The sequence below is a fragment of the Dendrobates tinctorius genome, unplaced genomic scaffold (assembly GCF_039654945.1).
Source record: "Dendrobates tinctorius isolate UK_male_01 unplaced genomic scaffold, ASM3965494v1 ptg000091l, whole genome shotgun sequence".
NCBI lineage: Eukaryota > Metazoa > Chordata > Amphibia > Anura > Dendrobatidae > Dendrobates > Dendrobates tinctorius.
The window spans coordinates 10,767,096-10,911,274 of record NW_027361759.1 but is presented as its reverse complement, the minus strand read 5'-3'; positions in this window follow the sequence as shown (position 1 = coordinate 10,911,274).

Below are 144,179 nucleotides of genomic sequence, written 5' to 3'. Positions count from 1 at the left end.
TTGTCTAGGGTGCAATGTCAGGAGTTCAGAAGGCGTAATAAGCTGTGTTTTTTTTGTGGAGATGCCTCGCATATTATTTCTGTCTGCCCTAAACGAGAGAAACGTTGTGCACACACGTTTTCTGTGGGTGGTGTTCAACCTAAGTTTCTTCTGGCAATTACTCTGATCTGCTCCCTGTCCACATTTTCCGCCAAGGCTTTTGTGGATTCAGGAGCAGCTCTGAACCTGATAGACTTGGATTTTGCTAAACGTTGTGGATTTCCTATGACACCTCTGCAGACGCCTATCCCTTTGAAGGGTATTGATGCTACTCCTTTGGCGAAGAATAAACCTCAGTTTTGGACCCAGGTGGTAATGCGGGTCGCCCCAGACCATCAAGAAAATTGCAGATTTTTGGTGTTGCATAATTTGCATGATACCATTGTTCTGGGGTTTCCCTGGTTGCAAATCCATAATCCAGTTCTGGATTGGAAATCTTTGTCTGTGGTGAGTTGGGGTTGTCGGTGTGCCCTTAGTGATGCTCCTGTTTTCTCCACCTCTCCCCAGTCGCATGATGTTCCTGATTATTTGGCTGACTTTTATGATGTATTTAGTGAGAATGAGTCTGCGTCTTTGCCTCCTCATATGAGTTATGACTGTGCAATTGAGCTGAACCCGGGGTGTAAATTCCCCAAGGGTCGGCTTTTCAATTTAACTGTACCCGAGCACGAGGCTATGCGATCCTATATTAAGGAGGCATTGGAGAAGGGTCATATTAGACCATCCTCTTCACCCTTAGGTGCTGTTTTTTTTTTTCGTGGCTAAAAAGGATGGTTCATTAAGGCCTTGTATTGACTATCGTGCCCTCAACAAAAATACTGTTAAATATCAGTATCCGTTACCCCTGATTTCTGGTCTATTCTCCAGAGTTAAAGGTGCTTGCTGGTTTACCAAGCTTGACCTCAGGGGGGCGTATAATCTTATTCGCATTAAGCATGGGGATGAATGGAAGACGGCGTTTAATACTCCGGAGGGACATTTTGAGTACCTGGTGATGCCTTTTGGGCTCACTAATGCCCCTTCTGTCTTCCAGTGCTTCATGAACGATATATTTCGAGACTTTGTGGATAAATTTTTGATTATCTATCTGGATGATAATTTGATCTTCTCCAAGAATTGGGACTCTCATGTGGAACATGTTCGGACTGTGTTCCGGATTTTGAGGGAGAATTCCCTGTATGCCAAGGGATCGAAATGCCTTTTTGGGGTACAGAGGGTTTCATTTTTGGGATTTATTTTGTCTCCGTCAACTATTGAAATGGACCCGGCCAAGGTACAGGCCATTTATGATTGGGTTCAGCCCACTTCTTTGAAGGCCCTCCAGAAGTTTTTGGGTTTTGCTAATTTTTATCGGAAATTTATAGCTAATTTTTCTGGTATTGCCAAGCCATTGACGGATTTGACTAGGAAGGGTGCTGATGTGCTGAATTGGTCTCTGGAGGCTGTTTCTTCCTTTCAGGAGCTGAAGCGAAGATTCACTTCTGCTCCGGTTTTGCGGCAGCCTGATGTCTCACTCCCGTTTCAGGTGGAGGTGGACGCTTCTGAGATTGGTGCAGGAGCGGTGTTGTCCCAAAAAGATCCTGTGACATCTAAAATGAATCCTTGTGCTTTCTTTTCCCGAAAGTTCTCCCCATCCGAACGTAACTATGATGTGGGGAATCGGGATCTGTTGGCCATGAAATGGGCATTTGAGGAGTGGAGACATTGGTTGGAGGGAGCCAAACACCAAGTCTTGGTCCTTACTGACCACAAGAATTTGATTTACCTGGAGTCGGCCAAGCGCTTGAATCCTAGACAGGCTAGGTGGGCCTTGTTTTTCACACGTTTTGATTTTGTGGTCTCTTTTCTTCCGGGCACTAAGAATGTCAAGGCAGACGCCCTCTCTAGGAGTTTCCTTGCTGATTCTCTTGTTGTGACTAAGCCTGCTACCATCTTAGGCGAGGGGGTAGTTTTTTCTGCCATCTCGCCCGATTTGAGACGTGCTCTGCAAGAGTTCCAGGAGGACAAACCTGAGCGTTGTCCCAGTGGAAAGTTGTATGTTCCTGACCTGTGGAGGAAGAGAGTGATGTCTGAAGTTCATTGCTCTGCATTGGCTGGTCATCCAGGTATTTTTGGTACTAGAGATCTGGTGATTCGGTCTTTTTGGTGGCCCGCCTTGTCTCGTGATGTCATGAATTTTGTGCAGTCCTGTGGGACTTGCTCCCGGCATAAACCTTGTTCTCGCTCTAGTGGCTTGTTGATGCCTTTGCCGGTGCCCAGGAGGCCATGCACCCATATTTCAATGGATTTTATCTCTGATATGCCTGTCTCTCAGAGAATGACTTATTTGGGTGATTTGTGATAGATTCTCTAAGATGGTCCATCTTGTACCACTCCCTAAGTTGCTATCTTCCTCTGAGTTGGTGCCCTTGTTTTTGCAACAGGTGGTTCGCTTGCACGGGATTCCTGAGAGCATTGTATCTGACAGAGGAGTTCAGTTTGTGTCTAGATTTTGGAGGACTTTCTGTTCCAAGCTGGGAATTCAGTTGTCCTTCTCCTCTGCATTTCACCCTCAGACCAATGGGCAGACGGAGAGAACAAACCAGACTTTGGAGTCGTATTTGAGATGTTTTATTTCTGCCGATCAGGATGACTGGGTTTCATTTTTGCCCTTGGCCGAATTTGCTTTAAATAATAGAGCTAGTTCTGCCACTTTGATGTCACCTTTTTTTTGAAACTTTGGTTTTCACCCTCGATTTTCTTCAGGGCAGGTGGAGCCTTCTGCCTGCCCAGGTGTTGACACTGTGGTGGAGAGAATGCACCAGATCTGGGACCAAGTAGTGGATAAGTTGTCTCTCTCCCAGGAAAAGGCCCAGCGGTTTTCCAACCGGCGTAGGACCGTTGGTCCCCAGTTTAAGGTGGATGATATGGTTTGGTTGTCATAAAAAAATATCGCTATGAAGGTGGCTTCTCCTAAGTTTAAGCCTAGATTTATTGGACCTTACAAGATTTTGGAGATTATTAATCCGGTCTCTTTTCGGTTGGCTCTTCCTGTCACATTTAAAATTCATAATGTGTTTCATAAGTCCCTGTTGAAGAGGTTTGTTGAACCAGTAGTTCCTGTGGTGGCACCTCCTGACCCTATATTGGTTGAAGGTAACATGGAATATGAGGTAGAGAAGATACTGGATTCCCGTCTGGCTAGACGGAGACTCCAGTATTTGGTTAAGTGGAAGGGTTATGGTCAGGAGGATAATTCCTGGGTCTCTGCCTCTGATATTCATGCCGAAAGATTGGTGCGCGCCTTTCATCGGGCTCACCCGGATCGCCCTGGTGGCATGGATGAGGGTTCGGTGACCCCTCCTCAAGGGGGAGGTACTGTTGTGAGTTCATTTTTCCCTTCACCATTGAGGTCTGACGAACTCCCTCCTCTGGTGAAGGAAGGTAGTGAGACTGATTACCAAACACCTGGGCAGCTAGATGATAACTGGGTGGCTGGAATTGAGGACTGGATATAAGGCTGCCGACGTCCCTCTTCCTGGCTGGTGATTTTCCTGCTGGATTCTTGGAGACCAGTCTGATTCCTGCGTCTCAAAGCTAAGTTTTTCTGCTCTGCTTTGTACTCTTCAGTTTTGTTTTTGTTTTGCCTTGTTTTTTGGGAGTTCTGCCATCCCCGGCCGGGGGTGAGCTGAATTCCATTTTTGTCTCTGATCTGTTGATCTTTTGCTCTGTCTTCAGAATATACCTGAGTGCTGATATAGTCTTTTGAAGCCTAGCGACTTCAGGGCCTGTTTTTCCTATCAGTCGGTTGGCTCATTTTGATAGGGTTTTTGCGGATGGCAGACAGCAGCTTTCCTATCCTGTTCTATGTAGTTAGCTTGGGCCCCATCATTTGCTCAACCTATCTTTCTATCTGTGTTAGTGTTTTCATCTTGCTTCACCGTCATTATATATTGGGGGCGGCCTATTGCTTTGAGGTCTGCTCTGGGGCAGTCTAGTTTTTCCCCTTTCTGTCTTTAGGCTATGTAGCTCTCCGGCTGTGATCGAGGGGTCTAGGGCACCGTAGGAACCCCCCACGGCTACTGCTAGTTGTTGTGGATAGGTTCTGGGGTCTGCAATCCGATAGCTGCCAACCTCTCTGGTTTTTCTGGACTTAGCTGGTATTTTGTTTTTTCCTCCTTCGGTGACTCATAACAGACTCCAGCGGGGTCCATGGCCTGTTTATCTGTTACGGTTGTGCTATCGTGAGGGGAGAACACTAGTACAACCCGGAAGTGGAGCCTCTGGGTCACGGCTTCAGAGCCCCTGTGGGCGAGCTGACCAGGTGGAGCCACCCCCTATACAGGGAGTGTTAGGAGCAGGCCCACAAGGGATGTAACCATGACAGCCGGAGCCAAAGGGACGACTGGGTAGGCACCAGGAAAGCAGAGGTAGAGAGTCCGAGATGCAGCAGCAGGGGAGGTAACAGAGACCACGGAGCGAGAGAGACTAAGGGACTGGGAGCACATGGGACTGGCGAAGGCTGGAGGCAGAGATGGTAGCACGGAGGGATACACAATGTGACATCGGCGGCCGTGCCCGCCGATGCCCCTTTAGCGACGGCGCCCGCCGCAGCTCCCTCTCACCTGCGCCCTCCGGTTCGCGCGTTCCTCCGCGCTGCTTGCCGCTCTGCTGCGGGTGACCGCGGCGGCCTTAGGCCGCGCACGCGCGTTCCCCCGGCTTCTTCCGTTGGCAGGGGGCGTCGCTAGGGGAGGGTCTGTAGGGCGCACTTCCGGTCTCCGCATATATCAGGCGTCCGCTCTATTCTGAGGGCGCCTGATGATTGTTTGTGACTCGCAGCACCCATCGGCCCTACCTTCTTCTGTGTACCCTGCCTACCCTTGCTGTTCCTTTGTCTGCCCTGTTCCTGGTCCGTGTCTGTCTGCCTGCCTCCTTCCTGTGGTCCTCGCTGTACCTTTCCTGTGGGCTTCCAGCCTCTTTCTACTGCCCTCCACTTCGCTACTCCTGCTCTGTCTGCCAGTCCTCCGAGTCGTCCCTGCTGGCTCCGGCTGTCGCGGTTCCGCCCCCTGCGGTCTTGCCCCTAACGATCCCTGTATAGGGGTCGGTCTTCACCAGGTGTGCTCGGCCCAGGGGCTCCGGATCCGCGATCCAGAGGGTCCACTCTTGGACGTAATAGTCAGAGGCGTCACAGTATCATCAGGCCATGGATCCCGCCGGTGCCGCAGCCGCCACACAAAAGGAATTGCTGTTCCTTCGTGAAAATCAGAACCGGATAATGTCCTTTATGAAGTCTATGGACACCCGGTTGTCCGCCCTGCAGACCTCTGACCCCGGGCACGCTCCTCTCTTAGTCAGCCTTCAACAGGAGCTCGCGCAGCAGCGCGACGCCCAATCCCACATCTTGGGTTACATGGCATCCGTGGATGACCGATTGCTGGCCCTGCAATCCTCTGCTGCCGCTGCAACTTCCTCCCCGGATGTAGCCCCTACTCCGGCTCCCCGTCTGGGTAAACCCCCCAGGTACGGCGGAGATCCCAAGTTATGCCGGGGTTTTTTAAATCAATGCAGGCTACATTTTGAGCTTGCCCCCCTTCAGTATCCTACTGACCGCGCCAAGGTGGCATTCGTTGTGTCCCATCTTGAGGGTGAGGCCCTGTCCTGGGTGAACCCCTTGTGGGAGAGAGATGACCCCGTAGTGCTAAATTTACAGACCTTCTTAGAAACCTTTCGCAAGGTATTCGATGAACCGGGTCGCTTAGCATCCTCCACTGAGGCCCTTTTTAACCTCCGCCAGGGTTCCCTCACAGTGGGGCAATACGCCATCCGCTTCCGGACCCTCTCTTCTGAGTTAGGGTGGAACAATGAGGCTCTAGTGGGAGCCTTTTGGAGAGGCCTCTCCAGCAAGATCAAGGATGAGCTTGCCGGGCGAGACACCCCCACCACTCTGGAGGACCTTATTTCGCTGGCCACTCGCATAGACCTACGCTTTCAGGAGCGCGCTAGAGAGGCAGTCGGAGAGAGAAGGTCCTTTAGGTTGTATCAGGCTCCTGTCCCCCGTTTCCCTGTATCTCCTGTTAGCGCCGCTCCTGAACCTATGCAGGTTGATCGGGTCAGACTGTCCGAGCAACGCCGCAGGGAGAGGATGACCAAGGGCCTCTGCCTGTACTGTGGAGGGGCCAACCATTTCGTGCGTTCCTGTCCAGAGAAGCCAGAGAGGTCGGGAAATGCCTCCACCTAGGTCAGGTAAGAGAGGACCCCCTAGGTGATCAAAATTCCTCTCTTCCCCTTACTCTTTCAGCTTTGCTAATTACAGGTCGGGGGCGCGGGTCTGTGGAGGCGTATGTGGACTCGGGTGCTGCCGGTAATTTCATCCGCCAGGAGGAGGTTGACAAACTCCAGATTCCGGTGTTGGTATTGAAGAACCCTCGCGCTATTTCCTCCGTTGATGGTAAACCTTTACCCGGACTCATCACCATGATTACCGTCGAAGTAGATCTTCAAATCGGAGCTCTCCATCTCGAAAAGATAGCCTTTTATGTCCTGCCACAATTAGCCCATGCGGTTCTCCTAGGACTGCCCTGGCTCAGACGGCACGAACCTGTGATTGACTGGCGCTCTGGGGAAGTTCTCCGTTGGGGGCACTCCTGCCAGGAGCACTGCCTACGGGCCCTCACGCGTCCTCGTCCATGCTCGAAGCCCGCCGACCTCCCGGGCTTACCCGCACCCTATCACACGTTTGCCGACGTGTTCAGCAAGAAGGAGGCGGATTCCTTACCCCCTCATCGCTCCTATGACTGCCCTATCGACCTAGTTCCTGGTGCCACTCCTCCCAGAGGGAGAACATATCCTTTGTCCCCAGCAGAGACCTCGGCTATGTCGGAATATATACAGGAAAATCTGGCCAAGGGGTTCATCCGAAAGTCCTCGTCCCCTGCGGGCGCAGGTTTCTTCTTCGTCCGGAAGAAAGATGGGTCCCTGCGACCCTGTATTGACTACCGGGGTCTGAACAACATCACGGTCAAAAACCGGTACCCGCTCCCGCTGATTCCTGAACTCTTCGACCGCCTGAGGGGGGCCAGAATCTTCACGAAGTTGGATCTGCGGGGAGCTTACAACTTAATCCGAATCCGAGCGGGGGACGAGTGGAAGACGGCCTTCAATACCCGGGACGGCCATTATGAATACTTGGTCATGCCGTTCGGTCTCTGCAACGCTCCAGCGGTGTTTCAGGAATTCGTAAATGAGGTGTTCCGAGACCTACTCTATTCCTGCATAGTGGTATATTTGGACGATATCCTCGTTTTCTCGACCGACCTCTCCTCCCACCGGAGAAGTGTACGCATGGTCCTGCAGCGCCTTCGAGAAAATCGTCTTTACGCCAAGATCGAGAAGTGCCTCTTCGAGCAAACAGCGTTACCCTTCTTGGGGTACATCATCACGGATTCCGGTCTTAAGATGGATCCGGACAAGCTGTCCGCGGTACTCCAGTGGCCTCGTCCGGTTGGCATAAAGGCCATCCAGCGTTTCCTCGGCTTCGCTAATTATTACCGGCAGTTTATACCCCACTTCTCTACAGTCACCAAGCCCATTACGGTCCTGACCCGTAAGGGGACGAAGCCTAACGTCTGGCCCTCTGAAGCCGAGGACGCCTTTCTTGCCCTGAAACGCTCGTTTGCTTCTGCTCCGATTTTACACCGTCCTGTGGCCAGTAGGCCCTTCATTCTGGAAGTTGATGCCTCCTCCACTGGAGCTGGGGCGGTTCTCTCCCAACAGGCTCCATCTGGACGTCTTGTCCCCTGCGGGTTCTTCTCCAAAACCTTTTCTCCGGCAGAGTGCAACTACTCCATTGGGGACCGGGAATTATTGGCCATTAAAATGGCGCTGGAGGAATGGCGATATCTGCTCGAGGGGGCAGTGCACCCCTTTACTATCTTCACGGACCACAAGAACCTGGCCTACCTGCAATCTGCCCAGAGACTCAACTCCAGACAAGCCAGGTGGGCTCTGTACTTTTCCCGTTTTGAGTTCAAGCTCCACTTCCGGCCCGGCAGTAAGAACATCAAAGCCGATGCGCTTTCCAGGTCTTTGCAGCCTCCGGAGAGGGAGGAGGATCCATCGTATGTCATCGAGCCGGCTAAAGTTATCTCCGTGGCCCCCGTGAGTTTCTCTAACCCTCCGCCTGGCAAGACCTTCGTCCCTCCAAACAAACGCCTGGAAGTACTGCGCTGGGGACATTCTTCCAAGGTTGCTGGGCACGTTGGGATTAAGAAAACTCTTTTGCTTCTTTCCCGGTATTACTGGTGGCCCTCTCTCCACCAGGATGCTAAGGACTTTGTAGCCTCCTGCAGGTCTTGTGCTCAGAACAAGGTTCCAAGGACTCTCCCCTCCGGCCTCCTTCATCCGTTGCCTGTCCCAGAGGCTCCTTGGCAGCAAATCGCCATGGATTTCGTGACTGATCTCCCTCGCTCGGCTGGGTGTACTACCATCTTAGTCGTCGCTGACCGCTTTTCCAAGATGGCCCACTTTATTCCCTTGGTCGGACTGCCATCTGCCCCAAAGTTGGCCGAAATCTTTATCCACCACGTGTTCAGGCTACATGGCCTCCCTCTGCGAATCGTGACCGATCGAGGGGTCCAGTTTACTTCCCGATTCTGGAGGGCCCTCTGTCGGCTCCTGGGCACGTCTCTCGACTTCTCTTCAGCGTATCATCCTCAAACCAACGGCCAAGTAGAACGGATTAACCAAATTCTGACCACCTACCTACGCCACTTTTCTAACGCCCATCAGGATAATTGGGTCTCTCTTCTACCTTGGGCAGAATTCGCTCATAATAATCATTCCAGCGAATCAACGTCCAAGACACCGTTCTTTGTGGTAACTGGGCTAAATCCTGGGGTTCCATTGCCCTTTTCCGCATCGTCTGGAGTTCCTGCAGCAGACACTCTCGCCAAGGAGTTTTCGCAAATTTGGAAGGAGACCAGAGAGGCGCTCGAGCTAGCCAACGTTCGAATTAAGAAACACGCGGACAAAAGACGAAGGGATCTACCCCCGTACCAGCCCGGGGACAAAGTCTGGCTTTCTACCAAACATATCCGCCTGAAAGTCCCTGCTTACAAATTGAGTCCTCGGTACATCGGGCCTTTTGAAGTACTTGGGCGCATTAACAAGGTAGCCTACAAATTGAGGTTGCCGGCGTCACTCCGGGTCCCTAACGCCTTCCATATCTCGCTCCTTAAACCTGTGGTCTTGAATCGGTTCCAACCAACCTCCATGTCCCCTCCCTCGCCAATTTGTTCTGACAATGTCTTTGAAGTAAAGGACATCCTGGCTATGAAAAGGGTCAAAGGTAAGACTCTTTTTCTTATCGACTGGAAGGGTTTTGGCCCAGAGGAGAGGTCCTGGGAGCCCCGAGAGAATGTCGATGCCCCCCTTATCATGAAAAGATTTCTAACCAACCTCAGAAGGAGAGGGCATATGGGAGGGGGTACTGTGACATCGGCGGCCGTGCCCGCCGATGCCCCTTTAGCGACGGCGCCCGCCGCAGCTCCCTCTCACCTGCGCCCTCCGGTTCGCGCGTTCCTCCGCGCTGCTTGCCGCTCTGCTGCGGGTGACCGCGGCGGCCTTAGGCCGCGCACGCGCGTTCCCCTGGCTTCTTCCGTTGGCAGGGGGCGTCGCTAGGGGAGGGTCTGTAGGGCGCACTTCCGGTCTCCGCATATATCAGGCGTCCGCTCTATTCTGAGGGCGCCTGATGATTGTTTGTGACTCGCAGCACCCATCGGCCCTACCTTCTTCTGTGTACCCTGCCTACCCTTGCTGTTCCTTTGTCTGCCCTGTTCCTGGTCCGTGTCTGTCTGCCTGCCTCCTTCCTGTGGTCCTCGCTGTACCTTTCCTGTGGGCTTCCAGCCTCTTTCTACTGCCCTCCACTTCGCTACTCCTGCTCTGTCTGCCAGTCCTCCGAGTCGTCCCTGCTGGCTCCGGCTGTCGCGGTTCCGCCCCCTGCGGTCTTGCCCCTAACGATCCCTGTATAGGGGTCGGTCTTCACCAGGTGTGCTCGGCCCAGGGGCTCCGGATCCGCGATCCAGAGGGTCCACTCTTGGACGTAATAGTCAGAGGCGTCACACACAAGAGCCGGAAATACAGGGACACCGAGTATAGACAGGAGGAGGACACAGAGGCTACCAGCGGAAATCAAAGTATCGATACAGGGCCTGAAGGATGAGTGAGCGCTGGCCGAACGGACAGCATCACCGCATAGGATAAACAGGCGTCTTACCTGGCAAGACGCCGGGAAGAAATAGACAGTGGGCGCTGCCATGTTGGGGGCGGAGCCACCGCTTTACAGGTCCCATCAGTCTGAGCGCCGGGTGGAACGTCGGGTGCAGGCGCACGGGACCGACGTCGAGGAGGCCGGATGTCAGGAGCGGGGAGAGGTGCACCTGTGATCGCGCTGGTAAGTAACGGCACCGGTGGGGGGCATGACTGTAACAGACAACAGTGTCCCAGCTAATTAGAGCAAAGGAGCAAAGGGTTAATGCAGAGACATACAGAGTAATGCTGGGGAAGCAAGGTACAAACACACCGGCGTTACAGACAGCTCTGGCTTCATATCAACAGAGAAGGTTGGAGACAGAGTGAAACCAAGTAGGTGGGAAGATGTATTTCAATGATTGCCCACTGTGAAGCACCAAGCACCTGGACTTAGTTGAACAGTCATTTTTTGTTGACAGAGTCCTTTTAAAGCAACACTCCAGTGTGCACCTTGATGGATCCACGGCAGGCTGGCAGCGCTTTTGCTTCATGGATACAGGTGCAGCTCCCCAGACATGCAGTGTCTCTATGCAGCTCCCCAGACATGCAGACTAAAGGAACCATTGGTGAATATCGGTCTGCACTTGGACCGCATTGCATGGATCTGTCGAGGGTCTCCTGACCTGAACTTAGCAGCCTCACAGCACATATGAGGATGCTAGTCAAGAGCTTGGCGCTCAGTCCGTGCACTGCTGTGTGAGCACAGACCGATTTCCCCATTTTAAAAATTACACTGCCATAATAATAAAGATGTTTCCCAATCATATTTACTCACTTGCATCAATAATTCCCCACCCCCCTTCCAAACCCCCAAAACAAAATTTATAAACTAATGGATTATCCTGAGCACTGCTGCCTGATGTTATAATTGGGCATTTGGTTTTCCAGCAGGTCAGGATCATCCAGTAGCTTATATATACATTGCTATTGGGGAGTCGAAGGGGGATGGGGAAGGAATGATTATACAATTATTCCTTCCCTCTCCCCCTTCAAATCCCCAATAGCAATTTATATAGAAGTACAATAATGTACTGAAATGGTGGACAAACGAATACATGGACTTGTTATTTACTCACACAGCCTGTGTTGCCGATGCGCCCACCACCCAGTCAAGAAGAATCTAATGGTTGTCTAAGCCTGTCCACTGCTACCGCCTCAGCCTGCCAACCAAATAAATAGAAAGTGTATATTATTGCATGTATAATCTCTGATTATACACTACAAAAAAATATCTTTATTGGTATTTATTAAAAACCTATAAATTATAGAATATAAATACACCTCAAAACGTAACTCTAAGTGATTATATAAAAAAACAAAAAAAATAAATAAAAAAGGAGTCAAGAGTAAAGGGGTGATCACGCCATTTATATATTTTACTCACTTTTATAGCAGTAATAATTCCAAAACTCTTTAGGGTATGTTCCCACTGTCAGTAAATGCTCTGGGTTGAACACTGAGTACATCTACAGTGTTAAACCCACAGTGGCCAGATGATACAGCATAGAGGATGGGATTTCAAGAAATCCCATCTCCACTATGCGTTCAGAGAAGCCCGCGGCATCCCTGCATAAATGCACATGCGGCACATCTTTCCAGACCCCAGCATGTCTATTTATCTTGCAGAGACGCCCAGTCTCCGCAGCATAAATTACCCATAAACTTTCATTAGATGCCGTAAATCCGCATTACCTTTATAGTCACATGCGTATTAAGTGCGGGAACGCAGCTTACTATGCATGTTAACTAATTTAAATAATGTGTTACCTTGTGCCACAGCTGGAATTTTGCGAACATTGCAGTTCTTGCGATGAGCTGTGCTGACCGTGAGAACTGCCGGCCACGTGACCGGGGACTGAGTTATCTACCTAGATGTGGACGGAAAAGAAAAATTGACAAGAGATTTCAACGCAAGATTGTGCGGATGTTGGATAAAGAACCTCGACTAACATCCAAACAAGTTCAAGCTGCCCTGCAGTCTGAGGGTACAGCAGTGTCATAGAATCATAGAATCATAGAATCATAGAATCGTAGAGTTGGAAGGGACCTCCTGGGCCATCTGGTCCAACCCCCTGCTCAAAGCAGGATTCGCTAAATCATCCCAGTCAGATGTCTGTCCAGCCTCTGTTTGAAGACTTCCATTGAAGGAGAACTCACCACTTCTCGTGGCAGCCTGTTCCACTCATTGATCACTCTAACTGTCAAAAAGTTTTTTCTAATATCTAATCTGTGTCTCTTCCCATTCAGTTTCATCCCATTGCTTCTAGTCTTTCCTTGTGCAAATGAGAATAAAGTTGATCCTTCTACAAAGTGACAGCCCTTTAGATATTTGTAGACAGCTATTAAGTCTCCTCTCAGTCTTCTCTTTTGCAAACTAAACATTCCCAAATCCTGCAACCTTTCCTCATAAGACAGGGTTTGCAGACCGGTCACCATTCTGGTCGCTCTTTTCTGAACTTGCCCCAGTTTGTTGATGTCTTTTTTAAAATGTGGTGCCCAAAACTGGACACAATATTCCAGATGAGGTCTGACCAAAGAGGAGTAGAGGGAAATAATGACTTCACGTGATCTAGACTGTATGCTTCTGTTAATACATCCTAGAATTGCATTTGCCTTTTTTGCTGCTGCATCACACTGTTGACTCATATTCAGTCTGTGATCTATTAGTATACCCAAGTCTTTTTCACATGTGCTGTCACTTAGCCCTATTCCTCCCATTCTATATATGCTTTTTTCATTTTTATTGCCCAGATGTAGTACTTTGCATTTCTCCCTGTTAAAAACCATTCTGTTAGTTGCTGCCCACTTCTCCAGTTTATTTAAATCTTTTTGAATCCTCTCTCTCTCTTCTCTAGTATTAGCTATCCCTCCTAGCTTTGTGTCATCAGCAAATTTAATCAGTTTACCCTCAATTCCTTCATCTAAATCGTTGATAAAGATGTTGAACAATACGGGGCCCAGGACAGAGCCCTGTGGTACCCCACTTGAGACATTCTTCCAACTGGATGTGCAGCCATTTACGACCACTCTTTGGGTCCGATCACTAAGCCAGTTATGAATCCACCTAACAGTTGCCTTGTCCATTCCATACTTAGTCATTTTTTCAATAAGGATTGTATGAGAGACTTTGTCAAATGCTTTGCTGAAGTCAAGATATACTATATCTACAGCATTTCCTTGATCCACCCAATCAGTGATACCGTCATAGAAGGAAATTAAGTTAGTCTGACATGACTTATTAGTTAGAAACCCATGCTGACTCTGTTTAATCACTTCATTCTTATCCAGGTATCGACATACATGTTGTTTAATAATTTGTTCAAAGATCTTTCCTGGTATAGAAGTCAGACTCACCGGCCTATAGTTACCTGGGTCCACCTTCTTCCCCTTTTTGAAGATAGGAACAACATTTGCTCTTCTCCAGTCTTCTGGCACTTCTCCTGTTCTCCAAGAATTTTCAAAGATTATGGAGAGGGGTTCAAAAATTTCTTCTGCTATCTCCTTCAGTACTCTGGGGTGTAATTCATCTGGACCTGGAGACTTGAATTCATTTAGGTTAGCTAAGTGTTTCCTCACTATCTTTCTGTTTATAGATATCCTGGATTCTTCTATTCCCTTAATAGGACAGTGAATAACAGTTGATGTTGCATTTCCTTTCTGAGAGAAAACAGATGCAAAATAGGAATTTAAAAGTTCAGCCTTCTCAACATCCTGTCTTACCATTTCATCATTTTCATCCTGTAAAAATCCTATAGCATCTTTGACTTTTCTTTTACTTTTGACATATCCCCAAAATCCTTTATTATTGCTTTTGACATCTCTTGCAAGCCTCAGTTCATTTTCAGCTTTAGATAATCTGATTTGTGCCCTGCAGGTTCTGCAGACAGCATTATATTCTTCTTTAGATATGCCTCCCTCTTTCCATTTTATAAACATTTTTTTCTTCCTTTTTAGCATGTGCTTAAGTTCTGTGTTCATCCATCCTGGTTTCCTTAAATGCTTCCTATTCTTCCCTCTTTTCGGAATTGTTAACAACTGTGCTTTGAGAATTTCATTTTTCAAGATTTCCCATCCTTCCTGGACATTTTTGTCTTTAAGGATATCCAGCCATTGGATCCCTCCAATTCTCTTTCTGAATCCCTTAAAATCTGCCTTTCTGAAATCTAACCTTGACGTCTGAGTCTTCACAGGTCTTCCACCTCTAGTTATCCAAAATTCTAAAATAGCATGGTCGCTACCTCCTAGGGTCCCAGCCACTTTTACCTCCTCAACCATTTCCTCCCTGTTTATAAGGATTAGATCCAAGGTAGCAGTTCCCCTTGTTTTCTCCCTTACCTTTTGGAAGATAAAGTTGTCAGCAAGAGAGGATAAGAATTTCCTTGACCTGTTAGTTTTGCCTGAGAGAGATTCCCAACAAATGTCTGGATAGTTGAAATCTCCCATGACAACTATGTCATATTTTTTGGAGAACTTGGCCATCTGATGCATAAAGAGTTCATCTATATCTTCGGCTTGCACAGGCGGCCTGTAGTAAATGCCTACAATGGTGTCCTTTCCATTGTTCTGTCCTTGTATTCTTACCCAAACAGTTTCCACAGAACTCCCAGTCTCTGAAGCTTCAATCTCTGTGCAGATATACGCGTTTCGAACATACAATGCGACACCCCCTCCTCGTTTATCAAGTCTGTTTCTTGCAAATAAGTTGTATCCTTCTAGTCTTGTATTCCAATCATGTGTATTGTCCCACCAAGTTTCAGTGATTCCAATTACATCATATTTCTTTTCCTGTGTTAGTAGTTCCAATTCTCCTTGTTTGTTGCCCATGCTTTGTGCATTAGTATAGAAACATTTTAGTTTGCGATTGGTTTCTCTTTCTCCAATATTTTTATTAATTAGATTCTTTCGTCTTTGTTCTTCCTTTCCACTTCTAATAGCAGAGTTCTCAATAGCATTTGTCAGGTGTATGGCTTTTTCTGGTCTTTTGCTTCCCTTCCCATGTTGTTCTAGTTTAAAGCTCTCCTTACAAGTGTAGCAAGGCGACTTCCAAATACATGCTTTCCAGTCTTCGTAAGGTGCACCCCATCTCTAGCAAGTAGTCCATCGTATAAGTAGTTCACTCCGTGATCCAGAAATCCAAATCGTTGCTGACGGCACCATCGACGTAGCCAGTTGTTCACCTGCAGAATCTTATTCCACCTCCTTGTTCCATGGCCATCCACTGGGAGGATGGAAGAGAAGACCACCTGCGCTCCCAGTTCTTTCACTTTCTTGCCTAAGTCTTCAAAGTCTCTGCAGATGATTTCCAGGTCGTTTCTTGCGGTGTCATTTGTCCCCACATGTAGTAGCAGGAATGGGTAGTCATCTGTAGGTCTGAAGAGTCCTGATATCCTGTCAGACACATCTTTAATTTTTGCACCTGGAAGACAGCACATTTCTCTTGTAGTTATATCCGGTCTGCAGATAGCGGCCTCTGTTCCTCTCAGCAGGGAATCCCCCATGACCACCACTCTCCGTTTCTTCTTCACAACATTTTTTTTTCTCCATCCAGGAGGACTCTGAGGGCGTACAAGGTTGCTGTTTGTTGGCAAAGTCTTATCCTGATGTATTTCTTCATCGTTTTCCTGCATGAGAGCCTGGTACTGGTTTCTGAGCAGTATGGGTGCTGACTGCCTCCTGATCCTCCTGCTTCTCTGGGTCACATGTCTCCATTCCTCTGTTTCTTCAGGTGCACTTCGAATTTCTTCTCTTTCTGTAACATGAAGAGATAATTCTGCTCTGTCCAAGAACTCTTCACCTTCCTTAATGATCTTCAACGTAGCTAACCTCTCTTCGAGATTTTGCAACTTTTCCTCCAACAGGGACACAAGCTTGCATTTGTGGCATGTGAAGTTTGGCTTTTCCACTGGTAAATCTGTGAACATGTAGCAAGAAATGCAGCTCACCAAATGGCTCCTGGCCTCTTCCATCTTGAGATTTCTTAAAAACGATGAAAGATGAGCCAAATTTCGCACGCCGACAGGCGCGCGGTTTTTCTGATTTCCTCTTTTCAGCTGCAACCACCAAAACCCAGTGATCGTTGAGCTCGCGGAGACTCTTCACTTATCCCAGAAGGCACTGGGAATATGCAAATGATCTCCTCAAGACTCTTCCCCTGGTTTTCCGATTTCCTCTTTTCAGCTGCAACCACCAAAACCCAGTGATCGTTGAGCTCGCGGAGACTCTTCACTTATCCCAGAAGGCACTGGGAATATGCAAATGATCTCCTCAAGACTCTTCCCCTGGTTTTCCGATTTCCTCTTTTCAGCTGCAACCACCAAAACCCAGTGATCGTTGAGCTCGCGGAGACTCTTCACTTATCCCAGAAGGCACTGGGAATATGCAAATGATCTCCTCAAGACTCTTCCCCTGGTTTTCCGATTTCCTCTTTTCAGCTGCAACCACCAAAACCCAGTGATCGTTGAGCTCGCGGAGACTCTTCACTTATCCCAGAAGGCACTGGGAATATGCAAATGATCTCCTCAAGACTCTTCCCCTGGTGTCAACTTGTACTATCCGTCGGCATCTGAGTGAAAAGGGACTGTATGGTAGGAGACCCAGGAAGACCCCACTTCTTACCCCGAGACATAAAAAAGCCAGGCTGGAGTTTGCCAAAACTTACCTGAAAAAGCCTAAAAAGTTTTGGAAGAATGTTCTCTGGTCAGATGAGACAAAAGTAGAGCTTTTTGGGCAAAGGCATCAACATAGAGTTTACAGGAGAAAAAAGAGGCATTCAAAGAAAAGAACACGGTGCCTACAGTCAAACATGGCGGAGGTTCCCTGATGTTTTGGGGTTGCTTTGCTGTCTCTGGCACTGGACTGCTTGACCGTGTGCATGGCATTATGAAGTCTGAAGACTACCAACAAATTTTGCAGCATAATGTAGGGCCCAGTGTGAGAAAGCTGGGTCTCCCTCAGAGGTCATGGGTCTTCCAGCAGGACAATGACCCAAAACACACTTCAAAAAGCACTAGAAAATGGTTTGAGAGAAAGCACTGGAGACTTCTAAGGTGGCCAGCAATGAGTCCAGACCTGAATCCCTTAGAACACCTGTGGAGAGATCTAAAAATTGAAGTTTGTAGAAAGCACCCTTCAAATATCAGTGACCTGGAGCAGTTTGCCAAAGAAGAAAGGTCTAAAATTCCAGCAGAGCATTGTAAGAAACTCATTGATGGTTACCGGAAGCGGTTGGTCGCAGTTATGTTGGCTAAAGGTTGTGCAACCAAGTATTAGGCTGAGGATGCCAATACTTTTGCCTGGCCCATTTTTGGAGTTTTGTGTGTAATGATCAATGTTTTGCTTTTTGCTTCATTCTCTTTTGTGTTTTTTCATTTAAGACAAATTAAATGAAGATAATAATAACAAAGAATTTGTGTTTGCAATCATTTTCAGGAAGAAACTGAGTATTATCTGACAGAATTGCAGGGGTGTCAATACTTTTGGCCACAACTGTATGTGGGAGAAAACTACTGTTTGGATGCACGGCAGGGATCAAAATCATTATCAGATGCCATGTCGCTTTTAAGATTCCCTGATGTTCCTAAACAGTGGACTCTCCCACAAGTGACCCCATTTTGGAACCTAGACCCCTCAAGGAATGAATCTAGAAGTGTGGTGAGCATCTTGAACCCATATTTGCTTCAAAGAAGTTTATAACATTGAACTGTGAAAATAAAAAAAATCCCATTTTTCCCACAAAAATGTTCTTTTAACCACATTTTTTTATTTTCTCAAGGGTATCACGAGAAATTTCACCATACAATGTGTTTTGCTATTTCTCTTGAATATGTAGATACCCCATATGTGGTCAAAAACTACTTTTGAGGCACAGTACAAAGCTCAGAAGGGAAGAAGCACCATATTGGAGTTCAGATATTGCTGGAATAGTTTGCGGGTGCCATGACATATTCGCAGAGCCCCTGAGTTGCCAAAACAAGATAAACCATCCATAAGTGATGTCATTTAGAAAAAAAACCTCTCAATGAATTACTCTAGGGGTGCAGTGAGCATGTTGACACAACATGTGCCTAAGAGAAATTTACACCTTTGTGATGACATTTTTATTGCTAAAATGTTTTAGCCCTATATTTTTAATTTCTTTAAGGGATAATAAAAAAAATGGACCTCTAAGGGTATGTTCCCTTAGTAAACGTTGCGGGTTTGATGCTGCGTACATCTGCAGCATCAAACCCACAGCGGCTAGATGTTTCAGCATAGTAGATGGGATTTCATGAAATCCCATCTCCACTGTACTTTCAGAGACGCCTCTGGCATCCCTGTGTAAACAGACTTTTTCAGACTGCAGCATGTCTATTTATGTCGCGGAGACGCTCAGTCTCCACAGCGCAATTTTCCCATACACTTCATTAGATGCGGTAAAACCACATTATCTTTCTAGTCACATGCGTATTAAGTGCAGGGACTTGTCCTTCTGGAGACATGCACCCATAAATTAAGAGGGCTGTCATTGCTACAGAAATGCCCAAATGTGGTTTAGACACACTGTGAGGCTTAAAAGAGAGGGGGGCATTTGGATTTTTGAGATTTCTTTTGGGGAATGAGTAGCCTTTGTGCTCTTTTAAAGCCTTGGTGCTACCACTAACGTGGAAGCATTGCTGTGCTTTATAAGGCCCCTTTCACACGTCCTTATAGTTCCGGTACCAGAAAAAATGGTACCGGAGATATCCATGTCCGTGTGTCCATTTGTCCTTGTGTGTACTACATGTGGCACATGGACAGCCACCAGGAAAGAAGTGCTACTGTAAGCGCTGTTCCCCGGCGGCAGGTGTTGAAGCCGGCTATCATCATTCTCCCCTGCTCTGCCGGCGGTTGTCTGAGAGGGGAGCAGGCACCAGGAGGCCCAGCAGTGGCGGGGGGGAAGATATGGATAAACTGACCATCATATCAGGATTTCTCTTTCTGACTGCGGATATCTTTGCCATCGCCAGCATCACCAACCCCCCCGGAGGACAGGGCTAGTGTCTGGCACCAGGTGACAGGGGAGCACACAGCGGAGGATACCAGGAGGGCTCCAGCTGCAGGAGCTCAGAGCTGGGCTCCTCCATCGCTGCTATGGATCATGGAGCCCTGCAGACAGGGGGCAGAGCAGGGGAGAATGACAGCCGGCTTCAGCACCAGCCGCTGGGAGACAGCGCTTACAGTAGTGCCTTTTCCCCGGCGGCCGTCCGTATCACACGGAGGATATCAAAGTGTGTTCTCTGTGTGCATGTGTGCGGGATGTTTTGACATCCGTGATGACAGCAAAAAAAGGACATGTCAGCGTGTTTTGCCCACAGACACACGGTCCGTGGAAACACACTGACATGTGCATAGACCCATTTGAATTGGGCTACGTGTGTACGTGTCTCCGGTATATGTGAAAACTGTCACCACACGTACCGGACGTGTGAAAGGGGTCTAACTGTCAGTGCTGCACACACAAGTTAGTTATATCATGCACTGAGCATGATCTGACTTTCTAGCCTTCATCAGGACATCGGGTCACCATGGCAACGATCGACCCCTCGCAATGATGTCATGGGGGTGCCGATCGGAGGGTAGAGAAATCCCCCTCCCTTTGCCTGCCTTATAAATTGTACAATCAATATTGATCACAGCATTTAGAGAGTTAAACTGCTGGCAGCAGTGCTGCCACCGATCCTGGCATTGAGGCATCAGCTGAACACCCCATGGCAATCACGCTGGCACAGCTAATGTGTGTGCAAAATTGCTTGGATGTATCCATACATAAAAGGACGGTAAGTACATGATGACAGGTGGAGACCGCTGAGATGTTTTTCTGGCATAGACTACCCTTGATCACTGAGCATATCATGAAACAATGTGACAAGAAATTTAAAAGAAACACTAGCCAATCATGAAAAAGCAAACCACATGCGTGTGAGAACATTACATATGCAAAAACAAAATATTACATACAATATCTAAATAGCTATTTGATTATTTTTTAAGTTTCTTACAAAAATATACAGTATATACAATTTTATGCTATGATCTATTAAAATTAATAACTGAACACAGTAAAATTTCCCATGGCTGTTTGGTGTCTACTTCAATTATACAGAAAGCTTCTCTGAGAAGCAGTTTTTTTTCTCCAGTTCCCTCCTCTATTTGGACAATTTACCCTTTCAATTCCAAAGAATATAACATTTTGATTATGCCAATAAAAATAAAACAAAAATATATCCATAAGAAAATGTATTCCTAATAATAGTAGCATGATGGTATTTATGACCCAGTACAATCTCCAATACAATGAAATTAAAAAGATTGTTTATAAATACATACCTGTACATTTTCAGGATCCAAGCCCTAATATCATTAGAAGACGAAAATCTCTAGGAAACATTCACTCCTCTAGCCTGTACCAAAAACCACAGACGTCAAAACCTGACTTTCAATGAAAGGTTATTTCAAATGTGCAAGCACGAAACAAAATATTTGCCATTATGCACATGTAGCACGTGTGCCGACTGGGGGGTGGTCCCTTTCGGCTGCGAGACAGACTGAAGACAGAAGCAGAAACATGTTCAATCAGGTCCACTTTATTGGGTGTCTTCTTTGACATCCACAGTAATATGACAGCTTCTGCATTTTGGCCCGAGTACCTGTCACCTCCTCCTATTCCTGTTGGCGATGACCCTCTGGGTTCTTTCACCGTGGCTGCCGTTAGGCCCACGGCCAAGGCGCTTCCCCCGGTCGAGTCCACCCACTGTGACACTTACTACCCCTTCGGTATCCAGCCATTCGGTACCCCAGGTGTCCTTTAGTCTATGTCCTTTTGTCTGCAGCTGTCCAGTCAGGGCCACCCCCCTGACTATCCATCTGTCTCCTCTGTCTCTTCCTGAGCTCTTCCTTCCTTTGTCTTCTTCTGAGCTCTTCTCTCCTCTGTCTCCTCCTGGGTTCTCTCTAACCCTGGGACTCTCTTTCCTTTTATCCCTTTTCCTGGGATTTCCCCTCCTCAGTCCCGTAACTCCGCCCACCATGAACCTGCGTTTCCTAGCTTCAGCTGCTGTTAAGTCCTTTGCTCACTATCCTAGTTCTCCATCTAGTAGCCAAAACCCAGTGCAACACTGTCTCTCACTAATTCTAGCTGTTTCCTTACACATATATACAAATTCCCGTCAAGCATTGTACACAGCACATTTTACATTTTCCTTCTTCATCAGACAGGTCCACATATCAATTTACCCTCCTACACACACAAAACACAAAAAAATAATGATAAGCAGTACATTAATTCATTCATAAACTAACACTGTGTTGGTTGTATGATTCGAAAATTAAAAAAAATAAATTCACAACATCTACAAAGTATAAACAATGCAAAAATAGCATATTCAGGAGTTACCAAACATTTCCTAGAGGTACATGGGGGACACACTCAAAATCTTAGGTTCTTTGAGATCAAAAAAGATCGGTAAATTGTCCAAATAGAGGAGTGATTTGGAAAAAAAAACTGCCTCTCAGAGAAGCTTTTTGGATAATTGAAATCAGTTTTATCAGTTTGTAGCATAAAAGTGTAAATGTATCTGTAAAAAGCATAAAGAGTAATTAAATAGATATTTAGATCTCGTATGTAATATTTTATTTTTGAATATGCAATGTTCTCACACTCATGAGGTTTGCTTTTTCCTGATTAGCTAATGTTAGCTTGAAATTTCTTGTCACGAGAGGGGTGGTTTGCAGGGGAAGGGAGCAGACGTGCTTCTCAGGAGCTCCTGCAACTTTCCCTAAATAAGGGGCTAAAAGCATACTAAAGTGGACTTTTTTTGGACTAAAAGCTAAAAGAATATGCCTGGAATGGAAAATAAGAAGATTGCTGTGGATTACGCAAGAAAAAAGCCTTTCAAGGAGCAGAGAAAGGGGTCTGCCAAAGTTGCTGACTCATCCACACTGCCTGCAGGGAGGAAGAAGGTGAATACAGCTAGGTCTGGGACAGAGAAGAGGAATGAAGTGACATCGGCGTGGAAGTCTGTCACTGCATACTCAGCCTCTAGGAGCATGATGCCAGGACCAAGGAGCAGCAAGAAGCCACCTCCACTGAATGTTCATGCCGGGAGGAAAAGCAGTGGGGAGCAGAGCTAGCTGTACAGCGGAGGAGCACGGCAGGGAGACCTGTTGCAGCTCCCAGAAGCAGAAGGAGCGAGCATGGTGAGCAGAAAGAGGAGGTCGTGACCTCCTCACATGCTGACAATGTTGGGGAGAGAAGCCGCAGTTTCTCTGTGACAGCCCTGCGGCTGCACACGGAGTAGACTGTGAAGATGAAGCAGGGGAGCAGCGCGGTGGCACCTGCAGAGTCTGCCAAAGCCGTGAGGAGACACCACAGCGATGCGGAGTGGGCAGCACAGTGGAAGAGCGCGCCGGGTCAGGATGCTGGGACACAGCTGACACCAATGGGAAGAGGCGGTGAGGACCCTGTGACAGCGGCAGCAGTGATTCACAGGCTATCTGTGGAGGTGAGACTGGCGCCTGCTGCAGCTCCTGTAACAGTTGCCAAAACTCTGAGGAAGTGTGAAGGATCTGCTGTGGGACTGGTTGCTAAGAGACGGCAGACGCAGCTGGAGAAACCCAGCGGGGACCTGGCAGCAGTAGCGGAGGTGAAGCCGACTCCTGTCAAGGCCCCGGCACCAATTATCAGCATTGTGAGGAGGTGTCAGGAGGCCGAGGCAGGAATGGATGATGAGATGCAGAAGAGTAGATCTGGTGGTGATTTAGCCATATCGGCAACAAGTCTGCCTGCTGAGACCTCTACATCCACAGAGAGGTGCAGGAAAGGTTCTGCATTCTGAGGCACCAGAGTTTATACCCAGGTCAGTCTGTAGTGGAGGGGACCGGGTTGAGAAGCGGCAACTGAAGCTTAAAGGGAGCGATGAGCAGGGAGTTGTCCCTATATCTGCAGTTTTGCAGTATCATATCCCTGCACTCACAGACCTACAATCCCCTCTTGATGCTGGGGAACATGCTAGTTGACTCAGGCTGAATAATGGGGGTAAAGAGTTATATGAACTCTTATCCCTAAATTTAAAGGGGAAGCTCACCAGAACAATGTAGCGGGATCATGGAGGAAAGATGCTAATCATCTGTATTATGATGGTGGTCTGGAGTCTTTTGGGTCATTCTATAATGATAAAGATAACAAAGGAGATCGAATGGGACACTCAGATAAAAATGGCTTGTCAAACGATTTTGACAGTTTTTGTTTGGAGGGATTTATTGCGGAGGATGATTTATATGATGAACTTGGGAGCGATTGTCTTAGTGATCAGGCATCAGATGAACCTCTTTCATCAAGCTCTTCTTCAGAGAGGGGAACTAAAAGTGAGATAAATACATTATTACTAGATGCCATACCCGCCTCAGATGACTACCCTACTGAAGGTTTTATGGTCAGTTTGTGCAAAGCTTTTTTGGACTCGCTGAACGCCTCTATGGGGACTCCTACCCTTCAGGGAAATCCGTTTAAGATACAAAATAAATCTAAAGCATCTGATGTTTCTGTGAAAGACCTCTTCAAAGATACCCTGATGTGTTTAACCTACAACTCCTACCCGAATTCTACGAAGGATTACGGTAACGCCACAAAAGACCAAAAAATACCCGAATCTCTTAGAAATCACAAGATTTTAGATTCAAGTCAGCCGCAGATCCTTCCTGCATTTTCAGATTCCCTGGATAAATTACAAAAAGACATTACTTCTCTCAAAATTAATATGGCCAACTTTGAAGACTTTAGAAGAAAAAATGATGGGAAGATCAGAGGGATTCCTGAGTCAATTCAGGCTCCCCAACTGAAGGGCTACATACTGTATTGTCAATGGTCTCTCATTTGCTCCCTGACATCAATGGGAAGTGTCTGATTGAAAGGGCTTTTAGGATTCACAGGCTGTCCGCTCTCCCTCATGATTCCGCAAGAGACACTATAGTATCTTTTTACCCCATTTGGCTGAGAAACACTTTGCTGGGTATCGCCAAAGATCCAAGATCCCTGTCTTCAAAATATAGTCATCTGATTTTCCTCAAGGATCTGTCAAAGGACACTATACAGAAAAGGAAAGCATTTTCCCATACTACTTGTGAACTCCGACTCGCAGAGATTCCTTACACCTGGACTCAATCCTCCACTCTTCAGGTGAAATACGCATCGAGATTGGTTCCTATCTCTACCCCGGATGAGGGGAATGAATTTCTTGAATGCATTGGAATATTGTCCTCCAAGGCTTCTCCCGGACCATCTTTGAAATCGGATCTTCGTCTCGGCTGAACGAACCATTTAACTGTTGTTGTTAGTCACTCTTTTTTTATATCAAACGGCTGAAAAGAAATTTTTTCCATCCTTTTAGTTTGTTTTTTTGCAAGGAACAGAATTTCAAATCTGATTAATTTGTCATTGAGTAATCTAGATTATATATAAAACAGTTTGAAGAAATATTTCCACTTTACAGTTTTTAATTGAACCAATTTTTTTGGCCTCCTCTCAGTCTTAGGGACATCACAGTATGTTCCGGACAGGACAGGCTTTCATATTTTTAGAACTTACTTGGGTACTTCATTTTTTTTTAAGTATTAGGAGCATAATAATTGCATTGATCTTTTGTTTTTTTTTTATTTACACTATCACAATTGTGCAAACTTTATAGCACAAAATGTGCACTGATTTTTCTTACGGCTATTATATAAGTAAAATGATCTTTGCATTTGTCATTGTCTTTTAACTTTTTTCTTCCTACAGGTTTGTACTTAAGCAACAATTGATTTGTGCATTATTGATATTATATAATATTTTGCTTTGGAACTACTGTATTGTATGTACAGTTTGTATGTTTGCCTGTCTATTTCCCCACTTTGTGGGGATATCCCTGTCTATACAGGGATTTGTTCTCCCTACCCTAATCCCCTTGTTTTTGTTCTGTACCCTATTCCCTCTCCCTCATAAAAATTTTAAAATTAATAAAAAATATTGGAACTGAAATTTCTTGTCACAAGGTTTCATGATAAGCTCAGTGATCTGCCATCATGAATTTTAATCCAATCTTGTAAGTTTTGAAACTTTTGTTCAAGTTGAAATTTTCTTCTATGTTTCACCATGTGTCAGCTGTTAATCCTGGAGAAACAATGCACCATTGGCAATAGTTCCTATATCATCAACATGGTGAGACATAAACTTTTTTGCACATGCTTTTTTTAACTGATTACATATTACCATATCTACCATATAATAAAGGACCCCTTAGTAATTAATGAGAGATTATATACAGTTACAATCTTCGTCCAATTATTTTGCATTAGAAATAAATATGTGCAAAATATCTCCACTAAAAGAGCTACATGCACACATAAATAGCTTTGGGGGTGGGAAACCTGCTGACATATTCCCTTTAAGAGCTGTCTGTCAGAGTGACGTTACTTCTGGTGCCGCTGCTTTCTGGTGATTAGTAGAGATGAGCGTAACTTTCAAGGTTCGGTTCGGATTTGGCGAACATTCCTGTGTTCGCCGAAAAGTTCATGGAACTGTTCGTGAAGCATATCCACACCTCATTGAATTGGGAGGCAAAACCAAATGCATAGACATCACCTTCAAGGGGGGGGGGCAAAAAAGCTGCCAAAACAACACCGTTAGATGCTACTGCGCAGGTGCCGTCGGGACCATCTTGGAGGAGGCAATTTTTTTCTCTCTAGCAAGATGGCGCCACCTGCGCCTGCACAGTACCAGCTATTGAATCGCCGATAGCTGCAAATGTATAGGCATGGTCGGTGCCATTCAGAGACTTTTTTTATGAATTTATATATAGGATGAAATAAAATAATTATATGCACATTACACATGCGATCATCCTGCATCAATGGTGTTGCTGCTGGCGCCTGCCTGCTGCAGGTGATATGTTTTTCTATATATAATATTCACTATGTAAAATAGGGGGCAGGTCACAAAGGGATCAGTGACCTGCCAGAAGCCATACAGATGAATAGGTAAGCAGAGTCACCACATAAAGACCCCCCACAGCACGCCCCGGAGCACGAGCATATTATTAACTCAAAACTGAAAATAAAGCTTAACCAACAACCAGAAGATGGATTTCATCAACCAAGATATTATTTCATTCACTTTAAGAGCGCCAACTGACAATGTCTGTAGGTTACTCAATCCTGCTGACCGCATCCCTTTAAATTTAAGTTTAAATTAAGATGAGATGGGTGAGGGACCAGTGTAATCCTGCTGTGCTGAGTGCCCTGATACCTCATGCAACAGCTCAAACTGTTTTTCTCAGCCACACTCAGGTGGCACACATATCAGCTTGGTACACCACTAATGTTAGAACAATTTAAGGATAGTAACACAGGTAGTTGACTGATTAATTCACCCACACTAGAATTTTTAGAATAGCACAGCATCAGTCAGCCATGAGCCATGCATGAGGTATTAGGATCTGGACCAGCATTTAGAGCTTTGAATAGAAGTTTCAATTAAGATGTGGTGAGTAAGGGAGCCCTGTTACCTCATGCAAAAGCTCAATTTTTTTCCCCAGCCACAGTCTGGTGGCAAAAACATCAGTTTCATAGACTACTATAGGTAGAAAAATGTAAGAATAGTAATACAGGTAGTTGACTGATCAATTGACTCAGAGTAGAACATTTTATAATGGCATAGAATGGTGCGGTGTAAGCCTTCTTTGCTGGGTGTCCTAATATCTCATGCAAAAGCTCAAAGTTTTTTCCCCAGACACACTGAGGTGGCACAAATATCAGCTTGGTGGAACACTAATGTTAGAAAAATTTAAGGATAGTAACACAGGTAGTTGGCTGAAAGTAAGTGCAGGCCTGCCAGTCTGGGAGCCCTACTGCACAAGCAACACATGAAGGAGACCCAGCTTGGAGTATAAACATTTCCCAAAATTATTGCCACACACCACTAAAGTGTCATCAATTTCCCCAGAGTAGAAATAGTATAATTGTGCAGTTTTTTTTTTTTAAACTTCTGTTATTGTACAGTCTGCTCAACTACCTTTCTTTGTCAGCAGCACAGCGGTATTATTATTTATTGTTATTGCACCATATATTCCATGATGCTTTACGTGTGAAAAGAGGTATGCATAATAAAAACAAGTACAATAATCTTAAACAGTTCAATTCACCTATTGGTACTGGATGAGAGAGGACCCTGCCCGTGAGGACTCACAGTCTACAAGGGATGGGTGAGGATACAATAAGTGAGGGAGAGAGCTGATTGTGCAGCTGTATGGTGGAGCGATAGTTAGTGTAGGTTGTACCTTGGAAGAAGAAGTGGCTCATCAGGTTCCTTTTGAAGGTTCCCATGGTAGGTGAGAGTATTATATGTTGGGGTACACAGTTCCAGAGAGGAGGGGATCTACATGATAAATCTAGTATGCGATTGTGGGAAGAGGAGATTAAAGGGGAGTAGAGAAGCGGATCTTGTATGAATTGGAGATTGCATGCAGGTAAATGCTGGGAGACTAGGTCACAGATGTATATAGGAGACAGGTTTTGGATCGCTTTGCATGCCAATGTTAGGGTATTGAACAGGATTCACTGGGAAATGGGGTGCCAGTGCAGGGATTGACAGAGGGGAGAAGTTGGGGAATAGTGGGGTGACAGATGTATTAGTTGGGCAGCAGAGTTTAGATTAGATTGGATGGATATGAGAGTGTTAGAAGGGAGGCCATAGAGTAGGAGGTTGCAGTAGGCGAGGTGGGAGATGATGACGAATTGCATTTGGTTTTGCAGGCTCATGGTTGAGAAATCTACTAATCCGGGATATATGTTGGAGTTTGAGTCAGCAGGAAGTGAAAATGGCTTGCATCTCAGGTTTGAAAGTGCATTGCCAAGTTTTTAATACTAAGATTCAGATACGGCTTTAAAGAAGGCTACTACTTGCGATATAGCGAAATTTTATTTTAAAGTGCAAAATTAAAGGAATAGTATGATCGAACAGTATGATTGCGTACACTTTTGTATATTTTAACATGCAAAGGTTAAGTACATATAAAGATTAAATACATATAATGATTAAGTACATATACTCACATCATCACCAAGAGGCTTTTAAACATAATCCATCTGGGATATCAGAGAAGCATTCCAGACCTCGTCACCACACGTTAACCCCCAGGGGTGGAACTGATCCTGATGAAACTCATATACCTGAGGAGCACGGGGACTGTACTGTGCTGTCAGGAAAGGAAGAAAAGGAGGGTGATTCTCAGGGATGAGTGGGAGAACAAAGAGGATGAAGAGGAGGTTGTAGATCCCACCTGGTGTGAACCCAGAGGCACGCAGCTGAGTAGCTCATCAGAGGATTTGGAGGAGGAGGAAGATGAGTAAGTTATGTTGTGCCTTCCCACACAGACACTCAGTGAGGCAACCACTACAAGCACTGCATTCTTAGCCACAAATATGGCTCTGGCAAGCGCAAGCAGGGGCCATGAGTCTGCAGTTCGCAGGGGTGACAAGGGTTGGCCCTTTTTTTATACTGCAAAAGTTGACCTAACTCACTTTATCTTCCAACTTTGTAGAAACAACTGAGTAGAGGCAAAAAAATCCAATAAATTGATTAATACAAGCATGAACTGGCACATGCTCACTTCCCTAAAATGCGGACTATTGGGCTTCGCCAACCGCCGGCCATCCCATCAACCATATCTGCTGCTTCTTTCTCCTCCATCAACATGGCAAGTGTTCTCGCACAGGTCTCCATCCGCAGAACTTCCTCTTGTTTACTCTCTACAGTCATGGTGAATGAGAGCCCATCAGCTGTTACGGCAGTAAACATGCCTTGTGTTTTTGACCGATCTAAGACACCGAGCACATCACATCTTTCTCAATCCACCATAACATCCCCACCCGCACAGTACAGCAGTTTGTTGAGTTCACCCTACTCCACCCTCTGCCAGCACAGCAGCCAGCCCTCATTTGCACAGTTGTGGTCACTTAAAAGATTTTTTACTTCTACACACGGCAAAGCTTAGAGCTTCAACTTCACCATCTCCAATCTACTAATAATAATCTTTATTTATATAGTGCAAACATATTCTGCAGTGCTTTACAAGATAGCGGTTCAAATAAAACAGTCATAATTTACAACATTAACTATAATTCAATAATTAAAGCAAAAGTAATAACGATCCTACTCGTAAGAGCTTACAATCTAAAATGAGGTGGGGGTGACACAAAGTACAGGTTCTTATTTACAATTATGATCCAGCGATCTTGAGGAAATGGCTGCCTAAGGTAGTCACCAGCCAATATTTGCAGTGCTTTTGGGTGCAGTGAAGTTTGATGGCAAATTATGTTCAGAGAATTAGAGAATGAGTTACATATAAAAACAACTTTGATTAGGGAACATGATAGGCCGCTCTGAACAGATGTGCTTTTAGGGAGTGCCTAAAATTGTATAAGTTGTGGTTAGTCCTAATTTCTTGGGGTAGAGAAGGGAAGAGGTGAGTTATCTAGGTATGAGATTGAAAAGAGCCGGACAAAGACCAGATCAAGGTTGTTACTGTCTTTGTGTGTCTCAGAGGTTGAAAGGTGTGAGAGGCCAAAAGAAGTAAGAAATAGAAGCTGGGATGCAGTTGGGGAGGTGGGGCTGTTTATGGCAATGTTGAAGTCTCCCAGGATAACAGTTGGCAATTCTGAGGACATGAAGTGCAACAGCCAGGGGGAAAAGTGTTCAAGGATGTGGGTGGGTGAACCACTATTATGAGTGAGAGGGGATGGAAGAGCCTGATGGTGTGGAGTGGACCTCAAAAGAATAAAGGTGTCCAATCAGCATGTATTAATTTTATAAATAAAAAAGGATTGGTGGAGGCAGCGAGTGGTGTGGGGTTATCATAGTAACATAGTAACATAGTTATTAAGGTTGAAGGAAGACTTTAAGACCATCTAGTTCAACCCATATCCTATCCTAACTTGCCCTAACATGTTGATCCAGAGGAAGGCAAAAAAAACCCATGTGGCAAACAGTTAGCTTCACATTTGGGAAAAAAAATCCTTCCCGACTCCACATACGACAATCAGACTAGCTCCCTGGATCAACGCAATATTAAGGAAACTAGTGTATATACCCTGTAATATTATACTTTTCAAGAAAGGCATCCAGTCCCTTCTTAAATTTTATAAGGGAATCACTCATTACAACATCATATGACAGAGAGTTCCATAGTCTCACTGCTCTTACAGTAAAGAATCCGCGTCTGTGAGTATGCTTAAACCTTCTTTCCTCCAGATGTAGAGGATGCCCCCTTGTCCCTGTCACAGGTCTAAGAGTAAAAAGATAATTAGAAAGGTCTTTGTATTGTCCCCGCATATATTTATACATTGTAATAAGATCACCCCTAAGCCTTCGATTTTCCAAACTAAATAACTCCAAGAGTAATAACCTGTCTTGGTATTGCAGACCCCCTAGTTCGCTAATAACCTTGGTCGCTCTTCTCTGCACCCGCTCCAGTTCTGCTATGTCTTTCTTATACACCGGAGACCAGAACTGTACACAGTATTCTAAGTGTGGTCGCACTAGTGACTTATATAGAGGTAAAATTATGTTCTCCTCATGAGCATCTATGCCTTTTTTAATGCATCCCATTATTTTATTTGCCTTTGCAGCAGCTGCCTGACACTGGCCACTAAATGTGAGTTTGTCGTCCACTCATACACCCAGGTCTTTTTCACTGACAGTTTTGCCCAGTGTTTTACAATTAAGCACATAATTATACATCTTGTTCATTCTGCCCAAGTGCATGACCTTACATTTTTCCATATTAAAGTTCATTTGCCATTTATCAGCCCAAGCTTCTAGTTTACATAAATCCTCCTGTAATATAAAATTGTCCTCCTCTGTATTGATTACCCTGCAGAGTTTAGCATAATCTGAAAATATTGAAATTCTACTCTCTATGCCCCCTACAAGGTCATTAATAAATATGTTAAAAAGAAGCAGGCCCAAAACTGACCCCTGTGGTACCCCACTGCTAACCGAGACCCAGTCCGAGTGTGCTCCATTAATAACCACCCTTTGTTTCCAATCCCTGAGTCAGCTCTTAACCCACCTACACATATTTTCCCCTATCCCCATTGTTCTCATTTTATGTATCAACCTTTTGTGTGGCATCGTATCAAAAGCTTTTGAAAAGTCCATGTACACCAGGTCCACTGCATTCCCTTGGTCCAGTCCAGAACTTACCTCTTCATAAAAGCGTATCAGATTAGCCTGACAGGAACGGTCCCTTGTAAACCCATGTTGATATTGGGTCATGAGGTTATTCTTCTCCAGATACTCCAGTATAGTATCTCTTAGAAAACCCTCCAGGATTTTACCCACAGTTGAGGTTAAACTTACTGGCCTATAATTTCCAAGTTCAGTTTTTGTCCCCTTTTTGAACATTGGCACCACATTTGCTATACGCCAGTCTTGTGGTACAGACCCTGTTATTATGGAATCTTTAAAGATTAAAAATAATGGTCTATCTATGACTGTGCTTAATTCCTGCAGTACTCTGGGGTGTATCCCATCCGGGCTCGGGGATTTGTCAATTTTAGTGATTTTTAGATGCCGCCGTACTTCCTGCTGCTTTAAGCAGGTGACATTTAATGGAGAATTTTTATCCCTGATCATGTTATCCGTCATGGGATTTTCTTGTGTAAATACTGTTGAAAAAAGTCATTTAGCATATTGGCTTTTTCCTCATCTTCATCCATCATTTCACCCAGACTATTTTTAAGGGGGCCAACACTATCATTTTTTAGCTTCTTACTATTTATGTAGTTAAAGAATATTTTAGGATTATTTTTACTTTCTCTGGCAATGAGTCTCTCTGTCTCAATCTTTGCTGTCTTGATTTGCTTTTTACAGAATTTATTTAATTTTCTGTATTTATTTAATGCCTCATCACTACCTACTTTCTTTAATTCTCTAAATGCTTTATTTTTATCTCTTATGGTGCCCCTTACAGCTCTATTTAACCATAGTGGTTTCCTCCTATTTCTAGCATGTTTATTCCCATACGGTATATATTGTGCACAGGTCCTATTCAGGATGCTAATAAACGTCTCCCATTTTCTTTGTGTATTTTTATGTCTCAGGATATCGTCCCAGTTAATTGCATCAAGATCATCTCTCATCCGTTGGAAATTTGCCTTCCTGAAGTTTAGTGTCCTTGTAACCCCTCTACTACACATCTTATTAAAGGATACATGAAAACTTATTAATTTGTGATCACTATTACCCAAGTGACCCTCAACCCTTACATTTGATATGCGTGGAGTTAGCAGTAATCATAAGGCAGTATATACACATAATCCATGCATTGTAATACGGAGTTGTATATGACGAACGCTCACTGTTAGTTTTCCAATAACTAATTATTGAAAACAGCCTATGACCTTCTCAATTTATTGTCGCCCAATCATGTAATTATCTGGAAGTTAAGAGCCAGCTGAGAGCTGTTGGATCCAAAGATCACAGCGGAAGGTTGTGCGTGACTCTTGGCCTGTGATCTCTGTGATAATGATTGTAAGTCTCGCCACTCTGTGCTTCATGGCGGGGTCAATCATTTAAATACAATTTCCTACATTTAAATACACTTTGCTCGTTATCCCTCTACCTCCTCTGGCTTCATAACGTTAGAGAGGAAAGGAGATAGATGGAAAATAAGCAGGTGGAAAGGTGTATTTAAATGAATAACAGGAGAAGGAGGTGTTGGAGCTTCTGGACGTAATCCACTTGCAAGCCCTGCTGGGCTGGGTCCAATCTAGAACAGGTGGGTGCACGTTTTCACTGGTGAAGGCAGCAAACATCTGAGTAAAAGAAAAATTCGGCACACCAACCTGTATAAAAATGAAAAACTTTATTCGGCTTTCAAGCCATGTTTAAAATGTAAGGAACACCTGATGCGTTTCTGGTGCGCTAAAAGCACCCTTAGTCATAGGCATGCCTTTGACTAAGGGTGCTATTAGTGCACCATAAACGTGTCAGGTGTTCCTTAGATTTTAAACATAGCTTGTAATCCAAATAAACTTTTTCACTTTTATACAGGTTGGTGTGCCGAATTTTTCTTTTTCTTAAATGACTTACCCCGCCGTGATGCACCGAGCGCCTGTACTTGGTTTGAACAGTCATTCTGTGCTGAGAGAGTCCCTTTAATTGATTAGAATCATGTCTGCTACTAGTATTACCTTTTGTACCGTACATTTATTGCCTGATTGGTATGGAATATACTTCATTGATTGATACTAATTAGCCAACCTGAGATTTTCCATTTATCACATTGCCTTTTGGGTTTTTTATAGAAGTTTTTAATATTTTTTTCCTTTAGTAGTTGTGTATTTATCTGTTTTTTGTTCAATAAAATGTATATATTTCTGTATATTTACTGTCTAGTATATTCTTTTTGTTTAAGGCGTAATTTATAGGTATTTATTGTTTTGGTACTCTTCTTGATATTTTGGAGATGATTATAAGTCTTTTTGTCCAGATTTGGTCACTGAAACATGAATAAACTTTTAGTCTGACACAGCAGGTAGGCAGTGGAAGTGAATAGGGAGGGCAAGAGAGCTGCAAGTGCATTGTCCCACCCAAGAGTACTTTCATCTCATTTGCATATAATTTGAAAACTAGATTTCTCAGAAACTGCAAAGCGGATTTCGACAATCAAGGTATGGATTTAATTAGCATGAAAGTGCCTGTACATACATCCTATTAGTTTAAAGTCTTAAATCCAGTCTCGACAGGTTCCTTCTCATTCGAAAAGTGTGATGTCATATCTGATTATTTCCTTCTGTTCTCCATACTGCCCAGACTACCTTGAAGACTTCTTCCAGCCACAACTTATCTCTGCATTGTTTTTTGCCCAGAACTTTATGGACCTCACTCTCTATCCTAACTCTGAAAACTGCCACAGTCTGTGCCCTGGAAAATATTACTGTGCGTAACTTTGCCACCTATATACAAAAGCGCTGCGCACACGACCATCTTGAAGTAATAGTGCTACAAATTGAACATCCGTAATACTCACTTTGCACCCTAATAATGTCAAGAAGCACTGTGTGTTATTATAATTCTGTGCCCTGCAAAATAATTGATAATGTTCACTATGCTCCTGAAAGGCATAAAAAATAAAGTTCATAGTTGATTAATATTCTGTCCCCTTACTGGATTCCTGCTAGCCATCTTATCTGAAAACATTATTTTGTTTCTGGATGGAAATATCTGTGGTTTTTATGCAATGCAATCAGTATTCTACATAAGAGAATACTTTTTCTCCCCATATTATTACTACCACTATTTTGCTTTGTTTTAATAAATGCTTTTTCTTGATTGTTTTTCCTGTTTCTCACAACTGATGGAATACCTATTAAAATGAGTATTATACTTTATGATAACATACTGTAGAGCTTAATGGTTAAAAAAAAACCTCTGCCTCAATTTTATTCTACCCAAAAAACTGTTTTACTTGAATTTATTAAAAATGTACCAGTTACACAGAGGGAATGTAGGAATGTGGATTCTTATCTCTCCATCAGAAAGAATACAAAAAGAAATGCATACTGTCCTGGAGAGAAAGTCAGCTCTTTTAAAATAATGCTTACCGAGGAGAGAGGAATAGTTAATACCCTAATAATAATAATAATACACATAAGACAGCAAAAGCATTACTGTGGATTAAGCAGAAAATAAATGTAAAAGGATATAAAGATGATAAGATGCTTGTAAAAGGAATATGCTAGTTACAGCAGTTTATGTGCACACAGGTGAAGGAGGCCATAATTTTATTACTCATGGAATGGAATCTGGCCATAATTGTGTTTCATCATAAACAATGATGGATTGATAAAGCTTCTCTCAAAGACATTGAATAGCCCAATAATTAAAATGTTCCTATACTCAATTTTTGGCTTTCAAATGCAGATTCTTGATTTTAAGAAACATTTCACAAGAGTTAAGAGTCTTTAATACCAATAGTAACAGATTTGTAATTTACAACATTTCCAATATAAATTACAATTTGAATAACTTAAACATAAATGTGCATGTCAATGTGTTGGTCTTATTTTATTACAGCCTCAAAAAGGTTAACTATGAAGGGAATGGATTGTAAAAAAATATTATTGTTGAAGTTTTCTTTGTCAATAGTTATGTTACAATCTTCATTGTGTTCTAGTTCTGTTAATTTTTCATGCGACTGCATAAAAAATGAAAAATAAAATAAAAATCTTGCAGTTTTCACAATGACTACTGAATCCCATGACAAACTGACAGTGGATCTTTAAAGATAACTTCTCAGCCAATATATTATTATCATTATAGGCAGGATTAGGTATTATTTCTATTATAAAGCTGGGGCCAAATAACACAGGATCCTCTAATGACAATAGGTTATGAGAAAATCTCACCTCCGCTTCATTCCTGAAGAAGGATCAAAGAACATACCTTAGACTAGATTCACACTTACATGAATCACAACCCATTCTCGCACCCAACCTGAGAAAGCTGCTTCATATTCAGGGCTGGACTGGGATTAAAAAGAAGACATGGTATTCTAACTCTGCCAACCCACACACAACATGCCCTACATGCCATATCACAGAACAAAATAGTGATGGGCAAATCACAATAAATCAAATTTTCAAGTTCTGTCAACTTTCCTGACATGTTTAGTAAAGGGGAAAAAGGTATTCCATCTTAGACTTAAATGGCATATTTAAAGGACAAGCCATACATTTCTTATAAGGCTTAGTGCCAGAAATGGGAACTGCACCTATGTCCTTGACCACACTTTCATTATCCTGCTTGGTGGCACATATGACATCAGTGGAGACGTGCCTGTGCATGTGCTCTCTTTACACTATGTTTAATAAAGAAAGGGGCTGTCCCATTTAAAATATTATTAACTCACAGGCTTAATGAAGTATAAAATTACAAACTAAGCTTTTACTCATTTCCCGGGTCCAACAAAAAACTTTACCATGGCTCCATTCATCATTGATTAGCTGCAGTGCTGACATCAAGTCATCAGCTCTACTGTTAAAGAAGCACTTCCACTAACTTTTTAATGAGGTAAATGTTTGTGTAAATGAACGTAATGTAATGAGAGTATATAGTCTGCCATGCTATAATTGTTTGAAATGTTGGTAAATTTTTGTAGAACTCGCAGTTGAGCAAAAATTCAGCGAATTGGCGTTTTTACGCCACTGAGGGAAACTGCCAACTTTTTATAATATTAGCAGAGCTTGGAGGGGAGGAATGTGGCTGAACACAACTGACAGATTCATAATTTATTTAAAAAAAGTGGAGTAAATAACAACAGAAATGTACTGCAGCTCTCAAGTGGAAAACATTTCTTATGATAGTGAACAGTAACGGAAAGGTGCACCAAAATATGGGCCAAATTCATTAAGAAGAACAGGCCTCTTGATGAATTTGGCCTCTAAATGAATTTGGTGCATGTTATTACAGGGCACCCATTAAAAAGATGCATGAAATTGCATATTTTGATGCAGACAAATGTAAGAAGAAAAGAGAAAAAATTTTAGCCAGATAACCAATTGCATTTTTACATGCGTTTTTGTTAGGTCTCCCCATAGAAGCATGAACGGAAAAGAAACATCCCCAAAAAAACACACAGATGAATCTCATCTTTAAGCATACTGTTGACACAAGTGCTTATGAGCTCCCATCCAGTTAGCTTGAATTGTTAAACACAGTAGATTTTCTTCTAAAAAAAAACACAACTGAAAAAACACAAAGTTTACGCTACATGAGAACATGGCCTAAGTGTCTGTAAATTCTTTGATGCTTACAGGTACAATTTTTTACTCACACACTCAAAGTGCTGTTCATACACAGGTATGACTTTATACAAACACTCATTATTTTATACTAATACACATACAATTTTAAATATCCACAGTACAATTCTATGTAAACATATATGATTTTACATACACACAGGTATTATTACATACCAACACTTTAGGATTTTTTGTGCTTACAGATGTTATATTATAGTTTATGAAATATAACATGCACAAGAAATAACACGTCAACAAATTTTGGTTTGTCGCACTTTGGCGACATTTTAGGGTCAGTGACATTTTTGATTTAAAGCGTTAACGCAAAGTACAATTTTGTTACCGTATGATATTCTTTCAATAGGCTCCGCTCTAAATTTTGAAAAATTAGTCATTTCTCTTGGCAAATGCAGCAAAATTATAAGAAGTCAGTAAAAAGCTTGCAAAAATTCCATACAAACAGAATATAAAAAAGTCTACAATTAAATAATTTAATCAATATTCTGAATGGAGTGAAAAGACATCCATGTAGTCACAAAACGTCACTGGTATAAATGGTCCTTAATTCAATAAGAATAAGATGTCTATAACATGACTCGTTTTAGAGCTATTAGCTCTTTTCTCAAATGATAAGAATCATTTGAGAAAGGAGCTGACAGCCCTGAAAGGCGTCATGTTATAGACTTCTTATTTTTATTGAATAACGGACCATGTTTACATGTGACTTAGTGCGCCTATATGGATGTCTTTTCTCTCCATTCTGGATATTGATTGACTTGTCTTCTCTGTTGTAGTGTCTCAACAGCATCAGCTCACAGGATAATGACATCTGGTTGCACATCATATGTTCGGTAGTGAAGTGTCTATGAAGCACAATCATATAAGGTTAACCTTTCTCTCCACTTCAGTACCACCGCTATCTGTGCATACTAACCCTATGAGCACCTTTCTTATTGATTTTATGGTTTCATTTATCCCATAATTTTTTATCCCATAAATTTTAGTATAATTATTTGTCTGTCAGATGACTGGCCAATATGGGATACATTTACTTTACTTTAATCATATGAACATATATTTTAATATCATATAAGAATAAATAACAAGCAACAAACAGTGATTGAAAAGAACAAAGGAACAGAAATCAGAGTCGGATATCGAGGTTTTCACTTGAAATGACAATGTTATTGTATACATAGAAAACATCGATATCCGACTCTGACTTCTGTTCCTTTGTTCTTTTCAATCACTGTTTATTGTTCGTTATTTATTCTTACATGATGTCAAAATAAATGTTCATACGATTAACGTAAAGTAAATGTATCCCATATTGGCCGGTCATCTGACAGACAAATAATTAAACAGATTGTGTATTAACATTGAGGTTTAATTAGTTAATAGAAAATATTGGTGATAAATTCCTGTGCCCTCTGTAAGTGGGGGTTTCCCAAAAATAAAGTACATTTTAATCAATAGATCTTGGAATAAAAAGAAGTGCAACAGTTAGATAAAAAAGTCCCTGTTCTGTGATAAATAAATATGATAAATGTGCCTCTGCTGTGTACTGTGTAATGGATGTGTCTGACCATACAGGAACATGGTCTGATCATACCACAGCTCCTGGGCAGGGGAGGAAACTAAAGAAATTATACATACATTCCGGCATGGGGGTCATAGCTGATTCTTTATGTTAAGTAAAACATTTCTCTGCCTGTTTTTAAACCTGTTTAATTCACAAAAAACAGCAGCTGCAATCCCTGGCTGTCCTGTCTATATACTCTTTTGCTTATTTCCCTGCTCAGGAGCTGTGGTATGATCAGATCATATCCCTGCACGGTGAGACACAGCCATTACACAGCACACAGCAGGGGCACATTTAGTTCTTGATAATCAGACAGTATTCTCATACTGCTTTTCACCAAATGAGCAAACCCCTGGCTCTTGTAGTGATCAGGTAAATTATATTGGCACAAAAATAATTGTTGTTGGCAGCACTTCATGCTGTTTGGGGAAATAAGGAATTTATTTATGATATTAACCCCATTCTGTTTTTGTTGGCACATGCAATCCAATCAGTAAATGAGTGGCGATCAACTTGAATAAACTAGCGCTAGTTAGACAGATTCCGATGACATAATTATTGTTCTGCCTTCTTCCACGTATGACGCTGTGTGGATTCCAGCATACGGCTAACCCTTTCATCCACTCCCAGTAACAAGACTGTATGGGTGCTTAAGTCTATTATTTATTGGGATGATATGGACAACAATGGGAGATGATAACAGATGGTATAGTACATGAAATTGGTGAACACAGTAGTAGATGATATCAGAGGTTGTTGAACACAGTTATGGATGATTCAGGTAAAAACTATAAGAAACAGATAATGTCAGCATGTCAGTACTGGTAGACAATATCACAGCGATACAAGGTACTATCACAACAGTAGCAATGATACAGAATGCTGTTATATTGGTAGCATGCATTATATAGAAGCTGAGCAATACAACATACACAGCAGTAAAAGAGAAAGAAATATCTGAACAACTTATGGCTGCCAGCCCTGCATTCGCTAAACAGAGGAAGCATATAACTAACATGCACTGTAATAACATTACAGGAGCTGAACAGGCATTGCAGACATCATGAGGCATGCATTATGGCCAGCTAACACAGATGCATAGCATATTTTACATAAATGCATTAAACTTTACCGGAATCCACTTGTTATAAGCAGTGGTTTTGCAGAGAGCTGAGCACATGTGTGCTACTCAGAAGTCCGGTAGAAATGGTTACATGCTACAAACCCAGGAAGGAGGAAGGGCGGTTCTGAACAATTAACCATTTAGGGAAACAGAAGATTCCAAACACATGAATAAGAAAGAGAAGGGCAACTATGACACCTAATGGCCATAACTGGAACAGCACTTAAAAATATCTTGCTGCACAGAATGGGCAGAACATTTATATTAAGGTTACTCTACTCAGTCTTGCCACCCATTTTTTGAGTGAATCTGCTCCAACAAAATTACACAAACATGATCTTTTTATGGTCAATTCATTTACAGTGGAAAACAACTTATTGTTCATCTGATTCAGCATTTGAATATCTTTAACCTCTTCACCCCGAAGTCTGTTTTAATTTTCCTGATAAGGCTATTTTTTTCAATTCTGACCAGTGTCATTTATTGAGCTAATAACTCTCGAAAGCTTCATCGGATCCCACCGATTATGAGAATGTTTTCTCATGACATATTGTACTTCATGACAGTGGTAACTGGTTTATTTCTGAAAATTTGCTGAAAATTTTAAAAATGTTGCAATTTTTAAACTTTTAATCTTTATGCCCTTAAATCAGAGTGGTGTGTCACACAAAATATTTAATAAATAGCATTTCCCACATGTCTACTTAACATCAGAACAATTGTTTGTTAGGAAGTTAGAAGGATTAAAAGTGAGAAACAATTTTTCATACAAAGCCATTTTTTTAGGTTACTTCACAGTTGAAGTGACTTTGATGGGTCTATATGACAGAAAATAGCCAAGAGTGACACCATTTGAAAACCTGCACCTCTCAAAGTGCTCAAAACCACATATAAGAAGTTTATTAACCCTTGAAGTGCTTCAAAGGAATTAACAATTTTTTTTATTTTTACATGGGTAACAAGGGAAAATGGACCCAAAATTTGTTGTGCAGATTCTCCTGAGCAAGTTGATATCCCATATGTGGAGAAAAACTACTGTTTGGGTGCACAGCAGGGCTTGCAAAGGAAGGCGTGCCAGGTGACTTTTTGAACACAAAATTTGCTGGAATCATTGGGGAACAGCTTGTTGCATTTGGAGAACCCCTGATGTTCCAAAAAGGCGGAAACTCCCCACAGATGATCCCATTTTGGAAGCTATACCCCTCAAGGAACTTATTTAGATGTGTGGTGAACACCTTGAATGGCCAGATGCTTCATAGAAGTTTATAACGTTGAGGGGTGAAAATAAAAAAAATCGCATTTTCCAAAAAATGCTTTTAGCCCTAATTTTTTTATTTTCGCAATAGTAACAGGAAAAAATACACCTTAATATTTGTTGTGCAATTTCTCCTGAGTACTTTTTGGGTGCACGGCATGGCTCAGAAAGGATGAAGTGGCGTTTTGGAAAATAAATTCTGATGGAATGTTCTGCAGGTGTCCTGTCGCGTTTGGAGAGCCTCTGATGTGCCTAGACATTGTAAACTCATCCACAAGTGACCCCATTTAGTAAACTAGACCCTTAAAGGAATTTATTTAGATGTGTGGTGAGCACCTTGAACCCCCAGGTGCTTCACAGATTTTTACAAAGTTCATCTGTAAAACTTAAGAAAAATTATTATTCCCACCAAAATTTTGTTTTAGCCCCAATTTTTTTCATTGTCATAAGGATAGCAGGAGAAAATGGACACCAAAATTAGTTGTGCAATTTTTCCTGAGTACACAAATACCCCATATGTGGTCAAAATCTTCTTTTGAGGCATAGTGCAAAGTTTAGAAGGGAAGTAGTAATATATTGAAGCTCAGATTTTGCTGGACTAGTTTGAGAGTGCCATGTCATATTGGTAGAGCCACTGAGGTGCCAGAACAGCAGGATTCCCCCATAAGTGACCAATTTTACAAGCCACACCTCTCAATGAATTCTTCTAGGGGTGCAGTGATCATATTGACACTACAGGAGTGCCACAGAATTTTACACCATTGGGCAGTGAAGAAAAAATAATTACATTTTTAAAACAAAAATTTAATTTTAGCCCCAGATTTTACATTTTCACACAAAGAAATTGGTAAAAACTGTCAATAAAATTAGCCCCACAATTTCTGCTGAATGCAAAAATACCCCATATGTGACTGTACAGTACTGCTTAGCCACACGGCAAGACTAGGGAGCGCTATTTATCTCCTGGAGCACAGATTTTCCCAAAATAGTTTGTGGACTCCATATATAGAAGCCCCTTAGTGCTAGAAGAGAAAAATCCCCCCTGAAGTGATCCCATTAAGGAAACTATACCCCACTGGAAATTTACTTACAGATGCAGTGACAATTTTGACCCCGTGGCTGTTTTTCAGAAACAAGCAGCAGTGGATGTTGTTGAGTGAAAATTTCAAACTGCCATTGTAGTGCCTAGTAAGTTGTAGTCACCAGTATGTTGTGGTGTTCAGTATGTTGTGGTGACCAGCTCATGCTTCTAGAGCAATGCACCTGTAAGTTAGGCAGATTGTCATCGCTACAGAAATGCAAACATGTGTACGCTAAATGTGGTTTAGGCATACTGTGGGGCTCAAAGGAGAGGGGGCATTTGAATTTGGGAATTTGCTGAATTTCATTAGAGGGATGATGAGCAATAGTGCTTTTACAAAGTCTTTGTACTATAGGAAGCCTCCTAAATTTCTGTTAACAGATGATGGATCTAAGTAAGGACTTACTTTTCTTGTGGATTGAGTTGAAGCTTTTATTGGGAACATTTTACATAATATTTGGGATCACATTTATCTGGTGCTCCACGCAGAGCACTTATTTTGGAGTTTCCTTTGAAATCTCTGAGTGACGTGATTCAGATGAAACCCCCGAGGGAGCCACCCACTATAATGGGACAGCAGACTTACTCTGCACTCCATCTGGCCTCTGTTCAGCATTGTCCTTCTTTTCACAAGTGGACAAAATTATGGCGGACCTTTTGTACACACCTAAAAAGATGGACACCGGCGGATCACAGGTCAGACGATGTCCGCACTTACTACATCTGCTTCATTATAAGGAATCTTCTACAGGAGGTTCTGTCTGAATCACGTATTGTGGAGATTTACATGGAAAAAATGTGATAAATGTAAGCCAAGCCTTACTCCAATTTTTGGGAGGCAGAATGAACAAATCAACAGCAGATGAAGAATTAGTTTTATTTAGACGACTTTATTCTTCTGGTTGGTGCGATTACAGCAATATGAGATATATAATGGGTTTTTATGTTTTGCTGATGGGAAACACTAAAAGATGCTTTTTATTGCAAAAACAAGTTTTCGAATTCCCATATTTAGCTATAATTTGTCCATATTTCAACTGTGAAGACTTGTTTTTTGCCGGACAAGTTGACTTTTTTATTGGTACCATTTTCGGGAGGCAGAATGAACAAAAAACAGCAATATCAGGAATTATTTATTTATTATATGCCGTTCCGCATGTGATAAAATTGATAAGGCAGCTTTATTCTTTGGGTCAGCACAATTACAGCGATAAATCATTTCTATTTTTTTAAAGTTTTGTCGCTTTTACACAATAAAAACTACTTTACAGAAAAAAAAATATTTTTGTATCACTTTATTCTGAAAAGCTATAACTTTTATTTTTTCACTGACTGAGCTTTATGGTGGCTTGTTTTCTGTGTGACAAAATAACTTTTTCAGATATACCATTTTTATTTACATTCATCTTTTTGATCATGTTTTATTCCACTTTTTGTTTGACAGTATGATGACAAAGCATAGCTTTTTATCATGTTTTCTGTTTAATTTTTAAACGGTGTTCATTGAAGGGGTCAACTAGTGGGACAGTTTTATAGGTCGGGTCGTTTGAGTAGCAACTATGTGTACTTTTTTGTTATCTTTATTTTTACATAAATAAATATATTTATTTGATCAATATTTTTCATTTTTTGTGATTTTTTAAAATATTTTTTCAATTTTTAATAACTTGTTGCCATATCGGCAGTACCAAACCTGAAGGATATGCCTTGCCATATGCCCCTGCCACTTATACAGTAAATGTAGATGCATTTAATTTTTTAATACTGCTTCTCCTATACAGGAATAAATATTACCTTCAAGGCCTTAAATATTGTTATTGCCAATAATACCACTACACACCTACAACTATAACATAAATGGTAATGAAAAATTAAATGTGCAAAATAATACCATTACACCATGACCGGTAACATTACCACTACACTGAGATTAAATAATATTGCCATACTTCTTCTGAGAAAAAAACAAAGCAGGCAGAGATGCTTACTTGTATAGACAGGCCTCAATATAAATGCACTATCAGGGTGCAGCGGACCCAAGTAAAATGGCAACTGCACAGGTGCAATAATACCTAATGAAACAGCCAGCCTACAATCAGGGATTGGCCGTGTGGTACACCAGTGCAAAAAAAATAATCCGTATGTGGGAGTGTTCACACAGGGAATGCAGAGCATATGGTACACAGCCTCTCAGCAACACCACACAGGGGGGCCACCCAGTGCTAACTATAATGCATCCCGTGTGAACAGAGGCCACAGTTTACAGAACTATTTGGGCCCAACTGCACCCTGAAAAGATAAAAAGTGCACAAAAACATATCAATATATGTAAGGTATTGGTTAATATTATGGCCATAATAGGTAAGCTGGCAAACTAACGAACTAACGTCAAAGTTCCTTACACTTGCCAGTCCTACTCTAACATGAAAACCACAGAAAGAGGAAAGAATCCTCCAATATTTGAGAAAAAAAACAACTATGTGTACTTTTTTGTTTATCTTTATTTTTACATAAATAAATATATTTATTTGATCAATATTTTTCATTTTTTTGTGATTTTTTAAAATACTTTTACAATCTTTAATAACTTGTTGCCATATCGGCAGTACCAAACCTGAAAGATATAGTAACATAGTAACATAGTAACATAGTTATTAAGGTTGAAGGGAGACTTTAAGTCCATCTAGTTCAACCCATATCCTATCCTAACTTGCCCTAACATGTTGATCCAGAGGAAGGCAAAAAAAACCCATGTGGCAAACAGTAAGCTTCACATTGGGGAAAAAAATTTCTTCCCGACTCCACATACGGCAATCAGACTAGCTCCCTGGATCAATGCAATATTAAGGAAACTAGTGTATATACCCTGTAATATTATACTTTTCAAGAAAGGCATCCAGGCCCTTCTTAAATTTTAGTAGGGAATCACTCATTACAACATCATATGGCAGAGAGTTCCATAGTCTCACTGCTCTTACAGTAAAGAATCCGCGTCTGTGAGTATGCTTAAACCTTCTTTCCTCCAGACGTAGAGGATGCCCCCTTGTCCCCGTCACAGGTCTAAGAGTAAAAAGATCATTAGAAAGGTCTTTGTACTGTCCCCGCATATATTTATACATTGTAATAAGATCACCCCTAAGCCTTCGATTCTCCAAACTAAATAACCCCAAGTGTAATAACCTGTCTTGGTATTGTAGACCCCTAGTTCCCTAATAACCTTGGTCGCTCTTCTCTGCACCCGCTCCAGTTCAGCTATGTCTTTCTTATACACCGGAGACCAGAACTGTACACAGTATTCTAAGTGTGGTCGCACTAGTGACTTACATAGAGGTAAAATGATGTTCTCCTCATGAGCATCTATGCCTCTTTTAATGCATCCCATTATTTTATTTGCCTTTGCAGCAGCTGCCTGACACTGGCCGCTAAATGTGAGTTTGTCGGCCACCCATACACCCAGGTCTTTTTCAGTGACTGTTTTGCCCAGTGTTTTACAATTAAGCACATAATTATACATCTTGTTTGTTCTACCCAAGTGCATGACCTTACATTTATCCCCATTAAAGCTCATTTGCCATTTATCAGCCCAAGCTTCTAGTTTACATAAATCCTCCTGTAATATAAAATTGTCCTCCTCTGTATTGATTACCCTGCAGAGTTTAGTATAATCTGCAAATATTGAAATTCTACTCTCTATGCCCCCTACAAGGTCATTAATAAATATGTTAAAAAGAAGCAGGCCCAAAACTGACCCCTGTGGTACCCCACTGCTAACCGTGACCCAGTCCGAGTGTGCTCCATTAATAACCACCCTTTGTTTCCTATCCCTGAGCCAGCTCTTAACCCACCTACACATATTTTCCCCTATCCCCATTGTTCTCATTTTATGTATCAACCTTTTGTGTGGCACCGTATCAAAAGCTTTTGAAAAGTCCATGTACACCACGTCCACTGCATTCCCTTGGTCCAGTCCGGAACTTACCTCTTCATAAAAGCTTATCAGATTAGTCTGACAGGAACGGTCCCTTGTAAACCCATGTTGATATTTGGTCATAAGGTTATTCTTCTCCAGATACTCCAGTATAGTATCTCTTAGAAAACCCTCCAGGATTTTACCCACAGTTGAGGTTAAACTTACTGGCCTATAATTTCCAAGTTCAGTTTTTGTCCCCTTTTTGAATATTGGCACCACATTTGCTATACGCCAGTCCTGTGGTACAGACCCTGTTATTATGGAATCTTTAAAGATTAAAAACAATGGTCAATCTATGACTGTGCTTAATTCCTGCAGTACTCAGGGGTGTATCCCATCTGGGCCCGGGGATTTTTCAATTTTAGTGATTTTTAGACGCCGCCGTACTTCCTGCTGAGTTAAGCAGGTGACATTTAACGGAGAATTTTTATCCCTGATCATTTTATCCGTCATGGGATTTTCTTGTGTAAATACTGTTGAAAAAAAGTAATTTAGCAAATTGGCTTTTTCCTCATCCTCATCCACCATTTCACCCAGACTATTTTTAAGGGGGCCAACACTATCATTTTTTAGTTTCTTACTATTTATGTAGTTAAAGAATATTTTGGGATTATTTTTATTTTCTCTGGCAATGAGTCTCTCTGTCTCAATCTTTGCTGTTTTGATTTGCTTTTTGTAGAATTTATTTTTATTTTCTGTATTTATTTAATGCCTCATCACTACCTACTTGCTTTAATTCTCTAAATGCTTTATTTTTATCTCTTATTGCGCCCTTACAGCTCTATTTAGCCATAGTGGTTTCCTCCTATTTCTAGCATGTTTATTCCCATACGGTATATATTGTGCACAGGTCCTATTCAGGATGCTAATAAACGTCGCCCATTTTCTTTGTGTATTTTTATGTCTCAGGATATCATCCCAGTTAATTGCACCAAGATCATCTCTCATCCGTTGGAAATTTGCCTTCCTGAAGTTTAGTGTCCTTGTAACCCCTCTACTACACATCTTATTAAAGGATACATGAAAACGTATTAATTTGTGATCACTATTACCCAAGTGACCCTCAACCCTTACATTTGATATGCAGTCTGGCCTGTTGGTTAATATTAGGTCTAGCAGTGCCCCCCCTCTTGTTGGGTCCTGAACCAGTTGTGAAAGGTAATTGTCTCTCATAGTTGTCAAAAACCTATTACCTTTGCTGGAACTGCAGGTTTCGGTTCCCCAATGTATTTCAGGGTAGTTGAAGTCCCCCATAATAATGACTTCTCCTTGAGTCGCAGCTTCATCTATTTGCTTTATGAGGATATTCTCTGTTGCTTCCATTATTTTTGGAGACTTATAACAAACCCCTATCAGTAATTTATTATTTTTCCCCCCTCCCCTTATCTCTACCCACAGGGACTCTACATTTTCATTAGATTCATATATATTATCATGAAGGATGGGTTTTAAGGATGATTTTACATATAAACACACACCTCCCCCTCGCTTATTTGTTCGGTCATTTCTGAACAGACTATAGCCCTGTAAATTAACCGCCCAGTCGTGGCTCTCGTTCAGCCATGTCTCAGATATCCCCACCATGTCATAATTATGTTCCAACAACATTAACTCCAATTCCTCCATTTTGTTGGCGAGGCTTCTGGCATTAGTATACATGCACTTTATGTATCTCTCTGTACCTCTATTCTTTCTTAAATTATTAACTGTTCTAACCCCACCCCCCATGCCACCCCCACCCCCAATGTCATTATTTGCACCCAGGTCTCTATCTGCACTGTCTTCCCCTCCTATAAAAGGAATACCCTCCCCCCATCCCTAGTTTAAACACTCCTCCAACCTTCTAGCCATTTTCTCCTCAGCACAGCTGCACCCTCCCCATTGAGGTGCAACCCGTCCCTAGCGTAGAACCTGTAGCCAACTGAGAAGTCGGCCCAGTTCTGCAGGAACCCAAACCCCTCTTTCCTACACCAATTCCTGAGCCACTTATTAACCTCCCTAATCTCCCATTGCCTCTCTGGTGTGGCACGTGGTACAGGAAGTATTTCCGAAAATACCACCTTGGAGGTCCTTGCTTTAAGCTTACAGCCTAATTCCCTGAAATCATCTTTAAGGACCTTCCACCTACCTTTAACTTTGTCATTTGTGCCAATGTGCACCATGACCGCTGGATCCTCACCAGCCCCTCCCAGTAATCTGTCAACCCGATCAGCGATGTGTCAGACTCGAGCGCCAGGTAGGCAGCACACCGTTCGACGATCCCTGTCTTTGTGACAGATTGCCCTATCTGTTCCCCTAATAATTGAGTCTCCCACTACCAGAACCTGTCTGGCCTGCCCTGCTCTCCTATTTCCCCCCTTACTGGAGCAGACACTCCTCCGGCTTTCAGAGGACATGCCTTGCTGCAGCAGTGCTACTCCTGCACTAACACTCCCCTCATCTGCCAACTTAGCAAACTTATTGGGGTGTGCCAGATCAGGACTAGCCTCCCTGGTGCTCTTCCCTCTACCCCGCCTTCTAACTGTCACCCAGCTAGCTGCTTCATTGTCCTGCAGCTCCAACCTAGCATCCCCCCCATCTATCCCATTGAGCGTCTGCTCAGTGAGCAGAAGACTCCTTTCCATATTGTCTATGGATCTCAGTGTTGCCAGCTGCACATTTAGATCCAGTATCTGGGCTTCCAAATGCACAACGTGCTCACATCTCGCACAGCAGTATGCACCCTCGACCGGCTGTTCAAGGATTTCATACATGCGGCAAGACGTGCACTGGATGGCTTGGGCAATAGTGTAGCACATCCTAATGGGGATTGCACCAGACAGGAAAGATAAGCAAAAATAAAATAAAAAGTATTAATAAAACATATCAGTAATTCAGTACGACCTCCCTTGGAAACTCCCTGAATCCAAAGTCACTGAATCTCAAGTCACACACTTACCACAGTTCGCACTTACGCTCAGGTCACACTCAGCTCGTTCACACTCGCTCAGTCAGAAGATTTAAAAGGGTTTTTTTTTTTTCCCCCTTTTACTAGCACACCACCTTGCTGCTCAATGCACTTCCAAAAGGAGTTAAGCCCCAACCAGCTGCCCCTTATAAACCCTTAATTACTGTATGAACTCCCACCCTTAATTAACCCCTTGTGAATATAGTTACACCTCAAGATTTAAATGCAATATAGGTAACCCTTAAAAACACAGATAGTAAAATAAGAGATTAACCCTGTAGAGAGAAAGAATAGGTTAAACAAGCCCCCAAGCCCCCCAAAAATTGAACAGGTAGAAAGCACTCAGCAACCTACAATTCAGCAACTCACACAGGTATTTGTTATAGGTTTTCCAAATACCTCTTCACTGAATCTCAAGTCACACACTTACCACAGTTCGCACTTACGCTCAGGTCACACTCAGCTCGTTCACACTCGCTCAGGCAGAAGATTTAAAAGAGTTTTTTTTTTTTCCCCCTTTTACCAGCACACCACCTTGCTGCTCAATGCACTTCCTTGCCATATGCCCCTGCCACTTATATAATAAATGTAGATGCATTTAATTTTTTAACACTGCTTCTCCTATACAGGTATAAATACTACCTTCAAGACCTTAAATATTGTTATTGCCAATAATACCACTACACACCTACAACTATAACATAAATGGTAATGAAAAAGTAAATGTACAAAATAATACCATTACACCATGACCGGTAACATTACCACTACACTGAGATTAAATAATATTGCCATACTTCTTCTGAACAAAATTTCTTGCACAAAGACCAATAATACCATTGAGGCCGGGTGCCCACGACCCAGAACTAGCAACCTTTCGATGCAGCGCATATTCATTGTTTCCAAAGAGCTGCCTTCTATTGAATGCAGGTGAATCCGCATGTGTTCGCTGAACCATATGGACTCACAGCATTCAATACATTCTATTGACTTATTTTCTTTGGCGGAGACTAGCGTCTGGAAAGACTCATCACATGTCTGTCTCCATGGGTGAGCCACGAGAGTTTGTGGAGGCATAGTGGACATGGGATTTCTTGACATCCCATCCACTATGCTGTAACATCTAGCCACTGCAGGTTTGATGCTGCATAAGTACATAGCCTCAAACCCGCACCAACTCCAGATCATGGGCACATACTCTAATAATGCTGTTACTATAAAAAAGACCAAGATTTCCACCAGACAGTGACTATATAGTAATATATACCTGTTCTGCATACTATATAAGTGAATACAGCACAGTTATACAGTATATAATGACTCACAGGTATTGTTCTTTCTTACTGGGGTCGTTTCCTGCATACATAGCACTATGACATCATTGTACTGCCTGCGCTAGATGCTTATGTCTTGTAAGCCATAGGCCTACAGCAGCTTGTGGCCTACATAACGGAGTATGCCATGGCTGTTTATGTATGGCTCTCTGCTCTACCTTGGGATCCAACTGTGTCAGTGTGATTTTGTCAATACAATCAAACAAATAAGGCAGCACTCTGTAGCACTATAGCACGCAAACATGAAATATGAAATTGAATTGCATTACTGCACTAGAAATATGAAACATTGAGAATGCTTAGCGCATAAATTGGCCAATTCATGTGTACCTGGCAGCCACAATAAGGTGATTCTCGTTGCCAGGAACCTAATGCCAATCCTCTTTTAGACAGTCTACATCTTTCTGGGAACCTGATGTGAATCCACTGTCAGACTAAAGTCTATATCTCTATGGAGGAGAAGGATCCTGTCACAATTAAAAACTCCTTAGGCTAAGGGGCGAAGTGCTCAGTCAGTTTTTTGATATTTTGCCAATACAGTTCAAAGTAGTGCTCACAGAGTAACTGAGTGCAAGATCTTTGGTATTAGCGACCCCTAAGCAGAACAGGCCAAATTTCCAGCAGCATGCGAGCAAACAAGAATGTTATATGGGGAATATTGCACAAGTACAAAATGCTGAGGAACAGCCATGTCTACACTAGGTTACCCAGCACTTTCTAAGCATACAAGACAAAGACAAGTTACTAATACCCCATTCTCCCCCAACATTGCAAGCCAGGCTGACTAAATTTAGCCAAAGAGAAATATAGAGACCATACTTTCAGATTCAAACCTGAGTTCCTAACAGCATCCAGACAAGCTACATTTTAAGGTCTCCTTCTCATGTCTGTATAAAACATGTACGTGAAAAAACAATACCGGTGTCATCTGTGTTTTCTATTGGTGTTTTATATCAGTGGGCCATTCATATGTCTGTATTTACCATCAGTGTTTTTCTGGTAAGGATAAAGAAAGAAATAAATGACAAAGCTTCTCCTATACTTTGTAATATTAAACACAAAAAGTATACTGATCGCATGTGGTTTTCACAGACCCATAGACTTGTATTGGCCCCTGTCCTCTGTGTGTTTTGCATGGACACATGGTCCATGTTAAAACATGAACATGTACATAGGGTATAAAGGGTACATGTGGCATTTGTGAAAAACTCGACACCACACGTACTGGAAACATGGACATATGAAGGAGGCCTAAGGTTGTACAAAGGATAAGCCCTCATACACATAATACTAACGTCAGCCAAACTCTCCATTATTGATGGGTTCGTCCGACAGTCGAATGTTTTTGGGAGCCTCAGACAGATGACTATCAGGAGAGTTAAGGATCCTATATATCCAGTTTCGGGCTTCTGATCCTTTTGCTAGGATAACTTGGCTGAGTGAGTGCCCCTGTCTATGGGTGAGAAGGTAGCTTAAAAAATGATTATCCAAACTATCAGCCAAATAAAGAGCATGGGGGAATTAATTTGCACATACCTACCATTTATGAGGGGGTGATAGACTGGTATTATATTTTCACATAGATAAGTCTTCTAGAGGGTGCTAATCAGGCTGCTGATTGCACTGCACCATATTGGTTGTCACCTGTGAAAGAACATCTTGCTAAATTGTCACAGTTGATAAAGCATGGTGAGTCTGGTGAAAAAATATCAGCTTATTACCAGTTTTACTAATTGAACTTTGCTGCTGTAGCTCTTTATACACTAATACATTTTATGTTTTGGGTGAAAATGCTGTTTTGCAAAGTAATAATTTTTCCCCAGTCCCGCACACTCGGTGCTTTGGGGTGATCCTCGACTCTGTGCTCTCTTTCATACCACATATCCAAGCCCTCGCCTCCTCCTGCCGCCTCAAACTCAAAAATATTTCCCGGATCCGCTCATTCCTCAACCACGAAACCACAAAAACACTAGTGCATGCTCTTATCATCTCCCGCCTCGACTACTGCAACATCCTACTCTCTGGCCTACCCTCTAGCGCTCTGGCTCCGCTCCAGTCCATCCTGCACTCTGCTGCCTGACTAATCCACCTGTCTCCCTGCTATTCCCCAGCCTCCCCCTATGCCAGGCCCTTCACTGGCTTCCTATTGCCCAGAGGCTCCAATTCAAAACCATAACCATGACATGCAAAGCCATCCACAACCTGTCTCCTCCATACATCTGTGACATCGTCTCTAGGTACCTACCCGCAAGCAACCTTCGGTCATCTCAAGATCTCCTCCTCTACTCCCCCTTATCTCTTCTTCCCATAACCGCATACAAGACTTCTCCCGTGCTTCCCCCATACTCTGGAACTCTCTGCCGCAACACATCAGACTCTCACCATCAATGGAAACCTTCAAGAAGAACCTGATGACCCACCTGTTCCAACCAACCTACAGCCTGCAATGTTCCTCGGTCTACTGAACCACCACACGACCTGTTCTACCCCCTCCTACTGTATCCACACCCATCCCTGTAGACTGTGAGCCCTCACGGGCAGGGTCCCATCTCCTTATGTACTTGTCTGTCTCTTGTCTTACACATGTTTATTGTACCTGTCTATATTTCCCCTTTTCACATGTAAAGCGCCATGGAATAAATGGCGCTATATAAATGCAAAATAATAATAATTTTTGAGATGTCCCGATGTAATAGAGATTTAGAGATTGACATTGTTTACCATATATACTCGAATATAAGCTGAGATTTTCAGCCTGTTTTTTTGGGCTGAAAGTCCCCCTCTCGGCTTATATTCGAGTCATATACCTGGGGGGGCGGAGGGGGAGAGGGGGCGGGGGTGTCAGGTCATACTTACCTGTCCTGACGCTGTCTCTTGAGCCCCCAGCTTCTCCGCGCTCTCTGTTCCTGCCTTCAGCGGTCACGTGGTACCACTCATTAAAACTCATGAATATGCGCATATTCATGAGTTTTAATGAGGTGTATCACCTAACCGCTGAAGGCAGGAAGAGAGCGCGGAGAAGCTGGGGGCTCAAGCGACAGCGTCAGGACGGGTAAGTATAGCGATACTCACCTGTCCTGTGTCCATGGCTGCTTGCTGCTGTCTGTCATCGGTCAGTGACTTCAGACAGCAGAGGGCGCGGTGACGTGTTAGTGCACGCCGCGCCCCGCCCCTGCAGTCTGAACGTCACTGACTGATGACGTGGCAGATAGCGGGGAGCAGCCATGGACGCAGGACAGGTGAGAATCTGACACCCAGCGACGGAGAGGTGAGTATGTCATTTTTTTTATTTTTACATGCTGCAGCAGCGGCAGCACATGGGGAAATAATCTTAAGGAGCTTCTAATGGGGGCAGCACATGGGGGAATAATCTATGGAGCTTCTAATGGGGGCAGTATATGGGGGAACAATATGGAGCTTCTAATGGGGGCAGTATATGGGGGAACAATATGGAGCTTCTAATGGGGACAGTATATGGGGGAACAATATAGAGCTTCTAATGGGGCAGCATATGGGGGAACAATATGGAGCTTCTAATGGGGGCAGCATATGGGGTAACAATATGGAGCTTCTAATGGGGGCAACATATGGGGGAACAATATGGAGCTTCTAATGGGGGCAGCATATGGGGGAACAATCTTTGGAGCTTCTTCTGGGGTCAGCATATGGGGGAACAATCTATGGAGCATTTCCCACCCTAGGCTTATACTCGAGTCAATAAGTTTTCCCAGTTTTTTTGTGGCAAAATTAGGGGGGTTGGCTTATACTCGGGTCGGTTTATACTCGAGTATATACGGTAATAATCTTTCCTTTTGATTTTCATATACCAACACAGAACTAGTAACTAGGTAACGGTGTTAAAGGAAGTCAAGTGGGAGAAATCAAGATACAGATTATTTCCTGTTCCAACTCATCATTTCCTATTCCACGTTTCAGGATGTTTCTGTGTGAAATCTCAGCTGATTTATTTTATCAGAAGCTTGCACTGATCCACATTTCAATCAGGTATGCAAAATGATAACATTTATATGAATCCGGACCTTCTGGTCCAAAAGCTTTATGTTTGCTTTACCACTACTCTCTCTACATGCTGGGTTGGGGTGGAAAGTAACACAAACATTTTCACAATGTGAAACAGATCATGATGGAAAATTCAGATTATCACATACTGGTGGAGTCACCTACAAAGGAACAAAAGTCCCAAAAGAGAATCAAATGTTAGATTTAGTTCACAATGCTCAGGAGTTTGATGTAAATTGCAGTAAAGCAGAAACATATTGCTATTCCATTGTTGGTTTCTGTAGACCATATTTTAAAACTATTGCACATAAAGTGGAGATGTTGTTCACAACAAGAAATAAGGTCAAAGCTTTCATTCAATAAAACAATTAAAAGATTCCTCCAATAATGAAGACTGGAAACTGATTATTTGTGTTGGGCAAATGCTCCACTTTCCCTTGCACCAGTTTTTGTCACTTTTTTTTGTAGAATTTCTCCATAAACAACATTTTTGTAATCCTGCCTGAAGAAGGAGCCTCTGTGCTCTGAAAGCTTGCAAATATATATTATTTTCTGTTAGCCAATAAAGGTATCACTCTGAGAATACTTTTGTCATTATTGGGCAGAAAAGTATTCACATCGACTTCCATAAACAGCAATACAATAGAATAGGTAGCAATCTATTCGCAAGTGAGATTAACAACAGTGGCCCCTACAGGATGAACAAAAACAGCAATAAAATAAGATAAAAGCTTACTTATAACTAAGAAACATCTGAAAAAATGCAGTTTTAGAGTACCAGAAAAGACGGTGAGAGTTCCGAAATCTCACGCACATGATGCTTATTTTTTTCCTTTCAGACTGAAAGAGTTTCATATCTGTAGCATGTCAATGTAAGGGGGCCGACGACACAGCGGGCCGAGTCCAGAACTAGAGAGGCTGCATCCTCTGTTCCTGGGGGGAACCTTTAGTGAGGTGGACCTTCCCCTGTTGCCTGGGGGAAGCTCTAGTGAGACGGAGCTTCCTGCTGTGAGAAGGGGGCGGAGAGTGAGAGGAGAAAAATGAACACAGCAGCCAGGTGATAAGAAAAGAAAGTGCACACTGGAGGACAGTTTGGTGCCAACGGGTGCTGAGCAGTGACAGGTGCGCTCTGCTCCCCCTGCCCCCCCCAAGAGAGTACCAGCGCTGCAAAGGGCCACATAGAGAGGGCCCCCATCGCCCGCAGAGAGATCACCTTAGAGCAGAGCAGAACAGTGCAGAGCAGAGCCATGCAGAGCAGAGCTTTGTACACAGAGCAGAGCCGGGCTGAAGCAGACTAGAAGTACAAGAACTGCTGTGCTGAGGAGAGCTGTGGATCCAGCACTAGCAGCAGCCAGGGAGAAGAGTGCTTAGTCCGGGGAGCGCCAGCATTGGGCAAGCCAGCGTCCGCCATCACCAGCCGCCAGCAACAAGGACCAGAGAGGGAGAGGCACGTGCTGGGTGCCGTTGACTACCAGAGAGAATCAGCACGCCAGTGGTTGTTAGCACTTGAGTCTTGGCGGGAACAGGTAGCGCACAGCATAGAGAGCAAAATGCGCATTGTCCAGTAGCTGGCAGAGATCAAGGTGCCGTGCACTTTGTGACAGTAGCAAATGTGCTGCAAAGAGAGAACTTAGGACTGCATCAACGTTTGTAACCACCTCACCCGCATAGACCGCAGAGCAGAGCTAGGCTTCGGAGGCATGTCACATCGAACTGAGCACAATACGTAGAAGCCGTGGGAACAGGAGCCCAGCTGACCCAGCAAAGACCCCTCGCCCACATAGGAATCCGGAACTTTGTCTACGCAGGGCGACTCAAAGACTGCACGTGCTGCTGTTGTTAGTGCCACTGAGTCGTTGACTGAGGAACTGCAATGTTCTCTTGAACATTCATTTGCCCTTGTTTTACCCCTTCCTTCCCTTCCGTTACAACATTGATCCATACCATACCCCCATAACCACTTTCTCCCTGCGAGGAGTATAAATCTGTTAATTAATCTGTTAACCCTTGACCTGCATCCCGTGCTCCTGCTGTATCTTACATCAATACTTGCAGTGTTTTTGCAGTATTTTTCACCCACTGAAATAAATGACAAAAATGTGCATATTTTATGCAGTGTTATTCCAGCATTTTTAGCAGATTTTTCTGATGGAAATATTCGTGTCTATCTACCCTTAAATGTTCATTGCAACAGTTTTACTAAATCTGCCTTGTTGTGTTTAAAGATTAGTGCCTAAGGGTTACTAACATAATTTACCAAAGATGAGTGTTTATCCTTTATTAAACTTAGTGCATACACTATGATGAAACTTCTTATTACCTTACAAGCATTACGAACTTTAACTTGGCCATAGCCATGTCAAACCTGTTCGACAGCACATAGAATAATTTTCATTGTGGAATATACAACCATATATTCTACTAGTGCCACCAAATGGTTCCTATTAGGCATGAGAGAATTCATTTGATGCAAATTACATGTGTTGATTTTTTTTTTAGGAATTAGCTGAACCTGTTGATTTAGAGCAATTTGAGATTTGATTTGGGAGAATTGCTTAAAATGGCCAACACCATTTTACATATTGCAGAAGATTGAATCCGCTAGGGAAGGCTGACATACCTCAGGCATAGCCAGGCGAGCTTCTGCATAATGCCTTTGTTGCGCCGGTGAGTCTGCATGCTGCCCCTCTTCCCAGGCAGTGATGCCAGCTTACTTACCACCACGACCCCTGTCCTGCACTTTCTTCGACCTGCCTCTCTGCTAATGCCCAGGGTGCATGCATGTCACCAGACACTGTGCTTAGGGCGCATGCTCCCTCCTTCTTAAAGGGGCCCTGCGCCATGATAATGTGTCCCCAACCAATAGCTGGGTGACACCTTCTACTTAAGGCACCTCCTCCAGCATGGAGGTGACTGAGTAATGTTGTTAGTTAGCCTTTTGCATGCTTGCTAGTTGTCAGGTCTCCAGTACCTGTCAGTCAGTCTACCTGCTCAGTACCTCTCTGCCCATACTTGCTTGTCTATCTCAATTTCAGTCTGTCCAGTACACACCTGCCAGTGCTCATCTGTATATCAGCTGGTCAAGTTCGCATGTGCCAGTCCTCATCTGTACATCGGCAAATTGCCTCTTCAGAGAGAAAGAGGACTTGAACTCTATAGCACCACCTGTTGGAAGTAGCAATACTACAAGTCACAATAGAGAGAGCAGCTATGTGACTCTCCACAAGGAGAAACCTTACCCATCTGTACATCAGTAGGTGCAATCTACACCTGCTAGTGCTAATCTGTACAATAGTCAGTCCATTCTACATCTGCCAGAGCTCATCTGTATATCAGCTGGTCCCGCCCGCTCCCACCAGTACTCACCTGTACATCAGGTGGTCCACTTTGCACCTGCCAGTGTTAATATGTACATTAGCTGGTCCAGTCACCACCTGCCAGTTCTCATCTGTACATCTGCAGGTCCAGTCTGCACCTGCCAGTGCTCATCTGTATGTCAACCGATCCCCATTTGCATCCATGGTTGCTGTGTTCCTACAGTGCCGAGGACAGATTTGGTGAGGCCCCTAGTTATGCCCCTCCAGGCTTTCCTTGGGCCTTGGCACAGTGGTTTCACCAACCAGGCTGTTCCAGCCTTGTAGCTTTTACATTAAATAGTATAGCACAGCCAATCAAGAGAGACTGTCATAGCCTGTATAAAAGCAAAATCATTGAAGGCAGCATTCAGTTTGTGCAGAATCTGCATAGCTAGAGGATGTCCGAGCCAACAGCTTTGCCATAGAGATAGGGAAAAAGCCATGAAAACACTGAACACACCGTACAGCTACTGCGTAATAGCACAGCAGTGAAGAAGTTTAGTCTGTGAGGAACAGGCTGTTTGTTGCCACTGGTTACCATCCATTTACCCATGGCCATATATATGGAGGTCACTTTGACTTTAATTTGTGACAAATTTGATTAGTTTGCAAATCAAACATTTATGAAACATTCAGCAAGCTGGTAAATTTGAATTGATAAAGATTCACTCATCTGTAGAATTTTAGTTTTCTGATCAATATCTTTGTTTTTAACTAACTGAATACAGATTTCCCTAAAATGCAATATCTTAATAATATAAAGGGAATTGTTTTTATAAAATGTTCTGATTTAGTTCTCAGTGGCATGGTCATAAACTATGCCATTGCTTCCATCTAACTTCTAAACATAATAGTTGTTTTTAATATGTAAAACATATATTTTCTTGGTTAGAACAAGTATACATTATTTTTTATTGTGACCTGGCATTTTCAAATGTATTCGCATACTGTAAATAAATAGATTTTCACATCAATATTCCCACGTTTTTCACAACTTGTCCTATTCTCCAAAAGTATTCTGATCATACAAAGTGTTGTTAATTTTGATAGGATATGCCTTTTGTCAGTGGATGGACAACTGCTATTTCTCTAGGGCCCAATATACCGATTGAAGATGAGAGTGATAGTCTCAGTCTATGAATCCGGATCTAAAGGCTCAACTGATCTATAGGTAACTGCTGTAGCAATATAGTAACTCAATGTGACTGTAAATGCATTGATCTGCGATATACTGCAGCAACAACTACACTGGGTGCAGAATTATTAGGCAAATTAGTATTTTGATCACATCATCCTTTTTATACATGTTGTCCTACTCCAAGCTGTATAAACTTGAAAGCCAACTGCCAATTATGTAAATCAGGTGATTTGCATCTCTGTAATGAGAAGGGGTGTGGTCTAATGACAGCAACACCATATATAAGGTGTGCTTAATTATTAGGCAACTTTCTTTCCTTAGGCAAAATGGGTCAGAAGAAAGATTTGCGGACTCTGAAAAGTAAAAAATTATGAGATGTCTTGCAGAGGGATGCAGCAGGCTTGAAATTGCCAAACATTTGAAGCGTGATCACAAACAATCAAGCGTTTCATGGCAAATATCCAACAGGGTCGCAAGAAGCATGTTGATAAAAAAAGGTGCAAAATAACTGCCCATGCATTGAGGAAAATCAAGCGTGAAGCTGCCAAGATGCCATTTGCCACCAGTTTTGCCATATTTCAGAGCTGCAACGTTACTGGAGTATCAAAAAGCTCAAGGTGTGCCATACTCAGGGACATGGCCAAGCTAAGAAAGGCTGAAAAATTACCACCTTTCAACAAAAAACATAAGATAAAACGTCAAGACTGGGCAAAGAAATATCTTAAGACTGATTTTTCTAAGGTTTTATGGACTGATGAAATGAGAGCGACTCTGGATTGTCCAAATGGATGTGCCCAAGGCTGGATCAGTAAAGGGCAGAGAGCTCCACTTCGACTCAGACGCCAGCAAGGTGGAGGTGGGGTACTTGTACGGGATGGTATCATCAAAGATGAACTTGTGGGACCTTTTTGGGTTGAGGATGGAGTGAAGCTCAACTCCCAGACCTACTGGCAGTTTCTGGAAGACACCTTCTTCAAGCAGTGGTACAGGAAGAAGTCGGTATCGTTCAAGAAAAACATGATTTTCATGCAGGATAATGCTCTATCACATGCATCCAAATACTCCATAGCGTGGCTGGCCAGTAAAGGTCTAAAAGAAGAAAAAATAATGACATGGCCCCCTTGTTCACCTGATCTGAACCCCATAGAGAACCTGTGGTCCCTCAAAAAATGTGAGATCTACAGGGAGTGAAAACATTACACCTCTCCGAACAGTGTCTGGGAGGCTGTGGTGGCTGCTGCACGCAATGTTGATCGTAAACAGATCAAGCAACTGACAGAATCTATGGATGGAAGGCTTTTGAATGTCATCGTAAAGAAAGGTGGCTATATTGGTCACTGATTTTTTTTGTTTTGTTTTTGAATGTCAGAAATGTTTATTTCTAAATTTTGTGTTGCTTTATTGGTTTACCTGGTGAAAATAAACAAGTGAGATGGGTATATATTTGGTTTTTATTAAGCTACCTAATAATTCTGCACTGTAATAGTTACCTGAAAAAACAGATATCCTCCTAAGATAGCCAAATTTTAGAAAACCCACTCCAACTTCCAAAAATATTAAGCTTTGATATTTATGAGTCTTTTGGGTTGATTGAGAACATAGTTGTTATTCAATAATAAAAAGAATCCTCTCAAATACAGCTTGCCTAATAATTCTGCACACGGTGTATGTTTTTTCCACACAGTGCAAGGAAATTGGGTCACTAATAAACCCCTCATTGCTAATTGTGCAACTAAAACCAAGTTCTGAACTCAAAACATGTGTGTCACAAGAAAGTGTTATTTCTGTACTTCTGAAAAAACAATTTTCTTAACAAAAGTTAAATCTCCTTAATCCTGAAACTAAAAACAACTGTTTACATACCAAACTATGCTTGTTGGTTAATATAATGACCTAAGAATAAATCTGGAATATCACTTTTGTTTTATCATGAACTGTGCAAAAAAATAAATAAATAAAATGAATAATTGTATTGCTGGATTTTGTTCAAGCTGCATTTGAAAATCAGAATAAAAAGCGATCAAAAAATGTTATACACCACACAATAGGATCAATAAAATCTTCAACTCTTCCCACAAGAAATAAGCCCCTAAAGAATACTGTTGGCCATAAAATTAAAAAGTTAAAGCTCTCAGATTGTGGCAATGAAATAAATATTTTGATTAAAAATGAGAGTATTTGCTGGCTAAATGGCCATAAGTTTATCACTGCCCAATAACAGCTCTCTAATGGAAAACTGCATGTTTGGGGCTATTTAGCCAAACCCCAAAAATTAGTACAACCCTAAAAGAATGATAATATAAATCTGATATCACTGCAATCATACTGTCCGGAAGAATGAAACCGATTTATCACTTATATTGCATGATAAAAAAATAAAATAAAAACAATTCTTGAACTGCTCTTTATTTGTTCATTCTGCCTCCCAGATATTGGAATAAGGCTCAGTTCACATTTATCCTGCTCTCTCCTTGTTTTTACCATACTATGAAAGAGACCTGTTAATCACTGTAATCACTACATTTTTGGGGACATTTTTACTGCTTTTATTTGTCGAGTAGTATGATCTCTTTACAGACATTTCAATTCATTCATTCGATTTTATGTGATTACAAATGTTTTAATCCTTTTTTCATGTCAGTGGCTTTTAGATTTCAGGGGATTCTGTCAGTAAGATCAACCCTCCCACACCCCCAAACCACACATGGGGTAAACTAGCCCTGCAATATGTAAATCCACTGACATGTCTACACATTATACAGTGAATCTGTTTTGAATTGTAATTCATATTCAAATGATCATTAATAATTCTCCCAGCCATGTCATAGATAGAAGTGCTTCTGTGTGACGGCCAGGAAGGTACGTCCGAGAGTGGAACCTCTGGGTCGCGGCGCTGGAGCTCCCGGGGGCGAGCGCGCCAGGTGGTGCCGACCCCTATACAGGGGCCGTTAGGGGCAGACCCTCGGAAGACAGATGCCGCGACTGCTAGAACCAAGAGGGGCTGCTTAAAGGACTGAGTGTGAGGTACAGGACTGAGGATAGAATGCAGAATGGAGTAAGAAGTGCAGGTCAAAGTATGGGACAGAGACCCGGAGTACAGGACTGGGCACTGGAGTACAGGACTGGGCACTGGAGTACAGGACGGAGATACGGAGTACAGGACTGGGCACTGGAGTACAGGACTGGGCACTGGAGTACAGGACGGAGATACAGAGTACAGGACTGGGCACTGGAGTAAAGGACTGGGCACTGGAGTACAGGACGGAGATACGGAGTACAGGACTGGGCACTGGAGTACAGGACTGGGCACTGGAGTACAGTACGGAGATACGGAGAACAGGACTGGGCACTGGAGTAAAGGACTGGGCACTGGAGTACAGGACAGAGATACGGAGTACAGGACTGGGCACTGGAGTACAGGAGTGGGCACTGGAGTACAGGACTGGGCACTGGAGTACAGGACGGAGACATGGAGTACAGGACTGGGCACTGGAGTACAGGACTGGGCACTGGAGTACAGGACGGAGACAGGGAGGAAAGGACTACAGAGCAGAGCACGGAGTGCAGGACAGCAAACAAGCACCGGACTGAGGCAAGGCAAGGAATAGGAGGAAGTTACAGGAAGAACTCCTGCAACCTGGCCAGAGCACCGCAGGCAAGGCACACGACAATCAGGCATCTCCACCATGTTGGAGACGCCTGATATACCCCAAGCTGTGACCTGATAGGGGTACAGAACCTTAGGGCGGGCACCGCAGGGTTAAGAAACCTGCATGGGGAGCGCCCATGGCCTAAGGCGCCTGCGCGTGACAACCACACTCAGGGGGGACGAGCGCGGGGAGGAGACCAGCACAGTGCGGCGAGATGGGGGCAGGTGAGTACAGGCGGCGGGCACCGCCGCTGCAGGCACGGCAGCGGTCACCGCCGCCGACGTGACAGTACCCCCCCTTTACATCTCCCCCTCCTGAGGTTGGTGAAAAACTTCTTTAAAAGAAGAGGAGCGTTAATATTCTCTCTGGGTTCCCAGGACCTCTCCTCCGGACCAAAACCCTTCCAATCGACAAGGAAGAAGGTTTGCCCCCGAACTCTTTTCATGTCCAAAATATCTCTTACTTCAAAGGTATCATCGGCCCCTACTGGTTGAGGGACAGGAGGTGGAAGCGGGCGATACAGATTAAGAACAACAGGTTTAAGGAGCGAGACATGGAAGGCGTTAGGGACCCGGAGTGAAGCCGGCAACCTCAATTTATAAGCCACATTGTTAATGCGTCCAAGAATCTCAAACGGACCGATGTACCGGGGACCCAGTTTGTAAGAAGGCATCTTTAGGCGGATATGCTTAGTTGACAGCCAGACTTTGTCACCAGGTTGGTATGGCGGAAGGTCCCTGCGTCTTTTGTCTGCATGTCTTTTAATCCGGATACTGGACTTTTCAAGTGCCTCTCTGGTCTCCCTCCAGACTTGAGAAAACTCTGAAGAGAGGGCATCCACAGCGGGAACCCCCGAAGGTGGGGAGAGGGATAGCGGAACACCAGGGTTCTGGCCAAAAACCACGAAGAACGGTGTTTTAGTGGTGGACTCGTTGGGGTGGTTGTTATGGGCGATCTCTGCCCATGGCAGAAGGGAGACCCAGTTGTCTTGATGGGCGTTAGAAAAGTGACGCAGGTAGGCTGCTAGTAACTGATTGATCCGTTCCACTTGCCCGTTGGACTGGGGGTGATAGGCGGAGGAGAAGTCCAGAGATATCCCCATGAGCTTGCTGAGTGACCTCCAGAATCGGGAGGTAAACTGGACCCCTCGATCGGAGACAATACGTTGAGGGAGTCCATGAAGCCTGAAGATCTGGTGGATGAAGACCTTGGCCAACTCGGGTGCCGTGGGTAGACCAGGCAACGGGATTAAACGGGCCATCTTGGAGAAGCGGTCGACCACCACCAAGATAGTGGTTACATCCAGAAGAGCGAGGTAAGTCGGTAATGAAGTCCGTACCAATCTGTCGCCAAGGGGCCTCAGGAGGAGGCAGAGGATGAAGCAGGCCGGACGGCAGGCCCCTAGGTACTTTGTTCTGGGCACAAGTTGTGCAGGAGGCTACGAAATCTGTCACATCTTGACGAAGAGAAGGCCACCAATAGTAGCGAGAAAGAAGGCAGAGGTTTTTCTTGACCCCAACGTGGCCCGCAATTTTGGAGGAGTGCCCCCAGTCTAGGACCTCTTATTCAGTGGAACGAAGGTCTTGCCTGGTGGAATGGGGAGAGCGTCACGGGTGCCACGGTGATAACTTTGGCAGGCTCAATGATATATGAAGGAGCCTCCTCAGCCTCGGGTGATTGCAATGACCTCGATAAGGCATCCGCCTTGGTATTCCTATCGCCAGGCCGAAAATGGAGTTTGAAGTCAAAGCAGGAAAAATATAGCGACCACCTGGCTTGCCTGGAGTTGAGCCTTTGCCCAGCCTGAAGATACACCAAATTCTTGTGGTCCGTGAAGATTGTGAATGGATGGACCGCCCCCTCCAGAAGATACCGCCACTCCTCCAGTGCCATCTTAATGGCCCGTAACTCCCGATCTCCAATTGAATAGTTGCATTCTGTGGGAGAGAAGGATTTAGAGAAAAGCCCGCAAGGCACCAAGTGACCAGAAGACGTCCGCTGAGAGAGGACCGCCCCGGCTCCAATGGAGGACGCATCCACCTCTAGGGTGAAGGGTCTATTAGCTGTCGGCCGATGTAAAATCGGGGCGGTAGCAAAGGATCGTTTCAAGGCAAGAAAGGCCTCTTCGGCCTCTGGTGGCCAGACATGTACTTTGGTCCCTTTTTGGGTCAGGGCGGAAATGGGCTTGGTCACAGAAGAAAAGTGGGGAATGAACTGCCTGTAATAATTTGCAAAACCCAAGAACCGTTGGATAGCTTTTACTCCAAATGGATGTGGCCATTTGAGTACTGCAGACAATTTCTCTGGATCCATCCTCACCCCGGAGTCCGTGATAATGTACCCTAGAAAGGGTAATGAGGTTTGCTCGAAGAGGCATTTCTCCAATTTAGCATAGAGTCGGTTCTCCTGTAGACGTTGCAGGACCAGTCGAACACTCCTCCGGTGAGTGGACAAGTCAGGTGAAAAAATGAGGATGTCATCAAGATACACGACGACACAAGAGTACAGTAGGTCTCGGAAGATTTCATTAACGAACTCCTGGAACACTGCCGGGGCATTGCAGAGACCAAAAGGCATAACCAAGTACTCGTAATGGCCGTCCCGAGTATTGAATGCCGTATTCCACTCGTCCCCGGCACGGATTCGGATCAAGTTATAGGCTCCCCGCAGATCCAGCTTAGTAAAGACCCAGGCTCCTCTCAGACGGTCAAAGAGTTCAGGGATCAGTGGAAGAGGATACCTATTTTTGACTGTAATGCTGTTTAGACCTCGGTAATCAATACACGGCCGAAGGGATCCGTCTTTCTTCCGGACGAAAAAGAATCCTGCTCCGACAGGGGATGATGACTTCCAAATGAAACCTCGAGCCAAGTTTTCCAGGATGTAGTCAGACATGGCCGTGGTCTCTGCCGGAGACAGTGGATAAGTTCTCCCCCTGGGGGGATTGGCTCCCGAAATCAGCTCGATTGGGCAATCGTAGGATCGGTAGGAGCATGCCGTGGTCCAGGATGAGGTACCGACAACAGACAACGCTCATGGCAGGAGTGTCCCAACGTAGGATCTCCCCAGAACGCCAGTTCAGAACAGGCTCATGTGAACGTAACCATGGTAGGCCGAGTAGCACGGCGTGGGACAGATTAGGCAGAACATAAAATGCGATCTTTTCCCGGTGAAGAGCTCCAACTTGTAGTTCCACTTTGGCAGTGACCATGGTGATGGGGTCAGGTAGTGGTTTGCCATCCACAGAGGCGATAGTGCGTGGATTTTCCAGAGTAACCACCGGAATTCAGAACTGGTCCACCTCCCTAACCCGGATGAAAATACCAGCTGCACCCGAGTCCACATACGCCTCCACAGATCTATGCTCCCGACCTGCAATAATCAGAACTGAAATGGTAAGGGGCAGAGAGGAATCGGTATGACCTAGGGAGGCCTCTCTTACCTGGCCTAGGTGGAAGCGTTTCCTGGCTTCACTGGGCAAGTACGCACAAAATGATTCGCTCTGCCACAGTAAAGGCATAACCCTTGTGTCCTTCTCTCCCTGCGTTGCTGTTTGGTCAGCTTTACCCGGTCCACCTGCATGGGCTCCAGGACGGGACCACTAAGAGATGCCGGGGAGCGGGGAATAGGCGCTTGGTAAAGCCTAAAGGGTCTCCTCTCCCTAACTGATATACCCCAAGCTGTGACCTGATAGGAGGACAGAACCTTAGGGCGGGCGCTGCAGGGTTAAGAACCCTGCATGGCGCACGCCTGCAGCCTAAGGCGCCTGCGCTTGAGGACCACACTCCGGGGGGACGAGCGCGGGGAGGAGACCAGCACAGCGTGGCGAGATGGGTGCAGGTGAGTACAGGCGGCGGCGGGCCCCGCCGCTGCAGGCACGGTGGCGGTCACGGCCGCCGACGTGACATTCTCATCTACCTCATTTGACTCCACATCCTCCGATGCTTGCAGACCATATAATATCTGGAACCACAAATGTAAAAATTACCCAGAAAATACACCACAAGGGAAGAAACCCATGATAATGCCCACCATGACTACTGAAATCAATTCTACCCATAAGGTAATCGACCTGTCTGATGTTTCACTTACAAAATCAGAAGAAGAGGTGTTGAGTCTTGGACTTAGTTTTTCACCTGTAGCTAAATTGAATTCTTTTTTAGCCATAAAGGATGTGCATCTTTTCGCTCGTGGACTGCTCTTGAAGAAATTGCACCACCAATCCATCTCTGAGGACAAATTCCATATCTTCCAAATGAAAGGAGAATTTGAAGCAATTGAGATTTTGAATGAATTACTGCTAGAACAACAGACCTCACAGGTTGGTATGTTCCCCACTGCACTGATTCCTAAATCACAAAAATCCCCCCCCTTACGCTTAGTGCCAACATCGTCATGTTTGTTCAATTAGTCAGTGCTGATCTAAAGGAAATTCCATCTACTATTCCGAAATTTAATTGCTCATATGAACATAAAATTGATTGACCATGTCCTTCATCCCATAGTGGAAACTTTACCATTGTACTTAAAGGATACTAATGATGTACTGCGAAAAAATGGATGGCTTACATCTTGATGATGACATGATCCTGAGACCTGTGACATTAAGTCCCTATATACATCAATAAGACATCAAGATGGACTTGAAGCAACTAAACAAATTTTTTCTATGTCTAATATTGATTGTGAGTTCAGTTCGTTCATGCTCACATTGCTTGAATTTGTGCTCACCCACACTTTCTTTCTATTTAACAAGCAATTTTTCCTACCGCTCCAGGGTACAGATATGGAGGCAGCTTGTGCACCCTCATATGCAAATCTGTTCCTGGGGCTGTGGGAAAGGAGGATTTTTCTCACCAAACCGGTACCATTTGTTGAAAAGGTTCAATATTGGGGCAGATATATTGATGACATTCTGTGCATTTGGCAGGGATCCATTGAGGACCTCCACATTTTTATGCAACACTAGAATGCAATTGACATCAATCTTTGGTTAACATATAAGTTTGGAAGATCTAACATGGATTTTTTGGATATAATGTTATGGGTTGATGGATCGGGACTGATTCATACTGACGTCTACTGTAGACCAACATCAAACAACACTTTACTGCATGCCTCGTCATCTCATCAACACAGCCTCACTAAAGGCATTTTAGTTGGACAATTTTTATGGATGCAACGTATTTGTATGGATGAGGATTCATTTGAAAGCCAAAGCAGTGATCTTAGTAGAAGATTTCGGGAAAGAGGTTACTCACCAGTAGTGATGATTGAGTATACTAGTTACTCGAGATTTCCTGAGCATGCTCGGGTGATCTCCAAGTATTTGGATTTGCTCAGAGATTTAGTTTCTGTCTCCCATAGCTGCATGAATTGCAGCTGCTAGCCAGCCTGAATACATGTGGAGATTGCTTGATTGTTAGGAAATCCCCACATATATTCAGGCTGTCTAGCAGCTGCAAATCATGCAGCTAAGGTGACAGAAACTAAATCTCTGAGCACATCCAAACAATTGGAGATCACCCAAGCATGCTTGGGAAATCTCGAGTAACGAGTATACTCGCTCAACACTACTCACCAGCAGTTATCAGACATGATTATCTGTGAGCGAAAACTAGTAACAGACATCAGGCATTAACTATGAAAAAATCTCAACTTGCAACTCAGGACAAGGTACGTTTTATTCATTCATATTCTAGACAATAGAAGAGGATTCTTTACTGTTGGGTCAGTGAGAATCTGGAATTCCTTGCCTGAGGAGGTGGTGATGGCAAACTCAGTTGGGGGGTTCAAGAGAGGCCTAGATGTCTTCCTGGAGCATAACAATATTGTATATTACAGTTATTAGGTTCTTTAGAAGGACATAGATCTGGGGATTTATTCTGATAGAATATAGGCTGAACTGGATGGACAAATGTCTTTTTTCGGCCTTGCTAACTATGCTACTATGTTAGATGGTGTGATGTACGGGATATATTATCGCGACACTGGAGTATAATGCAAATGGATCCTATTCTTGTGAAATACTTACCATCCAAACCAGCAATAGCTTATAGACGCTCTCAGAATTGTCAAAATATTTTGGTCTACAGTCATTACAGGAGGAAATCGGTTTACCCTTTTGGATCTAAGGGCCCTATATGGAGTTGTCGCCCTTGCAGCACTTGCGTAGCATGCCCAAACATAGAGAGAAGTATAACATTAGATTCAAAAGGTTAAAAAACTTTCCAAATTCTGCATAGAATTAGCTGTACAACTACAGCAGTGATTTATTATGCAACTGGCCCATGTAATCTGAAGCATATTGGACTGACATCCAGAGAACTCAGAAGGAGAGTGAGGGAACATGTCCTTGACATTAAAGCTGCCCAATCCATCTCGGATATTGAATCCACAAAAGCCCTACCTAAGCATTTTAAATTGATCCACAATTGCAATGCATCAGGGTTAAAAGTGATAGATATTGATCACATTTTGCTGAATTCAAGAGGCGGTGATTTAAAGAAACGTTTGGCACACATTGAAATCAAAATGGATCTTTAGGCTTAATACTCTTACACCCAATGGCCTCAATGAGCAGTTGACTTTTAAGGAATTTCTCCAAAAAGATTTTTCTTGTTATACATTGTTTTATTGGTGTTTCTTTTATATGTTTTTATATGTTTTTATAACCTCTTCTCTCTCTCACTCTTTCTTCTTTTTTAGCTCATTTTTATGTCATCCCACTACAGCCAATTGGGAGTCATACCCCTTTGTCTACATTAATCCTTGGCAGGATGTTATTGTGTTTTTTATTGTGTTTTTCATTGCACTGTTTTCACTTGTTCGCATGTGTGTTCACCTTCACAATTTATTTCACTATCACTGTCTTTTATAATTACTATATATTCTTTTATTCATAAAAATTTTTATTGTACATTTTATATATATCATGGTTATTTCCTTTGCTACATAATGTATATTGTCATTTTCATATTATCCACTTTGTAGGCTTCTATCCTTTCCTTGCATTCCAGTTTGGGTTGATTCGTCCTTGGCTCTCACGATTGGGCAGTTGCGTGGACTATGCCTCCACTGCGCATCACTTCCAATCTTGGTCATGGCACCAGGTGTTGTGCATTCCACGCTTGGACACATTGCTGGTTTGGCCACTCACACACTGGATGTCATTTCCTTGTTCCGTTTCTCGGCACTGGGCGTGCATTCCACACTGGGATGCACAATCTATTACTCACGCCCTTGTTTCATCACTTCCAGTTTACGTTCCAGCATGGAGCGCACAGAGACCATTACATCTTCCACACTAGATTATATTTATGTAAACCATTTACTTGCTGTGCTCCCTCTGCTGAAAGACACCTGGATTATCATTTATATACACTGATTTCTTACACATTACTCCCTGCCAGGGTTTTTGCCTCTCCACTGTTTATTTAATGAAGTGTCCCCATCTGAACTCACCTGCCCCTTCTCCAATTAAAATGGTTTCTTGCAGCACATGTCTGATTTATCTTATCACGCACTCACTTTAGTTTTTAACATACTCTCTGTGATTGGTCAGGGTTGACATATATAAACTCTCTCTTCTTATGTTTCCCCACACTCCTTGAAAAAGCCACCTGGCAAAATGTACGTTGGAGCTACTGGGCATATATACAGCTCTAGCAAAAATTAAGAGACCACCAAATCAAAACCCTGTCATGGGCAGCCCATTCTCCAGACCTGAACCCCATTGAAAACCTATTCAAGAGGATGATGGATAGTCACAAGCCATCAAACAAAGAAGTACTGCTTACATTTTTGCACCAGAAGCAGTGTGAAAGACTAGTGGAAAGCATGCCAAGATGCATGAAAGCGGTTTTTCAAAATCATGGTTATTCCACAAAATATTGATTTCTGAACTATTCCTGAGTTAAATCATTAGTATTGTTGTTTCTAAATGATTATGAACTTGTTTTCTTTGGATTATTTGAGGTCTGAAAGTACTGTTTTTTTTTATTTTGACCATTTCTCCTATTCTGAAAAAAAAATCAAAATTTATTGCTTGGAAATTCAGAGACATGTTGTCAGAAGTTTGCAGACTAAAAGAACAATTTACATTTTACTCAAAAATATACATATAAAGAGAAAAAGTAGACAAACTGAACATTTGGAAGTGGTCTCTTAATTTTTGCCAGAGCTGTATATGGTAACTTATTCTTACATTTTTGTATTTGTGTTTTTTTGAGGGTCTCGTGTTAGGTATCCTTAGATGTAATTTTCAGTTGTTTACCTTTTTGGACTTCCATTGCTATTTAACATTTTAAACTGATTTACAGGGACTACTGAGTTATCTCCCTACTTCTCTATGTTATTTGAACTTATACCATTGTATCATCAAGACTAATTTTTTATCCATTTTCTCCATGATTTTCCTGTGCTATTTTTATCTCCCTTTACGTATTTATTTCTTCTTCTTCTGCTTACATGCAGTTGCTTTTAACATTTGATGATAATAAAAAATTAATATTTTATTGATTATTCCAGTGTTTTTTCACTTCTTTTGTTATTGTTTATATTCAAATGATGTGTTGAGTGCTCGGGGTGTGACAGAGGACTTAAGGATCCGTTGCCTTCAGTGTTTGATTTCCTGCCCAGCACCAATCTGTCATGCCTTGGGATTTGATTTAGCAGTCCTGTGCTTTCCTGTCGGCATCTCTGTCTACTACGCCATAACAGGGTCTGTCACTCTCTGGGTGCAGAATACCTTTTGCCTAATTTTACCCTGTTTACTACCCTGTGTGCATACCACAATCTGTTTAGATTATCTGTTTATTAATCTGTTTATCTGATTAATAGTTCACTATCTGGGAGACATTAGGAGGGAATCAATCTGGGGAAGAAGAGGCTCAGGAAGTGCTTTGTCAGCACTCAACATCTAACTTGAATGTAGATTAGCAACAAATTGAAATGTATATCATTAAAACCTTTACATCTTCTAAAACCTTCATGCCCATATATGCGGTTTGGATGGTGGGAACTTGGTGATAGTTTCCCTTTAATAATATTGTGCTTAATGTTATTTGCATTTCAACGTGCGCTTTCCCTTTTATATGAAGCTCTTTGGTTTGTTAACTAAAAAACATTTTGATATGTCTGTTTTTGTCATTTTTTCTATAGTAGCAATACTAACTTTTACTTCCCATCTATTTATGAATCTGATGTAAGTATACATATATGAGCCTTAATGTGTATTCTGCAATAGGTGATATTTACAGCAATTCCTATGTGTTTCCTATGAGCATCTCAGAGCATTTCCCATTTGGCAGCAAAATCCACTTTTGGGCCTCTCAAGCAATGTTGATGTCAAGCCCTATTGTCGTCATCCCATCTGCTACTGTAATATCTCTGAGAGTACAACTATTAGATTTCCTGCCAGACACTTTGTCAGGCCATGCAGTGCAATTAGAATGATGGCATCAGTCCAAAATAACAATCCCTGTCCGGTGCTGCAGAATATGTTGGCGCTACATAAGCAATACGTCATAAATGTAAATAAGTCATTATTACTTGGAGCAACACTGATTACAGATAAGCATCCTCAACATCTCTGTTTGCTGACTTTTCAATAAGATTGTATTTTTTTACATTTATGGCTACAAAATCAGCAATAAATAATTTGTTATGTTCTTTTACAAATCCAGAAGTTGCTTTTGTTTTCTTCTTTGTTTTAGGCAAATTTATTAAGTAATTGCAACATTTTTAAGCCCTTAATGACTGCCCAAACGCTGATCTAAAATGTAAGAGAATAGCATCCCCAGACAGGTAAAAATCCAGCAGTTGTCAGCTGTACACTATAGCTAACACTCTGCGGCAACAGCCACGATTTGTGTTAGTACAGACTATGGCCGTTTAACCCAATAGTGACTACAGTATCTAAATGGTTATCGGAATGTTGGGTTTCAATCTTTAAGCCCATCAGCACCCTGAGATTATGATCGTGTGGTCCTGCTGTTTGCCATGGTGTTTACAGCCAAAAAGCAGCCTTAGAGTTTGCCAATTATAGCGACCTGTTCAGACATTAGATTTTGAAGAAAGGTAATTCTCAGCACAACCGTCCTAGTAAAATCCAATCTTTTATTGTAGATGGATGTCATATCCTGTGATTAAGGGCGCCACAGTGCGTCATAAACACATCAGGCCATGAGGGTTCTTTCTCTTTTTAATAAAGGGTGGGCCATTTATATGGATACACCTAAGTAAAATGAGAATGTTTGGTGACCCAGATCGGCACGCTGAATTTGCAGAATGGGCAAAACAAAAATTGGAACAGGGCCCTCAATTTACACGAACATTATGTTCAGTGATTAAACAAACTTTTTGTGTGGTCCATTTATATGGATACACCTAAATAATATGGGAGTGGTGACAGTTTTCTTGTGTAGGGTGTCTTGCATTAAAATCTGCTGCAATGACCCGGGTACTGCATTCACCAGACAGCAACACAATTTCTATCCACTCCTCATGCGTTAACCTCTACGACATGTCAATGGCTGTAAACAAAGAGAAACTTGTAAATAACTCATGAAAGAATAAAGTTACGTTAAAACCAAGCACACTATTGTTTTTCTTGTGAAATTCTCAATAAGTTTGATGTGTCACATGACCCTCTTCCCACTGACAAAAATAAATTTGGATCCAAAGTCGCCAACTTCAAAATGGTCACCATGGTCACCACCCATCTTGAAATGTTTTCCCCCTCCCATATACTAATGTGTCACAAACAGGAAGTTGATAGCACCAACCATTCCCATTTTATTTAGGTGCATCCATATACATGGCCCACCCTGTATGTTTTCACTGTCTACAATAAAGGATTGGATTTCATTAGCATGATTGTGTTGAGAATTAACTTTCTTCCAAGTCTTCCTAGCTGCAATCTACAGCAGGTATGGCATCAACCCTGAATTTTTCACTAGTAGTAATGAAACTTGCCATTCAAAAGGATATATGCTGTGTTATTGAAATGGAAGATGAGTAGTCAATACTCATAGTGTATATCACTTTAAATGGACTGATGGTGGTGACAAGTATGTCTATGCTGGGGTATGGTGACTGAAAGCAGGCATGAGATTTTTCTACTGAATCTTTCACTGCAATGGACTATTACACATTCTCAAAGTGATCAGCTCCCAACTATTCCCTTTCCCCTTCTTCCTTCGTCTCTGTTTACAACTTAGCATCATTTAAGTGTTAAAATTAGATTTTTTTATTTCTGTCATGTCATTTTGCAGCAATTCCTGAAATGCACCTAAAGGGTTAATAAACTACCTGACAGCAATTTTGAATATATTGAGGGGCTCTGGTTTTAAAATGGTGTCACTTTTGGGATTTTCCAATATATAGGTCCCCTAAACCCACTTCCAAACTGAATTTTGTAAATTTCCTTGAAAAAATGAAAAATTGCTCCTACATTTTTAAACCTTCTAAAATGCTAACAAAATAAAAGAACATTTACAAATGCTACTGGTGTAAAGCAGACATAAGGGAAATGTTATTTACTAATGCTTTTGTCTGAGGTTGAAAATTGCTATTTGTTTTAATTGTCAAATTTCACATATTTTTTCATAAATAACCAAAACATAGGCTTACTAATCATGAGTCATAGGGATGCTAAGAGGTAGAGGAGAGGAGGAGGTTGGCAGGGCTCTGTTCTGGTGAGCATGGACCTCCCAGAATTTTAATTCTGATAATCTTTTTGCTATCTATATATGAATCAATCAATCCAGGGGCAGACACAGACAGAAGAGGGCCTCTGTGCAGAAATTTTAGCTTAACCCTTTGCAGTCCAATAGCTCATCATCAAGTAAAATTTCACTTGCTTTGTAGGTGAAAGAGGGTCCTTTTACATCTTGGGCCCCTGTGCAGCTACAATCTATAGTCTTTTTTCTAATCTTCTGCTGCTATTCGGGAACATAGTAATAAATGTCCCTGAGACAACATTCTGCTGGAGAGAAACAAGCACTTTATTTAATTAATTCCAGATCAATAAGCTGGAGATTCGATGTTGTAAAATGGCGTGTCTATTTCAAACTAAGATAAGTTTATACTTTTCACAAGGTGAACTCCACAGTTCCTGAAAACTTGCCTCAGAGGAAAATATTTCTTGATTAGTGACCACACTTCCTAACATGAACACTTCCAAGGGAAAATAGCATTTGATTTTGCTACTAACTCACTAACATCTGTAATATAATATTTTATGACATGTCGCTAATGAAACTTTGCAGATTATGATAGATGTTGACAGAAGTAATGTTATTTACCAATATTACATTAGATTCCTTGTAACTTTTTTCAAAACTAAGACATATTTCACAGACATGCATCAGGAAAATAGTGGTCTATTAGGAGCGCTGTGAGGGCAGCGATGGAGTTAAAAAGGGAAGAAGAATTCACCGCAGCTCCAGCTGTGCACCCTCTAGGAGGAGCGAATAAAATTTAAAAATAAAAGCACAGTCACAGGAGCGCTGAAATTAAGCCAAGACAACAATATTGGTGTAAACTACAATGCATTTCGATGATACCCCATCTTCATCGAACTTCTACCTGATGAAGACGGGGTACCGTCGAAACGCTTTGCTTTTTTGACCGTGCTTTTATTTCCAAGTTATATTTCACAGACATAACATATTAAATATCTATAGAAATAAAATGGTGAAAGTATTAAGTAATACATTTAGTATATGTGGTCATCTTATTACTGTAAAATAGTTTGTCTGTAAAGTTTTTGTTCTATTGTAGATCAAATTTTCACTTTATTAATAAGGTTTCTGCCACAACTCTGTTGTCAGATAACCTTGGACTCCTTCTCTGTCCCTAGTGCTAGGGGTGCCCCAACTATCCCTTCTCCTCGGATTACATCTAATGGTGAAGATGCCTGGGCCACATACCTTGCTGAGCTCCTGAATCCACCATTAATCTGCCAGCCCCCCTCAAAGGGAAGTGGGGACTAGAAGTACAGTGGGGAAAAAAAGTATTTAGTCAGTCAGCAATAGTGCAAGTTCCACCACTTAAAAAGATGAGAGGCGTCTGTAATTTACATCATAGGTAGACCTCAACTATGGGAGACAAACTGAGAAAAAAAAATCCAGAAAATCACATTGTCTGTTTTTTTTTCATTTTATTTGCATATTATGGTGGAAAATAAGTATTTGGTCAGAAACAAGCAATCAAGATTTCTGGCTCTCACAGACCTGTAACTTCTTCTTTAAGAGTCTCCTCTTTCCTCCACTCATTACCTGTAGTAATGGCACCTGTTTAAACTTATTATCAGTATAAAAAGACACCTGTGCACACCCTCAAACAGTCTGACTCCAAACTCCACTATGGTGAAGACCAAAGAGCTGTCAAAAGACACCAGACACAAAATTGTAGCCCTGCACCAGGCTGGGAAGACTGAATCTGCAATAGCCAACCAGCTTGGAGTGAAGAAATCAACTGTGGGAGCAATAATTAGAATATGGAAGACATACAAGACCACTGATAATCTCCCTCGATCTGGTGCTCCACGCAAAATCCCACCCCGTGGGGTCAGAATGATCACAAGAACGGTGAGCAAAAATCCCAGAACCACGCGGGGGGACCTAGTGAATGAACTGCAGAGAGCTGGGACCAATGTAACAAGGCCTACCATAAGTAACACATTACGCCACCATGGACTCAGATCCTGCAGTGCCAGACGTGTCCCACTGCTTAAGCCTGTACATGTCCGGGCCCATCTGAAGTTTGCTAGAGAGCATTTGGATGATCCAGAGGAGTTTTGGGAGAATGTCCTATGGTCTGATGAAACCAAACTGGAACTGTTTGGTAGAAACACAACTTGTCGTGTTTGGAGGAAAAAGAATACTGAGTTGCATCCATCAAACACCATACCTACTGTAAAGCATGGTGGTGGAAACATCATGCTTTGGGGCTGTTTCTCTGCAAAGGGGCCAGGACGACTGATCCGGGTACATGAAAGAATGAATGGGGCCATGTATCGTGAGATTTTGAGTGCAAACCTCCTTCCATCAGCAAGGGCATTGAAGATGAAACGTGGCTGGGTCTTTCAACATGACAATGATCCAAAGCACACCGCCAGGGCAACGAAGGAGTGGCTTCGTAAGAAGCATTTCAAGGTCCTGGAGTTGCCTAGCCAGTCTCCAGATCTCAACCCTATAGAAAACCTTTGGAGGGAGTTGAAAGTCCGTGTTGCCAAGCGAAAAGCCAAAAACATCACTGCTCTAGAGGAGATCTGCATGGAGGAATGGGCCAACATACCAACAACAGTGTGTGGCAACCTTGTGAAGACTTACAGAAAACGTTTGACCTCTGTCATTGCCAACAAAGGATATATCACAAAGTATTGAGATGAAATTTTGTTTCTGACCAAATACTTATTTTCCACCATAATATGCAAATAAAATGAAAAAAAAAACAGACAATGTGATTTTCTGGATTTTTTTTTCTCAGTTTGTCTCCCATAGTTGAGGTCTATCTATGATGTAAATTACAGACGCCTCTCATCTTTTTAAGTGGTGGAACTTGCACTATTGCTGACTGACTAAATACTTTTTTTCCCCACTGTATATGTAGATACACAAACCAGATTAAAAAGGAAATACATAGAGGGGTTAAGAAAAATAACAGTCACACAAATATGCATGCATAAACAACAGAGTGGATCACTGGGGAGTGAAAAAAGGAAGAAAGCAAATAGGAGAGGATGAGGGTTTGCACACAACCGAATAATCAAGCAACAGTCTTTAGACAACTGTTTTGATAAATGCCACCTCAAACAAACAAGTCCTCTAGCTGTCACGGCACCGCCAGACTCAGGGCCTGCTGTCCCGGCCTCGGCCAGTAGGAGGCGCCGGACTATCACATCACCGCTGGACTCAGGGCCTGCTGTCCCGGCCTCGGCCAGTAGGAGGCGCCGGACTATCACATCACCGTCAGACTCAGGGCCTGCTGTTCCGGCCTCGACCACTAGGAGGCGCCGGACTGTCCTATCACCGTCTGACCCGTGGCCTGCAGTCTCGGCCTTGGTCTCTGGGAGGCGTTGTGCTTCAACCCCGAGTGGTGGCGGCGATAGTCATGAGGCTCCTGCGCAGGCGTCCGCTGGACGCAGGCTTCGCTCCTCGGTCAGTCATGAAGGGGCTGGTGCATTACCATCCAGCCTGGTCCTGGGGGCAGTCCGGATGACATCATCGGGCCACGGGCCTGTAAGGGATGACCTGATCCCTCAAATACCTTGGGACTGCTCTTGCAGGCCGCCGGATATATTCTTGGTTCCCCTGCGTGTTACTGTGTGAATTGCTGTTTGACTGACTCTGACTTTTGCCTGGACTTCTGACTTTGCTTCTGCCTAACGATTCTGTACCTCTGCGACTCTCCTGGTTTATGACACTGACTTCGGCCTGGGTTCTGACTCTGCTTCTGCCTAACGACTTTGTACCTCTGCTGCCCTCCTGGTTTATGACTCTTACTTTGGCCTGGATTCTGACTCTGCTTTTGCCTAACGATTCTGTACCTCTGCTGCCCTCCCGGTTTATGACTCTGGCTTCGACGTGGAATCTGACTCTGCTACTGTCTACTGTTTTTATACCATTTCTGCCTGACTGGTTTAGTCTCGGATATCATTGCCTCTGTGTCCTGTATTGGAACACCTTTCTGGCGACCGTCCTGCTCTGGTCATTGCTCCTATTCAGACAGCGCCTCCTGGGCTCTGCTATAAATCCAGATCCCTGTATAGGGGTAAAGGGTCTCAGTGTTTCTCGGGGTGCTGTCTGGCTGCAGTCCAGACCGCAGGCAGACGTCACATTATATCCGGCCCTAAAAATAAAACGGCTTTTTGTGTCTATACTTAACACAGATAAAAGCAGTTTTCCTCACCTTTTTTTTTCCTTCCTCTTGACTGAGCTGATTCTTGGCCCAAACACCTGTTACCTTGCTCAGCCTGGGAAGTCACTCTCAGGCTCAAACATGCTGCAGCCTGGAAGCTTCAAGGAAAATGCTGGCTGTTGGAAATCCACATTCCTGAACCATCACCCCCTGGACAGCGTTGGGGGTCAGGTATTGCCCGCAAATGCGGCCAAACTGTTGTTACCAGTTTCCCTTTCTTTTGCTAAGAAACGTCTGTGTGTGAAGGCTTATGTGGATTGTGGTGCTGCCGTCAACCTTATGGATTTTTTATTTGCTAAGAGCCTTGGTGTACCTCTGTCAAGGCTTAAAGCGCCTATTCAGACTACTGCTATTAATGGTACATCTATATTCCAAGGAGGCGTGGAATTCGTTACTGCCAAAATTTCTATGTCAGTGGGGACGTTACATAATGAACAAATGTCATTTTTTGTTATATACAATTTGTCAGATCCAGTGGTGTTAGGCATGCCATGGTTGCACCAACATAATCCGATTATTGACTGGTGCATAGGTGACGTTGTACGCTGGAGTCCATGGTGTCAGAGTAACTGTATGTCTTTTTCAGTGAACCAGATTAAAATTAAAACACCTTCTATTCCATATGCGTTTAGGGATTATGAAGATGTTTTCTCTATAGTGGAGTCGGAGAAACTACCTCCTCACAGAGAATACGATTGTCCTATCGAATTGGTCCCTGGTGCCCGTCTCCCTAAGGGGAGAATATTTAACCTCTCTGGTCCTGAGCGTGTAGCCATGAAGGAATACATTGCAGACAGCCTTCGAAAAGGCTTCATTAGACCTTCCACCTCACCTGTAGGAGCTGGGTTTTTCTTTGTAGAGAAAAAAGATGGTGGACTCAGACCGTGCATTGACTACCGTGAGCTGAACGCCATAACGGTAAAGAATCAATACCCGCTGCCACTCATTCCTGATCTGTTTAACCAGTTACTGGGAGCTCGCTGGTTTACTAAGCTTGACCTCCGGGGGGCATATAACCTGGTCCGCATAAGAGATGGGGACGAATGGAAAACGGCCTTTAATACACCCCTTGGCCATTTTGAGTACCTGGTAATGCCCTTCGGACTCAGTAACGCTCCTGCAGTCTTCCAGCACTTCGTCAATGATATTTTTAGAGATATTTGTGGGGTGTATGTCGTCGTATATCTGGACGACATTTTGATTTATTCTGCTGATCCTGTGACTCATGCTCAACACGTCCGTTCAGTACTGCAAAGACTGCGCGAAAACTCTTTGTTCGCGAAATTTGAAAAATGTGTTTTTTTTGCCGAAGAGGTGCAGTTCTTAGGATACATGGTCTCAGGCAAGGGGTTCCGCATGGATCCCGCCAAGATTCAACCCATTAAGGATTGGGTACAACCCAAATCGCTGAAAGCACTCCAGCGATTTTTGGGATTTGCGAATTATTATCGCAAATTCATCAGGGGATTCTCAGAGATTGCCAAGCCACTCACGGACCTTACCCGGAAAGGGGCGGACGTGACTAATTGGAATCCTGAGGCAACCAGGGCTTTTTCCACACTAAAAGGGTGCTTCGTGGCCAACCCGGTGTTGATTCAACCAAACTTGGACCACCCGTTTATTGTGGAGGTGGATGCCTCCGAAGTCGGAGTGGGAGCAGTGCTCTCACAAGGCTCTGCATCCCTCACTCAGCTTCGTCCATGTGCCTTTTTCTCCCGCAAATTCTCTGCCACGGAGAGAAACTATGACATCGGCAACCGAGAATTATTGGCAATTAAGTGGGCCTTCGAGGAATGGCGCCACTTCCTCGAAGGCGCCAAACACAAAATTACTGTTATTACCGATCACAAAAACCTAACCTACCTAGAGTCGGCTAAAAGACTAAACCCTAGGCAGGCCAGGTGGGCCTTGTTTTTCTCCAGGTTCGATTTTTTAATCACCTTTCGCCCCGGAACCAAAAATGTGAGGGCAGATGCCCTCTCCCGCAGCTTTTGTCACACACACACCGAGGACTATGAACCAGCTCCCATATTGGCAAATGGCATTGTTGTGTCGGCAGTATCTCTGGACCTTCTGGAGGAGATCCGTAGGTCATCAGAACAAGTTCCTGACTCTACGCCCCCCAAAAAATTATTCGTCCCAGCTACTTTTCGCTTACGAGTGTTAAAAGAATCTCACGACTCCGTCCTGGCAGGCCACCCTGGTCTTAATAATACCACTAGGCTGGTAACCAGGAACTTTTGGTGGCCAACGGTGGCCAAGGACTGCAAGGAATACGTCTCAGCGTGTGAAGTCTGTGCCCGCGCCAAGTCCCCCCATAACCGTCCTGCCGGCTGGCTTCAGCCCTTGCCCACCCCTGAAAGTCCATGGACCCACATCTCCATGGACTTCATTACAGACCTGCCACCTTCCGAGGGGAAAACTTGTATTTGGGTGGTGGTGGACAGGTTCAGTAAACAGTCTCACTTTGTTCCTCTGTCCGGCTTACCCAACTCTGAAACCTTAAGCAAGTTGTTTGTTCTTCACGTTGTACGTCTGCACGGCGTTCCGGCAAATATCGTATCCGACAGGGGTACCCAGTTCGTCTCGAAGTTCTGGAGGGCGTTCTGTAGACGTATTGGTGTTGAGTTGTCTTTTTCCTCGGCATACCATCCCGAGACGAATGGTCAAACTGAGCGTGCCAACCAAACGCTGGAGCAATACCTCCGCTGCTATGTCTCAGCACATCAGTCAGATTGGGTGGAACATTTGCCATTGGCAGAGTTCGCTCTCAATAATAGATACCAAGACTCCATCAAAACCACCCCCTTCTTCTGTAACCTCGGTCTACATCCGCGCTTTGGATCATTTTCGGCCAAGATGTCGGAAATCCCAGGGGTTGAGCAAAGTATACATCGTCTAAAGACTATTTGGTCCGAAGTAAACTCTAATTTAAAAGGGGCTCAAATTAGACAGACTTCGGCAGCCAATAGACGACGATCCCAGGGGCCGCACCTGGGAGTTGGTGACAAGGTTTGGCTCTCTACAAGAAACATCAAACTTAAGGTACCGTCAGCCAAACTGGGTCCCAGGTTCATCGGACCATATGAAATATTAGAGGTAATTAACCCAGTAGCGTTTCGGTTAAAACTCCCGCAGTCTTTTAAAATTCCTAACGTTTTTCATAAGTCCCTCCTCAAGGTATACCGCTCCCCAATTCGTCCCGTCCGGTCCCCTCCTCCTCCAGTTTTGGTCAAGGGCGCCTTAGAGTACGAGGTCCAAGGCATATTTGATTCCCGTCTAGTGAGAAACTCGGTACAATACTTGGTGCATTGGAAGGGCTATGGCCCAGAGGAGAGGTCCTGGGTCCCCGCTAGTGACATTCGTGCAAAGCGGTTGATTAGCAGGTTTCACCTCCTCCACCCTGACAAACCGGGTTTTGAGGGTCCGGAGGCCCCTCTTAGAGGGGGGGGTACTGTCACGGCACCGCCAGACTCAGGGCCTGCTGTCCCGGCCTCGGCCAGTAGGAGGCGCCGGACTATCACATCACCGCCGGACTCAGGGCCTGCTGTCCCGGCCTCGGCCAGTAGGAGGCGCCGGACTATCACATCACCGTCAGACTCAGGGCCTGCTGTTCCGGCCTCGACCACTAGGAGGCGCCGGACTGTCCTATCACCGTCTGACCCGTGGCCTGCAGTCTCGGCCTTGGTCTCTGGGAGGCGTTGTGCTTCAACCCCGAGTGGTGGCGGCGATAGTCATGAGGCTCCTGCGCAGGCGTCCGCTGGACGCAGGCTTCGCTCCTCGGTCAGTCATGAAGGGGCTGGTGCATTACCATCCAGCCTGGTCCTGGGGGCAGTCCGGATGACATCATCGGGCCACGGGCCTGTAAGGGATGACCTGATCCCTCAAATACCTTGGGACTGCTCTTGCAGGCCGCCGGATATATTCTTGGTTCCCCTGCGTGTTACTGTGTGAATTGCTGTTTGACTGACTCTGACTTTTGCCTGGACTTCTGACTTTGCTTCTGCCTAACGATTCTGTACCTCTGCGACTCTCCTGGTTTATGACACTGACTTCGGCCTGGATTCTGACTCTGCTTCTGCCTAACGACTTTGTACCTCTGCTGCCCTCCTGGTTTATGACTCTTACTTTGGCCTGGATTCTGACTCTGCTTTTGCCTAACGATTCTGTACCTCTGCTGCCCTCCCGGTTTATGACTCTGGCTTCGACGTGGAATCTGACTCTGCTACTGTCTACTGTTTTTATACCATTTCTGCCTGACTGGTTTAGTCTCGGATATCATTGCCTCTGTGTCCTGTATTGGAACACCTTTCTGGCGACCGTCCTGCTCTGGTCATTGCTCCTATTCAGACAGCACCTCCTGGGCTCTGCTATAAATCCAGATCCCTGTATAGGGGTAAAGGGTCTCAGTGTTTCTCGGGGTGCTGTCTGGCTGCAGTCCAGACCGCAGGCAGACGTCACACTAGCTCCAGAACCAAGCATCATGAAAATAAACCTGGTAACCCTGATAGCCAGAATCAAGGTTATATTGGAGAGGAGGGTGGCTAACACTGAATCACTAAGAACATGAGTGCAGGAAACCATTAAAATCTCACAAATGAACAGTTTAATCCCTGCACTACGAGCAGAAACCTGTACCATTTAATATGATGGTGAGGTGCTTCTAATCAGTGCAGGAGCTTTGGAAATCAGACACTGCAGTCTTCTGGCAACTCACTGTCATGGTAAACCCATAACAGTCGCATACTACAAATATCCTGTTCTTAAAGGAAATCTGTCAGCAGGTGTTAGCTACCTTATCTGACTGCAGCTTGATATAGGCAAAGAGAAGCTGAATCCAATGATGCATCACTTAGATTACTGGATGCAGCCATTCAGACACAGAGTTCTTAAATTTAGCAAAGAAGCAGAGCTGAGGAAGCTAACCTCGCCCACACCCGGCTCTGTGCATACAATGTCTATAGGCAGTGAGCTGACTATCACAGGAGGGCACATGTTTGACCAGGACTCAGACCGACAAGCTAATCACATGAATAATAAGTTCCTTGTGCTAAAACAATCATTATAGGCAAACACAACCTTTGAACTTGATAAAAAAGCAACACTGAAATATGTGTTTTAACCTCTACCTCATGATCTCCTCAGATTACATAGCAAACAAATGCTGACAGTTTCCTTTTAAAGCATTATGCAAGTATTTTTTTTATTGCAGCACTGGAGTGTTTCTTCTAATCTAAGGTTCGTGCCCCTAATCTTAACCTTACCCACTGCTGTCTTTACCTTTTATCACCGCTACCGCAGTTTGTGACCTGCCTGATCACTCCAGTGTTTCATGGAGCGAGTCAGAGGTCTCAACTCAATACAAGTCTACGAGAGCCTCGTTCTGGCTCTCATAGACTCACATTGAGCACTTGAGCACTTCTGATTTTAGTCCAGTCAAAAGTTGGCACCGAGGGACTAGAGTGGTACCAAAAAAAGGAGCAGACACTGGAGGCTGAGTACAAGACTGGGGCCAAGGACCTCACAATAGAAGCTCTACTCCAGTGCTGAAACAATGAAACACTGGAGTTGCGCTTTAACTCCATTAGAACCATGCCTAATGACCAATCAGCAATGCAGGATTTCTGTGACAGACAGTCTGTCCCATCCAGTGTGAAACTTTCCCATCCAGTGTGATTGACAATCACTCACCCCAGAGATGCTGCATGTCCCTCCTCCTCCTCCAGGATGGAGAGCGCTGAGATCTCCCGCAAGTCCAGGCATCTCCAGACCAGCAATCTGTGCCGCGTACACCAGAGGCAGCCCGTGCAGTGTGAGAGCCCCGGAGCCACAGGCTGAGCACACGGAGCTCTCCCCGCCGTCCGCACTCATTGCCGAGCACCGCAAATGTCATCGCTACATTCCTGAAGCACGGGCAGGGGGCGGGGTGGCAGGCGTCACTCTCACAGGAGAGCCATCAATCACTGGAGACCCGCCCATGCCATGTCCACCGGCAACTCCAGCCTGAACAAAGGGAGGCAGGAGCACTGGAGGGAGCAGCACCTGTGAGACACCCGGGGCCCAGGCTCTGTGCTGTGTGCGGGCACATATAATGTATCTACAGCATAGAGGGATGGCCATGCATACCAGGAAAGGGGGTGAGGGTAACCATGCATACCAGGAAAGGGGAGTGAGGGAGACCATGCATACCATGAAATGGGGGTGAGGGGACCATGCATATGTATTGTATGGATAACAGGAAAGGGGGGTGAGGGGACCATGCATACCAGGATAGGGAGGTGAGAGGACCATGCATACCAGGAAAGGGGGGTGAGGGGGACCATACATACCAGGAAAGGGGGGTGAGGGGGACCATGCATACCAGGAAAGGGGGTGAGGGTAACCATGCATACCAGGAAAAGGGAGTAAGGGAGACCATGCATACCAGGAAAGGGAAGTGAGGGTGACCATGCATACCAGGAAAGAGGGGTGACGGTGACCATACATACCAGCAAATGGGGGTGAGGGGACCATGCATACCAGGAAAGGGGGGTGAGGGGAAAAGGGGGGTGAGGGAATCATACATACCAGGAAAGGGGGGTAAGGGGACCATGCATACCAGAAAAGAGGGGTGAAAGGACCATGCATACCAGGATAGGGGGGTGAGAGGACCATGCATTCCAGAATTGGGGGAGGGGACCAAGCATACCAGGATAAGGGGGTGAGGGGTACCATGCATTTCAGGATTGGGGGTGAGAGGACCATGCATATCAGGATTGGGGGGTGCATTATTGCATTATTATTAAATCTTTATTAATAAACTGCATACATATTCTAGATTGCCCAATGCGTTAGAATCGGGCCACCATCTAGTAAGTGATAAGACCGCTTTATTGTTAGGGTCAGTACAATTACAGTGATGCTAGATTTGTACATACTTTTTGAGGTGTTGCTACTTTTACTTTCAAAAAATTTTTGTTTTTCTGTCTGCATATCCTGAGAGATATAACATGCTTATATTTTGGCAATTGGCATCTATGATCTCGGGTCACCGATAAAGTTAAAAAGGGGATCATCTCAACCTTTTAACCATATAGATGCCCTTGCCATTATCTATAGTGACATCCAATCCATCTAATTAGGATAGCTGCGATTGGCTCCAAAGCAGATTAAAAATGATGACACAAGGTGTCAGCTGTCATATAGAGATAACATCTGTGGCATTTTCGCAGGATGATATACGCTTATTTGTCACCAGTGTAAAAAGTGGGACTGAGGATTAAGGCAAGGTTCACATTGTGTTAGGGCATCCGTTTAACGGATTCGTTAAATGGATGTGCTAACACTGATGTAATTTTTTACATAATTTAGCACCTAGCACTAACGGTATGCGTTAACGCCTGGTAGCGCTAAGGTACCATGCACTACCATTCTGTTCTATGCACAGCGAACGGGTCCATTCACTGTGCGTTAATGCCAACACACCCAAAAATGCTGCAAGCAGCGTTCGAGGGTACGTCATAAATTAACACATACTTGCTAACGCATGCTGATTTTGGCATGCGCTAGCATGCGTTAGTATCATTGCGGGCAATGGCGGCATTAACGGATCCGTTAGATAGCGTTAGCGCCGCTATCTAACGGATCCCATTAGCGGATTGCCCATAACGCTATGTGAACCCAGCCTAAGGGTACCGTTACACCTAGCGACTTACCAGCGATCCCGACCAGCGATATGACGCGGTCAGGATCGCTGGTGAATCGCTGGGTGGTCGCTAGTGAGCTGCCACTCAGGCAGATCTCACCAGCGACATCGCAGGGGACGGGGATCGCTACTTACCTGTCAGACGCGGTGATCCTGCGTCCTCCCGCCCGGCTCCACGCGTCGCTCGTCGTCACAGCAGGAAGCGCCGCAGGAAGTGACCGATGAGGGATGGTCCAGGAGCTTCTCGCGCGATCAGCGATAACCAGCGGGGGAGCCGGTCGGAGGTAAGTATCACATGCAGCGATATCGCTAGCAATATCGCTGCAACGTCCCAAAATCGGTGACTTTACAGCGATATTGCTAGCGATATCGCAGTGTGTAACGGGGGCTTAAGACAGTCCTATTAAAGTATAAAGCTCAAATTGAGTGAGTGACTAAATGAAGTAGCTGAAGTCAGTGATTAAGAGATATATCCCTATACGTTTCTAAACAACGTATGGCATTATACAACACATGTATATAAGAGAATAAACATGAATATTCCACACTGGTGGTGGATAGAATGCAGATCAAGGATACACAAAGATTAGTTTGCAGCTTTTATTAGTTGACGTGTTTTGAAGTTTTCATACTTCTTCCTCAGGACATAACCATATGTAAGGCTACTTTCACACTAGTGTTTTTTTGTGCTGTGCCTCGTGCGCATTCCAAATGCATGCAAAAAACACATCAAGCGTTTTGCATGCGTTTGCTGTTTTTTTGCGCATGCAATTTAACCAGTTTGTCACCATGTTAACTCTAAAAACGCATGCGATTTTAAACGCATGCGTGCGCATGTCCTAGAGCATGTGTGCGATCCCATAGACTGTAATGTTGTTTTTGTGCGCATTCCGTGCGCTAACATGCACATGTGTTTTTTGGCAGCAGTTGGGCGCACAGAAAAATGGCGCCTGGCGCACCTGGGTGCACACCTGAAAAAAACGCAGAGCATGAAAATGCACATGAACGCGTACAAGCGCTATACCATGCACCCGCCATGTTAAAGATAGGGGAGCAATACGCATGCGCACGATAGCGCACGAGGCGCAGCGCTAAAAAGCGCAAGTGTGAAACCAGCCTTAGACACATTTATTCCCTTATATATATGTTTTCCCAGTCAGAGGACCTATGGACCTGCAGCAGCTGTAATTCTATGCCTTGACATTGTTGTGTGAAGACAGGTTAGCATAATCTCTATTAATTTTTCAATTTTAAACCAGATAACACTATTTGTGCTTTCCTTGCTCTTCAGCTGCTTCACTATTATATATTGTGTGATACTTAATAGCTTGGGCAGTGACTCTGTGCCATTTATGTATATTTATAAAGACTGAATACAACATTTTTGAGCTAATACAGAGAAATCCTCTGTTCAAAATCATCAACTTTTGGAAAGTGTGAAAAGTGGTTATCCTGGAAGACGTGTGTCCTGCAATACACAGGCAACCCATTGACTGAATGGGCTCTGTGCAATGCTTAATTTCCTCTGTGGTGGTGCTGCCAAGAAATTGAACAGTTTTCCCCACAGATTAAAGTTGATCCCTGGGGATCTCAGCAGGGGAACACGTGCAATTACTTTCAAATCAAGGCATTTTTCTAAGAATCAGAAATTGTGAAAAAAATCTTATACATTCAGCTATTTGGAACACAGCAAGACCATCTCATTATGGAAAGTATAACATGCTCACTTATGTCCTATTTATAAATTGTGACCTGACAGAAGTAAAGCAAAATGCAATATCCATACACCATGCAGCTGTTATCAAAACTAAACATTTGGTGTGGACCTGACATGACATGAGTCAAAGTACATATACTCGGTTAAGTGGTCATATTTTATAAACTGAATAGCAAAATAAAAAAAAAATTCAATAGTTGGCTAATCTGTAGGGAAAGGAGTTACTCTTACTTTAATAGATGATTAAGACATCTTTCTCCCTATAAAGTTGTGTTCTATTAAAGCTTCTTTCCCTGTGACATTTCATTGGCAAAATAAATATATCTAAATATATGTACTTACTAGAGAGCTCTTACTCAAACATTCTGTTATCGCTCTGGTAGGATTACTTTATCTTAAAGCCTTACATTGAGATTTCCTTTGGGACTGCTGTTTGACAGCTTGGGTAACTGGCTGGAAGTTATTGCAGGAGCAGTAGTGTGGTAAGTTCAATATCATCACCTTCTGTATTTCACAGAATTCCATCAAGCAGAAAATAACAACTTTATGGTGTTATTATGAAATTATATCTTCAAGAAGAATTTGCAAGAAGCAAATCAACAGATGTATGTGCAAAGATTTATGAATATAAATCAGGCTTTGTAATTGTCTGCTACTTACTTTTGAACTATCCTTACTTCTAGTCACAATTATTTTTTTTACAAAGCTTAATCTGGGGTAGCTCTTTAAAAAAACATAACATATATTTTATTATACATGATCATTTAACACCATTTTTAGAAATATTTTATATTACATGTTAGTATGAAAAAAAAATCTTTATTAGCTGATATTTTTTAAAGCAGAAAAATAAATCCACTGTTCTGCCGAAGTATATAAGCTGTGTCTCTGCAATCAATATTTGTATCCTGCTGTAAGGCTGGGATCAGAGTAACCATCCATTTCATTGCTTGAGTGCCATGGTCTACAGTGACAAAGGGAAGAGGCTTTCTCTCTCAGTCAATTGACAGTGGATTAGAAAGGCAACTAGGGGGCTTATCGAAGGACCCCATATCTACCACTAGCATGTACTTAAGGCACCACTCCAGTATTTATTTTTACTTAGCCGCTGGAATGATGCTACTAATCTAAGTTCCCTGACCCTGGTCTTACACTTACCACTTACCACCATCATCTTCAGTTGTTCTTGGCACCGCTCCTGTCCTGCAGTGCCATCTTGTGACCACAACTTCTCACTGACTGGAAGTCAGAGGTACCAGTCACAATTTCACGGGGATACCGGGACAGAGAAGGGCCAGTCTGTCAAGTTTGTGTTTTCCTATTCATTTATATTCCATATAAACAGATCAGGATGAATATAGGAGCATAGCAAGGTATGAGACCACAGCATCTGCACCTTCAGGGGTAATCTGGGTTGCAAGGATAGTCTAGGGTCCTCCTAGCTTGAAGGACAGGGAAGGAAGCAACTGCCCCTGGGAAATCCTGCTATAGTATCGTGACACACAAGCTCTCAATGTAGGTGTATGAGAGTCACATCAAGTTGGGACTTTTGGATTGCTTCAGCAGACACTGGAGTGATTCGGATGATCACAAACTGAAGAAGAAAACTGGAGTGGTGCAGATACAATAAGAAGATAGTGGCTGTAAATATTATACTAGGGGAACTTAGATTAAAAGCAAAATTCCAGTACTACAATAAAAAAAATACAGTGGTGTGATGCGTTAATACAGGGTTCCCCAACTCCAGTCCTCAAGGCCCACCAACAGATCATGTTTTCAGGATTTCCTTTGTAATGCTCAGGTGATGAAATTATCACCTGAGCTATTAACCCCTTTCTGCCATCCGACGTACTATCCCGTCCATGTGCCCTGGGCCCCTATGCCCATGGACGGGATAGTACGTCGGCGCGATCAGCGGCGCCCACGTGGTGAGCGCCGCTGATCGCGGCCGGGTGTCAGCTGATTATCACAGCTGACACCCGGCACAATGTGTCAGGGGCGGTCACGGACCGCCCCCGACACGTTAACCCCTTGCACACCGCGATCAAACGCGATCGCGGTGTACCGGGGGTTAAAGGGAAGCATCGGCAGGGAGGGGGCTCCCTCCGTGCTTCCCTGAGCCCCCCATGGCAGCGCAATATGCAGCGCTGCTGCGGGGGGCTCCTTTCCTCCAGGCCCCCGAATCCAAGATGGCGACGGGGGCCTTCGGGGGCCTGAGGAAGCTGGCTTCCTCAGTGCCTGCAAAGCGCAGGCATGAGGAAGCCTTCTGCAGTGCCTGTGTCAGATCGCTGATCTGTCACAGTGATCTGTGATGTGACAGATCAGCGATCTGTCACAGGACAGTGATGTCCCACCTGGGACTATTTAATAAAGTAAAAAAAAAATAAAAAAAAGTGTTAAAATAATAAAAAAAATATCGCCAAATAAATTAGAAAAAAAAAAAATATTCCCCCAATAAATCCATTTTTTGGAAATAATAAAAAAAACAAACAATAAAAGTACACATATTAGGTATCGCCGCGTCCGTAATGACCCGCCCTATAAAACTGTCTCATTAGTTAACCCCTTTAGCGAACCCCTTAAAAAATAAAAATAAAAAACGAAGCAAAAAATAATGATTTATTATCATACCGCCAAACAAAAAGTGTAATAACGCGCGATCAAAAAGACGCATATAAATATCCATGGTACCGCTGAAAACGTCATCTTGTCCCGCAAAAAACGAGCCACCACACAGCATCATCAGCAAAAAAATAAAAAAGTTATAGCTCGCAGAATAAAGCGATGCAAAAATAATTATTTTTTATATAAAATAGTTTTCATTGCATAAAACCGACAAAAACATAAAAAAAGACCTAAATGAGGTATCGCTGTAACCATACTGACCCGAAGAATAAAACCGCTTTATCAATTTTACTGCACGCGGAACGGTGTAAACGCACCCCCCCAAAAGAAATTCATGAAACGCTGGTTTTTGTTAATTCTGCGTCCCAAAAATAGGAATAAAAAGCAATCAAAAAATGTCACATGCCCGAAAATGGTACCAATAAAAACGTCAACTCGTCCCGCAAAAAATAAGACCTCACATGACTCGGTGGGTCAAAATACGGAAAAATTATAGCTCTCAATATGTGGTGATGCAAAAACTATTTTTACAATAAAAAGCGTCTTTTAGCGTGCGACAGCCGCCAAACATAAAAACCGCCATAAATAGTAAATCAAACCCCCCGATATCACCCCCTTAGTTAGGGAAAAATAATAAAATTAAAAAAAAAGTATTTATCTCCATTTTCCCATTAGGGTTAGGGCTAGGGTTAGGGCTAGGGTTAGGGCTAGGGTTAGGGCTAGGGTTAGGGCTCAGATTAGGGTTAGGGGTGTGTTGGGGTTAGGGTTGGAGTTATAATTGGGGGTTTCCACTGTTTGGGCACATCAGGGGCTCTCCAAATGCAACATGGCGTCTGATCTCAATTCCAGCCAATTCTGAGTTGAAAAAGTCAAATGGTGCTCCTTCCCTTCCAAGCTCTGCCATGCGCCCAAACAGTGATTTACCCCCACATGTAGGGTATCAGCCTACTCAGGACAAATTGCAAAACAATTTTTGGGGTCCAATTTCTCCTGTTACCCTTAGGAAAATAAAAAATTGGGGGCAAAAATATCATTTTTGTGGAAAAAAATGATTTTTTATTTTCACGTCCGAGTGTTATAAACTTCTGTGAAGCACTTGGGGGTTCAAAGTGCTCACCACACATCTAGATAAGTTCTGTGGGGGGTCTAGTGTCCAAATTGGGGTCACTTGTGGGGAGTTTCAATAGTTTAGGTACATCAGGGGCTCTCCAAACGCACATGACACCCGCAGACCATTCCATCAAAGTCTGCATTCCAAAACGTCACTGCTTCCCTTCCGAGCCCCGACGTGTGTCCATACAGTAGTTTTCTCCCACATATGGGGTGTCAGCATACTCAGTCCAAATTGGACAACAACTTTTGGGGGTCCAATTTCTCCTGTTACCCTTGGGAAAATGAAAAAATTGGGGACTAATTGATCATGTTTCTGGAAAAAATACGATTTTTTTATTTTCATGCCCTGGCATTATAAACTTCTGTGAAGCCCTTGGGGGTTCAAAGTGCTCACCTCACATCTAGATAAGTTCCTTAGTGGGTCTAGTTTTCAAAGTGGGGTCATTTGTGGGGGGTTTCCACTGTTTTGGCACATCAGGGGCTCTCCAAAGGCAACATGACACCCGCAGACCATTCCATCAAAGTCTGCATTCCAAAACGTCACTACTTCCCTTCCGAGCCCCGACGTGTGCCCATACAGTAGTTTTCTCCCACATATGGGGTATCAGCATACTCAGGACAAATTGGACAACAACTTTTGGGGTCCAATTTCTCCTGGTACCCTTGGGAAAATAAAAAAATGGTGACTAAAAGATCATGTTTGTGGAAAAAATACGAATTTTTTATTTTCACGCCTGGGCGTTATAAACTTCTGTGAAGCACTGGGGGGTTCAAAGTGCTCACCACACATCTAGATAAGTTCCTTGGGGGGTCTAGTTTACAAAACGGTGTCATTTGTGGGGGGTTTCCACTGTTTAGGTACATTAGGGGCTCTCCAAAGGCAACATGACACCCGCAGACCATTCCATCAAAGTCTGCATTCCAAAACGTCACTACTTCCCTTCCGATCCCCGACGTGTGCCCATACAGTAGTTTTCTCGCACATATGGGGTATCAGAATACTCAGGACAAATTGGACAACAACTTTTGGGGTCCAATTTCTCCTGGTACCCTTGGGAAAATAAAAAAATGGTGACTAAAAGATCATGTTTGTGGAAAAAATACGAATTTTTTATTTTCACGCCCGGGCATTATAAACTTCTGTGAAGCACTGGGGGGGTCAAAGTGCTCACCACACATCTAGATAAGTTCCTTATGGGGTCTAGTTTCCAAAATGGTGTCATTTGTGGGGGGTTTCCACTGTTTTGGTACATCAGGAGTTTTCCAAACGCGACATGGGGTCTGATCTCAATTCCAGCCAAAAACGTCAAATGGCGCTGCTTCCCTTCCGAGCTCTGCCATGCGCCCAAATAGTGGTTTACCCCCACATGTGGGGTATCAGCGTACTCAGGACAAATTGCACAATAACTTATATGCTCCTGTTACCCTTGGAAAAATAAGAATTGAGGGTGAAAAGATCATTTTTCTGGAAAAAATATGATTTTTTAATTGTATGGCTTTATGTTATAAACTTCTGTGAAGCCCATGGGGGTTCAAGGTTCTCACCACACATCTAGGTAAGTTCCTTAGGGGGTCTAGTTTCCAAAATGGTGTCATATGTGGGGGGTTTCCACTGTTTTGGTACATCAGGGGTTTTCCAAACGCGACATGGTGTCCGATCTCAATTCCAGCCAAAAACGTCAAATGGCGCTGCTTCCCTTCCAAGCTCTGCCATGCGCCCAAATAGTGGTTTACCCCCACATGTGGGGTATCAGCATACTCAGGACAAATTGCACAATAACTTTTAGGGTCCTGTTACCCTTGGGAAAATAAAAATTGGGGTGAAAAGATCATTTTTGTGGAAAAAATATGATTTTTTAATTGTACCGCTGTACGTTATAAACTTCTGTAAAGCCCTTGTGGGTTCAAAGTTCTCACCACATATCTAGATAAGTTCCTTGGGGGGTCTAGTTTCCAAAATGGGGTCACTTGTAGGGGGTTTCCACTGTTTAGGTACATCAGGGACTCTCCAAACGTGACATGGCGTCCAATCTGAATTCCAGCCAATTTTGCATTGAAAAAGTCAAACGGCGCTCCTTCCACTCTGAGCTCTGCCATGCACCGAAACAGTGGTTCCCCCCCACATATTAGGTATCTGCGTACTCAGGACAAGTTGCACAATAACTTTTGCAGTCCAATTTCTCCTGTTACCCTTGGTAAAATAAAAAAAATTGAACCTGAAGTATTTTTTTTATGAAAAAAAGTTAGATGTTCATTTTTTTTTAAATATTCAAAAAAATTCCTGTGATGCACCTAAAGGGTTAATAAACTTCTTGAATGTGGTTTTAGGCACTTTAAGGGGTGCAGTTTTTAGAATGGTGTCACTTTTGGTTATTTTCTATCATATAGACCCCTCAAAGTGGCTTCAAATGTGATGTGGTCCTAAAAATAAAATGGTGTTGTAAAAATGAGAAATCGCTGGTCAAATTTTAACCCTTATAACTTCCTAACAGAAAAAAATTTTGGTTCCAAAATTGTGCTGATGTAAAGTAAACATGTGGGAAATGTTAGTTATCAAGTTTTTTGTGTGCCGTATCTCTGTGATTTAAGGGCATAAAAATTCAAATTTGGAAAATTGCAACATTTTCAAAATTTTCGCCAAATTTCCATTTTTCTCACAAATAAATGCAAGTTATTTGAATGAAATTTTACCACTAACATGAAGTACTATATGTCACGAGAAAACATTGTCAAAATCACCGGGATCCATGGAAGCGTTCCAGAGTTATGACCTCATAAAGGTACAGTGGTCAGAATTGTAAAAATTGGCCCGGTCATGAACGTGCAAACCACCCTTGGGGGTGAAGGGGTTAATACTAAGGAAATCCTGAAAACATGATCTGTTGGTGGGCCTTGAGGACTGGAGTTGGGGAACCCTGCTTTAATAGATGATACCATTATGCTCTGTCAGAGTTAAATTAAAATGCATTTCATTGCATTATACCAAGGATCTTACAGCCTTGTAGTGCAAAAGAAATTTTTAAACTAGTTTTTAAATTTAAAGTCAAGTCACTCCCCTAAAAAAATAAAATCAAAAGGGGCATTGGTGAAAGATGATCAAGTTGACTTAAACACTCAGAGTCTGATGAGAACAATAGGACCATTTTTTCAGATATGAAAAAACATTTGTGTGATCCTACCCTAAATGCAATGATAATATGGGTCTACCTATGTGAAGAATTCTACATGGTGAATTCAGATATCCAGAAGAAAAGGAAATTGGCTTTGGCTAAATTCAATAGCCAAATTTCAATAGACATTTCAATTTGTAATAGATTTTTACGAGGAATAAGCGGACCCATAGAAGCTCAGGAACTTTTTTCTAAAGTTCGGTTTGGGTACCAGAGCTGTACCCGAACTTGAGCCAGAACTGGAATGGCATTGAAAACAATGGGGAACCAAACTTTTGAGCTGGAACATTCTCTCTCTCTGCAATGGACGTCCCCCGAAACTCTGAACTTTGCAACAGACTTTTGGGAGAATTCCGTGTTCAGCGTTTAGTTCTGGACACTAACTTTCCAGTACAAACCCTGAACTTAAAAGTTTGGGTTCACTCATCTCTAATTTTGACTCCATATTCTATACAAAATATTATCAGCCAAATCAAATTAATATAAATTGGAATTTTTAACTGTATTAAAATAATTGCTACATACATAAATGCGACAGAGCACAACTTGATCCCATTTTATTATTATTATTATTATTTATTTATATAGCACCATTGATTCCATGGTGCTGTACATGAAAAGGGGTTACATACAAAATACAGATATCACTTACAGTAAGCAAACTAACAATGACAGACTGATACAGAGTGGAGAGAGGACCCTGCCCTTTCGGGCTTACATGCTATAGGATGGTGGGGAAGGAGACAGTAGGTTGGTGGGTTGCAGCAGTTCCGTTGTTGGTTGAGGTGATATCACAGGTAGTGGTGAGAGAGAAGGAGGTAGCGGGGTCATTGCAGGCTGTAGGCTTTCTTGAAGAGGTGGGTTTTCAGGTTCCGTCTGAAGGATCCAAATGTGGTTGATAGTCGGACTTGTTGGGACAAAGAATTCCAGAGAATAGGGGCTATTCGGGAGAAGTCTTGGAGGCGGTTGGGTGAGGAGCGAATAAGTGTGGAGGAGAGAAGGAGGTCTTGGGAGGACCGGAGATTACGTGAGGGAAGGTATTGGGAGATTAGTTCAGAGACATATGGGGAGACAGGTTATAGATGGCCTTGTAGGTCAGAATTAGTAATTTGAAATGGATACGCTGAGGGAATGGGAGCCAGTGAAGAGATTTGCAGAGGGGAGAAGCGGAGGAGTAGCGAGGAGAGAGATGAATTAGTCGGGCGGCAGAGTTAAGGATGGACTGGAGAGGTGCGAGGGTGTTAGCAGGGAGACCACAGAAAAGGATGTTGCAGTAGATGAGGCGGGAGATGATGAGGGCATGCACAAGCATTTTAGTAGATTGAGGATTGAGGAAAGGACGGATTCTGGAAATATTTTTGAGCTGGAGGCGACAGGAGGTTGAAAGAGCTTGGATGTGCGGTTTGAAGGACAGGGCAGAGTCAAAGGTTACTCCGAGGCAGGGGACTTCTGGTACTGGGGAAAGTGTGATGTCATTAATTGTTATAGCAAGGTCGGGTAAAGAAGGCCTGTGAGATGGCGGAAAGATGATGAGTTCAGATTTGTCTACATTGAGTTTGAGGAAGCGAGAGGAGAAGAAGGAGGATATGACTGATAGACACTCTGGGATTCTGGACAGCAGAGAGGTGACATCTGGGCCAGAGAGGAAGATCTGAGTGTCATCAGCATAAAGGTGGTAGTGGAATCCATGGGACTTTATGAGTTGCCCCAAACCAAGTGTATAGATTGAGAAGAGTAGAGGTCCTAAAACAGAGCCTTGGGGGACTCCAACAGAGAGAGGGTGGGATGAGGAGGTGGTGTGGGAGTGGGAGATGCTGAATGTGCGGTTGGAAAGGTATGAGGAGATCCAGGATAGGGCAAGGCCTTTGATGCCAAAGGAGGAGAGGATCTGTAGTAGGAGGCAGTGGTCAACTGTGTCAAATGCAGTGGACAGGTCTAGAAGCAGGAGTATAGAGTATTGTCCATTTGATTTGGCTGTAAGTAGGTCGTTAGTAATTTTTGTCAGGGCTGTCTCAGTGGAGTGATGGGGGCGGAAACCAGATTGTAGATTGTCAAAGAGCAAGTTAGATGATAGGTGGGAGGAAAGTTCAGCGTGGACATGTTGTTCCAGGAGTTTGGAAGCGAATGGAAGCAATGATATTGGGCGATAGCTGGACATAGCGGTTGGGTCGAGGGTTGGCTTTTTAAGGATAGGCGTGATTGTGGCATGCTTGAAAGCAGAAGGGAAGGTACCGGACGTTAGTGATAGGTTGAAGAGGTGGGTTAGGGATGGGATAAGTGAGGTGGTGAGGTTGAGGAGGAGGTGGGATGGGATGGGGTCAAGTGCACAGGTTGTGAGGTATGATTTGGAGAAGAGGCGATTAAGCTCCCCTTCAGTGATGTTGGAGAGTGAGGTTATGGGGTTTGGGCATTAGTCTGGTATACAAAGGGGTTGTGGTGGTTGAGTGATGAAGACTTGCCTTGTTTGGTCAATCTTGTTTTTGAAGTGTGTGGCAAAGTCCTCGGCAGAGATCAGGGAGGTTAGAGGAGGCAGTGGTGGGCGGAGGAGGGAGTTAAAAGTTTTGAATAACTGTTTGGGGTTATAAGATCGGATAGATACGTGGGTTGTGAAGCAGGCCTGTTTAGCAGAGGTGAGGGCAGATTTGAAATCGAGTGTTGCCTGTTTGAATGTGGTGAAGTCATCTTGAGAATTTTTTTTCTTCCTGCGCCGCTTTGCAATCCTGGACACTTGCCGGAGCTTTTTAGTGATGTTATTGTGCCAGGGTTGTCTGTTGATATGTCGCATTCTGCCATGAATGAGAGGGGCAACCGTGTCAATATCTGATGCGAGAGTGGCATTGTAGAAGGCAGTGGCACTGTCTGTGTCATGGAGAGAGGATATGGATGCCAGTGGTAGAATAGAGTCAGAGAGCACGTGGGTGTCTAGGTGTGCAAGGTTTCTGCGGGGGTGTGCGTGTTGCTGGACATGGGTGCCAGGTGAGGAGGACAGGGATGAGAAAGTGAGTAGATGATGGTCAGATAGAGGGAGAGGGGAGTTACACTTAGCTATGCACCAGCGATCCCAACAACGATATGGATCGCTGGTGCATCGCTAAGTGGTCGCTAGTGAGCTGCCAAACAGGCAGATCTCACCAGCGACATAGCAGCGGTCGGGGGTCGCTACTTACTTGTCAGACGCGGTGATCCTGATGTCCTCCGGCCCGCATCCACACGGCGCTCGTCGGCACCACAGGAAGCCCAGCAGGAAGCGCCCGACGAGAAATGGTCCAGGACGTTCTTGCGCGATCAGCGATAATCAGCGGGGGAGCCAGTTGGAGGTAAGTATCACATGTAGCGATATCGCTAGGAATATCGCTGCTGCGTCACAAAATCAGTGACGTTACAGCGATATTGCTAGCGATATCGCTATGTGTAACGGGCCCTTAAGGGTATGCCTTGCCAAGGTGGAAGGGCTTATCAAAACCCATGTGTTCCGTTTGTGAAGTGTGCCTTAGCATTTTTGTGTTTGAGCCCTTATTTTAGTCAGCTCACTCGGCTGCTAAACAAGGTAATCATAGGAATGCTTCTTGTTTAAATTTTCTACTGGTTTATTAAAACAGGCCTCATAAACTAGTCCAAACAAAAGAAATAGACATATTCAGTCTTCTTGACATAAACCCAAACAACTCTATAGTCCTTATTACTGCGGGGTTTGCCAGCACAGGAAAAAGGATTCAGCTCTGTTTACCAAGAGCCTGGCTCTCGAGGTTAGCTCCCCTCCTGAGTACACAGAACAATCATTAAGTCCAAAGGCTCACTTTTACCTCCTGAATCGCTCCCTAGGGTGGAGATATGGTGAACATCTGTTCTGCCAAACTCTTTGGCTGTTCACAATAAACCTGGGCCTGTCATGGAAGATGAACCCATCTCAGCACACAACATACTGGAGAAATACTTCCAGGTTTATATCACTGAAGTTAATAACCTCAGGGAAACATATCTCTCCTCCAACACAGTACCAGTGACTCGCTAACATATTACCCCGCTCCCTCTGCCCAAAGCCTGGGTGTTTGGCATCTTCAGTCAATAGAAAGCAAAGCCTTGACAGGGCATCTTTGTTAGCGGGTAATTTTCCTGGCCTATGCTCAGCATGGAAGCTGAAGTCCTGGAGTGACAGAAACCACTTATCACCCAGGTATTCTTAGTGTTATTTTGTGACATCTGAAGAGTCTGTTTGGACCACGAACTGCTTAGTGACGTCCAGTGTGACTAAGAATGACAGTTTACACAGAGTTAGCTTCAACTCCTGGAAAGTTGTTTCCGCTTCAGATGTCCACTTGACCATTGACGTTTTTATGCCTTTAAAGCGGTGAGTCAGGGATGTGGCTCTCATGGCAAAATTCAGAATGAACCACCAATGGTAACCCATAATTCCTAGAAACACCCTAACCTGTTTATTAGAGACTGGTAGTGGTCAATTTTGGTTGCCTGCACCTTGTTTTCCTGCTGCTTGATTTCGCCCCTACCAACAATATAGCTCAGGTATTTGGCTTCTTCCTTACCCATGTGCACTTCTTTGGGTTTATGGTAAACCCTGCCTCTCTCAGCACGATCGGTACCTCCTACACCTACTGCAGATGACTTTGCGAATACGGGAAGAATATCACAATATTATCTATAAAAACTGTGGCGTATTTTTTGTGAGGAGTTAGGACCCAGTCCATGGCCCACTAGAAGGTAGATGGGGTACCTTGCAGACCAAAAGGCACCCTGGCATATTGGAAACATCCATCAGGTGCAGAGAAGGACATCTTCTCTTTGGCCATTTGGGATATGGGAATTTTCCACTACCCTTTTGTTAGGTCAAGGGTGGTTATGTATTTTGCTGACCCTAACCTCGCAAAGAGCTCATCAACCTGGGCATTGTCTATGCATCAAACTTAAACACTTTATTCAGTTTAAGATAATCATTACAAAACCACTATCCTGCATTTGGCTTCGGTACAAGGACTATGGGACTGGATCAGCTCTTTGACGCTTTGAAGATGCTCAGGCTCAACATTCTTCTGAACTCCTTAAAAATCACATTGCAATGGGCTTCAGGGATTCGATATGGCTTAAGGTTGACCTGCACATGCGGTTCCGTCAGAACCCCATGCTCTGCGGTCTGAGTACATTTCTGAAACTCTGAAAACAGGTCTCGGTTTTGCTGGAGCAATTTTCGGCATTGCTGTTTCTTGGTTGGTGATAGTGACTCTTCTACCTCTACACCTCTACATTGGCTTCAGGATTAGCACCCAGGCATAGAGCTTCCCCCAGTTCTCTATCATACCATAGTTTGAGCAGGTTGACATGGTAGGCCTGACCAAGTTTTCTTTTCTCTGGCTGGTGGACCTTATAGCTCACTCAGTTAAATTTTTTGACCACTTCATATGGCCCTTGCCACTTTTTAGTTAGAAATTTAATTTCCACCTTGGGAATCAGCACTATGATTCAATTTCCAGGACTAAACTATCTCAGCTTTGCCATCCAGTAGTAGACCTTTGACTGAGCCTCTTGTGCCTGTAGTATGCTCTCTCTCACAACTAGCATTACCTTTGCAATTCTCTCCTACATTCGGGCCACATTCTCAATGATGCTTCAGTGGGGAGTAACTTCTGCCTCATATGTCTCCTTTGTAACATCCAGGAGACCCCAAGGGCTTTGGTCATAAAATAGTTCAAATGGCAAGAACATCTAGAGGCCTGTAGAACTTCCCTGATGGAAAACAACAAATATGAGAGTAGGCAGTCCCAGTCTCGACCATCCTTCTCTATAGCCTTCTTGAGCATGGCTTTGGGGTCTTATTAAACGTCTCAACCAGGCTGTCCGTTTGCAGATAACATTCCGATGTCCTGAGTTGTGTAATCTGGAGGGTCTTACACAAGTCTCTCATCACTTTGGACATGAACAGGGTTTCTTGTTCCGTTCAGGAACTCCTTTAAAAAGTGGGTCCTGTAAGAGATATGGACCAGTTCTTGGGCTATACTTCTAGCTAATGAGTTTCTTTCAGTGTTACATAGTCCAGGACCAGGATCATAAGGATATACTGATGCCTTTGAGTGGACTTTTCCAAGGCACCATATATCCATGGAAATATTATCAAACAGGACCCCTATGATGGGTGATGGCGCTAGGGGACTTCGGAAGTGAGAGACTGGGGTGGTTAGCTGGCAATTAGGACAGGACCTACAATAGTTTAAAATCTCTCGGTGACATCTGGACCAGTAGAACCTTAGAAAAATCTGCCCTTTTGTCTTGTCAACACCCAGATGCCTACCCAAGACATGAGAATTGGTCTGATCTAACACTCTACACCTATAGTGCCTAGTTACTACCAGTTGTTCCAATACCTCTCCCCTAGCTTAATCATCCAATATAGCAAAATCCCCATTTACTGCAAAGTGTGGAAACCTTGTGATGGCCTTCAGCTCTTGAGCAACTCTGTTTAACATGGTGACCATTTTAGCATATGGTCCTTCAGTTTAACAGTCCTAAAGAACCCCTTAACTCAGGGGTCATTGTCTTGTCCTCATTGCCCGCAAGCACATAAAGGGGAAACCCATCTGCCACCAACTGTGACGGGGGCTTTTGAAGAGCGACCCTGTTTTTATCTGAGTCACTTGGCACCTCTCCTTTCTGCCATGAATCCCAGAATAATATAAAGTTCCACCCTATTATAATTGGGTGAAACAGGTCCTTGATCATTATGACTTAATGGGTCTCAGTGTCACAGTTCATTCTATGGTTACAGGATAGTCCTTAATGTTCCCCTACATACAGCAAATGCCCACAATCCTTCCAGAGATAAACTAGTGAGGGAGGGAGGTTCTTATAAGACTCACTAGGCCCCCAGTGTCCAAGAGTCCATGCACCAGTAATCCATTTATCTTCATGCCTGCGGCCCCTTCCCAGGTTCACAGGTCACACTGCAGGCCGGATAAGCATATTATGATCTGTGCTGTCCTAGATTCGAGGGACATGGGACAACAAGGGGCTATGTGCCCCAGAAGCAGACACCTCCAACAAATTAAGTCCTTAACCCCTATCATCGGCAACCCATCAATGGGCCCTTTCATGCCCCATGTTTGTGTCTCTAGTCAGTCTCCTTTTTTGTACCCCACTCCCAAGAGTGCCAATATTTCTGTCTTCAGTTTGGCATATTCTTTTGCATCCTGTAAGGCAGGGTCATAATATGACTTTTGAGGTGAAGCTCACTAGTTAGATAGGGCACCAGCACCTCTGCCCACTACTCCGGTGGCATCCTCTCACATTCTATGACCCTTTCAAATGCCAACAAAAATGCCTCAACATCATCCACATGAGTCATCTTTTGCATGGAACATCTAACTGCCTTCTGGACGTGAGAGTACTCATCTGGACGGGGTTGTGGCAGTTTCTCTGCTGCGGGCATCTCTTGCCAGGAGTTCCATGTGCCATTGCTGCTGTTGTATCTGTTGTATTAGTAGTCTATTTGTCTCCTGCTAGACTTGCTGCTCCTGCTGCTGGTGTTGCTGCTGATGCTGCTGCTGGCTTTGGACCAGTTGCTTGATAAGCTCCTCCATTTTGCCCCTCCATCCTTAAATCCCCCTTTACCCAGGACATTAAATTTGTCCACAGCCATTACACTTGCTTCCTGGGGATCTTACCCGCACTTCTACCACCAAATGAGGTAGATCGGCTCACTCGGTTGTTTAAAAAAGTAGTTACAGGAATGCATCTCATTTAAATTTTCAACTTATTTATTAAAACAGGCTTCATAAACCAGTCCAAGCAAAATAAATAGACATATTTAGTCTTCTTGACATGATCACAAACAGCATTCACCATAGTCCTTATAACAGCGGTGTTTGCCTGCACTGGAAACAAGATTCAGCTTTGTTTAATAAGAGCCCAACACAGGACAATCATTAAGTCCAAAGACAATTGGGTAATCCATTGATGTCAATATCCCCTGTAAAAGACAAAAAATAATAAGACACCATATTCCATCCATTATATGCCACGCTGCCATCTGCTTGACAGTGTGACTAACGTGGACTCTGATCAGGAGTAAGATCAATACCATCGGTCAGAGATCTGCAGTACTACTGTCATCATCCTACACCTGATCTCGCTAGTATCAAAGGGAGCAGGCAAGGTTCTTGAGAGTATTCATCAGTCGGCACTTGTGCAATAAATAAATACAAAAAAATAGCATGGGTTCCTCTCTATTTTTGATAACCAGCCAATATAAAGCTGAAAGCTGGAGGTTGCAGCCCCCAGCTGTCAGCTTTACCTGTGCTGGTAATCAAAAAAAGAGGGGAGCTCACAATATTTTTTTATTTATTGCACAAGTGCCAGCTGGTGAATACTCCCATCAATCTCACCTGCTCTCACTGCTATCAGTGAGATCAGATGGAGGATGATGAGGGTAGTACCGCAGCTCTCTTACTGGCAGTAATGATATTACCACCAATCAGAGCCTGTGTTTGCCGCACTGTTATGCAAATAAAAGCATTGAAAACAATGGATGTTGTGGCCCCCCATTCATCTGAAAGGGGATTGGTTTCCAGTTTGGGTACCATTTTGGAACCCGAATCAAACTTTTCTAAATGTTCAGCCAAACCCGCCGGATCCAAACATTCATGGGTTCATCAATCTCCAATGACAACTGTTACACAGCCAATAAGCTTGTGGAGATTGCCTGCATATCATTGTAATGCCATAGCCAATTTGGTTGTGAAATTACTTTAATTGGCTAGCTGTGTGACATCATCAGGGCTTTTAAAAGAACAGGCGCCATCCATCTTGGCACACTGATGTCATTGCACAGCTCTGTGACACTTCGTATTGAAGGGAGAAAGTGCTTGTCTAGGCTTGTGTGCATAGTATAGCAAAATGAAGGCCTGTTGTGTTGATATTGGTGCTGAAGCTGAGCCATCATACTAAAAGTCCTTCCAAGGGCCAAGTGTTTCCTTTGCTGTTTGTATCACATACAATATGCACTTAGCCAAGGGAGGGAAAAGGAGTCTCAGGAGCAGGGAGAGTTACAGAATCCAGTCTGTATAGCGGGATTAGGGCCATGCAGTCCATTGTCAAATATATAGCTGCAGTTTTTTTTGGGAGGTGATAAAAATGAAATATATTTTGATCCATCGAGTATTATGTGATTTGTGTTAATTTTTTGTGTTATACAACAATCCAAAAAATAGATAAAACATTTCCCTCTGTTAGATTTCTTACCCACACACTTTTCTGTGTTCTGGATTTTTCTGGACTTTTTTTATACTGTATGTAACATTTCCTGTGATCTGTAAAACTGTAAAAAGGATTAAAAAAATGTTGCAGTCTTTATTTTTTGTCCGTCATACAGTTTCACATGTTCTGTGATACATTTCTGTAATATCTAATGCTGAAAAAAAAGTTTCTAAATTTTGCTGGGTTAAATTCCTCATCAAAACAGTATTAAGGGCTTTGTGGTACATTTCAGAGGCATATAAAACTCCAAAAAAGCGTTGAAACATTTTTCTGGATTGAATTTGATCGTCATCTATACACTTTTGCATTCTTTCTGTTACATTATGGTGGTATTAAACTCCCAAAAACCACTTTGACTGCTGCAGGTGACCAATTATTTTCTTTTATTAAAAATAAACTTGGTTTCAAGAAACCTAGCAATTGCAAAATGAGAAAGTCATGCGTTAAGGGATGGGGAAGTCGAAATGCTGATGATGGTGCATGTAGATGTCAAGGACGTGGGGCAGGTGTGACTAAGCCTGTTGCTGGAGCACAAGAAACATGCCCATCCATGACATATACTGTAGGTTCCTGTCCCACTTTGTAGGGAGGCACGATACATGACTTCTGAAGCCAATGTGAACAGGTGATCAGTTGAATAGCACTACCCAGTCTTCCAAACCGTTCAGTCTCACTAGCCTACAGTCTGGATCATTTAATTCTCACACTGATCTTCCTTCCTCCCACTATATTGAGTCCTAGTAGACTAGAAATCCCACATTAGGACACTCTGAGGTGCTCTTTAAAACAACATTTCTTGATTGTGGTCTCTCACCCTGCATGCTGCAAGAGGGACAGGAGAACATGTTGTTTAGTGATGCACAAAGTTTAGAACAGCCAAGACCACAAGAAGATAACAGTGTGGAGTGGCAAATTTTGGCTAATGAGGAAGATGATGATGAGATAGTTTCTGCTAAGTCTTGTTGTTAAGTCAAGAAGCCAGGAGGACCAGTGTATGGGGGTGGAAGATGAGATGGTGGATGACAAAGTCACCAACCCAACCTGGGAAGCAGCCACGAAGAGCAAGGCCAGCAGCGCTGATGGGGAGAGATCAGCAGCACTGGAACAGACAGGAAGAGGCAGTGGGGTGACCACAGGGAGAAGGCAGGCAACTGTTCCGCAGAGCACCGACACTCCTTAATTCCTTCATCAAAGACTTAGGTGTTCCACAGCCTGGGACTTTTTTATAGAGAGTTCTGAGGCAAACAAAGTGGCCATTTGCAACCTGTGCTATGCCAAAATCAGCAGGGGCCAGACCACTAAGGACCTATCCACCACCAGCATGATCATGCAGATGTCATGTAAGCACCCGACTTGCTGGGCCGAAGGCCTGAGTGACACCATCGGGTGACACCACTGCCTCTTCCCCTGTGCTAGGTGCTTCCCAATCGCCTGTTTAAAGCACTGGAACATATGCCTCCTGCCCTGTACCTATCCTTGACTTTCTGACTTACAATCATCAAGCAATTCCAAATCCTTGTCCCAGTACAGCATTCAGTGGTCTCTACCCTTGGCCTTGGAACAACATAGAAAGTTTGCAGCCAACCACTCTCAGGCCCAAAAAGCTAAATGGACACATTTCCAGGCTGCTTGTCATGGAAATGTTGCCGTTTTGGCTTGGTGACATATAGGATTTCTGTCAACTCATGGTGGCAGCCGTCTCTCAGTACTCGGTCCCCAGCTGTCACTTTTTCTCCTGGTGTGATCTCCCCCGCCTTGTACCAGCATCTGTCCTGGAACATCACCCGTGCCTTTACCAATTCACTTTCTGGGATTGTCCACTTAAGGACCCTTACGTGGGCAAGAACTTGTGGCCAGGGAGGCAACATTTCACTGTCGGTACACTGGGTGCACATTGTGAAGGCTGGGGCCGAGTCACATCGAGGCATGGCACTTGTGCTTCCAATACCAAAGATTGCTGACCCTACTTTTAGCAGGTTTCTCTTCACCTCCTACAGCAGTTCCTGCACCTCATCTTGCTCCTCCTGATCCTCCATCTCCGATGTGCTATCTCAGAGCATGTTGCACAGTGCACACATCAGTCAGAAGCTCGAAGCTCTGCAGCCCTGCTCCAGCGAAGCGGCAACAGGCTCTGCTGAAGCTAATTTTTCAAAGAGACAAACCGCACACCATGGCAGAGTTACTTAAAGGAATAACAGACCAGACAGATCTGTGGATTTTGCCGCTGAACCTCCAATTAGTTATGGTCGTGTGTGATAATGAATATAACTTGGTAGCGGCTGTGAAGCTTGGCAAGCTCACACACGTACCATGCTTGCCACAAGTGCTCAATTTGGTAGTTCACCGGTTTTTGAAAATCTACTAAGACTTCCCGGAGTTTCTGGTCAAAGTACGCCATGTCAGCACCAATTTCTGCAAGTCGACTACAGCTACCAACGATCTGGTAGCTGCAGCAGTGCATTTAATTGCCAACTCACCAACTGGTATGCGACACCACCACACCCTTGAACCCAACATTGCACAAGCTGGCAAGGCATTGTAAGCAGAAGAGGCCAGTGATTGAGTATCAGCTCCAATACGTCTGTTGATAGTCTGGTCAGCCTCTGCACATAAAAACTTAAGAGTGGACATGGATGTCTGACATTTTTTCTGTTCACCAATACTTTGATGACTCCACAAATATGATGACATAGTCAGTGCAACGACTCCGCTTCAGTGCCTACTTAAACAGTCGCTGCTCACAAATTAAACAATAAGCTTTGCATGTGGGCCAGGTAGAGATGGAGGAAGATATAACACAGAGAGATTGTAGCTAGCCAGATTCATCTCATCTGCTCTGCGTGGATTGGGTAACAATGAAGAGGTAGATGCTGAGGCAGAGGAGGAACAGGAGCTGGTGGTTAGCGCAACAGAGGCTAGTGTCCATGCAACCTTTGTCCCGTCTCTCCTACATGGGTGGAAATGAGGAGGAAGAGAGGAAAGTGGAGGAGAAGAAGAAGAAGATGGAGAGTCATCATCATGGTGGAGGCAGGAAAGTGTTGGCTGTATGAAGCTTGCCACATATGGCTGACTTTATATACCACTGCCTTTCCTGTAACCCTCGCGTTACATTCATCTTGACCAAAATAGACTACTGGCTGTTCACCCTGCTAGACCCATGCTACAAAGAGAACTTTGCATCTCTTCTTCCTGAGATGGAGAGGTCTCCTAAATTGATGCTATACCAGAAGGCCATTGTGGAAAATATGTTGAAAAAATTCTCATCAGACAACGCTAGCGGCAGAAGGCAAGCTTCTTTGCCCAACAAAGGAGAAAAGGCCAGGGAGAAGCAGAGCAGAGGCAGGTACAATTTCATGACACCAGCCCAGTGTCCAGGGGCCTGATGACTGGGTATTTGTGACAAGGAAGGAAAAGTTTTATCTGGCCAACCAAACCAGCATACCCCCTACTTCCTCTGCAACTTTCATTTATTGGGTCTCAAAGTTGGACACCAGGCTTGAACTGTCTCTCTATGGCTTAGAGGGTTTCTGCTGCCCTGTCGCATCTTCTCGGAATGGGTTTTTAGTGCCGCCGTGCTTTCACCTGTCAACTGAGAATGCTGACACGCTCACTCTGATAAAAATGAGCAAAACCTTGATTAGCCCACACTTTTCCACACCACCAGATAACAGCACATAAAGTGTTTTTAATATTCTATATTTGAATGAGGTCTGCCAGTTGTTGCTTTCCAGGGGTCTCTGGTAGGCCTTCCTTATAATTGTTGCCTGGCTTTGCACTTTCTGGAAAGCCTTTATGTCTGTATAAGTACAACAACTACACTTTCAATATATTTACGGCCTAAATTTATGGATTCAATGAGTCATCCATACAGTTTAACACGGTCATTATTGCCTTATATGGTGGTATGCAAAACTCACAAAAACTTTGAAAAATATCTCTGGGTTAAATTATTCATCCATAAGTTATTATGCGCTTTCTGTCATATTTTGGTGGTATATAACAGTACAAAAAACCTTCAAAATATCTGACTTGAATACATTTCTTACTCATACACTATTCTGTGGTCTGGGTTACATTTCTTGGATACATAACACTTGAAAAAAGCATTAGCAAATTTTACTGGGTTAAATTTTGCAGCCAAAGAGTATTATATGGTCTTGGTTACATGATCTATAACACTCTCAAAAACTGTTAAATATTTTTAGCTGGTTTACATTTCTCACCAAAACACTATTCTGTGTTCTGGGTTACATTTTTTATGATATTTAAAGCTCCAAAAAGATTTAACAATTTTTGCAGTATTAAATTTCTCACCCTTACACTATTCCATCTACTGGGATGTATTTTGTTGTTATACAACCCTCAAAAAGTTGTTAAAAAATGTATTGGTAATCTATTGCTCATCCACAAACTTTTGCATATTCTAGGTAAATTTCGGTGGTATATAAGGCTCAAAAATCTTTTTCAAAATTTATTTGCATTATATTGCTCATCCATGGAGTATTACATCTTCTTGAGTACATTCTCTTGCTAAATAAGCCTAAAAAAACTTGTTCAAAATGTTATTGTTATTATATCGCTCATCCATAGGGTATTACGTCTCCTTGGGTGAATTTTGGTCGTACCTAACCCTCCAAAAAATTATTCCAAATTTTTTTTAAGTATTATTATACTCATCAATAGAGTAATACATGTTCTTGGGTACATTTTATTGGTAAAAAACCCTCCAAAACAAACTGGATCAAAAATTTATTGGCAATATATTGATCATCCACATAGTAGAATGCATTATTAGGTACATTTATTTGAAATAAAACCCTCTAAAAACTTGGTCCAAAATGTTTTGGTAGTATATTGCTCATCCATACATAATAACGTGCTCTTGCGTACATTTCATTGCTATTAAAGACTCTTAAAGCGTGTTAAAAAATGTATCAGTATTATATTGCTCATCCACACTGTATAACCAGTTCATGGGTACATTTTGTTGATATATAACCCTCTAAAAACTTCTTAAAAATTGTTTGCTATTATATTTCTTATCCATTAGGTATTACACCTTCTTAGGTACAGTTCTTTGCTTTATAAGCCTCAAAAACGCATTAAAAATGTATTGGTATTATATTGCTCATCCATAGACTTTTGCATATTCTTGGAGAGATTTTGGTGGTAAATAAGCCTCCAAAAATTTTTTAAAAATTGATTGGTATATTATGTTGCTCATCCATAAACTTTTACATATTCTTGGATAGATTTCAGTGTTATATAAGCCTCAAAAAACATGTTAAAAATTTATTGGTATTATATTGCTAATCCATAGGTTATTACATCTTAAATACATGTCTTTGCTATATAAGCATTGAAAAAGTGTTCTAAATTTTATTGTTATTATATTGCTCATTCATAGACTATTTCTTGGTCTGTAGTACATTTCGTTGGTATATAACCCTCAATAAACTTATTAAAAATGTTATTGTTATTATATTGCTCATCCATAGACTACGCCATGGTCTGGAGTACATTTTGCTGGTATATAACCCTCAAAACTTGTTTAAAAATGAATTGGTATATATTGCTCATCCATAGGTTATTACGTGTTCTAGGGTGCACTTTGGTAGTATCTAAACCTCAAAAAAATTTGTTGAAACTTTTTCAGTATTATATTGCTCATCCAAAGAGTATTACACGTTTTTTGGTACATTTCATTTGTATAAAGCCATCCAAGCACTGAGCCAAAAATGTATCAGTATTTTATTACTCATCCACAAAGTACCGTATTTTTCTGACTATAAGATGCACCAGACCATAAGACGCACCTCAAATTTTCAGAAGGAATATAGGGGAAAAAATATAATGTGTCAAATGGGGGCCTGCCTTAGGCCAGGATCACACATGAGAGAAACACGGCCAAGTCTCGCATGTTAACACCTGGCACTACCGCCGGCACTCAGGAGCGGAGCGTGCAGCTGCATAGAAATACATGCAGCTGCAGGCTCCGCTCCTGAGTGCCAGCGGCAGTGCCGGGTATTAACATTTGAGGCTCGGCCATGTTTCTCGCATGTGTAATCCCGGCCTTACAGTCTGAGTTCAGCTTACCAGGGGGATTGGCACAGGTGGAGGAGTGGTCACACAGGAGTGTGGTCACAGGGGTTGTTCGGTGGTCCTGGTCCATCCTAGGCTGGTGCAGCGGTGGTGCTCTGTGGTTCCTGGGGGTTCCTCCAGTATTTTGCGACAGGTTCGGCTGTGGTGCGGCGGGCCTCCGCTGGCATTTTGCAACAGGTGCGGTGATGGTGCTCTGTGCTGCAGCAGGGCTCCGCCGGCATTTAGCGACAGGTGCAGCGGTGGTGCTCTGTGGGACGGTGGGGCTCCGCCGGTACTTTGTGAAAGCCCAGAGGCCCCCGCAAAATTTTGGAGAAAAAAGTGAGTTTTATAGTCTTAAAAATACTGTATAATGTGTTCTTGCGTACATTTTGTTGCTATGAAAGCTTCTAAAAATGTGGAGAAAAATGTTATTATATTGCTCATTCACACATTATAATGTGTTTTTGGGTACATTTCATTGCTATCAAAACCCCAAAAAATGTAAAAATTTATTGATATTATATTGTTCACCCATAGAGTATTATGTGGTCTGGAGAACATTTTGTTGGTGCATGACCCTCAAAAAACTTTTAAAATTTATCAGTATTATATTGCTCATCCATAGGGTATTACGTCTTCTTGAGTGCACTTCGTTGGTATCTAACCCTCCAAAAAATTGTTCAAAATTTTTTCAGTATAATAATAATAATTTTATTTGTATAGTGCCTACATATTCCGCAGCATTTTACTTATTAGAGGGCACTTGTACATACAATAGACATTACAGCATAACAATAAACACATAGATCAAAACAGATATCAAGAAGAATATGGGCCCTGCTCACAAGCTTACTATCTATGAGGAAAAAGGGAGGCACGAAAGGCAGATGGTAACAAATGCTTTCGCTGTTCAGACCAGCCAAAGTGTAACAATTGGGTATTCATGTAATGCTGCATGAACTGGTTATCAGCCTAAGTATGTAACAATACAGACACAAAGGGCTTTTAAATGCATAAAGCATGTGAGAACATAATGCGAGGAGCCTGGATATGGTAAAAAATTTTGAATGGGCAACACATGGAAAGTTAGGTTAATGCGTTGAGAAGGTATGCCAGTCTGAAAAAATGCATTTTTAGGACATGCTTAAAACAGTGGGGTGTTATGATTGGGTCACTGAGGAGGAAAGCAAGACCAAGCTAAGCCACAGACAACCAGAGAGGTTGGTAACTAAGTGGATTGCAGACCCCTGATCCTATCCACACAACTAGCAGTAGCCGTGGAGCGTACCTACGATGATCCTAGATGCCTCGGCAGAGCTGGAAAACTAAATAAGCCTAAAGCAAGAAAGGGGAAATCTAAACTGCCCCAGAGCAGACCCCACAGGAATAGATAGCCCCCAAACATATATTATCGGTGAGACAAGATGAAAACACAAACGCAGTTAGGAAAATAGACTAAGCAAACAATGGGGCCCACACTAACTAGACAGGACAGGAAAGGAAAGACTTTGTCTGCAATCACGCAAAAAACCCTGCAAAAAATGCCCAACACATCTGATAGAAAAAATACTGAAGTCACTAGACTTCGCCCACTATATCAGCACTCTGGTATATTCTGAAAGCAGAGCAAAAAGAGGCCATTCTAATCAGGGACAAAAACAAACTGGCACAAACAGTAACATAAGTATGGAAATTCAGCACAGTCCCAGCCGCGGCTGGCTGACCACACAAAACTGAAATAGACATAACTAAATCAAATGTGAACAATAGCAAAAGAACACTTAGCTTGAGCATGCGGAGACGAAGCTGGAAACTAAGACCTCAGGAGGCAGGACAAAATCACCAGCAGGGATAGAGGGAGTCGACTGTCTTAAATCCAGTCAGAAACTCCAGATCTCCAGTCATCCTCCTCATTATCAGGTGGCAGGCCTCTGTTAATTAGATCAGCTCTATTACCTCCAGTAATCACCAGAGCGAGCCCGGGAAGAATACTCTCGACCCCTCTATCAATATAACCAGCTCCACAATCTTCACTAGTAACCAGAGGTAGGCCAGAAAGCGAATTCACAACAGTGGGGATTGTGGATTAATCATATTAACCTGGGTAGTGCATTGCAAAGATTTGGCGCAGGACATGAAAAGTCTTGGAGACGGGAATGGGAGGTTATGATTATTGAGGATGTTAACCTCAGTCATTAGCAGAATGTAGCCACATGTAGGGTGGTAGATTGAGATGAGGGAGGAGATGTAGGGTGGTGTTGAGCCATGGAGTGCTTCATGGGTGAGGGTAATAAGTTTGTACTGGGTTCTGGAGTGGATGGGTAACCAGTGTAATGACTGGCATAAGGTATAGGCATCAGTGTATCAATAGGTGAGGAATATGATCCTGGCTGCAGCATTCAAGACAGATTGGAGAGGGGAGAGTTTGGTAAGAGGGGAACTGATTAGAAAATAGTTACAATAGTCCAGATGAGAATGAATAAGAGAAACAGTAAGAGTTTTTGCAGAGTCGAAAGTAAGAAAGTGACGAATTCTAGAAATGTTTTTGAGGTGCACATAACAAGAGCGAGCCAGTGATCGGATGTGGAGGGGTTGATTGAAAGCTCAGAATCAAGTATGACCCCAAGACAGTGGGCATATTGCTGGGGATTAATGGTTTAATGGTGGAACCACACACGGAAATGGCAATGTCAGGCATAGGTAGGTTAGTAGAGGGAGGAAACACAAGGCGTTACGTTTTTGACAGGTTCAGTTTCAGATAGAGGGAGGACATGATGTTAGAGACAGTGGTAAGACAATCACCAGTGTTTTCTAAGAAGGCAGGCATGATATCAGGAGAAGAAGTGTAAAATTGAGAGTCATCAGCATATAGATGGTACTGGAAACCAAATCTACTGATTGTTTGACCAATAGGAGCAGTATTCAAAGAGAAGAGAAGGGGGCCTTAAACCAATCCTTAAGGAACCTCAACGGTAAGGGGAAGATGAGAGGAGGAGCAGCCAGCAAAAGATACAGGGAAGGAGCAGTCAAAGAGATAGGAGGAGAACCAGGAGAGAATGATGTCCTTGAGGCTGACGGATCATAGTGAGGAGGAGCTGATGTTCCACAGTGTTGAATGCTGCAGAGAGATCCAAGAGAATTAGCATGGAGTAGTGACCATTAGATTTAACTGTTAGTAGATCATTAGAGACTTTAGTAAGGGCAATTTCAGTAAAGTGTAAAGAGCGCAAACTGAATTCTAGAGGGTCCAGAATAGTTATCTGAGAGATAGCGGATAAGACAGGAGTGGACCAGGCATTCCAGAAGTTCAGAGATGAAGGGAGGATTAGAGACAGGTCTATAGTTAGCGGCACAGTTTTGGTCGAGGGATGGTTTTTTAAGTAATGGATGTATGATGGCATGCTTAAATGAGGAGGGAAAGATACCAGAAGAGAGAGATTGAATATTTTTGTTAGGTGAGTGATGACAGCAGGAGAAAGTGACTGGAGGAGATGCGACGGAATGGTGTCACTGGTGCAAGTGGTTGGGTGAGGAGATGCAAAGAGCCTGATTACTTCTTCTTCTTCTGTGGCTGGTTCAAAGTCAGAGAGTGAGCTACATGCAGAGGGGGAGGGAGGACAATGCACGGTATGAGTGGATTGGGAGATAATTTCCTGTCGGATTTGGTCAATTTTTTCTTTGAAATAATTATATTATTTGTATAATTAAATTATTATATTAATAGTATTATACATTCTTGGGTACATTTCGTTAGCATACAATATCCACAAACTGGTTAAATATGTATCAGCATTTTATTACTCATCCACACAGTGCAATGTGTTTTGGGGTACATTTCGTTGTTACAAAAGCCTTCAAAAACTTGTTAAAATATATTGGTATTATATTGCTCATCCATACAGTATTACATGGTCTGCAATACATTTTGTTGTTGTCTATATACTGACAGACCATGTGACACTTAGATTGCACATAGGTGAACTTTAGGGATGAGCGAGCACTAAAATGCTTGGATGCTCATTACTCAAACCAAACAATTCCTAATGCTCAGATGCTCATTTTGAGAAATGAGTATAATAGTAGTCAATGTGAAATCTAAGCATTTCTCCTGCAGACCCTACAAGTAGGTCTGGGAAGTGGGTAGCGAAAATGTTGAAATGGATGTAAAAAGAAAGAAAACAAAAAGAAAACAGCACATGGAATACCCCTGGAAGCATGTCTGACTCTCAGATCAATGCTGAGAATAATTTGTCACAATTTTGCTCCACTTTATGGACTGACAATAAAACATTTAATCAGAGTTTACAGGAAATAAAATGTTAAGAAGACTTATATATAAGGTAAAATTTAAAAAGGATTTAACAAATATAAATTTTTAGTAATTTTTTATTATGTTTTTATTAAAGAATTGGAAATTTCAGTGATGAAGAAAGCAAGAACTGCCAAAATTGGATGGAAGAGGGACAAAGGCACACCCTGTATTAGACATAGAGAAGGACCTCATACCCATTATGTTCAAATTGTCATGTTGTTGTACTTCTAGACTCATAATGGGTGTATACTAAGTGAAAGCCTGCCAATAATTTCAAGCAGGGTCATCCATACTGTAATTCCTTATTCAAATATTGTGATCAAAGTGTAAAACCTCTGCACATACAGCAAAGCTTGAAAAAAATTATAAGGATGGTTATCCATACACATGGCACAAAATTTAGTGCCTCAAAACAAAATTAAGAAAGTTTAATTGTGGCAGTTCTACACTCAAAAGCTCTGCACACAGTGCAAAGCCAGAAAAAAAATTACAAGGAGGGTAATCCAGTCATCCATAGACCATTGAATGCAACAACTGGAAGTCTTCATTCTGTCTTCACCTGCTGGACTGCCTCCACCTGCTTACTTGAGCCTGATTCCGAGGTGCCTAGGCTGCAAGTTGTCCGGCTTCAAGTAGTGCCAGAGCCCCTGACATGTAGATATGGGCAACAGCCCTCTGTGTCAGTTGCACCATCACGTTTGCATAGGGGATGGGGACCCCCAAGGAGAGTCCGCCTTGAGGAGCCTCTCCCAGGTCCATTTATTTTGCAAGATGGGTTCATCCTGATCCCTTTCTTCTTGGATCACACCCACCGCATATCAGGGATGTTGACCTTCTATTTTGAGGAACATGACTCTGGTTCCAGCCATCAGCTCTTGCAGCCTTCAAAGCAAGTTTTTCATCTCGACTGCCTTTTGGTTGAACAAGATGTGATGACGGATCCTAAACTCTTCTATGGACCCTAATGTCCACTGGTAGCCATATGTAGTGACCTCCACATGGGATGCCAACTCTCGGCTAGATGGCCCGCTAGCATGTCTCCAGTCCTGGTCTTGGCTCGCCTCCTTCTCTCTCCCTACCAGCCTACTAGGCCCTACAGTCCGCTCATCAGTTGCTGAATCTTGACTCTCTCATCCACAGTGCTCAAAAACCACAGTGGGGAAGGCTGCGTCCTAGGTTCGAGCCTTAGTGGTTCTGGGAAAGTTGTTGGTTCTGGACTAGAGGCTCTTTTCACCTCTGGTGTCGCACCAGCTTGGCAGACCAATATTTGATATTTCACCGGTCACTCCCTCGACAGTCTCGCTGGATTTTGACATCTATGTCGCCTTGTCACACACTAAGCACTTTACAATGATTGGATTACTAATTCCATCCAGAAAAAAAAAATTGAATTTTTTTCTGAGTGTTATTCACCATTGAAATGTAATACAAAGCATGTAATACTCTATGGATAACTAATTGAATCCAGATAAATTTATATACCACCCAAATGTAGCACAAAGCACGTAATAATCTATGAATAACAAATTCAATTCAGAAACATTTTGGAATGCTTTTTTTGAGTGTTATATACAGCCGAAATTTAACACAAAGCATGCCCCTATGGATGATTAATTGAATCTAGAAACATTTTTGAAAGCTTTTTTGGAGTATTATATACCATAGAAATGTAACACAAAGCATGTAATACTCTATGGATAACAAATTGAATCCAGAAACATTTTTGAAGATTTTTTTTGAGTGTTATGTGCCACCAAACTGTAACAGACAGCACATAATACTCTCTGGATGAAAATATAGTCATTGTTTTAACCCTAAAATAAAATATTATGGTCACAAGCAATAGCTATTTATTTAGCAACAAACTGCAAAGCCCTAAGCCCTACCTCGAGGCTGTATTCTGCCACTCTCCCTAGTACTGCAGCTGTCCCTAGGTTAAATGCAGAATGTATCTGATACAAACAGCAAAGCACAGAATTAGCCCTCAGAAGAACTGTTAGTATGATGGTTAAACATCAGCACCAGTATCAACACTAGATGACTCTGATAAGTTAAACTGTACACACACAGGACTGGATAAATGCTTGCTTGCCCCAACCACAACTGTCCCTGAGCTGTGCAATGACATTAGTGAGCTGAGCATGGTGGTGGTGTTATAGAAATTTGTTTGGATAAATCTATTATCCCCGTGTGTGCTGTGTCCATTCCCAATTAGGCTAAGTATTTGAGCTCGGAGGAATAACACCGCACACCAAGGTGACAGAATATCATTCTCTCAATACCATGCTTTATTATGGTAAACATATGCTTTTATAGTTGCATATAGAAGGGGAGGTTAATTAAAGATCATTTGGTCAAGCTTCTCTGTTATTGGTTATCTAAATATATGAAATATTGCGGTTAAGGCATAGCAACAGGCTGATTAAGCAATTAATGTATAACTGTCGCTTTTTCTGTGATCAGTCCAAAGTTGAGACATCTTGAGTTCTTATTCATCTCTGAAAAGTCCCAAGGCGTTGTCTGTTCTGCGGCAGCCATTTTAAGCAATTAACTATAATGTATATATTAGCTGTTAGTATAATGTATAGTGAATCTATATATTTTATATATTTCCATCACAGTGGCCTGTCCTTTACAACCTCAGATGAAGTAATTCGGCCAGCCAATCACAGTAATTTCACTACCAAGATGGTTATGGCATTGCAATGACTGGCAAGCAATCCCTGCATGCTTTTTAGTTGTAAAACATGGCAGGGATTCGAGCTGCAAATCCAAACATCAGACAATGCTCGTAAAGTGTCAATCAAATCCGAAAGCCCAAATACTCCAGTGATTTCCGAGTTCACCGAGCATGGTTGCTCATCCTTAGTGGACTTTGTGTCACTAAAGATATGACTTTTGAAGGTAATTGCTTGCACCAGAAATTTTTAGGGGCCTCATGCACATGCCAATTTTTAGTTATTTGATCCCATAAAATTAATTTATGCCTATATTTTTCTCACTTCACTTCACCAACTTAGACTATTTTGTGCTGATGCGTCACACACAAAATTGGTTTCCAAAAAAAATTTAAACACAGATTGTAATATTATAAAATAGGTAAAAAGCCAGGGGGTGAATACATTCGTAAGCTTCTGTGTTTTGGACAGGCTTAATACACTGATTCTAATATCAATATTGATACTGCATTTGTGTTTAAAATGGTATATTTTTAATACTCAACTGCCTCTTTCACTTCACACAAGATCTAAGTCATTCTTTGATGACCTCAGCCAGCTTTCAAAATAATAAACACTTTCACCTTTTTTGTTCAGTTCCAGGAGGTAGCAAAAACATGAACTTCAGAACAAAATTATCTTCATATATTTTCCTTTTGGATATCCTCAGCCCTCAACAAACATAATTGTGAGTGAGATGCGCCAAGTTCAATATTTCTTGAAAAAATAAAACTTAACATGAACTTTACGATAACTAAAAATCTGTTAGGGATTCAGAATGCCATAGCATCACACTAATGAAAGACAGTTTGAAATTACATTATAGAATAGTTTTAACAACCATGTATCAGACACCTTTCTGCTGTGCTCTTAAAATATGAAGTTATTAATAACTGAGAGACATGTCAACACTTAAATCTTTTCATGTTATTGAGTTCTGAATTTATGAATTAAATATGGATTTTCTGTACACTTGCGATCTTAAAGGAAAACTTCAGTAAGGCTATTTAAAAAGCCATGTAGAGTGGATGTTGCAAACATGCGACCCATAGTTAATTGAAGCCTCCACCTAGGGGCTGTACTTGGTGGATGAGGGGCATATGTTCCCCAGGCTTGTCCTCCTGCAGCTGTTAAAGGTTGCCTAACAACCTGTTGTTTTACTGGTGGCAGGCCGACAATGTACCTTTTGTGCCTGTGTGCCAGCATGGCCACATCACATTACAGGAGATGTGCCCACGTAGCTTACTGTGAATGGCTGTATCTATTGAGGTGACATCATGCAATGCCTGGCACTGCATCTACCCAGAGAAGATCTCTAAATGTGTAGGACAGTCACACAGGAGATAGATAGGGCAGTAAGATTGGCTTCAGAGTTTCTCATATGTACTCCTATCTCCATGTATCAGTATATGTACAAGTATGTGAAATTGCCAAAAATGTTGGTACCCTTGAATTTGTTCTAAAAATGAAGTATTCCTCCAAGAAAATTATTGCAATTACACATTTTGGTATCACATGCTTATTTCATTTGTGTGTATTGGAACAACATAAAAAAAAAAGAGGAAAATTGCACATAATTCCACACTAAACTACAAAAAAGGTCAAATGAGACCAAGATAGAGCTTTTTAGTAAAGCACATAATTCTACTGTTTACTGAAAATGGAATGAGGTATAGTAAGAAAAAACCTTCAGTCAAATATGGTGGAAGTTCAAAGATGTTTGGGGGTTGTTTTGCTTCCTTTGGCACAGAGTGCCTTGACTGTGTGCAAGGCATCATGAAATATGAAGATTATCAAAGGATAATGACCAAACATACAGTTTGTGTGGAAAGTATTCACACCCCTTTAAATTTTTCATTCTTTGGTCATTGCAGTCAATCGGTAAATTCAAAAAAGTTCATTTTTTTCTTATTAATGTACACTCTGCACCTCATCTTGACTGAAAAAAACAGAAATGTAGAAATTTTTGCAAATTTATTAAAAAAGAAAAACAGAAATATCACATGGTCATAAGTATTCAGACTCTTTGCTCAGTATTGAGTAGAAGCACCCTTTTGAGCTAATACAGCCATGAGTCTTCATGGGAATGTTTTTCACACCTGGATTTGGGGATCCTCTGCCATTCTTCCTTGCAGATCCTCTCCAGTTCCATCAGCTTGGATGGTGAATGTTGGTGGACAGTCATTTTCAGGACTCTCCAGAGATGCTCAATAGGGTTTAGGTCAGGGCTCTCGCTGGGCCAGTCAAGAATGGTCACAGAGTTGTTCTGAAGCCACTCCTTTGTTATTTTAGCTGTGTGCTTAGGGTCATTGTCTTGTTGGAAGGTGAGGTTTTCATCCAGGATCTCTCTGTACTTGGCCGCAGTCATGTTTCCTTTAATTGCAACCAGATGTCCTGTCCCTACAGCTGAAAAACAACCCCAAAGCATGATGCTGCCACCACCATGTTTCACTGTTGGGATTATATTGGTCAGGTGATGAGCAGTGCCTGGGTTTTTCCACTTAAAATTATCACCAAAAAGTTCTATCTTCGTCTCATCAGACCAGAGAATCTTATTTCTCATAGTGTGGGAGTCCTTCATATGTTTTTCTAGCAAACTCTATCCAGGCTTTCATATGTCTAGCACTGAGGAGAGGCTTCTGTTGGGCCACTCTACCATAAAGGCCTGACTGGTGGAAGGCTGCAGTGATAGTTGACTTTGTGAACTTTCTCCCATCTCCCTTTTGCATCTGTGGACCTCAGCCACAGTGATCTTGTGTTTCTTCTTTACCTCTCTCACCAAGGCTCTTCTCCCATGATTGTTTAGTTTGGTTGGAAAGCCAGGTCTAGGAAGACTTCTGGTGGTCCCAAACTTTTTCATTTAAAGATTAAGGAACCTTGAGTACTGCAGAAATTCTTTGATATGTGCCTTGCCACAATTCTGTCTCTGAGCTCCTAGGCCACTTCCTTTGACCTCATGATTCTTATTTGCAAATCAAGTCCTATCAGTTTAATTAAACACAGCTGGACTCCAATGAAGGAGTAGAAACATCTCAGGGAGGATCACAAAGAAAAGGACAGCATGTGACTTAACCTGTCACGATTAGTGTTGAGCATTCCGATACCGCAAGTATCGGGTATCGGCCGATATTCACTGTATCGGAATTCCGATACGGAGTTCCGATACTTTTAGCATATCGAATACCGGAATCGGAAGTTCCCATAATGCTATGAGCCAGTTCGATTTGATTCAGCCAATGACAATCCTCAGAAGTGTGGGCACATCCTGCTAGGCATCTAGGCATGCTAACTAATGGCATGGCTGTTATTGGCTGCTGAAATGATGTCATGATGCACTATAAAAGCCGCCGCCGCCAATTCTGGTTCACTCTGCTGTGAATTCAGTTAGGGACAGGCTGCTGTTCAAGACTGAGGGACAGTTAGAGATAGCGATTTTCAAAATCATATTGTGCTTTACCCAGGCTACATAAAAAACCACTGTAGCTTTCTTTTGCCTTGCAGCAGTGTTCACAGCTGTCTGCAAGGTCTGTGTGAGTGCAGCTCACGCTGAGTAGTGTGTCCTGCAGCCACATCTGGTTGTAGGCCGCTCAGCGTGTGTCACTGCCTCATACATATTTTTCTTTTTTTGCTGCTCATTTTTCATTCTCCTATTAGTGTGCATCCATCCGTATCCCTCTACATTGGTTGCAAACACTATAGGAGTAGACAACGGAGCCTCTCTGCAGCCTTTCAGTGCTAGTGCCCACTTATCTACACTGTTCACAGCTGTCTGAGAGGTCTCTGTGTGTGAGTGCAGCTCACGCTGTAGTGTGTCCTACAGCTACGTCTGGTTGTAGGCCGCTCAGCGTGCGTCACTGCCTCACACATATTTTTCTTTTATTGCAGCTCATTTTTCATTCTTCTATTAGTGTGCATCCATCCGTATCCATTTACATTGGTTGCAAACACTATAGGAGTAGACAACGGAGCCTTTCTGTAGCCTTTCAGTGCTAGTGCCCACTTATCTGCACTGTTCACGGCTGTCTGAGAGGTCTCTGTGTGTGAGTGCAGCTCACGCTGTAGTGTGTCCTACAGGTACGTCTGGTTGTAGGCCGCTCAGCGTGCGTCACTGCCTCACACATATTTTTCTTTTATTGCAGCTCATTTTTCATTCTATTAGTGTGCATCCATCCGTATCCATCTACATTGGTTGGTTGCAAACACTATATAGGAGTAGATAGAGGAGCCTTTTTTCTGGCATGTGCCCTTCAGCTGCAGCCAGATTAATATTACCCTATTTTTTGGAGCCTCATCTTTTGCAATGTAGGTTACCTTTCTGCATTGTAATAGCTCCTAAAAGTTTGTGATAGTATCGCTTTCAAATCTTTGGTCACATCCTTTTTGTTTTTTTGAAAAAAAAAAACCCAAAATAAAGTTCACCAAACACTCCATTTGACAGTTGTGTAGGCCACATTAGCTCATATTAAAGTGTAGTCTACACACACACTTTATAAAATTAGTGTTTCTTATACCTGTTAGCAGCTGTTCAGGAATAAGCACACTAAGCCCCCCCTTTGTACTTTTCTGCCTATCTTTATCAGTCTACCAAGATGAAGAAGGCAGGGAGTAAGGCACGTGGGCGTGGAGTTTCAGCAGGGAGAGGACGTGGGGATTCTGCAGGGAGAGGACATGGGATTCTGTGCCTGCTGCAGGCACCAGTGAGTCAGCATCCCCCAGTTTTACCAGGCAACAGTCCTTTATGCGCAGCTTTGTAGGACCTTGCCGTACCCCACTGCTGCGGGAGGAACAAGTTGAAGCCGTTGTCGGATGGATGGCAGCTAACGCATCGACTTCAATGACTTCCATGTCCTCTCAGGGCCAGAGCACTGAAGAGCAACCATCTGTCTCTTCACCACCTGCCAAAGTGCCCAGGCAGTAAGAGAGCCCTGGACAGGAGCCATCACAATCTCTACTTCTGTTCTCTGAATCTGTTGGCTTGGAAAGAGGGGGCCAGCCAAGCAGCAATCAAGAATGTGAAGAAGAGGGAGTATGCAGTGATGCGCAACTTCTTTGTCCCTCTGAATCTGAAGAGGCGGGTGGGCCAGTGCCTATGTCAGCACACCTCAGTACGCATCAGATGATAATGAGACTCAGGTTCCACTTTCTGGTGCGTACGGTGCTGGCGAGACTACCCAGGAGAAGCAGGTGTTTGAAGAGGGGAGTGTAGATGATGAGGTCCTTGACTCATCATGGCGTGAGGAACAGGGAGGTGGTGGGAGCAGCTCTGAGGAAGAGATTCCCCGAATGGCCAAAACAGGAGGGAGAGGGAGGGGGCAGACTTGGTTGCCTGTAGCCTCCACTTTGTCACCCGTTAAGAGCATTCCTCTTCCAAAAGCCAAAACGGGCGCTCCCAGGACTTGTAGTGCGTGGTCCTTTTTTGACACACTTGCAGATGACATTTGCTTTGTCAAATGCAAGCTGTGTCATCAGAAAGTCAAAAGAGGGAAAAATGTCAGCAACCTTAATACCACAAATATGTGGAAACATGTGCGGACCCAGCACGAGCTGGAGTTACACAGACACACTGAAGACGTAGGCCAACGTACAGCACCACCTACCACCTCTTCAGCTCGTGTTGGGGCCTCTTCCTCCAGCTCACACACAGCTGGTTCGGCTTCCTCACAGGATTGCCAAGGAAAAACCTCTGGCACTGTTGTCCAGAGACCCAGTGACATTCCACCTACAGCACCACGTTCCTAGTCATCCTCACACTCCCAGGCCACTCTACAGCCATCGGTAGCACAGGCATGGGATAAAAGGCGGCCATACTTGGCAAACCATCCTCGAGCACAGGCTCTGAATGCTGGCATTGCCAAACTACTGGCCCTTGAAATGCTCTCATTCAGGCTGGTGAAGACTGACACCTTACGGAACTTCATGGCATGGGCAGTCCCACAATACACCGTGCCCAGCCGCTTTTATTTCAGCAGGCAAGCCGTCCCTGCCCTGCAAAAGCATGTGGAGGGAAAAATAAAACATGCGCTACTAAACGCCGTCAGTAGCAAGGTCCACCTGACCACCGATGCGTGGACCAGTAACCATGGACAGGGACGATACCTTTCCCTCACTGCCCATTGGGTCAATGTTGTGGAGCCGGGTACAGATCTGGAGAGTGGCACTGTACGTGTTCTGCCAACTCCATGGATTGCAGGAATCCAGTCTGTACATAATGAGTCCTCCTACTACTCAAGTTCCTCAGAATCAGCGCTGCAGGAGCCTGTAACGACCGATATGAGCACAGCCATGGCCAAACGTCAACAGGCCGTACTGAAATTAATTTCTTTGTGGAATCGAAGCCACACAGCACAGGAGCTCTGGAATGCCATCAAGCAGGAGAGCGACTTGTGGTTTCTGCCAGCGAATCTCCTGCCAGGCTTGGTAGTGTGTGACAATGGTCGAAATCTGGTGGCATCTCTGGGCCTAGGCAACCTCACTCACATCCCAAGTCTGGCACATGTGCTGAACTTGGTTGTGCAGAGCTTTCTGAGGGACTATCCAGATTTTGATGCACTGCTGCACAAGGTCTGCATAGAGTGCGCTCACTTGCGGCATTCCAGCATGGCAAGATCGCACCTTGCAGCTCTGCAGCCCTGATTATGCCTTCCGGAACATCGCATCATATGTGACCTACCCACCAGGTGGAATTCAATGTTACTGTAACAACCCTGCTGGCATCACTGCATGGCCTCCCATCCCCCGCACACCAACTTACTTTCTGCTTCAAGCCATGCTGTGAATTCTGTCTGTTGCCAGCTCTGTGCCTCTGCTCTCCATGTTTCCAGACTGTGTATAGGGTGGCGGCGCCTGAACTCTCTGGTTCTTATGCAGTCAGGGTGCACCTGTGTAATCTGTCCCTGACCAATCACCTGGAGCCCTTGACTATTTAGTTTCGCCACTCCCACTGAAACATTGCCTGTGCAATGTCTATACTCAGTTAGTATCTTGCTGCTGAGGAAGCCAGGCCCTGTTCTGTGTATCTCCTTCTCTGTAGGAATACGCTTTGTCTCGCTTTGTACCTTGTCCGCCTGCCAGGAGGCAGAATATCCTGGCCCTTGAGTCTTGTTCCTGTGTCTCTGTCTGAACTCAGTCTTACCTCTGTCTGTCAGTCTCCTTGTTTGTGGTTCTTTCTCTGCTGTGTCTTTCCTTGTGTCCTCCCTGTCTGTGCATCTGCACTCACGCAGCTTTATCTGTGCATCTGCACTCTCGCAGCTTTATCTGTGCGTCTGCACTCTCGCAGCTTTATCTGTGCATCTGCACTCTCGCAGCTTTATCTGTGCATCTGCACTCTCGCAGCTTTATCTGTGCATCTGCACTCTAGCCGCTCTGTCTGCACGGCTCCTGCTGCCGCTGCAGAACCTCTTGCTGCAGCTTCTCTCCGCAGACCTTGTGGTTCAGCTTTGCTCCATTCCTGCTGCCACTGCAGAACCTCTTGCTGCAGCTTCTCTCCACAGACCTTGTGGTTCAGCTTTGCTCCATTCCTGCTGCTGCTGCAGAACCCCTTGCTGCAGCTTCTCTCCACAGGCCTTGTGGTTCTGCTATGCTCCATTCCTGCTGCTGCTGCGGAACCTCTTGATGCAGCTTCTCTCTCCACTCCTGCCTTCACCTGCACCTCCTGTGTGAACAGGTCCAAACCTGTTCCTTCATATTCCACTCCTGCCTGCCTACATCCATACCTGCACCTCCTGTGTGAACAGGTCCAGACCTGTTCCGTCATATTCCACGCCTGCCTGCATCCATACCTGCACCTCCTGTGTGAACAGGTCCAAACCCGTTCCTCCATATTCCACTCCTGCCTGCCTGCATCCATACCTGCACCTGCTGTGTGAACAGGTCCCTACCTGTTCCGTCTCAAGCCGTGCCCGCCTGTCCTGTGTCTCAAGCCGTGCCCGCCTGTCCTGTGTCTCAAGCCGTGCCCGCCTGTCCTGTGTCTCAAGCCGTGCCCGCCTGTCCTGTGTCTCAAGCCGTGCCTGCTTGCTCTGTATCTGTCGTACCTTCTTGCCCTGTGTCTCAGTCAGCCTGTCACTCGCACCTGTCCAGGTGTCCTGTTCCCGAGTGGGATCAGCAGCCACAGCCAGACACCACCCTGGAGTGGCACCCGGCAGCTATCTGCCGCACAAGCCTGACCTCACCATCAGAGGCTCCAGTGAAGACCAAGGTAGCTGCCGTAGTTACGCCCCTTCCAGGGTAGTCTGGTTTGTGGTACAGTGGGGCCACAACCCCCCGGCTCGCGCCATTCAGCCAAGGCGCGAGCGTGACAGTTACATATGTTGGAGCGGTTGTGTGAGCAGCAGGCAGCAGTAATGGAGTACCAGCTGCATCAGGCGCAAACAAGTCGGTCACACTTCGGCACCACTGAGTGGGCCTCTATGAAGGAAATCTTCCTCATTTTGCGTGAATCCACGTGGATGGTGAGTGCAGATGATGCACTAGTCAGCATGACTGTCCCCCTTATCTGCCTGCTTCAAAAAACACTGCAAGCACTAAGGGAGGAGGTTTTGGAAGAGGTGGAGGATGAGGTGTGACAAATTCCATCTGCTTCTGAACAGTCTGCGCTATGTGGTTACTCACAAAGGCCTAGGCAGGGGACACTTTGTGAGGAGGATGAGGAGGAGTCGATGGAGGAGGAAAACATCTCTCCAGAGGAGGGAGGTACACAAAGCTCTAGTCAGTATGTACAGCGAGGGTGGGGTGATGCAGAGCAGGCAGAGATCACGCCTCAAGCAGGGGACAGCGGTTCTTTGACAGTTGGGAGTCTGCAGCACATGGTTGATTTCATGCTGCAGTGCCTGAGAAACGACCGCCGCATCGTCCACATTCTCAACACGGCTGATTACTAGTAGTGGGAATGTGGACAGAGCAAGAGACATTGCCGGACACACATCAGGGGAAAAGCTGACGTTACTGAACCCCAGTAACACAGGAACAAGTGTTGATTGTGCAGACGCCACTTCTGATCAGCAACTGGCGGGGTTGGAGGCCAGGGGAAATACTAGAGACAGAGTGGAGCCAGACACCTAGTTGGAGCATGTTTTAAATCAGTTGTACTCTACAACAGATATTAAACTTGATGAAATTAGGCCTCAGCCTACACCCTGATTGACCCTGGGCTCCAACATCGCCAGTTGCTGCTCAGAAGTGTCTTTGGCACGGGTACTGCCTCCTGCCCATCCTGGTTCCAGCACGCCTGCTGTTTCCGGGGAGTGTCATTGTCAGTTTGCCACCAATACGTTGTCCTGTCGTGTTGCGATCGGGTTAGCCGAGTCTATGGTGCCTGCAGTTTAGGTGCTTCCTATGTGGGCTGCGGGTTCTGGTAATAAAGGCTGGTTCCGTAGTGCCAATAGGACAAGCACCCCCTGTAGGACTGTGGGTTTCGGTAACTGCGGCCTGCTCACGGCCTTGCAACTTTGCTTATCATGGGTACCTTCTGCTACCCATCCGGGTTCCAGCACCGTCAGCTGGTTCTCGGCAGTGCCTTTGGCCAAGGTGCCTCCTTCTCGGTATCCGAGTTCCAGCAACGTCTGCCGGTCCTTGGTAGTGCTTTGTAGCACAGGTACCTCCTGCTTAGTAACCATGTTCCAGCACCGTCAGCTGGTCCACAGTTGTGCCATTGGCTCTTGTTCCTTCAGCTGCCACTCTGGGTTCCAGCACCGTCAGCTGGTTCTCGGTAGTTCCATTGACTCTTGTAGCTTCTGCTACCCATCCGGTTTCCAGCACCGTCAGCTGGTTCTTGGCAGTGGCTTTGGCACGGGTACTCCCTCCTGCCCAGCCTGGTTCCAGCACGCCTGCTGTTTCCGGGTAGTGTCAACGTCACTTTGCCACCGACTCGTTGTCCGGTCGTGCTGCAGTCGGGTTAGACGAGTCTATGATGCTTGCAGTTTAGGTGCTTCCTATGTGGGCTGCAGGTTCTGGTAATAAAGGCTGGTTCCGTAGTGCCAATAGGACAAGCACCCCCTGTAGGACTGTGGGTTTCAGAAACTGCGGCCGGCTCGCGGCCTTGCAACTTTGTTTATCATGGGTACCTTCTGCTACCCATACGGGTTCTAGTACCGTCAGCTGGTTCTCGGCAGTGCCTTTGGCCAAGGTGCCTCCTTCTCGGTGCCTCCTTCTCCGGGTTGCAGCACCGTCAGCTGGTCCTCGCTAGTTCCATTGGCTCTTGCAGCTTCTGCTACCCATCCGGGTTCCAGCACCGTCAGCTGGTTCTCGGCAGTGCCTTTGGCCTAGGTGCCTCCTTCTCGGTATCCGAGTTCAGCAACGTCTGCTGGTCCTTGGTAGTGCTTTGTAGCACAGGTACCTCCTGCTTAGTAACCGTGTTCCTGCACCGTCAGCTGGTCCACGGTTGTGCCATTGGCTCTTGTTCCTTCTGCTGCCCCTCCAGGTTCCAACACCGTCAGCTGGTCCTCGCTAGTTCCATTTGCTCTTGTTCCTTCTGCTAACCATCCGGGTTCCAGTACCGTCAGCTGGTTCTCAGCAGTTCCTCAGCCTTCTTGTACCTTCTGCTACTTTTCCAAGTTCGAGCTTGTGGAAATGGTTTTTGGTTCTCACTCTGGATCTCCCTGATGATGACTCTGAAGACGACACCGAAGAAGACCAAAAAGATGACCCTGAAGAAGATGACCAAGAGGACAAAGAACATGAAGACAAGCACCAAGATGCAGAACAACAAGAGACAGAAGACCAAGAAGCAGAAAAACATTAAGTATAGGACTAAAAATCAGAGCAAATGATATTATCTAAATTATAAGCAGAAGAAGACTAAGCAGTGTATGGGGGTGAGTCCGTTCCTCCTCGTGGTGCCCCTGGAAAATGCCTGCTGCTGCAGGCCAAACTGAACGTAGACAAATCCTGTTGTAAATCTTTTGTGACAGGCAGAACGGAAGGTGAAATCTTCAAACTTTTATAGATAACAACTACAGGAATGCCTGTCACAAATAAGAATATGATGAAGAAGAATAGGAAGAAGATGAAGAAGTAGAATATGAAGAAGAATAATAGTTGAATAAGAAGAATATGAAGAATGTAAAAAAAAGAATAATAGGAAGAAGGTGAAGAAGAAGAAGATGAATAAGGTGAAGAAGAAGTTGATGAAAAAGATGCTGCTGCTGAGGATGATGAAGGAGAAAGTGTGGGAGAAGTAAAAAAGAAGGTGAAGAGCAAGGAAGTAGTGAAACATACATATCTGACAAAATATAAAAGGGGTTGACATAGTCAATATCTTTGTAACTCCGACCGTCTTTAAAAAAAAAATTAATTCCTGCTATTCTATTTGATTGGGCTAAACCTCTGTCTTTAATGTCTCCTACACCTCCCACAATACATTCTGCGTTATTATTAGTTGTTTTTCTTCATGTAGAATTAACCCACAAGGAAAGAAAGGGTTTTTTTTAATTCCGATATTTCTGTCCCATTGACTTGAATGGGACTTCCGTGATCGGAATCGGCGATACCCGATACTTTTTGGATATCGGCCGATCCAATCCGATCCGATATTTTTCAATATCGGATGGTATCGCTCAACACTAGTCACGATATGTGACTGGCCCTGTGTGATGTGACCCGACGTCCTGTCGGTCCCCAAATAACAAGACAACAAGGGGACACCGGGGAAACAATTACAACGGTGGGCCCAGCTATAGGGAACAGGGAAAGGGACACCTCCTGCACTCTGCTGCAGCTGAGTCCTGGACTAACCTGACACCCCTATACGGTTTCTTTCAAACCATCACCGAGCAGGATACTTTGTCCCTCACGCACCTATCCCTCACTAGGGAATAGGTGAGTGCAGACACTGGTCCCACCACTGCACTAATAAAACACCAAAATGAGATACAACAGACAAGGTTAAACAAAACAATACTTAGCTTTCTGTGCTGCCAATGCACTGTGCAGCAGAGTAAGGCTCCTGAACTCAGCTTTCAGCCGTATCACCACTGCTCTAGAAAGCTCCTCTCTTCAGCAGAATCACCACTGCTCCCGATAAGCTGAACCACCACTGCACCAAGTAGCTCCAGGCTTCACCACAGTTGGTATCCAAAAAGGACCTGTCATAACTAACAGTCAGCTGATGCACCAGGTGACCTTATATAGGAAGGGGGGAGTGGTCACCACCAGCACACGCAGACTAACTAAACATATAGTAACACCAGCGGCCACCGGGTGAAAAATTAATATTAACCCCCGATGGCCTGAAAGGAAAAAAGTTTATATGTGAGAAGCCCAAAACTGACACAGATCCAAAAATGGATCGTGACATAACCCTTTCATGACGTTCGCCATACTAAAACTGCTCTGTGGGAACTGCATTTCTGCCCCGAGCAGCACTAGCATGGTGGCACATTCACATGGCATTCACGCTGAACGCCGTGGCGATCGCATGCAGGTGTCACCTGTATGTGACAGCTGACACCCCACAGCAATGCCCATGATTGATGCTAACCTCTGATGCCGCTGTCAGTAGTGACAGCAGCATAGAGAAGCATTGTGCAGGGAGTGGGGCTCAGCGATCTGACATTATATAGTGATGTCCCATATTGGGACAATGTAAAAAAGTTAAAAAAATATTCTAAAGTATAAAAATATATTTTTTTTAAAAAATCGCTAAATAAAGAAAAGAAATATTTAACAAAAAATACTTTTATTTATATAAATAAAAAAAACAATAAAAGTACACATATTTGGTATTGCCATGTCCGTAACGACCAGCTCTATAAAACTATGCCACTAGTTAACCCCTTCAGTGAACACCGTAAAAAAAGAAATAAAAAACGAGGCAAAAAACAATGCTTTATCAACATACAACCATACAAAATGTGCAATAAAATGCAATCAAAAAGATGCATGTGAATAGAAATGGTACAGCTGAAAATGTCATCTTTTCCTGCAAAACGGCTCCATCAGCAGAAATCTAAAAAAGTAATGGCTCTCAGAAAAAAGCAATGCAAAAATACTTATTTTTTCCATAAAATAACTGTCCACAAATTGAGAAAATAGATATCCGGCATCGTTGTGTGGAAAAATACCCTGAATGTCTGCACATATATTTTTCACATTATTAAAAAAACACCTTAATCCCACTTGGAACGGGTGCTCAATCCCATGTTGAAAAAACAGAACATTTCATTGTGAAAAGAAAGAAAAAGCAGGATGGCACTCACCATTCATGTGAATCAAATCACTTTATTTCACATACACAAGGCATCGGCATAGGCACGGGAGCAATGTGCTGTAAGACGGACAACAGCCGTTTCGCGCTCAATACGCTTCAACAGGTCCTATGCTCAGAATACAGGTAATGCAAATAAAACACATGTGTGAATAATAACTCCTCCCCTTCACCTGAGCATGTCTTGTGACTCCTCTACCAAAAAAACTGTTTAATGAAAAAAACAAAACGCAAAAAAACAAGAAGATAAAAAACATTTCCCTCTACAGCACCATAATACAATAAAAAAACAAAAAAAAAAACCTTTTTTAAATTTTTTTTTCTTTTTTCCTTCTTATATTAAATATTCAAAGGAATACAGCCATATCTATCTTTTCATTTAACCCTAATGGACCTGTGGCTTTAGTGCGGAGAATCCATCTAGCTTCAACCTGCAAAAGACGCTTATCATGACTCCCTCCATATTGCGGTGCAGAAACTCTTTCAATACCAGCAAAACGCAGTGCCTCCGCATTTCCACCATGGATTTTCCTCATGTGTCCTATAAGTCTGGGGACTCCTTTTCCTGTGGTAATTTAATTAAAATGTTCTCTAAACCTGATGTAAAGAGGCCGAATTGTTTTGCCAATGTAGAAAAAACCACATGGGCAAAATAGGACATAAACCACAAAGGCAGTTTTACATGAGACAAATTCTTTTACCTCGTGATTAGAGATGAGCGATACCAGCCGATACTTGAAAATATCGGATCGGAATGGATCGGCCGAACTTTAAAAAAAGTATCAATATCGCCGATTCCGATACCGGGAACCAATGCAAGTCAATGGGGCCAAAATATCGGAATTAAAAAAAAACCCTTTCTTTCCTTGTAGGTTAATTCTACATGAAGAAAAACAACTAAGAATAATGTAGAATGTATTGTGGGAGGTGGAGGAGACATTAAAGCCATAGAGGTTTAGCCCAATCAAATGGAATAGCAGGAATTAAACTTTTTTTTTAAAGACGTTAGGAGTTACAAAGATATTGACTATGTTAGCCTCATTTATATTTTGCCAGACATGTATGTCTTCTTCTTCTTTCTTCTTTCTTCTTCTTTCTTATTCTTCTTCCTTTTTTTACCTTCTTCTTCTTCTTCTTATTCCTTTTTTTCATTCTTCTTCTTCTTCTTCTTCCTTTTTTTACATTCTTCTACTTCCTTTTTTTACATTCTTCTTCTTATTCCTTTTTTTGCATTCTTCTTCTTCTTCCTTTTTTTAAATTCTTCTACTTCCTTTTTTTACATTCTTCTTCTTCTTCCTTTTCTTACATTCTTCATATTCTTCTTATTCAACAATTATTATTCTACATATTCAACTTCTTCATCTTCTTCCTATTCTTCTTCATCATATTCTTATTTGTGTCAGGCATTCCTGTAGTTGTTATCTAGAAAAGTTAGAAGTTTACACCTTCCGTTCTGCCTGTCACAAAAGATTTACAACAGGATTTGTCCGCGTTCAGTTTGGCCTGCAGCAGCAGGCCTTTTCCAGGGGCACCACGAGGAGTAACGGACTCACCCCCATACACTGCTTAGTCTTCTTCTGCTTATAAATAAGATAATATCATTTGCTCAGAGTATTAGTCTTATGCTTAATGTTCTTCTGCTTTGTTTTTTTATGCTTCTTTGTCTTCTCTCTCTTGTTGTTCTGCATCTTGGTGGTTGTCTTCCTGTTCTTTGTCCTCTTGAACCAGCTGACGGTACTGGCACGCCGGAGGGGCAGCAGAAGGAACAAGAGCCAATGGCACTACCGAGGACCAGCTGACGGTGCTGGAACCCGGTTACTAAGCAGGAGGTACCTGTGCTACAAAGCACTACCAAGGACCAGCAGACGTTGCCGGAACTCGGATACCGAGATGGAGGCACCTAGGCCAAAGGCTTTGCCGAGAACCAGCTGACGGTGCTGGAACCCGGATGGGTAGCATAAGCTGCAAGAGCAAATGGAAATAGCGAGGACCAGCTGACAGTGCTGGCACCTGGAGGGGCAGCAGAAGGAATAAGAGCCAATGGCACAACCGAGGACCAGCTGACGGTGCTGGAACCCGGTTACTAAGCAGGAGGTACCTGTGCTACAAAGCACTACCAAGGACCAGCAGACGTTGCCGGAACTCGGATACCGAGATGGAGGCACCTAGGCCAAAGGCTCTGCCGAGAACCAGCTGACGGTGCTGGAACCCGGATGGGTAGCATAAGCTGCAAGAGCAAATGGAAATAGCGAGGACCAGCTGACAGTGCTGGCACCCGGAGGGGCAGCAGAAGGAATAAGAGCCAATGGCACAACCGAGGACCAGCTGACGGTGCTGGAACACGGTTACTAAGCAGGAGGTACCTGTGCTACAAAGCACTACCAAGGACCAGCAGACATTGCTGGAACTCGGATACCGAGATGGAGGCACCTAGGCCAAAGGCTCTGCCGAGAACCAGCTGACGGTGCTGGAACCCGGATGGGTAGCATAAGCTGCAAGAGCAAATGGAAATAGCGAGGACCAGCTGACAGTGCTGGCACCCGGAGGGGCAGCAGAAGGAATAAGAGCCAATGGCACAACCGAGGACCAGCTGACGGTGCTGGAACACGGTTACTAAGCAGGAGGTACCTGTGCTACAAAGCACTACCAAGGACCAGCAGACATTGCTGGAACTCGGATACCGAGATGGAGGCACCTAGGCCAAAGGCTCTGCCGAGAACCAGCTGACGGTGCTGGAACCCGGAGGGGTAGCAGAAGCTGCAAGAGCAAATGGAAATAGCGAGGACCAGCTGACAGTGCTGGCACCCGGAGGGGCAGCAGAAGGAATAAGAGCCAATGGCACAACCGAGGACCAGCTGACGGTGCTGGAACCCGGTTACTAAGCAGGAGGTACCTGTGCTACAAAGCACTACCAAGGACCAGCAGACGTTGCCGGAACTCGGATACCGAGATGGAGGCACCTAGGCCAAAGGCTCTGCCGAGAACCAGCTGACGGTGCTGGAACCCGGAGGGGTAGCTGAAGTTACCCCTGAAAAGCAAAGTTGGCATGCCGCAAGCTGGCCGCAGTTACCGAATCACACAGTCCTACAGAGGGAGCTTGTCCTACTGGCACTACGGAACAAGCCTTTCTTACCAGAACCCGCAGTCCACATAGGAAGCACCTAAACTGCTGGCACCCTAGCCTCGGCTAACCCAACCGCAACACGACATGGCAACTTGGGGTGGCAAACTGACATTGACACTTCCCGGAAACAGCAGGCAGGGCTGGAACCAAGCTGGGCAGGAGGGAGTACCCGTGCCAAAGTCAGTTATGAGCAGCAACTGGCGATGTTGGAGCCCAGGGACAAGCACTTAGCAGACTGAGGCCTGATGTGCTGTCAATTGGGAGGCAGCAGGACAGATTGCCATCAAAACAGCAGGGGAACAGCTGACGTTACTGAACCCCACAAACACAGGAGCTAGTGTTTTACTCTGTGAAGACGGCACTTCCGAGCAACAACTGGCTGTGTTGAAGCCCAGGGACAAGCACGGAGCAGGCTGAGGCTGCATTGAAGAAATTTTAAGATCGGTTGTAGACTTCTACTAATTTTAACCAAGCTCCACTTAGGCCTGTGGCTTCACTGATTTTCGTATTTCCCCTGTCCTCCAACCCCGCCAATTACAGCTCCGAAGTGGCGTCTGCACAATCCACACTTGTTCCTGTGTTACAGGTGTTCAGTCCGGTCAGTTAATCCCCTGATGTGTGTCCGGCAATGTCGCCTGCTCTGTCCACATTCCCATAACTAGTTATGGGAATGTGGACAGAGCAGGCGACATTGCCGGACACACATCAGGGGATTAACTGACCGGACTGAACACCTGTAACACAGGAACAAGTGTGGATTGTGCAGACGCCACTTCGGAGCTGTAACTGGCAGGGTTGGAGGACAGGGGAAATACGAGAGACAGTGGAGCCACAGGCCTAATTGGAGCACGGTTAAAAATCAGTAGTAGTAGGACTGTGTAGGCAGCAGGAGACTTTGCCATCCACACAGCAGGGGATCAGCTAGCGTTACTGAACCCCACTGAGACACGGGAGCAAGTGTCTCTTTCCGTGTGGACGGCACTTCCGAGCTACAACTGGCTGTGTTGAAGCCCAGGAAATAGGAGGGTGTAGGCAGAGGCCTACTGTCTTTGGAATGCGGAGACAGCAGGAGAGACTGCCATCCACACAGCAGGGGAACAGCTGGCGTTACTGAACCCCACTGAGACACGGGAGCAAGTGTCTCTTTCCGTGTGGACGGCACTTCCGAGCTACAACTGGCTGTGTTGAATCCCAGGAAATAGGAGGGTGTAGGCAGAGGCCTACTGTCTTTGGAATGCGGAGACAGCAGGAGAGACTGCCATCCACACAGCAGGGGAACAGCTGGCGTTACTGAACCCCACTGAGACACGGCAGCAAGTGTCTCTTTCCGTGTGGACGGCACTTCCGAGCTACAACTGGCTGTGTTGTAGCCCAGGAAATAGGAGGGTGTAGGCAGAGGCCTACTGTCTTTGGAATGCGGAGACAGCAGGAGAGACTGCCATCCACACAGCAGGGGAACAGCTGGCGTTACTGAACCCCACTGAGACACGGGAGCAAGTGTCTCTTTCCGTGTGGACGGCACTTCCGAGCTACAACTGGCTGTGTTGAATCCCAGGAAATAGGAGGGTGTAGGCAGAGGCCTACTGTCTTTGGAATGCGGAGACAGCAGGAGAGACTGCCATCCACACAGCAGGGGAACAGCTGACGTTACTGAACCCCACTGAGACACGGGAGCAAGTGTCTCTTTCCGTGTGGACGGCACTTCCGAGCTACAACTGGCTGTGTTGAAGCCCAGGAAATAGGAGGGTGTAGGCAGAGGCCTACTGTCTTTGGAATGCGGAGACAGCAGGAGAGACTGCCATCCACACAGCAGGGGAACAGCTGGCGTTACTGAACCCCACTGAGACACGGGAGCAAGTGTCTCTTTCCGTGTGGACGGCACTTCCGAGCTACAACTGGCTGTCTTGAAGCCCAGGAAATAGGAGGGTGTAGGCAGAGGCCTACTGTCTTTGGAATGCGGAGACAGCAGGAGAGACTGCCATCCACACAGCAGGGGAACAGCTGGCGTTACTGAACCCCACTGAGACACGGGAGCAAGTGTCTCTTTCCGTGTGGACGGTACTTCCGAGCTACAACTGGCTGTGTTGAAGCCCAGGAAATGGGAGGGTGTAGGCAGAGGCCTACTGTCTTTGGAATGCGGAGACAGCATGAGAGACTGCCATCCACACAGCAGGGGAACAGCTGGCGTTACTGAACCCCACTGAGACACGGGAGCAAGTGTCTCTTTCCATGTGGACGGCACTTCCGAGCTACAACTGGCTGTGTTGAAGCCCAGGAAATAGGAGGGTGTAGGCAGAGGCCTACTGTCTTTGGAATGCGGAGACAGCAGGAGAGACTGCCATCCACACAGCAGGGGAACAGCTGACGTTACTGAACCCCACTGAGACACGGCAGCAAGTGTCTCTTTCCGTGTGGACGGCACTTCCGAGCTACAACTGGCTGTGTTGAAGCCCAGGACATAGGTGGGTGTAGGCAGAGGCCTACTGTCTTTGGAATGCGGAGACAGCAGGAGAGACTGCCATCCACACAGCAGGGGAACAGCTGGCGTTACTGAACCCCACTGAGACACGGGAGCAAGTGTCTCTTTCCGTGTGGACGGCACTTCCGAGCTACAACTGGCTGTGTTGAAGCCCAGGAAATAGGAGGGTGTAGGCAGAGGCCTACTGTCTTTGGAATGCGGAGACAGCAGGAGAGACTGCCATCCACACAGCAGGGGAACAGCTGGCGTTACTGAACCCCACTGAGACACGGGAGCAAGTGTCTCTTTCCGTGTGGACGGCACTTCTGAGCTACAACTGGCTGTGTTGAGGCCCAGGAAATAGGAGGGTGTAGGCAGAGGCCTACTGTCTTTGGAATGCGGAGACAGCATGAGAGACTGCCATCCACACAGCAGGGGAACAGCTGGCGTTACTGAACCCCACTGAGACACGGGAGCAAGTGTCTCTTTCCGTGTGGACGGCACTTCCGAGCTACAACTGGCTGTGTTGAAGCCCAGGAAATGGGAGGGTGTAGGCAGAGGCCTACTGTCTTTGGAATGCGGAGACAGCATGAGAGACTGCCATCCACACAGCAGGGGAACAGCTGGCATTACTGAACCCCACTGAGACACGGGAGCAAGTGTCTCTTTCCATGTGGACGGCACTTCCGAGCTACAACTGGCTGTGTTGAAGCCCAGGAAATAGGAGGGTGTAGGCAGAGGCCTACTGTCTTTGGAATGCGGAGACAGCATGAGAGACTGCCATCCACACAGCAGGGGAACAGCTGGCGTTACTGAACCCCACTGAGACATGGGAGCAAGTGTCTCTTTCCATGTGGACGGCACTTCCGAGCTACAACTGGCTGTGTTGAAGCCCAGGAAATAGGAGGGTGTAGGCAGAGGCCTACTGTCTTTGGAATGCGGAGACAGCAGGAGAGACTGCCATCCACACAGCAGGGGAACAGCTGACGTTACTGAACCCCACTGAGACACGGCAGCAAGTGTCTCTTTCCGTGTGGACGGCACTTCCGAGCTACAACTGGCTGTGTTGAAGCCCAGGAAATAGGTGGGTGTAGGCAGAGGCCTACTGTCTTTGGAATGCGGAGACAGCAGGAGAGACTGCCATCCACACAGCAGGGGAACAGCTGGCGTTACTGAACCCCACTGAGACACGGGAGCAAGTGTCTCTTTCAGTGTGGACGGCACTTCCGAGCTACAACTGGCTGTGTTGAAGCCCAGGAAATAGGAGGGTGTAGGCAGAGGCCTACTGTCTTTGGAATGCGGAGACAGCAGGAGAGACTGCCATCCACACAGCAGGGGAACAGCTGGCGTTACTGAACCCCACTGAGACACGGGAGTAAGTGTCTCTTTCCGTGTGGACGGCACTTCCGAGCTACAACTGGCTGTCTTGAAGCCCAGGAAATAGGAGGGTGTAGGCAGAGGCCTACTGTCTTTGGAATGCGGAGACAGCAGGAGAGACTGCCATCCACACAGCAGGGGAACAGCTGGCGTTACTGAACCCCACTGAGACACGGGAGCAAGTGTCTCTTTCCGTGTGGACGGCACTTCCAAGCTACAACTGGCTGTGTTGAAGCCCAGGAAATAGGAGGGTGTAGGCAGAGGCCTACTGTCTTTGGAATGCGGAGACAGCAGGAGAGACTGCCATCCACACAGCAGGGGAACAGCTGGCGTTACTGAACCCCACTGAGACACGGGAGCAAGTGTCTCTTTCCGTGTGGACGGCACTTCCGAGCTACAACTGGCTGTGTTGAAGCCCAGGAAATAGGAGGGTGTAGGCAGAGGCCTACTGTCTTTGGAATGCGGAGACAGCAGGAGAGACTGCCATCTCCACAGCAGGGGAACAGCTGGCAGTGCTGAACCCCACTAACACTTGAACGAATGTGTTTGGCTCTGTGGAGACGACACTTCTGAACACCAACTGACGCTGTTGGAGCCCAGGATTAGGCGAGGAGCAGGCTGGGGCCTGTTGCTTTTGGCAGGTGAAGGCAGCAGGAGACTTGCCATCTCCACAGCAGGGGAACAGCTTGCAGTGCTGAACCCCACTAACACTTGAACGAATGTGTTTGGCTCTGTGGAGACGACACTTCTGAACACCAACTGATGCTGTTGGAGCCCAGGATCAGGCGTGGAGCAGGCTGGGGCCTACTGGATTTTGGCAGGTGTAGGCAGCAGGAGACTTGCCATCTCCACAGCAGGGGAACAGCTGGCAGTGCTGAACCCCACTAACACTTGAACGAATGTGTTTGGCTCTGTGGAGACGACACTTCTGAACACCAACTGACGCTGTTGGAGCCCAGGATTAGGCGAGGAGCAGGCTGGGGCCTTTTGCTTTTGGCAGGTGAAGGCAGCAGGAGACTTGCCATCTCCACAGCAGGGGAACAGCTGGCAGTGCTGAACCCCACTAACACTTGAACGAATGTGTTTGGCTCTGTGGAGACGACACTTCTGAACACCAACTGACGCTGTTGGAGCCCAGGATCAGGCGTGGAGCAGGCTGGGGCCTACTGGATTTTGGCAGGTGTAGGCAGCAGGAGACTTGCCATCTCCACAGCAGGGGAACAGCTGGCAGTGCTGAACCCCACTAACACTTGAACGAATGTGTTTGGCTCTGTGGAGACGACACTTCTGAACACCAACTGACGCTGTTGGAGCCCAGGATTAGGCGAGGAGCAGGCTGGGGCCTGTTGCTTTTGGCAGGTGAAGGCAGCAGGAGACTTGCCATTTCCACAGCTGGGGAACAGCTTGCAGTGCTGAACCCCACTAACACTTGAACGAATGTGTTTGGCTCTGTGGAGACGACACTTCTGAACACCAACTGACGCTGTTGGAGCCCAGGATTAGGCGAGGAGCAGGCTGGGGCCTACTGGATTTTGGCAGGTGTAGGCAGCAGGAGACTTGCCATCTCCACAGCAGGGGAACTGCTGGCAGTGCTGAACCCCACTAACACTTGAACGAATGTGTTTGGCTCTGTGGAGACGACACTTCTGAATACCAACTGATGCTGTTGGAGCCCAGGATTACGCATGCTGCATGCAGAGGCCAATGGGCAGCGGTTTTTATGGAGGTTGTTGACTACTACTGATTCTAACCATGCTCCACTTAGGCCTCTGGCTCCACTGTCTCTACTATTTACCCTGGCCTCCAGCCCCGCAAGCTACATCTCTGACGTGGTGTCAGCACAATCTACACTTGTTCCTGTGTTACTGGTGCTCAGTCCCGTCAGTTGATCCCCTGATGTTTGTCCGGCAAGTTCGCCAGCTCTGTCCTCATTCCCACTACTGGTTATGGGAATGTGGACAGAGCAGGAGACCTTGCCGGACACACATCAGGGGATAAACTGATGGGACTGAGCCACAGGAACACAGGAACAAGTGTAGATTGTGCTGACGCCACTTCAGAGATGTAGATGGCGGGGTTGGAGGCCAGGGGAAATAGTAGAGACAGTGGAGCCAGAGACCTAAGTTGGGCACGGTTAAAAATCAGTCGTGGTTTGAATGTTGATAGAGCTGGTGACTTTGCCGTCCACACAGCAGGGGATCAGCTGGCGTTACTGAACCCCACTAACACAGGAGCTAGTGTGTTTCTCTGTGCAGACGACACATCTGAGCGACAACTGGCTGTGTTGAAGCACAGGGATTATAGTTCAGGTGGTAGAAAAATGAACACACCAGCAGACCTGGATACAGTTGCCAACCACTAATTTAGTCTGTAAGAGGAATGGCAAAGTCTTTGGAGATCCAGGCCTTGTTCATTTTCAAAAAAGTCAGCCGGTCAACATTATCGGAAGATAGTCGTGTGCGACGGTCTGTTAGTACACCACCTGCGGCACTAAAGACGCGTTCCGATAATACACTGGCAGCAGGGCAAGCCAGCACCTCCAATGCATACTGGCTAAGCTCTGGCCATGTATCCAGCTTAGAGACCCAAAACTTGAAGGGGGAAGAGCCATCTGGGAGTACAGTGACAGGGCAAGACATGTAGTCTGACACCATCTGACGGAAGCGTTGCCTCCTGCTGACTCGAGGCGTCGCTGATGGTGTAGACAATTGTGGTGGACACACAAAACTTTGCCACATTTGGGCCATAGTGGTCTTGCCTTGTGCTGCGGCGCTGCCTCTGCTCCCTCTTTGTGCAGAGTTTCCTCCACTGCCTCGACGCACAGAGCTGCTTTGTAAAGCACTAGCAACAATGCTGTCGGGTGGAATGGAAAACATTATGGACTGCACCAGTGACTCTTCGTACTCCCGCAGTTTACGCTCCCGGTTCAACATTGGTATGAGCCTTTGTACGCTGTCCCTGTAGCGAGGATCTAGGAGGGTGTACACCCAATAATCAGCCGAGAAGAGAATGTGGGCGATGCGGCGGTCGTTTCTCAGGCACTGCAGCATGAAATCAACCATGTGCTGCAGACTCCCAACTGCCAAAGAACCGCTGTCCCCTGTTTGAGGCGTGACCTCGGCCTGCTCTGCATCACCCCACCCTCGCTGTACATACTGAGTAGAGGTTTGTGTACCTCCCTCCTCTGGAGAGATGTCTTCCTCCTCCATCGACTCCTTCTCATCCTCCTCACAAAGTGTCCCCTGCCTAGGCCTTTGTGAGGAAACACGTAGCGCAGACTGTCCAGAAGCAGATGGCATTTGGGACTCCTCATCCTCCACCTCTTCCGAAACCACATCCCTTAGTGCTTGCAGTGTTTGTTGAAGCAGGCAGATAAGGGGGACAGTCATGCTGACTAGTGCATCATCTGCACTCGCCATCCGCATGGATTCATCGAAGGCACGCAAAACGAGGCAGATGTCCTTCATAGAAGCCCACTCAATGGTGCTGAAGTGTGAACGGCGCACAGTGTGACTTGTTTGCGCCTGATGCAGCTGGTACTCCATGACTGCTGCCTGCTGCTCACACAACCGCTCCAACATATGTAACGTTGAATTCCACCGGGTGGGTAGGTCACATATGATGCGATGTTCCGGAAGGCCAAATCGTCGCTGCTGAGCAGCGAGGCGCGATCTTGCCGTGCTGGAACGCCGCAAGTGAGCGCACTCTATGCGGACCTTGTGCAACAGTGCATCAAGATCCGGATAGTCCCTCAGAAAGCTCTGCACGACCAAGTTAAGCACATGTGCCAGACATGGGATGTGTGTGAGGTTGCCTAGGCCAAGAGCTGCCACCAGATTTCGGCCATTGTCACACACTACCAAGCCCGGCTGGAGATTCGCTGGCCCAAACCACACATCGCTCTCCTGCTTGATAGCATTCCAGAGCTCCTGTGCTGTGTGGCTTCGATTCCCCAAAGAAATTAATTTGAGTACAGCCTGTTGACGTTTGGCCACGGCTGTGCTCATATCGGTCGTAACAGGCTCCTGCTCTGCTGTTTCTGAGGAACTTGAGTAGGAGGAGGAGTCTATGTGTACAGACTGGAGTCCTGCAATCCATGGCGTTGGAAGAACACGTACAGCGCCACTCTCCAGATCTGTACCCGGCTCCACAACATTGACCCAGTGGGCAGTGAGGGAAAGGTATCGTCCCTGTCCATGGTTACTGGTCCACGCATCGGTGGTCAGGTGGACCTTGCTACTAACGGCGTTTAGTAGCACATGTTTTATTTTGCCCTCAACATGTTTCTGCAGGGCAGGGACGCTCGCCTGCTGAAATAAAAGCGGCTGGGCACGTTGTATAGGGCAGCACGGTGGCTCAGTGGTTAGCACTGCAGCCTTGCAGCGCTGGGGTCCTGGGTTCGAATCCCACCAAGGACAACATCTGCAAGGAGTTTGTATGTTCTCCCCGTGTTTGCGTGGGTTTCCTCCGGGCACTCCGGTTTCCTCCCACACTCCAAAGACATACTGATAGGGAATTTAGATTGTGAGCCCCATCGGGGACAGTGATGAAAATGTGTGCAAACTGTAAAGCGCTGCGGAATATGTTAGCGCTATATAAAAATAAAGATTATTATTATTATTATTATTGTATTGGGGGACTGCCAATGCCATTAAGTCCCGGAAGGTGTCAGTGTCCACCAGCCTGAATGACAGCATTTCAACTGCCAGAAGTTTGGCAATGCCAGCATTCAGAGACTGTGCTCGGGGATGGTTTGCCGAGTAAGGGCGCCTTTTATCCCATGCCTGTGCTACCGATGGCTGTGATGGATGGGAACGTGCTGCTATGGGTGGAATCTGACAGGGTCTCCGGCCAACAGTGGCAGAGGTTCTTCCTTGGCGATCCTGTGAGGAAGCCGAACCAGCAGTGTGTGAGCTGGAGGAAGAGGCCCCAACACGAACTGAAGAGGTGGTAGGTGGTGCTGTACATTGGCCTACGTCTTCAGGGTGTCTCTGCAACTCCAACTCGTGCTTGGTGCGCACATGTTTCCACATATTTGTGGTATTGAGGTTGCTGACATTTCTCCCTCTTTTGACTTTCTGATGACACAGCTTGCATTTGACAAAGCAAATGTCATCTGCAACTGTGTCAAAAAAGGACCACGCACTGCAAGTCTTGGGAGCGCCCGTTTGCCTTTGGAATGAGGAATGCTCCTAACGGGTGCCGAAGTGGAGGGTACAGGCAACCAAGTCTTCCCCCTCCCTCTGCCTCCTGTTTTGGCCGGTAGGGGAATCTCTTCCTCCGAGCTGCTCCCACCACCTTCCTGTTCCTCACACCATGATGGGTCAAGGACCTCATCATCTTCCCTCCCCTCTTCAAACAGCTGCTTCTCCGGGGTTGTCTCGCCAGCGCCGTACGCACCAGAAAGTGGCAACTGAGTCTCGTCATCATCTGATGCGTACTGAGGTGTGCTGACCATAGGCACTGGCCCACTCGCCTCTTCAGATTCAGAGGGACAAAGAAGTTGCGCATCACTGCATACTCCCTCTTCTTCACATTCCGGAATGCTGCTTGGCTGGCCCCATCTTTCCAAGCCAACAGATTCCGAGAACAGAAGTAGAGACTGTGATGGCTCCTGTCCATGTCTCTCTGACTGCCTGGGCACTTTGGCAGGTGGTGAAGAGACAGATGGTTGCTCTTCGGTGCTCTGGTCCTGAGAGGCTGTGGAAGTAATTGAAGTCGATGCGTTAGCTGCCATCCATCCGACAACGGCTTCAATTTGTTCCTCCCGCAGCAGTGGGGTACGTTGAGGTCCTACAAAGCTGCGCATAAAGGACTGTTGCCTGCTAAAACTGGGGGATGCTGACCCACTGGTGCCCGCAGCAGGCCCAGAATCCCCACATCCTCTACCTGCAGAATCCCCACGTCCTCTCCCTGCAGAATCCCCACGTCCTCTCCCTGCTGAAACTCCACGCCCATGCCCATGCCCACGCGCCTTACTCCCTGCCTTCTTCATCTTGCCAGACTGCTTAAGATAGGCAGAAAAGTACAAAGGGGGGCCTTAGTGTGCTTATTCCTGAACAGCTGGTTACAGGTACAAGAAACACTAATTTTATGAAGTGTGTGTTTGTGGACTACACTTTAATAGGAGCTGATGTGGCCTACACAAGTTCCAAATGTAGTGTTTGGTGAACTTTTTTTGTGGTTTCTTTGTTGGAAACAAACTCAAAGTATGTGAACAAAGAATTGAAACTGATAGTATCACCAACTTTTTGGAGCTATTACAATGCAGGCAGGTAACCTACAATGAAAAAGATGAGGCTCCAAAAAAATTGGGTAATACTAATCTGGCTGCGCCGGCAGGGCACAAGCCAGAAAAAAAGGCTCCTCTATCTACTCCTATATAGTGATTGCAACCAACCAATGTTGATGGATACGGATGGATGCACACTAATAGGAGAAGAAAAAATGAGCTGCACTCAAAGACAAATATGTGTGAGGCAGTGACGCACGTTGAGCGTCCTACAACCAGACGTAGCTGCAGGACACTCTACTCAGAGTGAGCTGCACTCACACACAGTCAGAGACCTCTCAGACAGCCGTGAACAGTGCAGCTAAGTGGGCACTGGCACTGACAGGCTGCAGAAAGGCACCGCTGTGTACTCCTATATAGTGTTTGCAACCACCGTAGATGGAGACGGATGGATGCACACTAATAGAAGAAAAAATGAGCTGCACTCAAATAAAAATATGTGTGAGGCACTGACGCACGCTGAGCGTCCTACAGCCAGACGTAGCTGC